General features: G+C 43.7%; 2 protein-coding genes across 5 annotated transcripts; one reads left to right on the forward strand and one right to left on the reverse strand.

Annotated features, from left to right (window-relative positions):
* Positions 1–19403: 19403 nt before the first annotated feature.
* Positions 19404–65847, forward strand: ACO1 (aconitase 1). Of its 2 annotated transcripts, none has more exons than XM_077817749.1 (21): positions 19404–19536; positions 36419–36536; positions 37127–37295; positions 39726–39863; positions 42108–42177; positions 42286–42469; positions 44487–44626; positions 45446–45617; positions 46145–46245; positions 47256–47372; positions 48627–48786; positions 51954–52089; positions 52765–52849; positions 55331–55487; positions 56057–56181; positions 58846–58950; positions 59369–59511; positions 61061–61208; positions 62571–62693; positions 63901–64086; positions 65104–65847. In XM_077817749.1, exons 2-21 carry the CDS (start codon positions 36440–36442, stop codon positions 65215–65217), a joined length of 2670 nt encoding a protein of 889 aa, XP_077673875.1. In that variant the 5' UTR covers positions 19404–19536; positions 36419–36439; the 3' UTR covers positions 65218–65847. The 2 variants fall into 2 exon arrangements, with proteins under 2 accessions (XP_077673875.1, XP_077673876.1); XM_077817750.1 differs by lacking the exon at positions 65104–65847 and adding an exon at positions 64168–65093.
* A 1212-nt stretch (positions 65848–67059) lies between these two features.
* Positions 67060–101562, reverse strand: RIGI (RNA sensor RIG-I). 3 transcript variants are annotated; one of them, XM_077817746.1, is made up of 18 exons: positions 101154–101560; positions 98102–98236; positions 92907–93085; positions 88982–89132; positions 88229–88348; positions 87120–87227; positions 84836–84989; positions 83153–83411; positions 82308–82470; positions 81028–81129; positions 78353–78510; positions 76577–76712; positions 75279–75427; positions 75015–75105; positions 74080–74250; positions 72242–72393; positions 69894–70040; positions 67060–67942 (listed from the first exon to the last, which is right to left on the reverse strand). In XM_077817746.1, exons 1-18 carry the CDS (start codon positions 101257–101259, stop codon positions 67637–67639), a joined length of 2787 nt encoding a protein of 928 aa, XP_077673872.1. In that variant the 5' UTR covers positions 101260–101560; the 3' UTR covers positions 67060–67636. The 3 variants fall into 3 exon arrangements, with proteins under 3 accessions (XP_077673872.1, XP_077673873.1, XP_077673874.1); XM_077817747.1 differs by lacking the exon at positions 101154–101560 and adding an exon at positions 99390–99518; XM_077817748.1 differs by lacking the exon at positions 67060–67942 and adding an exon at positions 67988–69391 and having other exon boundaries at positions 101154–101562.
* Positions 101563–113627: the final 12065 nt, after the last annotated feature.

Consider the following 113627-nt stretch of genomic DNA (forward strand, 5'->3'; position numbering starts at 1 on the left):
AGGAACAGAGAGGCAGTTCACACCTTCTCAGGGCATGTATGGGACAAACCCAGCCCAGCCTCATAGGAACAAACAAACTCATTTATTGGCCTAGACAGCAACAAAGAATCTGTTGGATTCTCGAGTGAGTCACCCCCCTTCTTTGGGTCAGTTTGGGACTGCGATGAGGTAATGCTCAGCTGACCCTGAAGGGGGGGGCAAAGCCAAAGGGAAGAAAACATGATAAATGGGAGAAACGTTTGCCCTTCTCTTCTTCTCTCTCTCTTCCACCTCCATCTACAGACATCACCACCAAGCGACTGAAGCGCTGATCGAAGGGGAGAGCCTGGCTGAAGGGCAACCAGCCAGCCTGTGGTGAGAACCATCTATGTTTCTAAGGGTACTGAAAGTGTTAAGATCAGCTTAGAATGTGTTTTGCTTTTATTTCATTTGACCAAATCCGACTTGCTGTGATTTGACTTATAATCACTTAAAATCTATCTTTGTAGTTAACAAATGCATGTGTTCGTTCTACCTGAAGCAGTGCATTTGGTTTGAAGCATGTCAGAGACTCCCCTTGGGATAACAAGCCTGGTGCATATAAATTTCTTTGTTAAATTGAACTTGCAAGCTTGCAGTGTCCAGCAGGCATAACTGGACACTGCAAGACGGAGGTTCCTAGGGTTGTATCCGGGACCGGAGATATTGGCTAGTGTCATTCGGTTGCACAATCTAAGCAGTTTACATGCCAGAGGCTGTGCTTGAACAGCCCAGGAGTGGGGGTTCTCACAGCAGAGCAGGGTAAGACTGGCTCCCAGAGTCAAGGGTTGGAGTGACCTAGTAGATTGCCGGTCCAGTTAACACCAGGGGAATGTCACACTGGTGTAAAACAACATTGTGCTGTTTTCTTACGAAGCTATAGTATGAATTTGCACTAGCTGAGGATTTGATTAAATCCTGCCTCTCTCCCTTCCTCAGCCTGTAGCTCATCTGTATATTTTTATTTCATAACATTTTGTGCAGCTAGAACTAGAAAAAGTATTGAGAAAGTGACATCTGAGTATTCCACATTTATTCTCCCCCAATGAGTTCCAGATCACATTTGTTCAGTTTTATAACTCAGCTATACATGTGTTTGCTTGCTTTGTAGAAATCTTTCATACGAATGTCTCGCAAAGCACTTCACATCATAGCAAATTACAGTCTGTAAATGCAAATACAAGTAATGTGTGGAGAAAGATTACAATATATCCTAAAGGTATCATCTGAAGTCATATCTGCTTAGTTTACTGACAAAAGAGAAGATATTTCTGACTGCCAGCAATGTATCTCACCCTCCTATTGAAAATTAAGCGCCGTTCTTTCCGCTTTGAACATCATTAGCAACAATAAAGATTCTGAAGTTAGAATTTAACAGGCAATTTTGCTGATGATGCATGAGGCAGAATTCAGCTCATTTTTCCTTAGCTATATTGGCTTTGTAGTGCTAACTGTAGGGAAAGAGGGGAGAACAGGGCAAAAGGGGGGGTGGAAGGTTTCAGAAAAATAAACACCTATGACTTAGAAGACCAAAGAAAAAATAGGAGGACAGACTCTTCCGTGGTGTAATGCTCCTGGCCCAGATCTTCCACTGCCGTATACGGCAGTGGAGACCCTGGAGCTCTGCTGATTTATGTCCGCTGAAGATCTGGCCCGACAGATTTAATGGAGTCAGTCTGAGGGTGAATTTGACCAACTGCCAATCACAAGCAGCCATCTTTAGACCCTTCCTTTGTGTCCCCCTCCCCCTCTGTATTTTGCGTTTCAGGTGTGAGGAAGATGTGGGGGAGAGAAGGGGGGGGGAGCCTTACACAATAGCTCCCAGTAGTTGGCAATAAAATCCAGTGGATTGAAGACTGCTGTGAGGTTGGCTGCATTGGTCTGAACATGTTGCCTTATTGTCTGTCAGTGGTGGGAGGGTTAGCAGGAGATTAATGGACAAACCATTGATTACGAGCCCATGGCTACCTTCTGGGTTTCCTTTCAAATATAATCTCAGACACTGGCTCCTCTTCTGACAGTCCAGCGGGGCTGCTTTTTTTCTACCTGTCAGTGATGTGGACATCACACAGAGGATAACATTTGAACAAACTGGATCAGAATAGCTTTGATGTCTATGCTTAGTGCCCAGGTTCTGACTTCAGGGTAGTGTGACTCTGATGCATGCTGGACGTTCACATACTGCTTGACACTCATTTGCATGATTTTCTGCATGAGGACGGGAACATGCAAAATATGCCAGGATAGAAATATCCCATTTAATACTGAGTGTACAGGCTAAAAGGGAAAAAGACTACCAGAGGCGAGGTGGTACTGGAGAGATTGTGGAGTAGGAAGCAGTTGGGGCGTGGAGGGAGGGTTTCTATGCAAACATGACACCAGCTGCAAGAGAAGTGGACTGTAAAATCTTCTTAACATAATTTCCCTCAAACTGAATGGGGTGAAAAGAATCTTCATACAGTGGAAGTCACTGAAAATGAATAAATTTTCAAGGACTCAGTACATTGGCAATGCAGAAGCATCATAATGCCTGGAAGCTCTCAGGAAGGAATACCTGTGAAAAGAAGCAGATTCCTGCTTTCAAATCCATGCTGATAACTTACTTTAAAGAGCTGTTAAGGGAGTAGTAGCACACTTTCAACTGTGTCCTGAAAAACATCCAGACATTATCAAAATCAGATTGACCCTAAATATGTGCTAGCAAAGTAACCCTATTAATAAAATATATTTCTTGTGTCCACAAATTAGGATGTTAGAGGTTTCTGCTTTATGACAAACATGTTACATTTACCTACAGCCAATGTACAAAATATACATGCCCATCTGTGTCAGAAGAGAGGGATGGGAAGGAAGTATGGAATTAAATTATGCTCCTATCCTCAGCTCATTTTCTTTGTTAAAGCCTCTAAGTAACTCAGTTTCCATGCTTCTATTATTAGGTAAATCTATTTCCACGTTTATGGTGAAGCTGTATTTTGCCCTGTTTTCCCTACTGGGCAAGGGCACCTTCTTTTATAATGAGTGAAACAATAGCTCCACCTAATGGTCTAATGTAATGTTGCACTTCTCTGCAGAAAAGTTCCCAGAGCCCACTGCAGAAATACAGGTTTCTTGTTAATGTTTATTGAGCTGTTTTCAATAGATTTACTTTACATAATTAAACTAGCCACCTGTACAAGAAAGATCTTAAGATTTATGCCAACAGAAGCCAGCACACGCATAAAGAAAGGAAGAATAAATCCATGAAATATCAGATGGATGGGCTCTTTACTTTTGATTCCCACTTGAGTATTCTACAGGCATGCACAGCTACCTCTGCTGTAAGTGAAGGTCTCTCAGGATTTCAATAATAAACCAGGAATTATTTGGACAGGGTCAGGTTTCAAGGTCTCGAGCATCTTAATCTGCTTTGGGCAAAACTTGTCGTGTACGGGCTGGCCTATACTACAAAGTTAGGTTGGCCAAACTACATCGCTCAGGGCTGTGGAAAATGTCACACCCTGTGCTATGAAATTAAGATGACCCTAAGCCCCAGTGTAGACACCATTATGTTGACAGAAGAATTCTTCCATTGACCCAGCTACCGCCTCTTAGAGACATGGATTTACTGCAGCACCAGAAGAATCCCACCCATCGCAGCAGTAAGTGTCCACATTGCAGTATGTAGGTATACCCCAAACCACTAAGCTGCATGGAAAAGCTTCTTTTAAATAAGAACTGTGCCTTTGGTCCTAAACATGGATTGCATGGCTCCAGGCTAGCCCTAGGGGTGAGAATATCCAGAGTTTCCCTATGGCGCACACAGAATTTTGAATGAGTGTGGGTATGGCTGACTAGGTATAAAATCTGCAAAGTGCTGCGAATTTGTGGTCTATGCTTCTGTTTCCTTCAGTTATGTATTATGGCTTTTTCTCTACCTCCAAAATCCAGTAAGTCCTCTGGTTTCAAGTCTGTTGAGAAATCTGAGATTTGTTGATTCCAAAGTCAGAAGGAATCATTGTGATCATCTTGTTTGACCTCCTGTATAACTCAAGCCATAGAACGTCCCCAAAATAATTCCTAGAGTGTCTTGAGGTATCCAAGAATTGGGGATTCAATTTAGTCTGAAACAAAGGCAATTGTGAGTGAAGGAAACTGGACAGAAACACTGACCAACACCATGGAATCCAGGTATTTTGAAAAACAAATATTTTGGAATGACCAAATTATTCAAATTTGTTTTTAAAAGCTATAGAGCCTGGATCAATGCTGATTTTCATAATATCTTGACTAAGCATCAAGGTCTAATTGTCTTTTAAAATGTGCAGTGATTTTGGGTGCTCAGGGGGCCTTTTTCAGACAGCAGGTGTTCAGCACTTATAAAGGAGGATTCCACTCCCTCCCACATGAGCAGAGGATTCTGTGGGGAGGGAGCCCTTCCACTACCAGGCAGCAGAGCCATGAGGGGTGGCAGCAGTGAGGGTCTCCTCACTGGGATCAGTGGGCTTCAGAGTTAACACTTGATTGGAATGAATGGGGCAGTTCACACCTCTCGGAGAAATTGTTTCAGGCTGGCTGCTGACTCAGGCAGACATTGTCAAGAACGAGGGCCTGCAGCTGAGCCTGGGACTAGCTTGTTCGGTCTGCAAGCAGACTCATGAACAGAGATGAGATGCAGCAGAACCCCATGACTGGATGAAGAGAACCAGCAGGCATGGACGTAAGTCCAACAGAAGCACCAACAAGTCACTGGGTGTTCTGTAGCTGCAACTGCTCCTGTGCCGACCTTGTTCCTAGCCTTGCTCCACCCCTGCTCTCTCACCCAGCTTCTAACTCCAGCTCTGACCCTTGGCTTTGACTCCTGGCCTTGGCTCTCACTACTGGGCCAAACTCTGGTGCTACCCCATAGGTCAGAATGCCCACATCCCAGTTGCTGACCACCATCATTGAAATTGTTACATTTCTCTTACTCTTCCAAAGTTCTCTCTGCAAGCATAAGGGCTGCAAACATCATTTGTTTTAAAACGGAGATTCTAAAGCTGATCCCATTAGTTCAGGAGCTGTGGCCCTAGGCAAAGGACGATAGTATTTAATCTGGCCTTACTTGGTCACCGGAAATTGGCAGGGGTGCAAGAGCAGATGAGGGCTGTGCTGTGTGCCGAGGGTGGGGACTCTTACTCTTGTTCTCTGTTTTCCAGCAAAGCTAGAGTCCTGTGCAGACACGAGCAGGGCCCGACCCTGGAAGCAGAATGGGTATCGTAATGGCTGTCTTGCAGCCTGTAAAACATTAGCTTGCCATTTCCCATAGGCTGAAAGCACCTGCAGAATTTTAGCTTACGCGATACTTACTGCTGGTATATTCTACCGCTTACCATAATCAAAGCCTTGTGCATTCTGTCAAAAAGTAACTTACAAATCTGTTGAGGGGAGTGATACAGTCGCACTGGAACATGAACAGGTGTCTTCTGGACGCTGCTCTTTTTATTTCATTACAGCCCTCTTTGTATTTACACGTGTGGCACTGCAAGTTTCCTCCCACTGCGCAGGCAACTGTGCCGTAGTCCTGCTCCAGAGAAGGGGATAATTCATTCTCTACACCCATTCGGTCTTTGGCCTGAGACTCCTATCAATGGCAGATTCATGCTATTCAGGAAAGAGATGTTTGCGTTGTGGATGCCCATCTGCTAGGGATAAACTGAGATCACCAGCTCAATTCGCACAGGTCACAGAGTCACACAGGTCACACAAAGTGAATGCAGGGCGGATGCTGCCAGATCAGAGCAGGCCCATTTCACACCCACTTTGCTGAGATGTAAATAAGCGTACAAGGCGCCAGGCATCAGGCAATAAGCCTGGAAGTAGAACCACGACACGCTACAGCTGCAGCATAAAGCCATCAATGTAGATCAATAGAAGTAAACGCTACCCCACGTGCACAGAGCAAATGACTGTGAAGAGAAGGTGGCACAGGTGACTTGTGCTACCTCACTCCTGACAAATGGAATATTCAACAGCTGCACATGGAATATTCCCTTTATACTAGACAATAAAATATCCCCATGGCTTGGCCCAAAGGCAGTTCTCTAAGCCCCCTCAAGCACGCCTGTAAAAAGAAATGAATTCTTTGAAGCAGTAATTCAAAGGTTTTGTGCCAGTATCACAAGAATCAGAGCAGTTGGATAGGTTTCTGCCCATCACTTTGCAGACAGCGCAGTGATCCTGGCCATCAGAATGTACCTTATAAACATGATTCTTTCTAACATCCTAAAAAGAAAAGGAGTACTTGCTGGCACATGATGGCATATATCACAGATTGATAGAAACAGATTGATAGAGCCAGAAGAGTTCCCAGAAGTCACCTACTACAGGACAGGCCTAACAAAGAAAATAACGGAACGCCACTAGCCATCACCTTCAGCCCCCAACTAAAACCTCTCCAACGCATTATTAAGGATCTACAACCTATCCTGAAGGACGACCCAACACTCTCACAAATCTTGGGAGACAGGCCAGTCCTTGCCTACAGACAGCCCCCCAACCTGAAGCGAATACTCACCACCAACCACATACCACACAACAGAACCACTAACCCAGGAACCTATCCTTGCAACAAATCCCGTTGCCCACATATCTATTCAGGGGACATCATCACAGGGCCTAATAACATCAGCCACACTATCAGAGGCTCGTTCACCTGCACATCCACCAATGTGATATATGCCATCATGTGCCAGCAATGCCCCTCTGCCATGTACATTGATCAAACTGGACAGTCGCTATGTAAAAGAATAAATGGACACAAATCAGATGTCAAGAATTATAACATTTATAAACCAGTCGGAGAACACTTCAATCTCTCTGGTCATGCGATTACAGACATGAAAGTTGCGATATTACAACAAAAAAACTTCAAATCCAGACTCCAGTGAGAAACTGTTGAATTGGAATTCATTTGCAAATTGGATACAATTAACTTAGGCTTCAATAGAGACGGGGAGTGGCTAAGTCATTATGCAAGATAACCTATTTCTCCTTGTTTTTTCCTACCCCCTGCCCTCCTCAGACGTTCTTGTTAAACCCTGGATTTGTGCTGGAAATGGCCCACCTTGATTATCATACACATTGTAAGGAGAGTGGTCACTTTAGATAAGCTATTACCAGCAGGAGAGTGGGTTTGTGTGTGGGGGGGGGCGGGGGTGAGAAAACCTGGATTTGTGCTGGAAATGGCCCAACTTGATTATCATACGCATTGTAAGGAGAGTGATCACTTTAGATAAGCTATTACCAGCAGGAGAGTGGGGTGGGAGGAGGTATTTTTTCATGCTTTGTGTGTATATAAAAAGATCTTCTACACTTTCCACAGTATGCATCCGATGAAGTGAGCTGTAGCTCACAAAAGCTTATGCTCAAATAAATTGGTTAGTTTCTAAGGTGCCACAAGTACTCCTTTTCTTTTTGCCAATACAGACTAACACGGCTGTTACTCTGAAACCTTTCTAACATCCTAGATAGTCTCATTGGGGCAGATCCCCAGGCCAGGTTGTATCACAATGCTAAGGGGTTTTGAATCTGCCTTAAAGGGGAAGCTAAGGAGTCTCCTGTCATAAGGGAATCCCTTGGTGTTATACTGCAGCTGTAGCCAACTTTTCATGCTACCCATTCCTCCCTCACTCTCCCATGTAGGGATGTTCTGGCATTGGAGGGGGATGGCAGGGAGAGTGGCTGAAACACGCTGTGCTGTAGTGACATTGGGCCAGTGGAATGGCACCTAAGGAGAACCCTCCAGCTGCCATAAGATCTAATTTGTGCCAGGCCCCAGGATCACCAGCCGTAGGAAACTGGCTTGGAGCCAGACACCTTTACCTCTTCCCCTTTCTTGGCTGCATGCCTGTGAGTTTGGCACCACTGATGATTGAGCCAATTAACTTTAATGTTCTCTATGGGCTGAATTCTGATGTCCTTATTCAAGCTTAATAATGCCTTACTCCCTAAGTAATGCCATTGGGACTAATCAAAGAGTAAGGTACTACTCACTGTAAGCATGGCAGAATCTAGCTCTATGTATTTCATTACATCAACTCAAGTACAGGACAGCATAAATATCGAGGATTAACTATTAGGAAAAACTGTCCTTATTAAAGTGCAAAACGTTTATTTTTAAGGGTCCGCTGGTTTTCTGTTTAACCTCTTCTTCATGGTCCAGCTGTTCTAGTGGATACTTTTTAAAATGACTCTGTCTAGTCACTAAAACAAACTAAAATAACTTTATTTAGGTTATAAAAAGTTCTGTTTACTCTCCCCAACACACTTCTGCTCTCTCGCCTGTTTATTCGAAGCCCTTTCAAACACAAATCACTGAAGGTTTGAGAAATTCAGATTGCCAGCAAATATTTGAATGCACTTTTGAGACTGTTCATTAACAAGTTTTCTAAAGATCAAAGAACGACTGCTCAGTTTTTAAGGCTTCGCAGTTTACTCATAATTCAATGATGAAACAACGTAATCATCTTCAGTGGGTTAATGTTATGTTTGGGTTTAGAGTTTAGATTCCTAGGGTGGGATTTTCTAGAGACCTCATCATAAGCCTAGCTCTGCTTCCATGAAAGTCAATGGTAAAACTCTCATTAAGGTCAAAGGGAGCAATATTAGGCCAAAGCTGGGCACTTTTGAAATTCACATCCCTAAAATGCTCATGTTGAGCCCTGCCTCATTCCAGGCAGTATATAAAATTGGCGTGCAATGAGGCATGGCTGTTAAGGAGTTCTGACTTCACTGAGTCTGCTTGTTATACATGTCCAAGTGTTCTGATGTGGTCTAGCAGTTAGAGCTGCATGGGGGAATGTATTTGCTTTAGTATTTTTCTTATATACAAGGGGGCTGAGCTGGCAACTTAAACTTCGACATTTCCAGATTTGGAGTTCTTTGGTATCTGGAAATGTCAACGTTCAGATTGCTCGCTTAGCCCCCTGGTATATATCCGTCACAGTGCAATAATCACATGATCACACACAATTTTTCTGAAGGACACTTCCTCGTTCAGTGTGCAGGTTTGAAGGTGAATGAGGAATGGTTGTTAGGGGACCAAAACAGGGGTTTATAATGGCATTACCACCTTGACCCCTGGAGAGCAATGTTACTGGGACTAACCACGGGGTATGCAACTACTCAGCGTGAGTAAGGATGATAGAATCAGTCCTTGCGTTGGAAGATGTGAAAGAGACAGTGAGGATTTTAAAAAAATGAACCTCATTCTCTGTGCACCTTCCAGCCTGTGTGGCCAGTGAGGTGAGGTCTTGTGAATACTTTACTGTGTGATCATTAGAGCAACATCTCCCCCATAATGCACCACTTTCTCCCCTTTTGTGAGGGGAGGGGGTATGTCATAGGAGACCCTGACCACAGTGTGTCATGGGAGATGTAGTCCAGCCAGACAGCCCATCCCACATAGGAGAATGGAGGCATAAGGTTCCTGAACTACATCTGCTGTGGGACACTGTAGTGCTATTTTGAATCAAGTTATTTATGTTTCTGCATGAACTATTTCAGTTTTCACATGTCCAGGGTTTCGTTTCCTTTGGGGGTGGGGGGGAAGTATGTGTTTTGGAAATGTCAAAATTTTCCGCAAAAAGCAGACTCTGTGAAAAAATGAATCTAACTGAAAATCTAGTTTTCCACTGATATACAGATTTGATGGAAGATGTTTGACCTATCATTCCGGGTAATTAAAGACTGTATCGTAGTGCACACATGCAAGGAGCAGAGTTAAAGTTGTGCTGGGGTGGTATTGTCAGTACTTAGCTTTGCAACCTCAATGTTTCTTTGTGTATAGGCATATAAAATGCACAACTCTTTCCAAGGGGAATGATTTTCATTGTTTTCCATAATGTGCCAGCTGTTCTTTAAAGCTGCCAATTAAAAATACTTGTTTGGTTTTGGGATAGGTGTAAAATGATTGATTTCAGGATGGGAATGTATTGTTCCGTCACTCTCACACTTTGGGGAAATTAGTGGGATTTCCTTCTGGATAAAAAAAATTTCCCACATAAATGTGATGAGAGTAGGAAGGAAAAAGAAAGAGAGAGGATGAGAACTCCTGGCTCTTGAACTGCCTTTGCATTTGCCAATTTCTACCCTGCCCTTTTGTAAATTTTGGAGTTGCCTCAGGGGAAAAATGGTAATTTACCATCAAGGCTTAAATAGGCACATAAATTCACAGAGACAGATGGGTTAAAGCTACCTTTAGCTGGTAGCCCTCTAAGTGAAACATTTTCTTTTGCTGTTTCAGTAACCTTTATTAGCTGTTGGAGTACGATCTTAACCGCTGTATTCAAATGACATACTGACACTCAGAATAACTCAGAAGGAATGTTTCTTGCATAACCCTTGCTCTGGGCCCAGTCCAGCCCCCTCTAAAGTCAGTGCAAGCCCCTCACGTTTTCATTGCCTCCAAACTCAATGCAAGGAGTGAGGAAAGGGGTGCTCCTGTCTGTCCTCTGGCTCCAAACTTAGGAACAGCTGCAGTTCAGCTGCTACAGTATTGGTAAGCCCCTCTTGCAAGAAGTTCCCCGCACCAGGGCACGAGGGATGTCACACCAGTGTATCAGACAGGAAGTGGAGGAGTCGACCAATAAACCAGTGAAACTTCCTAGACATGATCCTCAGCTGATGTAGATCAGCATAGCTTCACTGACATCTGTGGAGCTACACTGAAGAGAATCTGGTCATGTCTTTCTGTGCATCCTTAGTTGTCAACCAAAAGACAACTTAACATTTGATGATTATTCAGCAAGTTTTCCAACATTTCTGGCAGGTGATGTATTCAATGAATTTTCAGCAGATTCTGCCCGCAGTTTTTTTTTAAACATTTTAATAAAGTGATTCAACTCTGACTGCTTTTATACGGTTTTCTGTTCATCTTACTTACTCATAATTCCCATCTTCCCTTTCAATACAACTTGGTTTTTACCCCCAATTCCCGATTATTTCCAACCTAGTTTTATTCCCAATACATTTCTCATGATGGCTATTTTCAAGCTACTCATTTGTGGTATAAAATCACATTTGTTTTTAAAGTAATCTTATTTAAACTGCTTGCAAACTGACCTTCATTTTACCTAAATATGTCCACAATTATTTTTAAATCACCCTTGTGTCCACTATAATTTAATCAGTTTTAATGTCCTACAGCTTTTCTGCAATAAGTCCCATAAGTGAGAGACTTAAACATCTATCACAGTTGCTTCTAGCCCCTACAATAATGATGTTTCGTTTATTCATTGGATTTATATTTTGCTTTAATACTTTTCTGCAGGGGAAGATTATTTTGAAATACAGGGACAGATTCTCAGCTGGCATAAATGGTCATAATTCCCTAGACTTCAGTGAAGCCATAACAATTTACATCAGCTGAGAATCTGTCCCAGAGACTCAACCTGCAAGACATTCACATGGAAGTCAGTCGGAGTTCCGTGCTCAGAGAATTGGCAGGGCCAACTAGCTTTCCTTTTCATACTCCAAATAAGTAAATCACTTAGGCACTTGCTTAACTTTAAGCACATGCTTAAGATACATAGTTGAAGGGACCTGGGCACTTTGCTGAATCAAGGCCTAACAATAGGGAGGTTTCAAGTGTACATAATTAGATAAGATAGATATAAAGTTTGTTTTTGCCCTCTTAATTTAGGGAGTAACTCTGACGTCTGAAAGTTTGTTTCATAAGAAAGGGCACCAGGAATTTGGAAACTGGTATGTTTATTTCTCCCCTTGTACACACACAACCTCATCTACTTATGCTTAGATTGAAGAAATATTCTGATCTTTTAGGCCCAGATCCTCAGATGCATTTAGGCACCTAATTTCCATTGATATCAATAGGAGTTAAGTGCCTAAATACCTGTGAGGGTCAGGTCCTTATGGTGCTGATTTTCATCAATAGAGACCTGGAGAGGTGTATGTGTGTGTGATCCCAAATGTAGTAAGCTGTAAGCAAGCTGTGTAAATACTATACATTAAATTGAGGATACTATTCTATCTCCTTTCTATATATGTAAGAAGCTTTTCCCTATCCTTCCCTTTTATTTATTTCTTTAAGTGAAGCAACTTCTGGTTTAAACCAGAATAAAATCAGAAATGTGTAACTGGAAGTGACAGAATTTAATAGAACACGGTTGAGACTCACCAAACCTGGATCTATCTAGTCCGACTTAATAGTATTGACTGATGTGCATAGGCTTTTGCTCTTGTAAAACTGATTGCAAGTGGGAGGACTCCAGAAACCCTGAAGCCTACTTATCCCTCTGTAAAGTCAGCTGCTTTCCATCCACTCAAGTTAGTAACTCACTTGGACAGAATATAATTCCTTTTCATTTGTTTTGAAATGCTATTGTGGACATTATATTGCAACAGTTTTTCAAAGGCACAGGTGTTGCAAGAGTCTTGTTTCAAAGTCTTACAAACTCCACTCTCCCAAACATAGGGTATATAATTTATCCACCCCTTTTGATGGAAAAGGGAAACACTAATATTGCATAAATCAGTCTGACTCAATGCACAGCATTTCAAAGTCAGAAGTTTGCAGAGGTAGGTCCCGATCCTGCAAAGACTTGCTCATGTGCTTACCTTTAGTTAAAGGACCATTCAGTATGTAAAGTTAAGCCTGTGAATAAAGCACCAACACTATAAACACTTAAGCACATGCATACCCGTTTGTGGGACGGGAGCCTTATACTTTGCAGGATGAGAGCCTTAGCTCTGGATGCTGCATTGAGCTCTGTTCAGGCAGACCTATTTGGAGCTCATACCAGGGTTCATAATAATAATACAAATTATTATTATAAAAATGCAAAGTTAGAAAAAGGAAAGATCAAGTGTATAAAAATGTGACATTTGTTAAAAGCAGTCTCTTTTGAAAAGGGGTTAACTGATCAAATAGCAACATTGAACAAAGTACCATTAAGATTATTGGAATCTTTTTAGTTCTCATCAGAGCTTCCATATGCAGGTTTTCGAAGCATATGAGGATTGAGTAGCTTCGTCCTAACTGTGTCTTTGCAATGATCCTGGGGTGGCATGCATGCACAGACACTACTTGAGCTATACCCTGAGTGTCTGAGGGATAAAACTCCTGACTTTCTGCTTCCAAATTCATGGCTTTACAGCTGAAGAGAAGCTCGGTTAGAATTTTTTTTTTAAAATAATAGGGTATGTAAACCAAATTCTGGAGGGTGGGGATTTGGGGAAGAGGTTGGAATAGGGGCAGGGAAGGGGTGGAGTTGGGGCGGGGCCTTTGGGGAAGGCGTTGGAATGGGAGGTGGGAAGAGGCAGGGCAGGGGTGGGGCCTCATGGAAGAGGTGTAGTGGGGGCGCGGCTGGGGGCAGAGGGAGGGACCTTTAATCTCTCATTATAACAGGAGAAGGTGCTTGTTTGACAGCAGAGTTGGGTGAACTATTCGGTCATTATAGCCTTCTTCCTGTTTGTGAATTGTCTGCAAACAGACTAAGATTTTTATTAACCGAACTTAAATTTATGCATTGGCATAAATTAACCCCTTGTCTTCAGCCTCTTCAATAAGATACGTTCAAATTCAGGTACTCTATTGTACATACTTAAATAGAAATCCTATAGGCTATAAAGGTCTTCCAGTTGTTGTTTTATTATGTTTTGTTTTGTTTTTTTAAATACTGATCATATAGCAAATCCTGAGAGTCAGGATTTTTAAAAAAGATTCAGGAGTTTTAAAAAAGTTAACACATTGACTTTTAATACCATACTATATTACTCTTCATTTTTGACTGTACTTTTGTATTGTTTTATGAAAAGGTTTCAGTGATGTGGCCCTTGGGACAATGTACTAGTCCTCGTGGTGATTTGAGTTTGAGATCCCTGCTCTAGGCACTGTATAATAACAGTACTGGTCCAGCAGAAGGCAGTTGTTCACATGTACAGGCTAGTACAACATTACATGTCGTTTACAAACTAACAGTTCAAACAGCTAATGCTTTTCTAATGTGTCTCTTTTTATAAATACCATACACCATATTTTAGTCCAGATTAAGTCCCTTTTACACCACACCAGCAATGCAAAGGGGACTGAAACTGACTTCAGGGGGCAGATGGGAATTCATAGAATATCAGGGTTAGAAGGGACTTCAGGAGGTCATCTAGTCCAACCCCCTGCTCAAAGCAGGACCAATCCCGAAATCCCTAAATGGCCCCTCAAGGATTGAACTCACAACCCTGGCTTTAGCAGGCCAATGCTCAAACCACTGAGCTATCTCTCCCCCCATCATTCCCTTGTCATTACACGAGTTGTCCCATTGATCTCAGTAGGAACAGGCTACCTTCCCTTTGCAGATTTTAGATCTCTCCTGCTTCCTTAAACATGGAGGTTATGAGCCACTCAGAGATGGGAGGCTTTAAGGACCGTCTTCTTCCTTATCCAGAAAATTCTGTAAGAGCAGTAAGTGCAAGACAGGATGGCCTACAGTTAAAGCACAGGGCTGACAGCCAGGATGCCTGGTATCTCTTCCTGGCTCTGCCACAGACTCGTTGCTTTGCCTCCCTAGTTTGTAAAATAAGAGCTGTCATTCCTGTTTCACAGGGGTTTGTAAGCCTAAAAGCTATTCATGTTTCTAAAAGGCTTTGAGATCTATGGATGCAGGTGCTATAGACATACAAAATGTTATATTATAAAGCACAATGGGGCCCTGGTCCATGACTGGGGCTCTTAGGTGCTACCACAATACAAATAAATAGTAAGATGCCCTTTCTCCTGCATTGAGCCTTCACTGCCTGTTGTACTATACCAATTTGACCACCAGAGGGCAAAACTCAATTGTTTCTTTCAACATCATTGCTAATTGTGTATAAATATACCCATAATGATGTAAATGATTCCTTACTTTGCTTTTGTTTGTTTTTAAAAGCAAGTCATTTAAACCCATGTTTGCTCAAAGGAAGAAAAACAAAAACGAATGCTTAAATCAGAGAGAAATGACAGTCTCTTTCCCCAAACTCTGCCACCCCCAATAGTTTCTTTTAAGGGATGTACCATCAGTTTAATAAAAGATCTTTCAGTCAGAAAAGCAGCAAACATTAAATATTATAATAACTTTTGCCCACTTTTATATTTCTAACTACCTTTTTGTCAGATGCTCTTTGCTTTAAGACTTGGGTAGCAGTTGCATGGCAACATTTCCAAACCGTATGCAACACGGGGCAGGAAGCGGATGAGTAACACTAAGGCTTAAAGAACAGGAGTACTTGTGGCACCTTAGAGATGAACTAATCTAAGGTGCCACTAGTCCTCCTTTTCTTTTTGCGAATACAGACTAACACGGCTGCTACTCTGAAACTAAGGCTTAAACATGAGTTCATTGGTGAGCTTCCAGTTAAACTTCCGATCTGAACATTCTCTCATATCGAGGGCAGTGATTTACGGCGTGAACTTGCATACAACAGAACTATGTGGTTGGGTAAGGACAAGTCACATGACTAAGTGCATACAGGATTGAACCTTTAATCACAGAAATGATTGTGCAAAATCACAAATCACATTGGGTATGGGGAGGATAGGGAGTGGGTAGATACAGTGACACAATCCAACAGGCTTTCAGGATATCAGGTGATGAGTAGCCTGACAGGGCATTCTCTCCTGGACTTGAGTGCAGAGCAGGGGCTTTGTCAATAGCACTCACTAGTGAATTTCCAAACACTGAGGAGAGGAGGAAGGCTTGACATGGATTTCATTGGATTTTATCTTTTGTGAAGTGTTATTAAAAACAAAAACAGAAAACAGGAAATTACAGGCTCTGGGGTCCCATCATGGCAAGGAGAAAGTCACCCTACTCTTTTTGTATCTGTTCTGGCAAGCAGAACTATGGCCTGTGTCCCTGCATCAGCACAACACGTGACTTGCCTCAGCACTTCCCAGGTTAATGGCTGGTGGTCCCCATAACCGAACCCTAAAGCCAGGCACCATTTCAATGCAACCCTTACTTCCAGACACCGGGTGACTCTTCTGCTGATGAAAGGTGAGGGATTAGCACCGTTGCCAAATCACACCTTGTACCTACCTGTGCAACAGACAGTGAGCTGCATTAGTACAAACTTGACCCTGCTACTGTGAATGAGGGGTGAGGGCTGCATTATTCTCCGTGCCCAGTTAATACTTGACCTCTCTGCTGCAAGCACCACCTGGGCTGGGGCTGTAATAGCATTAGTGGGGCGTGTCTGTGGCACTTGACGGAGGAATGTGCATGCCCTGGATCCAATCCTATCCCCTTCCCGTGCATGGGGGGACAGTGGATTCTGCAGTATCACAGAGGCAACCTCCCACCATCCGCTTTGTACCAGGGAGGGGGGGATATCCATGAGACCCAAACCACCGCCACTTGAAATGGGAGAATCCAAATCCCATAAATTAGACCCATTGAAAGAACAGTCAAGTCTGATAGACCAAAATTACCACACACACACCTGAAGAAGAGCTCTGTGTAAGCTCGAAAGCTTGTCTCTCTCACCAACAGAAGTTAGTCCAATAAAAGATATTCCCTCACCCACCTTGTCTCTCTAATATGCTGGGACCACATGGCTACAACAGCACTGCATACACACACCCTTAACAGTGGTCCTCCGGGTAAACCTTATCTTTTGACCCCATCCTTCCAAAACCGTTTTTGTCCTGCTGCCGAACATATAAAACCAAGACAAGTGGTTTTCCATGAGACTAAAAATATATACAATACATATAGTATATATAACACAAATACAACTGCTCGGGCACCCCTTTGTTAAGGTATCATATGGTAGAAAGTTAGGAATTTCTTCTTTTTTCAGAGAAAGACTTGTGAAAATAAGGCTTTGCAGATGGAATCACTGGCAAGCACTGGCCATATTTCTAGCCTAACAAAGTGACAAAGTGCTTTGGAGATGTCTAATGGCAAAAGAAGGCTGGTAGTGGGGTCTAAGGGATAGAGCACTGGACCACGAGTCAGCACATATGGATTCCATTCCCACCTCTGCCACTGACTTCTGTTTGACCTTAGGAAAATCACTTCACCTCTCTCTGCTTCTGTCGCCTCTTTAATGCTAACAATGCTTACCTTCTTTTGTAAAGTGCTTTGAGACCTATAGAGGAAGCCTTATGTATGAGTTAAGGATTATTATTTATTGGGTCTAGAATTCTATAGGCTTATTGACTTATATGGAATTTGTATTCTGGCAGGACTGAAGGAGTGGGGGGGGGCACCATGTTTTCTAGAAAAAGGGGTGTTCCAAAGTTATTTATTTCACAGCACTGTTGATCTTAATATTAACTAAATAATCACTGTGTGATGCACATTTTGGAATGATTATCTTATTATGAAGTTACAGATGTTTTATTACTGGCAAAATCAACAAAATCCATGAACAACTAAAATGCTCTTGATGATACATGAAGCACCTGGGATTTTGAGAAAAGTTCTAAAGGGTCTAGGGAATTCTCCAGCTTCTCCTGTCACCAGCACCGGAGCCATTTTGCAGTGTTTATTAAGGCATTACTTCTTACCCTCATCTACAGAACAGAAGTAGGGCTAGATCCTGAAAAGCTTAATCATGTGGATGGTCCTTATTCATATGAATGATCTCACTGAAATCAACAGGACTGTTCCTTAGCATGAGGGTTTGCACAATCAAACCCATAAATTGTAACTCTATGCTAACTGTAAACAGTCAGCAGTCACGTGCTTAAAGCCTGTGTGGACGTTGGATAAATTTGTAAAAATAGAACCAAAAATGGGTCTCAGAAATATTGCCATCTATTTAGCTATAAAAACAAAATATACACTTGCTGTGTAAAATTCCTCATGAACTAACCACACACACTGTCAGCCTGATTCTGCAAGCACTTCCATATGTGAGAAAATCTATTCTTGTGGGTAGTTCTATCAAGTTCATTGGGACTCTGGCCATACATAATGTCACTCACAAGTATGAGAGTCTGGAAAATCAGGCCCCAATATACATTGCATAATCTGAAGGGGGTAAAACACCATCGGTATCATAGCAATGTTCAAGTAAAGAAATGATTTTAGTAAACATAGGGACTGGCTGTATTGTACCTACTCAGGCAAAGCTTCCATAGAAGTCAGTGGGAGATCTGTGTGAGTAAGGACTGCAGAATTTGATCCACAAGTTTAAGACAGAAAGAAAAGTGAATGGGGTGAGGGGCTATTTTTAAAAATGGAGAATAAGGCCCTGATCCTTTAGCTGTTTATGTGCTAGAGGCCCACTGCACCCCACACAGAGCTTGACAGGACAGGACAGAACAGGACATGAGCACCGGAGTTTGCCAGCATAGGGGCCAAATGGCAAACAACCAACTTATAAAGTCAGAAAACTGAAGGTTAAGGTTCCCAGAGCAACCTGAAGTTAGCCCCACTCATAGCACATTCTGTGAGATCAGGTGGCTGTATTCTAGAAAGTGACTCTATGGTAATGGCATTGTGACATTAAATTTGACCAGCTTGTAGGTAACAAGATGTGTTTTCCAAGAGCCAGCCTTGCAAACTCACCCTGGGCTCCGAGTTAAGCTGTGTGGGTGGGTGGGGGGGCTATCTTTCTCATGTGTGGTCACTCAAAAGAAAGGTTCTGAAGGCCAAATTGGGCTTTCAGCGACACCTGTGCAAGGCCCCTCTTCAAATCAGCAACACCTGCTGTCCCAGCACAAGTGCCTTCAAAACCTGGGTAAGTTGGCTGAGCTGGTAGGTAAAAGCCTAAGCCATTTCCCTTTGGTAAACAGGGGCTGTGTGAGGTGTAAGAGCTGAGAGACCATTCATCCGGAACCCCCTTTGGTTAGTGCAGAAGTGCACCCTGAATTGCTTTTGGTTAGTTGCATGGTTTCTGGGATTGTCCCCCCTGAGGAATCCTAGTGCAGCCCTATGGCCTGTGTTACACAAGTCGCTGGGGAGATCAGTGGAGTGTTTCTAACCTGCCGGGTGTGAGTGGGGGTGTCACACAATACAGTGTGTGTGTGGGGGGGAGGTGTGTGGAGGGTAGGGGGCACTGAAATTTTGTATTACAGTAAAGTAAGATGTCTCTGCCCCACTCCCTTACCCGTCTGCACTCTCTCAACACACACCAACCATCATCTGGGCTGCTCCTCGCCAGGGCTACCTCTTCTGTCTTTGCAGAGTAAATGTCAATAGGGGGATGGGGGGACGGGACGGGACCCCACAGCCCCTGAAAGGCAGGGCAGATGAGCTGACCTTGAAGCCGCCGGCCTGTGCCCCCCAGGCGCTGGGAGGGGTACGCTTGGGGTCTGGCCCCTGGCGCCGCTCAGGAGTTGGCTGCGGGCGGGAGAAGGGAGCCCTTGGCAAGGGCAAGCAGCTGACGCTGGTTCCCACACCTCCGCCCTCGCAGCAGGGGAGGAGCCTGGCCGGAGCGAGCGAGGCAGGCAGGCAGGCGGCGGCGGCGGCGGCTACTGCCCCAGGTTCCCCCCGGCCGGCCGGGCGTCTCTCCGTCCCGTCCCCGCGGGCCGGCCCGCAGCGCGCTGCACGGGTGAGTCCGGGCGCGGCCGCCGGCGGAACCGGCCCCCGGCCTACCCCGGGGGCCGCAGGATCCGCTCCTTGGGGGTCCCCAGCTGACCCGTGCTGGCTCCTGCCCGAAACGGGCTTAAATTGGATCCAGCGGGGCTCTGCCTCTCCCCGCGCTTTTCATCTGCAGTTCTGGGGGCTCCCGCAGGGAGAGGGGGCTGGACCCGCTGGCTGGGGCCCGGGGGTTGCCTCCTGCTTGCGCCGCAGGGCCGGGGATGAGAGAAGTGTGCTGGTTAAAATGAACCCTCGTGTTTTGCACAGGCCTCTCCTCTCCCGGCGATCCGGGCAGGGGGTGTCCCTGGCTGGACAGTCTTTGCAAATTTGTATCCTTCCTCCTCCCTTCCTGGGGTCCCCCCCCCCCACTACCCTGTTTGTCAGTCTGAGCAGCGTTTCCTTTTGCTTTTATAACCGGGGGCGTGCAGCGTTGGTCTTGCTGATCTCTTCCGTCTTTCTCACCCCCGCCCCTTGTGTGAGTTTCAGTCTCGTGAATTTTCTTGTAATGCCCCCTTGAGAAGGGAGGACAAAACTCCTAGGCCCCTTTGAGGGAAGGCTGGTCACATGAGCTCTAGTCTCCAGCTCTGGCAGGGATCAGTGTTTTTAAGTCAAATTGCTGCCATGGAGGGGTGTCTCCCAGAAATAGAGGCAAAGGTCTGTGGCCTTCTCTTGCTTGCTGCTTCCTTCCCCCAGGAAAAAAACAGGTGATACTTCAAATCCATAAAATAGGAGTGGCCGGGATTTTAATTTAACTGGCTGTAATCACACAGGCTCCAATTATCTGCTGTCACGCTGGTGTAAATCCAGAGTAACTCCATTGACTTCTTTGGTGTTTCTGGGGTGACTGCATAGTTCGCTCTTCCTATTCCAAGTGAAACAGATCTCCAAATTAGCAGGACTTCTAGTTATTAGTGGGTGATCCTGCCACTTTTTCAGGGTACAACACAAATATAAAATATTGTAACTTTAAAAATATTGAGAATTTAACTCTGGGTTCTACATTTTATATATATTATTAAATATTAAAAGCCACTGTATATACATATACTTGAAAAGCTCCCTGTTTTAACTGAAGTCAAATTATATCTTACCCATGCAATATATCTACACAAAGACCTAGTCTTGCACACTGATCCATGCAGGCAGACCTCTGCATCCATATGGAATCTCTGTGACCTCAGCCCAGCTCCACACAGATGGACCCTTCCGCTCATATGCGGCCCCACTGAAGTCAGTGAGGCTGTGCAGGGGCCTGCCTGCATGGATCAGCTTGCAGAATCGTGGCCAAAGACCGCGTGTTTGCAGTAGCAGAAAGAGCTCTGCTGATATCCCTGATGATGACATGCAAGCAAACAAAACTGCTATGGTGAGTTCAAGGTTCCATGTAGGGGATGGGAAAAGAGACAATTAACGCTTAATAAAATCAGGGAAAAGAAAGAGTGTGCTGAGTACCCCTTTAAATGTAACTTTTAATTCTTTATTGTTCATTATAAGCGATTCAGCCTTGTCTCTTATTACTCTGTGTTTGTATTAAGGTAGTGCAAGAGGTTCCAAATGAGATCAAGGCTTTATTGTGTTAGGTGCTATATGTTCACATAGTAGGAGTGTGTCTGTCTGACGAAAAGCTTACAGTCTAAAGAGCCAAGACAAAGGGTGAGAGGGAAATGGAGGCATAGAGAAGCGACCCAGCTGGTCAGTGGCAGAGCCAAGAATAGAGCCTGTATCTCCTGAGTCCCAGCCCAGTGCCTTGTCCAGTGACTGGATCATGCTGCTTTTGCATTAGAAACATTAGTTTCCATGTTTAGAGTAATTAGTTCTAGCAGGTTTCACAAAATGGTGGTAAAGCCATATCCTTGGCATTGGTGCAGCTGCATCAGTGCCTTGCTTCCATAAAACAGTGCACTGCTTGCTGCTTTGCTACTGATGGTCAAGGCTGTAGTGTAGACACAGAACAGACACTCTTACCACCTTGTCGGCTAATCCTGCCTGGAATTTTCCTAATGGAGACAATATGCCCGGCTCCTGAGTCGGGAGGAGTTACATCTAGGAGAGAAAAAAGAAAAGGAGTACTTGTGGCACCTTAGAGACTAACCAATTTATTTGAGCATAAGCTTTCGTGAGCTGCAGCTCACTTCATCGGATGCATACTGTCAGGAGAGAGTCCCCATCTCCATCCAGGTTTTGGCTGTTGCATGAGGCTATGATTCATGTTAGATTTGAGAGAGAAGCATGAAGCTATCAGTGGAGTGGCAGTTGTACTCTGAGACCTCGGTCTCTGTGCTAACAGCTTAGAGGTGGTGCACGGATCACAGGAGGAAAGGGGAGGGAGACTCTGACGGTGGTATTAGTTAAGTACCAGCGAGGAGCGAGGAGCTGTGCAAGACGCACAATGAAGAGTCCTTGTTTCGAAGGGCTTACAATGCTAATAAGTCAATGTGATTTGAATTAGTACATCAGGGTCTCTGGGCCAGACCCCTCCCTGATGAAAAGGGCCCCGTTCTCTTCTACAGCGTTCAAGTGAAGGATGGCCTCCACTGTTTAGCGTAATTGCACCACTTGAACATTTCTCTCTCCTCTTTCTTTGGCTGAAAACAACTGAATTCGCTCATGAGTTTGCTCCTGTGGAATTGCCCAGGAGTGCTGACCTTCTAGTATTGTCAAGAGAGAATTTAGCATTTGTTATGGGGGAGGATAGGAAACACCCCCAGATTGCATGGCCTCAGATCAGTGAACTAGCTGGGGTTCTGCCTCCCTCAACTTTTGGGTCCTTAATCACAATATGGGTTCGAGGAGATCTGCAAAACCCCTGTATGTGTTTAGCTCCCTACTCTGCATAGCAGCGGGGCTCCTTCAGGTGACAATGTGCCTCTACTCGCTACTCTCTCACCAAGGGAGAGGTTTGCTTTGCAATGAGCCGCCCCAGGCAGGATAATGCCAACTCCCTCCCAAGCCAAAGATTATGAAAGCTTTTAGTTTTGGCTACTAGTCCTAGTTAGCCCTCTGGCCTCTCTGTCATTCTCTCGCCCGTCCCCTGTTGACCTTTCCCCTGAGCAATCCATTCCTCCCTTATATCTTAATAAGGTTTGTGGTAGGGGTAAAAGGCTGAGACATTCAAAATAACTACATAAAAGCTCAAGAGAAAACAGTGTTTATGTAAAAGCAGCACAGAGACCTTTGTCAAACAGCTGCTAATGCAGAAACCTGCTGTGGGATTTCACTAAATGACTGCTGTGGGTGGTTGTGGTGGCTTTTGGGGGCCAGAGGGTAGCAATCCCACTTAAGGTCATTAAGGAGGGACAACGTGGGGACGGACCCTCTTCACTCCACTGCCTGAGGCAGCAGAAGGCTGCGAAGGAATCTTCAGACCCCTCTGCTCCGTCTGCCTCTGCTGGAGGGACATTTTCAGGGTCCCGCCCTCTGGTTTGGCCTCAAGGCACTGTTTGGATCAGAATCTCTCATCTAAGCACTTGCCTTCTGCTTACACAAACAGAAAGGGAGTTCCAGCTTCCTAGGCGCCGGACTCCCAAGATGTTCTGACTCTGCCTCCACCTACATGCCTGCGTATCCCTTTGGATCGCACCCGAGCGGCTCAGATGGCAGGTAATGACGGAGGCCTTGCAGGTGTGTGGATAAAGCAGCCCAATTGTGGGTCTGTCCCATGGAATGGGAGAGAAGTAAAAGACTGAAGGATTTAAATTTTCTTCTGATCAGTCTTCCTCCCTCCCCAATGCATTATTCTGTCCTGTCTTGAGGCCTCATCCCTTTTCTGAAATAGATCAGAAATTTGCTAGCTGCTGCACTTGTCTTCGACTCCTGCAGAGAGAAGTGTGCGCTCCTCACGCTGCAAACACACAGCTCCTCCCATTAGCACTGATATGCAGAAAACCACACAGCTGGATTTCTACTTTATAGAAAGAGGGGAGCTTGGTTAAAACTAGTCCACACTCCATATTAAACAATCTGCTGCCTTGTGCCTGGTCATTAGAAAGGGACCTGTAGCAAGGGGATACAGTGATTGGATTTAGGGCAAAGGTCAGAGCTGCTGCTGCCATCTGGGTAAAAGGCATGGCTTTAATTTTCAGTGTTGCCGTTCTTTCACTCTCTAAGAATATTTACCCCAGAAATGCAGGGGTGTTTAATGTTACTTCCTTGGGACTTCTTTCCCTGTAACGAAAAAGGTAGTTACAGAATGTCTTTATTTTTAACAAGGACACTTGCTGCATAAGCAAAGTTACAGTGTTTCTTTAACTTTTATGCCTTGGTAGGCATTTTGTTTAGGGATTTCATTAACTCCTGTAAAACCAACTTCTGTTCGAAGGGCTTTCTTTGAAAAGACCATAGATGGTGTGTGTGTGTCTTGCATCTCTGAATTATCAATCAAAACAAAAGCTAAGCCACAAAAGCCTTTTGGGCTATCACTTGTATAGTATCAATTTGTGTGTGCGGTGCGAGGAAGGATGGTGAGTGAATTAGTGTGGGGAAGTGTGCATCTGGGAGGGGAGTGACTTGATGGAGTGGAAAGCAGATGTTCAGATTCATCCACCACGGGACTTTGTGTCACTTTGCTAGCTCTGATCATGTTGGATAACAAGTTGAGTGAACTTCATAACACGTAACACTTGACAACCGCTGTCAAGCCGGAGGCACACACCTGTCCTCATCAAAGACTGGATTCACCTGCTTTGAGCTTCCTTTCTAGCAGAAAGTTATACCATTGTTTGGCAACTCATCTAAGCTCCTGTGGCTGGAATTTTCTGAGACTACCTTGAGTTGATTGCTCACACTTTCAACTGCAGAATTTGCACAAGAAACCCACAAATGTGAACTGCGATTGGATGGGGGGTAAAATAATCCCCCTGCATATTTTAAGTGATAAGATGAGATGATGAGGTGTACAAACTAAAACAATAAGAAATAGCCACCTAATTGCTTGCACAGTGCACTGAAAATGTAGTCCAGAGTGGCTCTGTATTATATTTATATTATTACATTGATGTAAGAGGGGCCATCCAAGGTTTTAGGTCAGACATGTTATCAATTAGAAAAGACAAATTCTCTCTAGAGCAAATGATCTATATACATTGCGATCGGGAGCCTGGAGCCCAATTCGTGTTGTTGTGGTACACTGTTAATTTAAAGCAGTGATTTTCAAACTGCGGGTCGCAATCCAGTACTGGATTGCGGAATGTAAGGCACTGGGTCTCGGCGGCTCTGGTCAGCACTGCTGACCAGGCCATTAAAAGTCCAGTCGGCGGTGCTGCCCGGCTAAGGCAGGCTAGTCCCTACCTGTTCTGACATTGTGCTGTGTCCCGGAAGCAGACAGCAGCAGGTCTGGCTCCTAGGCGCGGGGGCCACGGGTCTCCGCGCCCTGCCCCAAGCACCGGCTCCACGCTCCCATTGGTTGGGAACCGGCCAATGGGAGCTGGGGTGGGGGTGCCCGCAGGCAAGAGCCGTGCAGAGCCGCTTGCGCGCCTCCGCCTAGGAGCCAGACTTGTTGCTGGTCGCTTCCGGGGCGTGGTGCGATCCGTGGTGCCAGGACAGGCAGGAAGCCTGCCTTAACACTCCCGCTGTGCTGCTGACTGGGAGCCGCCTGAGGTAAACCTGCACCCCAACTCCATGCCCCAATCTCCTGCCCCAGTCCTGAGCCCCCAAACCCAGACCCCCTTCCTGCACCCCGACCCCTAATCCCTGGCCCCACCCCAGAGCCTGCACCCCCAGCCCAGAGCCCTGACCCCCGTCCCAGCCCAAAGCCCCCTCCCACACCCTGAACCCCTCATTCCTGGCCCCACCCCGCAGCCCTCACCCCTGCACTCCAACCCTCTGCCTGAGCCCTGAGCCCCTCCCACACACCAAACTCCTCATCCCCAGCTCCACTGGGTCACGGGCATCGACAATTTTCTTCAGCTGGGTCTGCAGAAAAAAGTTTGAAAACCACTGATTTAAAGCACTAATATTGAAAATGGATCCCTTAAGTTTTCACACATGTCGTGCTATCAAGTCCCTTTACGCTTTGCTGCATTTTATTGCAAGTGCAGGTGGTCCCAGCTGTGCCATTGCTTTATGCCAGCAAAATGTTTGTTCAGTTGCCAAATTGTCAGTGGCCTCTTCTTTGTCTCCTTCTCCAGTGTGTACGTTCTTAAAGCTGCTCTGTTTTTCCAGGCTTCTGTAATGCATTGCACTGAAACCACTGTACTAAATGGACTCATTTACAGCGATACCACAAGCCTGTCTGTTTCTTATATAGTGGGTTTATGTGAAATAAATAGAGCAAATGGTAACTAGAAAGGGGTTTTCTTTCTCTAAACAGAATCAATGTCTTTACTATAATAGTGCCTTTGCTTATACACTCCTCTAGGTATACGGGAATGGAAAGGTAGAAAATACATTGTAAAACAAGGCTTGTCCTGGCCCTAAATAATATCACAGGCACTGAACTTTACCCAGATATCTTTAGCTTTGATTCCATGTAGTGTATATTGCAGGGGCTGGAACTGTCCTGTTTGGATGATTAAAGTAGTTAAGCGTAAATCTAAAATATTGGTCCACCATGCATTGTCCTTTTTCAAAATAATAAAGCTGTTTTCATGTCAGTGATTCCATACTATACATGGACTCTTTAGTAAGTAAAATATTTATCGATATATTTTTATGATTGGCTAGAGACAGCTTCTGTCTTCCTTTGGCTAATCCATAGTTTGGATGAACCCATGGATGGTGCATTAAGACAGGAGGTATTCTCAAGGGAACAAAGGGAGAAGTTAAGTGCTCAAATCATGCTAAAATTGCAGCTGGACAGGAAATCCCTCGCTCGTGTATCTTTTGATTTCCAGGGTTAACAGGGCTAGAGATGGTGCCTGTGCCAAACCACCTGATCTTAAATCTCTTTGAACTTTGGTGAAGATTGGAACCAGCTTTGCATATGTCCTCTCAGGCCCATATCTAATCAGAATGTGAGAGATGGAAAAGAGACTGCTTTTAGAGGTTTCCTGTAGATTTTAGTCTCATCTATTTCCCCATCCTCTCTGCCTTTCCTTTGGAAGGGGAGCTGTATGCATTAGACAAATTAATGGCCGGGTCGTGCCCTTGAGTTGTACATGCTGGTTATTTATATCAGTGGGATTTGTGCCCAATATTGTCCTGAGAGAGCTTTAATTTAGTAGTCTGGCATTCTGCTCCAATGCCTTTTGGATTAAATGCAGAGGAGCAGCAGCCCGCAACGCAGATGAGTAAAGGTTTTGAGTGTGTGTGCGCTGTAATGTTTTTTGACAATTTTAATAGTTAAAATGAGGGGTAATAGGCAGCTTGGGGAGTTGGTAATGTGATTCAAAACCTTCTGCCTTGAAGGGATGGTTTGAATCCAGCATGGAGCGTTAGTGACAGAGAGATTTTTTGTTTTTGTTTGGTTTTTTACTCTCTGAAGCCTGTTCTGGTGGCTCCTGTGAGACAAGCTGGCAGTTATTTAGATGTGTGGAGAGATGCTCAAAAAATGGCTCCCGTCCAAATGTTTGAGGTAACCTTGAAGTCATTTAAAACACAACAAAATATAAGACACCTTTGCAGAGAGAATCATAGAAATATAGGGCTGGAAAGGATGTCGAGAAATCAAGTCCAGTCCCCTCTACTGAGGCAGAACCAAGTAAACCTAGACCCTCCCTGCAGGTGTTTGTCCAACTTGTGTTTAAAAGCTTCCAATAATAGGGACTCCACAAACTCCCTTGGAAGCCTATTCCAGAGTTTAACTACCCTTAGTTACAAAGTTTTTCCTAATATCTAACCTAAATCTCCCTTCCTGTAGATTAAGCCCATTACTACTTGTCCTACCTTCAGTGGATATGGAGATCAGTTAATCACTGTCCACTTTATAACCGCCTTTAATAGATTGCAAAACTGTTATCAGGTCCCCCCTCAATCTTCCTTTCTCAGGACTAAATATACCCAGCTTTTTTAACCTTCCCTCATCAGTCAGGTTTTTCTGAATCTTTTATGGTTTTTGTTGCTCTTCTCTGGACTCTTTCCAAGTTGCCCATATCTCTCCTAAATTGTGGTGCCCAGAACCGGACACAGTACTTCAGCTGGGACCTCACCAGTGCTGAGTAGAGTGGGACAGTTACCTCCTGTATCTTGCATATGCCACTCCTGTTAATAGACCCCAGAATCATATTAGCCTTTTTTGCAGCTGCATCACACTGACGACTCTCGTTCAGTTTGTGATCCACTATAACCCCCAGATCCTGTTCAGTAGTACGACCACTGAGACAGTTATTCCTCATTGTGCAGTTGATTTTTCCTTTTGAAGTAAAATACTTTGCACTTGTGTTTATTGACGTTCATCTTGTTGCATTCAGACCAATTCTCCAATTTGTCAACATCATTTTGAATTTTAAACCTGTCCCTCAAATTGCTTGCAAACCACCCCCCCCCACACTTGGTGTTATCTGCAAATTTTATGAGCATACGCTCTACTCCAGTATCCAAGTCATTAATGAGGCCAGGGACTGGATAGACATGGAGACTTGAGTATCCTAGTGGCCCTAGAGTTGATCCTTTCACATCAGTTAGCATTAAATTGCATTGATGGGACAGTGCCGTGAACCTTGTGCTGCTTCTGCCTATTCTGTACCTGCTCTGTAGATTGATAGGGCGTTTTTGTCTCCACACCTGCTATTTAGATTGAGCTTTTCAGGTCTGGCATTGTCTACTGCTCTGTGCTTTGTACAGCACAGTGGGGCCCTCTTCTTGGTTGGTCCTTTGTCACTATCGTAAAAAACGTGATCAATAATAACCTGGAATCTTTCACCAGCACAATTCCCCCACCCCACCAGTTTCCCATGCACGTGGATCTTGGAAGTAAAATATTCTAGGCAACAATACTTTTGCTACAGAGCAAAGCAGTTGAGTGGGATTCTGTGTGGTCCTTTAAAAACCAAATACTTTTGTTGCCATTAACGTGAAGTTGCTACTGGAAGGGATTAGAAGAGGCAGCAGATAAATCCTGTGAGAGAACCTGTTATAGTTCTGCTTTGCCATGTTGATTTTCACTGTTAGGATGTTCTGGCTTCAGCAATATGTGGTGTAGTGTAATGCACTGAACTGATGCCGAGGGCTGCCTCGTGGGTTACTCCACCATATGTAGCAGAGAGTAAAACGGCATATTCTTTCCTCTCCCCCTCACCCATCATTTTCTTAAGATACTTCCACCAAATCCAGCAAACTCGCAACTCCAAGAACACACCAGACATAGTGGGCTTAGAATCATAGAATATCAGGGTTGGAAGGGACCCCTGAAGGTCATCTAGTCCAACCCCCTGCTCGAAGCAGGACCAATTCCCAGTTAAATCATCCCAGCCAGGGCTTTGTCAAGCCTGACCTTAAAAACTTCCAAGGAAGGAGATTCCACCACCTCCCTAGGCAACGCATTCCAGTGTTTCACCACCCTCTTAGTGAAAAAGTTTTTCCTAATATCCAATCTAAACCTCCCCCACTGCAACTTGAAGCCATTACTCCTCGTTCTGTCATCTGCTACCATTGAGAACAGTCTAGAGCCATCCTCTTTGGAACCCCCTTTCAGGTAGTTGAAAGCAGCTATCAAATCCCCCCTCATTCTTCTCTTCTGCAGGCTAAACAATCCCAGCTCCCTCAGCCTCTCCTCATAAGTCATGTGTTCTAGACCCCTAATCATTTTTGTTGCCCTTCGCTGAACTCTCTCCAATTTATCCACATCCTTCTTGTAGTGTGGGGCCCAAAACTGGACACAGTACTCCAGATGAGGCCTCACCAATGTCGAATAGAGGGGGACGATCACGTCCCTCGATCTGCTCGCTATGCCCCTACTTATATATCCCAAAATGCCATTGGCCTTCTTGGCAACAAGGGCACACTGCTGACTCATATCCAGCTTCTCGTCCACTGTCACCCCTAGGTCCTTTTCCGCAGAACTGCTTGATGCTCTGTCTCTCACTGATTCAATTCCATTGACTTCAGTGGAGTTACTCTTCCTCACTCACACTGGTGAATGTGAGAGGGGAATCTAGGTGCCAGAATCACCAGAGAGCACCAGCTGGCTTGTAAAACATATGTCTTGTATGGTATTGAAATAAAACTGTATGGGAAAAGATCTGCTAGCCCCCCTTCCCACCCTTCAGCACTGGTCTAAGGTCCTGTGAAGTCACTCGGGGTATGTCTACACTGCAGTTGGAAGTGTGACTGCAGTACATTGAGACAGACCCAAGCTAGCTTTGATCAAGCTAGCTCAGATACCAGTGGCAGTGAAGCTGTGGCCGCGTGGACTTCAGTACTGTCTGTATAAGCCCACTGCATCCGATGAAGTGAGCTGTAGCTCACGAAAGCTTATGCTCAAATAAATTGGTTAGTCTCTAAGGTGCCACAAGTCCTCCTTTTCTTTCTTCAAACTACTCAGTCATCTAGCCTGTGCTGTCATGGCTTCATTGCTGTTGGTAATCTAGCTCTTGTATGTCTAAACATGCTGCAAACACACCTCAATTACAGCTCAGTCCGGGAGAGCATAGCTTTATTGAATTGAACGAGTCTCTTGATGCAGTAAGATCTGGGAATGCTGCTGACTTTTTCCCCCTTTAATAATAATAAAAAAACCCGAATAGTTGCGGTGTTAGTCACTTAGGTATGTTGTCTCAAAGCATGTGAGTAACCCATTAGTAGTAACTTCATGAGAGATGTGAATATAACCCCTTTGTTGCTGGAGAAACTCACACTCCTCCCACCTGGGGGTTGCCTGATTTTGTGGGAGATTAATAATATTGTTTAAATAAATATGGGTTATAGGATCACAAGTTAATCTGATCAGAACACAATAAGGTCCCAGAATCAGGCTACACAGAATTTGCAGGGACCCTTGGGATGTCTGACAAGGAAACTCACACTGAGAACAAAAGGCAGCTTTAAGCCTTTTATTGAGATAATTGGAACAGTAATGGAATATTAATCAAATCAGCCAATTACAAAAGCAGCAACATTGTTCTAGAAGTATATGTGGTATTATATACTAGAAAGGTTTCTCGATTAATGTACTCACACCCTTCCTTGAGAACCTGGTGATCAGCCTTGCCTCTGGCATGCCAAGAGAGTTGGATGGTTCAGGTTCCTCAAGTCTTGAGTGAGAGGTGCAGAGCTTAGCTTCTATAGCTTTTAGCTCTAGCTGCTTCTAACTTAGAGTTTACTTAAAATGAACAATGACAAACTAATAAAAAACAAGCTGAACCCCCTCAGCAGGGTGGGTTTCCCCTAGTATAGGGCCTGAGCTTAGAGCCTAAGTGCCCTCCTTCCATCTGCCCTTCTTCCTTTAGGGCCAATACTTCCAAACTTCACTTCCTCACCCACAAAAACATTAGGGTACACTTGGGCTGGCATGTTTGTGCATATTAATGACATGTTTGTAACTATTAGAGACCATTAACTCATCCTCACTTCTGTTATTTCTGTCCTAACCGGTTATTTACATGTTCTTTGTGGTATACCTGTTAAGTCTGAAAAAGGCCATGAACTTAGGTGGCCTTACCTACTAGCTTACTTTAACTTGCCCACTTATCTATGTGAAAGGTCACAAACATCTATACTATATGCTTTAGCTCATCACCACCTATCTAGGGTAAAGGTCTCAAACAGATGTATGATAACTTGCCTTAGCTTAACATACAGGATATGTTGTCTGTAGGTTCCTTGCATTACAGCTAAAATACTCTAATACAAATTGATAAACCTATTATAATAACAAACCTATAATGTAACAAATGATTAAACTCATAAGAAAAGATATACATGCAAGCAAGCAGGCTAGCCCGATAAGCTATATGGTGTAGGAGGAATAGAGTACAAAGAGAACTGGATTCCTAAGGACCTCAGGAAGAGCTCTGTGTAAGCTTGAAAGCTTGTCTCTCTCACAAACAGAAGTTGGTCCACCTTTTCTCTTTAATAACATTCATAAGGATTCTTTCTTTGCTCTAAAGTCCAAACGTTATGTGTATGGAAAACAATCTTCTTGTATCTATAAAGATAGGGATTAATGTACCTGTCATATTTCTGTTTGATGGGGTTTTTAAATAGTTTTGCCTTGTGCACTGCAGTTCATGAGAATGGCCATACTGGATCAGAAATGATCCATCTAGGGTGATCAGATGTCTCGATTCTATAGGGACAGTCCCGATTTTGGGGTCTTTTTCTTATATAGGCTCCTATTACCCTCCACCCCCATCCCAATTTTTCACACTTGCTGTCTGGTCACCCGAGATCCATCTAGCCTGCTATCCTGTCTCTGACAGTGGCCCGTGCCAGGTGCTTCAGAGGGAATGAACAAAACAGGGCAATTATTGAGTGATCCGTCCTCTGTCATCCAGTCCCAACTTCTGGCAGTTGGAGGTTTAGGGTACGTCTACAGTGCAATAGAAGACCTGCACCATGGCCACAGCTGGCCCGGGTCAGCTGACAGCCTACTGGGCTAAAAATTGCAATGTAGACATCCAGACTTGGGCTCTGAGAATCAGTGCTGTGGGTTTTTTATTGCAGTGTAGACATATTCCTAGGACACCCAGAGCATGGGGTTGCATTCCTGACCATCTTGGCAGATGGACCTATCCTCCATGAATGTATCTAATTCTTTTTGAACAGTTATACTTTCGGCCTTCACAACATCCCCCGGCAAGGAGTTCCACAGCGTAACTGTGTGTTCTGTGAAAAAGTACTTCCTTCTGTTTCTTTTAAACTTGCTGCCTATTAATTTTATTGGGTGACACCCCCCCCCCAGTTCTTGTGTTATGTAGAGGGGTAAATAACACTTTCTCCACACCATTCCTGATTTTATAGATTTCATTCATATCTACCTCCCCCCTTAATTGTCTCTCTTCTAAATTGAAAAATCCCAGTCTTTTAAATCTCTCCTCCTATGGAAGCTGTTCCATCCCCCAGTCACTTTTGTTACTGTTCTCTGCACCCTTTATAATTCTAATATATCGTTTTTGAGATGGGGCAACCAAACTGCACACAGCATTCGAAGTGTGGATTCATGTAGTGGCATTCAGATTTTCTGTCTTATTATCTATCCCTTTCCTAATGACTCCTAACATTCTGTTCGCTTTTTTGGCTGCCGCTGCACACTGAGCAGATGTTTTCAGGGAGCTATCCACAACCCCAGGTCTCTTTCTCGAGTGGTAACAGCTAATTTAGACCCCATCGCTTTGTATGTGTAGTTGGGATCATGTTTTCCAGTGTGCATTACTGTGCATTTACCACCGTGGAATTAATTTGGCCATTTTGTTCATGGGTGCTCTGTTCAAAACATGCAGTAGCTTCATGTAGTGTGAGTGGCCTTTAAGCAAGGGTTTCAGTTAATGAACAAGGGTTTCTTAGCAGAGGGCTGGATTCTGAAGAAGTCATGCAAGGAAGGGAAGAGCAGAGCACTGATCTGGTGAAATGCAGCTAAACAGGGAGTGCTTCATGGGATGGGGAAACTAGGAATCTGACCACAGATTTTTTTTTTTTCTTTTTTAACCACACGTTTGGCAGTACGTTCTTTGTGGTCTCCTATGCTGTTCCCCCGCCCTCCCCCAGCATTCACCTCTCATTCAGTTTGGGCCCTACTTTTCTCCATCCCACTATGCTGATGCGGTGGTGTTTCTCACTTGCTCTCCCACTCATTTCATGTGCTGGCTAGCAGGTGAAATTTACAGAAATCTTGATCTGATTCCTTATGCACGTGAACTTCAGAGATCAGGAGTCTGGCAAACATTATTTGGTTGTTCAGGCACTGAACACAATGGAGTGTGGGTTTTTTTGGGGGGGAGGGGGAGAAGAGTGCTGGGTGAGATGGAGCAAGAATAACTTAGGGCCTTTTCAGTGTTCTTTTTTCCCCCTCCATTTTTGATCACATGGCCTGGATCCAGTTTTGGTATGACCCCTATAAAATGTGAACCTCCTGCACTTTCTTAATCATCAGATCTGCTCTCTCTTTGCAGTTTGAGTGCTATCTGTTGACATTCTAGGTAAAAATAAATTTTTACTGCTGTTAGCTCTGCAGAGTGAGCGAGCTGGATTCTACTCCTTCCTGTGCATCCCCCACAGAATTGTTTACCAGGTTTTGGTCAGTTACACCTGTGTGAAATGGTTTTATCCACAGGGACTATAACCTGGGACCTTCAGCGCCAAAGTATGGGCTTCTATAGTTGAGCTAAACAAGACTGGTCCAGGGGTAACTCCACGTAGAATTTAACCCACAGAATCTTGCTGGCGGTGGTGATGCATAAACCAGAAAGACTTCAGCTGGATTCTGTTTACAGGTTTGGCAGCTAGAAAACATCTTTGTGTAAACTGAGCAACTTGATCTGGAGTTCCTGGCAGCTGATAAGCATAGAATCCCATGTTTTTTATTTTATTTTTTTAAAAGCCACTGTCTGGGATATAATCTCATTTTAATTTTGGAAACCACTTTGAGATTGTAGGATGAAAGCACAAATGATTTATTTAGTGTGTGATCAGCTGTGAGTCTTTCTGTTCATTGAAAATGTCAGGAGCACGGCTGGCTGTGGACGTGACCCAGCAATGAAATGCTTGCGACCTTCCATACTGTACAGAGCCTGGAAGGCCATCGATACCAGCTCCATGGCATGCCGACCGTTGTGTGTTCCCATTTCAAGGCAGGCAAAATAATAATAAACACTCCACTGTGATAGAAAGTTAATCTGTATCCAAAGCATGTGATTACTTACAAATCTGTGCAGAATCGTGGGCTTTTGGCTAGTCTCATTCCCCCTGCAGCTTCTAGATGGATGGTTGGCTTGAACTATGGGCCGGCATCTCTTGGTTTATAGCCCATATTCATCGGTAACGACCGGCATGATTGACACTGATATATGACTGGCTGTTATAGCTGAAACTGTAAAGCTAGATGAGAATGTGGCAAATGGATACAGTGAAAACAGGTTTTATGGCCACTGCAAAGCCATGGTCACTTGCTTTATCTGTGAGGAAACATCTCAGTGTTTTGTATCTTCTGCGGTACTAAATAATCTTGTAAAAATTAAGCATGCATGAAACAAAGGGCTGAGTTTCGAAGATGGTATAAAATTCATCCAGGAGAATGACTGGCTAGAATAGCAGGAAGGAAGCAGATGAGTTCTCTTGTGGTCATGCACTATCCAGGAGGCTCTAAGAAATGGAGAGAGGAAGAGGGAGACAAAAAGAAAGAAAACCCTGATGGTTCAAGATGTTCAAAGAACAAAACCTCAGGGAATGCTGCTGTCAATAAATTGCTGTGTGAGTGGTTCATAACTGCAAGACTGGGAAGAACAGTCACTTTGTAAAGTAACAAGTAGAAGATCCAAATGAGATGGAGAGGGTGGGTGTGTGTGTGATATGAGCCCATTCACTTGAAGAATCCAAGTTCAAAACCTCAATTAGTGTCTTAAGGGAATTTAGAGATGTCTGTGTAGACAAGAACGGAAGTGGTTCCTGCTCTCATGTTATGAAAATGTAGGGATAACTCAATTTATGCAGCAATTGCAAATAATATGAACTTGATATTTTTATATTTAATATTTGATATTTTTGTGGGTGCAAAGTGTCAATGCGTCATTCATTCTCCTAAATAAGACAGGCTCTTGTGTGCGTTCCCAGAGGTGAATGTGTGGGATGGAGTGAGTTGTGGTTTGTTTTTGTTTTCTCTTTTCTGCATTGTTACCTTAAGTAAACAGTGCATTCTCTCCGCTTGGCACCTTTTGCCTACTCGTGAGCCTGTCTCGTGCGGTTGTATCTTATTTGCAGTTCCGCATAAACATAAATCATAGACTTCTACAAGCCTTTCCCGCTTCACTAACCAAACTAAAATCCCTCTGCGCCTCTCCTCTCCACCCACACACTTAGCTTTAATTATAAGCATTAAAACTGAGTGAGGTGTGACTGATGTCTGAATAGTCTGAAAACACTGCGGGACAGATTGTGAACTCATTACTGAGCCAGGTAGAGCCAGTAAAATCAACTGAACTATCTGGATAGTAATCTCATTACTGTGATTGGGGTGTGCACAACATGGCCCTGTATTATTATTATTATTTATTATTATTATTACTATTGTTACTATTAATAGAACCTGTCTCTTGTGCTTTACAAGGGAGGTGGGTATCATTATCCTGATTTTATAGATGGGGAAACTGAGGTATGCGGCAGTAAAGTAACTTGCTTAAGGGCACACAGCAGGCCAGTGGCAGACCTGGGAATAGAATCCAAGTCTTCTGAGTCCCAGTCAAGTGCTCTGTCTGTCAGGCCGCTATATAATGGACAAAAATCCCCACTTCTGGTGGGTGTTAAACTGAAAAACTCTTTACCCTGAGGCCAGATTGTTGATTCTCTGCCCTCCAGAGGTGGAAAGTACCCACAGCTCCCAGTAAAGTCAATAAGAGGTGTGGGTGCTTTGTACCTCTGAAAGTATTTTCAGGGGATCAGTTGTTTTTAGTAGGTTCTGTCTGTCTCAGTGTAGATGTTTTTGTTGTGTGCAAGGGAGGGGCACCTGTTACTTCAGACTTGGCAGTTTTCACTGAAGAAATGGCTCTGCAATCTCTGTGTGATTAGCAAAGCAGAAAGGCGCAAAGTCTGTCTGGAGATAGTCACCATGTAAACATTGTAACACCCACAGTGCTTTAAATGTAGGCTTCTGAGCCCTGTGGAAATCAGCTGGGTTTGTTCATAATCTTCACAAGACTCCTATAATAATGACTGCAGAGGAGTCACAAGAGAATTGTGTGTGTGTTTAATGTATATTGCGAAGTATATGCTCCAGCTGATACAGAATTTACCTCTGGGGCAGCTGACATGATTTTCTTTTGTGCTTTCAGTGACACACAGGGGCTTTAATCATGAGCAACCCTTTTGCATGGATTGCAGAGCCACTAGACTCCAACCAGCCTGCAAAGAAGTTCTTCAATCTGAACAAATTGGGAGATGCGAGATACGGTATGTTGGCAGCATTCAGAAGGAACTGCCTGAGACGTGTGTACTCAGGCTGCGGTGGGCATTGAAAATGACTGTGGGAAGGCTCTGCAGTTCTAGATGATACTTGATTTGCGGGCACGGAAACATGGGTACAAATTCAAAAGCTATTCCTTGAAGATCAATTTCTAATCATGTTTTTTGGGTACTAGCATCTAGGCTTATTTAATTTCCTGCTATGATGATGATCTTTTTTTCTAAACTTGGACTGCACATTGGTCATTTTATGTGGTAGTTGAGTGCTTCCTACAGGTGAGGGGTATCCTCTGGGCAGGGCATGAAGGTCTAGCCAGATCAGTGGAAGACGAGTTTCATCCATGCTGCCTTGATAATGTGATGGACTTGATAGGAGTGTGTGATTGCAAGATGTATGCCACAAATAAAGATGATATGTGAAATCCTGGCCCCATTCTAGTCAATGTCAAGAATCCCATTGACTTCAGGGGAGCCAGAACTTTGCTACCCAAAAGGGGAAAGGACACAGCCATGCCCAGATATCTGGAAACTTCATCTCAAAGGTGTAAACCAATCTGCTTTCTGTCTCTTCCCCCCAGGACGTTTGCCATTTTCTATAAGGGTCCTCCTGGAGGCAGCCATCCGCAACTGTGATGAGTTCCTAGTGAAGAAGGAAGATGTTGAGAATATTCTCGACTGGCATGTGATGCAGAGCAAGAATGTTGAAGTGCCATTTAATCCTGCACGAGTTATTCTGCAGGATTTAACGTGAGTCAAATGCTTCCTAAAACTAAGAAAATGGGGTTGTAAAAACCACAACCATTCGCAGTGGGCAAAGCAGAGGGGAGTGGAGGGTGGATGCGGTGCCACGTTATTCTAAACATACTGCATGTCAAGTTGACAGAGCTCCTTTAAGCAAACCGTGGTCATTTTAAAAGTACTCCATCAAAAGTCCACTGTCCTTTGAACCTCGGACCCAGGTGATAAGAGGGAATGTGGCACAACCTTGGCGTTCTCCACATTACTGGACAACAGATTCATTCCATTTCTCACCCTAGCAAATAGTGTACTGCCTGGCATTCTCCAAAATGCATCACAGGAACTGAGGGCTCAATCATGTTCCGCTTTTGAAGTCCGGGGTAAAATTGTCATTGCCTCTGTTAGGAACAGCATTGGGGTCCTAACTGGCTCACGTCTCGAGAGGTGATAGGTATGCTGACCGCTTTACAGGTGGAGACAGTGAAGTGCAGAGAGGTTGAGCTATACTTTCTAAAGAGCTCAGTTCCCATTTAGACACCTAAATAAATGTCCAGGGTCGCTGCTGATCTCTTGTAAAATCTGTCCACAAGTGTCACGGTGGGAGCTGCTGAGTGCTGAGCTTTCTTGAAAAGATTAGCCCTTGTATCGGTGCCTAAATGGGAGTGAGCTGTACTGAAAATCTGGCTCTTGGCACAAGGCCCCATAGTGAGTAAATTGCTAGTTCAGGATTAGAATTTTGAGGGTTCTTGATTTTCAGCCCTGTGCATTCTGTAATTCACCTTGAATGCCTCTGGATACATAAAATGCATGTGTTCTGGTGTCACTCCCTCAATCCCCCATAGTGTTGCAAATAACTGCTCTATTTCTCCTCTTCTGTATCAACCAATAATGCAGTTAGCTCATAATATCAGTTGCTTTCTTTGCTGTACATATAGTCTGGGGAAGTTGACATGCACACACTGTACATCACACTCACTACGTTCAGATGCATATTTTTGTAGATCAGAGTGACTGCCAGAATATAAACCTGAGCTGTGTTGGCTTTTCTTCTTTGCAATCCTAAATGTTTACAGACAAAACTCCAACCAAGTCCTTACCCTATTCCCTGTGCTGACCCTGTTGTATTTAATAATCTGCGCTGTTTTTCTTACACACAAGTCTTCTATAACATTATAGGCTGATTATTTTTTGTCCTTTGCAGCAAAGAACATCTTCGCTTGTTGCACTTTGAACTCTAAAATGGTCTCTCTCTTCTGGGCTGCTATTTCAGGAAGTACACTTAGAGTCTAATCCTAAATGGTCCTGAATGCCCATGACCACATCACTGGACACTATGTACACTCGACTCCCTGCAGAATTAGATGTTTTGTTATGTGAGGATGTTTCTCAGAAAGTAGCAGTCTAAAAGTGAAGTGCTGAGTGCTACATAAAATGCCCCTGGTGAGCAGTGGTGGCTAGGGTAACCTTGGAAATGCCAAAATGTACCATCTGTGAAGGACCACCAGCTTTCCATCCACTCTGCAAAAGCAAACATGGAAACTTATGGTCTCATGGTTAGAACATGACACTGACTGCCAGATGCTCTGATGAGACACTACTGTAAACCTAGAGGAAGGTCTGTTGTTTGTTGTCATGTCAGTTCTTGGAGCAACCAGGCTTATAGGACTGCTACAAAGTCTTGTTACCAGAGGTGAAAATGTGACTTCTGGCTAACAGCCTAACAGAGATACTTACGGAGTGTGAAGCATGTGGGTGGTTGGTCTGGGGGCATTTGTTAAGTCAAGTTCAAGAACTTGGTGGCACAGTTGGGTGGGGGGCTTTGTTATTCTTCCCTTCAGTGCTCTCCTGATTGCCAGTCAGTGCAGTTCTACTCCAGAAAGCCAGCCTGTTCACTCCCATAGGGGTTCCATAGTCACACTCACTCTCATGGATTCTGGGTCGCCTTTGTTCAGCTTGCAAGTCAAAAGCTGATGATGTTCCTACCGACTCATATTAACATGATCTATAATCCATTAGTTCCTAGAAGGCCTAACCATGATCAGAGCCCCATTGGGCTAGGCACTGTACACACAGCTAGTAGGAGAAAAGTGGTAGTATTATCCCCATTTTACAGACGGGAAGCAGAGGCACAGAGCAAGGAAGAGTAATTTGCCCAAGATCACAGAGATTGTATCCAGGTCTCATGTCTCCCAGTCCAGTGCCCAAGCTGCACAACCACCTCCCTTTGTCACCTTACGCGTTTCCACCCAAGTGTTCTGCACTGATGAAGCCAAATGTGGCTTTGTTCTTTCTCCCACCCCGGTTCTGTGTCCCACTGCAATGGAGTGGTGATTCCAGTGTTGGCTTTCGAGACAGAATCTGGTGGCAGTGTGGCATTGGCTGGCTATGCCTGAGGATCTGGGCTCTGTCCCCTCAGTTCGCTTAATTCTCTCATTTCAGTGGCGTACCTGCAGTGGTTGACTTTGCAGCAATGCGTGATGCTGTGAAGAAACTGGGTGGAGACCCTGAAAAAATTAATCCCATCTGTCCTGCTGATCTAGTAATTGATCATTCCATCCAGGTGGATTTTAACAGGAGGTAAGGAAATAAAGCAGACCTTATTTTCCATGCTTGCTAGGAAGCCAGGGGCAGCTGGTGTTAATTAGCATAGGTCCACAGTGGAGCTACACTGCGTTATGCAAACTGAGGATTTGTCCCCTAGCATTGTAGAAGCTAAAGACTGATTAAATGAGACCGTTTACTACACTGGGCTGTGTTGGCACAGTTCTGAGAATGGGGTAGTTAGCTCATCGCTGCCTTGGTGAAGAAGCACACAGCAGTGTTTTTATGTAGTGGGGAAGGAAGGAACAGCAAACTGGAAACTCTAGAATACTTAATCTCCAATCCTGTAGTGAGCTCCTTTGCACCTGTACAGAGCCTCACTGAAATCAATGGGACTCTGAACAGTCGGAGGGGTCCATCTGCACAGAGCTCATTGCAGCATCGGGATCTTAGAAACCTACCTACCATCCTGCATGTCCTAGCTGAACCTCGTGATATCGTCCTGCTTTCTCATGTCATCCCTTAGTTCTCTTCTGTTTTCCAAACTCCTTAAATTCATTGTACTCCAGTTGCCTTACCCAGTAACTTATTCCATATTTGTTACTCTCGATAGGAAATAATATTACAACTGCTCACTTAAATGAAAACAATACAAAAAGGGGAGGAAATCTTCGCATCTAAGAGCAGTCTCAGACTTGAAGGTCAAAACGGAACATTGTGATCATCTAGTCTGACCTCCTGCATGTTGCAGGCCGCAGAAGCTTACCCACCCACTCCTGAAATAGACCCCAAACCTCTAACTGAGTTACTGAAGTCCTCAAATCATGGTTTTAAAGACTTCAAGTTACAGAGAATTCACCATTTACACTAGTTTAAACCTGCAAGTGTCCCATGCTCCATGCTGCAGAGAAGGCAACCCCCTCCCCGGGATCTCTGCCAGTCTGACTTGGCGGAAGAGTCCTTCCTGACCCCAAATATGGCAGTCAGTTAGATCTTAGATCCTGAGCATGTGGTCAGGACTTGCCCGGCAGATACCTGGTTAAGAATTCTCTGTAGTAACTCCGTGCCCTCCCCATCTAGTGTCCCATTTCAGATTGTGTTTTTTTGTTTTGTTTTTAAATAAAGATTTTGATCCTATTTGTGGAAATAAGCCTCTTGATGGATTTATTTATTTATTTATTTATTTTAAAAAAAATTCCCTCCATGTGATTCTTAGAAAAGCAGGTTATTTTAAACCTCAAAAGCCACATGGATGCAAACCTCCATTGGCAGTGAACCAGCTAACTAAAAAGCTCAGCAGTTTATCCAGTTTTTTCCCCCCTAGATCTTGAGTTGGATCATTTGTCTGAGATCTGCTCCTCGTTAACTTTTAAACCGCAGTCTTAAAATATCTCTGAGAAAAGGTCAGGAATGGATTTCAGTTTGGAATTAAATGTCTCTGGAGTATATGTACATGTTGGTACTGATCTGTTTAAACATGCTCTTCCTCCATTTCATTTGAATCTCTGTTTCTTATGAGAGCTGGTTGGGGTCGGGGGAAATATATTTCCCTGTGAGAATTCTTTGTCAGTGTCATTGAAAAACAGAAATATACGTGGTTCTCGTTTTTTACAAAAGCACAATATTTTCAGTGAAAAATAGGGTTTCACAAAAAATAATTTTTGATGAAATCCCATTTTAGATGGACAAATTTCTCAAAATAAATAAATAAATTTTGCTGACCAGCTGTCATTGCTGTTTAGTTCTTTCACAGTGACCACAGTGTGCTGCATGGCTCAGAGAGTATAGAAGTGTCCCTGCTCCAAAAGTAATCACTTCTTAGGGATTTTATGTTTACGTACAGTTGTTTCATATATTTTTTTAGGAGTACAGGCTTGAACTGTGGTGTACGTTCCAGATCAGTATCCGCATATGTTCAATCACAATTACTGACATCAGCTTCCTTTACTGCTGTGCAGCTTGCGTATCATTTAGGTTTGGAAAACTTTCCGTTGCTTTAAGACGTAGGCCAGACTTTATCAAATTGCAGATGTAATGCCTACATTCTGTATGGGATTAACGTTTGAGCCAGATGATAGGTATTCCTGTTGAGACTTGTTAAGCCCCTTTGATCATTTGCCTTTAGCTCACAGCTGCAATTGCTTGAAACATATAAAACTGATCGGCATTATGAGCTACAAGTGCTCTTCTGTTTTCTCTTTCACTATACGCACACACCAGACCACACACTAAATTCAGTTGGAGACTTATAGCTTTGTTGTTCATTTATTTCACCGGCAGGTCAGACAGTTTGCAGAAGAATCAGGAGCTGGAGTTTGAAAGGAACAAAGAAAGATTTGAATTCTTAAAGGTATGGGAAGAATTTCTCCTCTTTACATGTTGCAAGATGGGATGAATCAACACTCTTTCACTGTTCCTGTGTATTTAATATTTGGGGCTCTTATTCCTTGTGTTTCAGTGGGGCTCCCAAGCTTTCCACAACATGAAGATTATTCCTCCCGGCTCGGGAATTGTCCACCAAGTGAATTTAGAATACTTGGCAAGAGTGGTGTTTGATCAGAATGGGTACTATTATCCAGACAGCTTGGTAGGCACTGATTCACACACTACAATGATTGATGGTCTGGGAGTGCTGGGCTGGGGTAAGTGCACTGAAGTTTTATGAACTGTTCGGTTATATTATGGCTTGTGTTCCTATCAAATCACATATAAAATAAAATGACTAAGTACAACAAACTCCCTTTTCTGTGTCCAGTTCAAATGACCCTATAAATCAGGATTTTGTAACCTGATTTCCTATTCCATACCCAATGATTGTAAGAGTAATAGACAACAAATCACATTTCAGTCATGTGTCAGGTTGTAGGGGATTTGTGTGTGCTTTTATTTTTAAATAAATATTCTTTTATTGTGGGTTTAAAATGTCCCTGGGTAGTGGTGGGGGAAAGGGATGTAAAATTTTCAAGAGCATCTAAATGATTTGGGAGCCTAAGTCCCATTGAAAGTTTCACTGGGACCCATGAGTCTAAAATCACTTAGATGCTTTTGAAAATGTTTGCCTAGTGACAGTAACTATAAAAGCAGTTTTGGATCAAAGACTCTGATTCAAAGACAGTACTGATGAGAGGGGATGAGGTACATCAAAACAAGGTTTGATCAGTCTTTGCCAGTATTCTAGTACCAGATGTTCTTTGCTTGGACAATAACGGGACAGTGCTTGCCAGAATAACAAACAGAAATATGTTCCTAGCCAATGGTAGACAATAGAAGCTTTGAAATTTTATCTGCATAAGTAGATAGTCTAACCGAAGTATTTTGTAGTCATCCCTATACCTAGTATAAAGAATACCCGGGGAATACTGCAGTGATACGTCATGTGTATTGTGAAAGCACCTACGAGTCCCTCTGTTGACCAGGATTCCATCAACCAGCATACTAGGCTCTGTACAAACACAGAACAAAGTGTCCTGGTCTCAAAGAGCTTACAAAAATGCTGATTGCTTACAAAGACGCTCATAAAGTTTTCAGTCACACACAGTGTAAGTCATAATATTTGTATCTACTTTACATAGTGCTATAGATTAAAATCTGTATATAAGAAATTTCTGTATCTGGAGCCTTGGTAATACAGCACTGCATCTGCTCACGTTACTTGGATTGTAAGTTCTTTGGGGGCATGGGGACCGTCTTTTTGTTCTGTGTTTTTAGGGTCCTCATCCGTGACTGGGGTTTCTAGTGCTAGTTAAATACAAATAATAAAGAATCTATTTATAACCATGGCCTCATCTTCACAAGGAAACTGTTACAAATAGTGTTGAAAAACAGTCAAACTAGTTGGCAGCTTGACAGTGGTCAGGCTGCTGGTGGGCTGTGACCAGTGCCTGTCACCAATATTGTCTCGCTGTTTCCTGGTACTCCCCCATCTGCCTGTATACATCTGTTGACTCTTGGCTTGCACTTATATTGGAAGCTCTTTGAGGCATGGGCCATCTTTTTGTTCTGTGTTTGTACAGCGCCTAGCACAATGGGTCCTGGTCCATGACTCGGGTGCTAGGGGGAAGGAACTAAAATAATAAAATGCTGACTGGTCAGTGCAGAAAAGGCTCAGTTGTGCTCAGCAGGCATGGACCAACTCTTCTCAACCAGCATTTACTCAGGACTCGCTATCCCAGTGTTGAGCGGAGGGATAGCTCAGGGGTTTAAGCATTGGCCTGCTAAACCCAGGGTTGTGAGTTAAATCCTTGAGGGGGCCATTTAGGGATCTGGGGGAAAAAATGGGGATTGGCCCTGCTTTGAGCAGGGGGTTGGACTAGATGACCTCCTGAGGTCCCTTCCAACCCTGATCTATGATTCTATGTGCTTGTCTGCACTGACCAGTCAGTCTCATGTCCGCAAACTTGACTGGCTTTAAACATGATTCAATTTCCAAATGAAAGTGAGCCCCCAAGGGCTAGAAACTTTCTTTTTTAAACAAAATCTTAGAACAGCATAAGAACATCTAAGAAATGTCCCCTCGGACCAGCTCAATCCAAGCCCTGCTGTGTGGTGACTTCTTTTCCGTTATTTGCAGTAACATTATTTCACTGGTTCGTTAACTTTCAGCCTGCATTGCCTCATCTAAAAAAAAAATTCTACTTTTGTCTTGCCAATTGGATTCAGGCGTTGGTGGCATTGAAGCAGAAGCGGTGATGCTGGGCCAGCCAATCAGCATGGTGCTTCCTAAAGTGATTGGTTACAAGCTGATGGGAAATCCTCATCCCCTGGTAACATCCACAGACATAGTGCTCACCGTTACCAAGGTAACTGACATCTGTGCCATGGGGGATTTCTTACAATGGGCCACAGTGTGGCACGTGTGTGCATGGTGTGATCTTAGAGTAGCTGCATACAGCAGCCTTAGGAGTCCCGTCTCTGGGGCTGTCATCTTGATTTCATCCTCTGAGACCCAACTATGCTGGGCCTGGGCTGCAGCTTGGGCTGCAGCTAGCTCTGCAGCTCCTTCCCTCTTGCCTGCTGATCAGCTGCACCTCAGATGGGGTGGAATCAGCAGCCAATTCTGCTTCCTCCCCTCCCCCCGCCTATTTCATGAGGAGGGTGGTGAAGCACTGGAATGGGTTACCTAGGGAGGAGGTGGCATCTCCTTTCTTAGAGGTTTTTAAGGCCCGGCTTGACAAAGCCCTGGCTGGCATGATTTAGTTGGGGTTGGTCCTGCTTTGAGCAGGGGGTTGGACTAGGTGAGGTCTCTTCCAACCCTAATACTCTATGATCTGGTTGGATGAGACAGGAAGAACTGGAACTCCCAGGGCTCCTACAATCCTTGTGGTTGTCGTGGTCAGGTTTTGAGACTCCCATTGATGCTAATAGGAAAGTTTTGCCATTGCCTGCAGCGGTAGCAGAACCGTGTACGTATGGCATGTTTAGCATTGAGTTTTGAAGCTCTGTTACACACTGAACAAAACCCTGCTCCCAAATGGACCAGAACTTTGAGGAAGCGTGGCTTCTTGACTGGAGCTGAACCGCATAGGCCTGAACTGTCTCCAGTGCGTAAGGCTTATACAGTCAGCATTCCGAAGATTAGAAATGGCCTTTGAGTACCTGTGTTGGTTCATGTATTACAGCATCTTCGCCAGGTTGGGGTGGTGGGTCAGTTCGTGGAATTCTTTGGGCCTGGTGTAGCCCAGCTGTCAATTGCTGATCGAGCCACCATTGCCAATATGTGCCCTGAATATGGAGCAACTGCAGCCTTCTTCCCAGTTGATGAAGTCAGCATCAGGTACCTGATCCAAACGGGTAAGTGCAAAAAGAGGCCAGAACTTGAAGATCCAGATTATAAACCTAGGCTCTGACAGCTCGTGGTACAGGGCCTGATTCTGGTGTAACTCCATTGACCAGAATGGAATTACTTCAGAATCTCGCTGGTATGAGAGAGATCAGAATGAGACCCATGGTGCCATGCATTTGGTCCTAGCACCTTCCTAAACCTTAACCTTGGGCTCTGCAAAGGATCCATTTTACATAATATATATGAGCTACTGTGTTTCTCAGGGTTGAGCCCTTATGAACTCCAGCGTATGAAAGTTTCTGCTTAGAAGACGTCAAGAGTTCAACTCCAACCTTGGAATACAACTAACAGTCCCAGTTAACTGGGACTGAGATCATTAAAGATCCAGTGACTTTTCTCTTCATGTTTAACTAGAAAAGCAGGAAGTTGATGTAATACAATCTATCCCATTCAAGGCCCTGTTCTGCATTCTTAAAATGCCCCAATATCTTTGTCTTGACTGTTCTTATTTAGCTATGTCTGGATTTCATTTTAGGTCGTGATGAAGAAAAAATTAAGCACATAAAGAATTATCTTCTGGCTGTGGGGATGTTTAGAGATTTCAATAACTCCGCTCAGGATCCAGATTTTACCCAGGTAGAGTCCTGATCATCATTTAATCTTGTACCTTCCTTCCTTTATTTCTCTCCTACACGTACACCCCTTCGCTCTCCTCTTTCATTTTATTTATTTTTGTTGTTCTCTGTTTCATCTTTTTTTAAAGAGGAATTTTCACACAGCAAGGAAAAAATTAACATGACTCTGATTTTTGTAATCCCTTTCCCAAAGCACGCCCTGGTCCATTCCGTGACTGTGTAAGCCAGAATTTGAGGCAGCCTCATGTAATGGCATTAGACCACACAGAACACCTGAGGGAAATGCAGGGTCTCACTGTGTCCAGCAATCTCAACCCAGTTGATTTATAATAGGGTGGCATGGATTTAAATGAGGACAGAACTTGCCCCCAAGTATCTCTTAATAGTTAGCAAACAAGGCAAGATTAAAGGGATTTGATCCTCTCTGAAATCTTGTAAATTTTCCCTAAGTGCACAACTTCACCTATAAACCAACTATCAAAATGGTGAGCAAGAGGCTGCTTGTATGGGCTTGTGCGCTACCCCTTTGCTAGGATTTCCCAGAATGCTTCCTGATGCTAGGATTTGTCTTGATTGTGAGGGTGGGGATACATTTTCAAACCACCTCAGATCTGTTTGTTTTCAAAAGTGACCTAGACATGTATCGTATTGGCTTTATTTTGAAAGTCAATGAGACTTAGGCTCCTATGTGCCTAAGTCACTTTTGAAAATGGGGACTTGAGGTGGCTGTGAAATTTTTTCCTTGGGAGCTAACAGTATCTGAGTTTGTAACTCGCTACAAATGGCTTTGAGGAATTTTGCCCTTAAATGCGTTAGGCCTCATGCTGTCAGAAGAGAGTTTAAGGCACTGATTCAGTAAGGTTCCTAAGTGCATAAGTAGTCAGTGGAACTCCTTGTGTTGAGCATTGCTGCATTGGGACCCCAGTGTCCTTGAGAGCGATGTATCCTGCATTATTTGGCTCGATCCTTGGCAGTAGCTTATTGAGCTGCACTGTTCCTCCTGTTGAACAGGTTGTGGAGCTGGATCTGCATAGCGTCGTGCCTTGCTGTAGTGGGCCCAAAAGACCTCAGGACAAAGTAGCTGTGTCAGAAATGAAGAAGGACTTTGAGACCTGCCTGGGAGCCAAGGTAAGGGCACGTGGCATTGCAAACGGAAATATGTTTGTCTTCTAGAAGCTATCTGTAGGGCTTAGTCACTAGAGACACAGGTCTGCGTCAATCAATTCAGGACACTTTGTGTGACCTTGCAGAAATGTTGTTTCCTGGTTATTTTCAACTGTAGCCTAGAAGACAACGCTAAGGAATAAGTATTCTAGAGTGGTGGTTCTCAAGTTACGGGTCCTGGAATATGGGTGGTCCGTGGATCTGCTCCTGACCCATTAGTGAAGCATTTGCAGTATTGAAGTAGTCACTCAATCTGATAATGACATACGAGTCTGAAACTCACTGTAGGTTTCCAGAAGTGCTTTTTGCCCAACTAAACTTAAAACAACCACCACCCTAACTGCCTCTTGCAGTCCATCCGGTTAAAAACAGCAATTAATAGATCTGCGTCTAGGATTTTGATTAGGACCCAAGTCTAAACACCCCTAAGTTCTGGGGAATCTCAGACCTGAATCCAGATCTAAACTTTACAGCTCAGGCTCATTCCCTGTAAAAGCCAATACCTTATGAAGAATGCTCTGGTTTTCAAATCCAGCTGAACTCTCCAGATTTGCTATGCCATTCAGATTTTCTATCCCAGTCCGTAGTATTGATATGCTAGTTCTCTCCCCTTTTTTTTAAGACTCGTTCTTTCGTCCATTCAGCTAGATCTTCACACAAACTTCAGACCAGTCAGTGCTAATTGTATGAACTCTTGGGCATTCTGGCCAAAATCCCAGGCCTGACCTGAGTGACTCGGCTGGGGGAGTGGGGTGGCTTCCTAGAACCTGATGCTGTGCGCTGATGTACAGTCTCATCTGGGATCCAAGACACACAGGCGCCTCTGTGCAGGCTAAAAGAGTTCTGTTGTCTTCCTGTGCAAAAGACCACCTGTGTGCCACCGCAAGAGGCAGCTGCCACCTTGTCACCAAGGGATGAGCGGGTAGGGTTGGCCCCAATTAAGCAAATGTGACAGCCGCCATGTTGGCTAACATGCTGGGGACTGAAGCAGGGACCTCCAGAGCTAAAAGCAAGAGCTGCTATATCTTGTGCTGAAGCTGTTACACACTCATCCTCTGTGGCTTGGGCACAAGGGGGAGCCTATAACACACGCTGTGTCACCAAACGCTCTTCCTTCCCCTTTTAAAGTACAGCTGTTTTCTGGTAGCATTCTGTCTCCCTTTCCCAGTTCTCACACTAACCATCTTCTCCCTTTGTTTTTATTGTCCCTCTTTATAGCAAGGGTTCAAAGGATTCAGTATTGCCCCAGACCGTCACAGCGATCGCGTGAAGTTTGTTCATAGCGGCTCTGACTTCGAGCTCACCCACGGCTCGGTGGTGATTGCGGCCATCACCAGCTGTACTAATACCAGCAACCCCTCGGTCATGTTAGGAGCCGGTAAGCGCGTCTGATCAGAGGAACCGCTGCAGGCAAATGTAGTTTTAGGTCTGGGTCCAACCTCATAAAAGCAAACCCCGTTGACATCGAAGGAATCCCATCCCTTTATGCCAGAGCTGAATTTAGCCCCTCGAGTGAGCAGGAGGAATCCAGGTACCAATATCTGGGCTGAGACCTGGAAACTCTGGCTGTTAATCACATGGTTTTTTTCCCTTGCATTGACAAGTCTATAAGTGAGGTAAGTTTCATTTATCACCTACCTCTGACCTCTCGGTGAGGCGTTTGAGGCGATGCGAAGCAAGGGTGGTGTCAGTTTGCTTTGGTTGTACAGTAGCCTAGATCAGGGGGGATTAACCTTTGTTTTTCTTAACTCCCCCCAAGATGCTATAAAAATTCCAGAGCTCACCAGTGCCCCAACAACTGTTGTTCTGCATATAAAAGCCAGGGCCGGCGTTAGAGAGTAGCAAGCAGGGCGATTGCCTGGGGCCCCACGCCACAGGGGGTCCCGCAAAGCTAAGTCGCTCAGGCTTTGGATTCAGCCCCAGGTGGCAGGGTTCAAAGCCCTGGGCTTCAGCCCTGCACAGCGGCCCTTCGGCTTTCTGCCCTGGGGCCCAGCGAGTCTAGTATTGGCCCTGCTTGGCGGACCCCTGAAACCAGTTTGGGGGCTCCAGACCCCTGGTTGAGAACCGCTGGGCTACATAATGTATGTTTCAGTCCTGCTGCCATTCAAGTCAGTGGTGATTTTGTAATGGATTTTAGCTGGAGGCTAGGGCCCATGTACGTGTTGGAATTTGCACGGTATGCCATCCCAAGAACAGCATTATCTTCAATTGGAATTGCTCAGTCCCCGAGGTTCCTTGTTCTAGATCTAGTACTCTGATAGCAATGATTAAACTCTTTGGTAGTCATTGGATGCTTCTGTCTGACACTCACCTTCCCATACATGCCCTGGAGGAAAAGGGAAGAACTTCCCACTCATGTTCCTGGTTTCAGTTTCTTGATTCCTTCTCTTCTTTTTTTCATCTTTGTGCCAAGTTTTGGCTGGCAGCCATGTTTGTGCGTGTGCCAGAAAACCTGCAGGCCAGTGGAGGGGTGGGGGAATGGCCTCACTTTGACCCAGTTCTGGCTCCCCTCCAAAGGCACACAGAGGTGGCATTGTAGTTCCTCTGTGATTGAAGTTGTGGAAAGAGATTCAAGGTCAGAACCTTGCGGGGGTGGAGGATGAAGAGAGCAGGCAAGTGGGTGTAATTTGTGTAGTTGCTCCAGGACCTGGTTGTGGGTGCTAAGCACTCGCAGTTGCAACTGAATCAGTGGGAGCTGTGCTTTGCACATATAAAGTGCTATATAATGATAAGTGTGCTGGAAAATCAGGTCCTAGGCATCTCAAATTGGGCACCCAAAATTGGTGGATGAGTTTGACCTAAATCTCTCTCTGCCTTAGCTCCCCATCTTTACAATGGCGATAATACCTCTCCCGCACCTAATAGGAGTGTTTTGAAGATAAATTCACTAATATTTATGGAGAACTCAGACATTATAGTGATGAGCGCATAGAGAAGCCCATGAGGAAATGAATAATTGTTTTCAGTGTGCAGTAAATAAGGCTTGGGGCGACACGTTACGCAATAAGTAGAAAACAAAATATTGAGTAGCTGCTCATTCAGGGAGCACCATCCATCCCATGTGCTGAATGAGGCAAGGGTCATATGGGAAAAATAGTACGTGATCGTGCAGTTATAAAGATTGTATCATAATACATGCGCGCACAGGAGCCAAATTAAGATTTGCACAAGCAACCTTAATTCTCAAATAAATTTGTTAGCCTCTAAGGTGCCACAAGTATGCCTCTTCTTTTTGCCTAACTTTTGAGTGTTTGTTTGACTTGCAACCTTAATAATGTTCTTTTAACAGTTTTATGTGTTTAAATGTATGCCACTTTCAAACTGGGTGTCTAATGTTAGGCTCTTAGGCCCAAATTTTTAAAGGTATTTAGGTGATGCTGTGCTCAGCGTCACAATGTCTAACTGATTTAGGAGCCTAAATCGCATTTTCCAAAGGGATTTAAGCTTTAGGGAGTACATTTAGACTCATGCCTCAATCTCTTTGGCAAATACAATTTTGGCTCCTACACCAGTTAGGCATTGCTGTGCTCGCCATTGCAAAGCCTAAATGGCTTTAAAAAAATCTGGGCCGTAGTTTTATCTGAGCCCTTCAGTGTAGCCCAATTTTCCGTTACTGAGCACTGCAGCTCCCACTGATGTCTCTGGACGCTGTGAATGCTCAGCACCTCTGAAAGTTGGGCCATTTTTTATTTAGGTGTCAAGCCCTTAATTTCATCCATTAGTGTTCTCTGAAATGAGCTGGGGGTCTGTTTGCATCATCCAAACTGACCCCAGCAGCTAGCAAAAACGAGCCACCTTTGGTTAGCTCCTCATCAGAGAGGTCACAGGTTTCAGAGATGCTGAGCTGTCCTCTTGCCCCAGTGACACAGAGGTGGGCACTGTGATACGGCTTGCAGGGCTGCTATGAATAAATGGAAGGCTTCAGTCTCCAAAGCTGTCAACTCTGTACCACGAGCACTGAATTCGCCTGTCCACAGACAAACAGTTTAAAAGGAATAAAATATCCAAGAGAAGAATTCAGGCTCCGGGTAAATATGTTCTTGTTAACAAGGTTCACACTCAGAAGGTAATTAGATAATGCTGCTTAAACAGGCTACACATTGTGAGACTATTTGCTTACATCAAGGGGCCAGGTGAACTTATGCCAGTAGATATTTCAGGCCTGGCTCACCAGATTCTTACATGGAATGTTTTATGGCTCCTCTTCCCTTATTTAATGCATAGAAATAGCTACTAAACTAATCAAGCGCCTGATCTTATACTGGTATTCTGCCCAAGTATGTGAGTGTGTGTGTCTTTGAATGTAGCTGCACACAGCTTTCCACTAGAAATGGAAGAAACCAGTACCACAGTTCATCAAAGCACTTGGAGTCAATGGAACTTAAGCACATGGGTTGCTGATTCAAAATAATCAAATACCGGAAATGGAATCTCTTCTGTTTCAAGCTAGTCAAGGGAGCTGTCAGATGATTTTTTGCTTTTGTTTTTTTCAGGTGGACTGTGTCATTGCCAAGAACAATCACGGGTGCCCTTTGTGTTTTGCAGGATTGCTTGCTAAGAAAGCTGTTGATGCCGGTCTGACTGTGAAGCCATACATTAAAACCAGCTTGTCCCCAGGCAGTGGGGTTGTCACTTACTATCTGAGGGAGAGTGGAGTTATGCCTTACCTTGCTCAGCTAGGGTGAGAGGGGTTTTCATTTTACTGTCTCAAGGCTCATTGATGCCTATTTCCCATAATCCTTGGCAAACGTAATGACTGTACAAGCAAAGCATTTGTAGCAAGTGATGTCACGTAAGACAATGATGGGTGTCCACAGTCTGAAAGGCATAGCTGAGCCCTTAGGGGTAGATACTCGTGTGTAAGCCAGGCAGCACCATCTACTCAGCTGACTCTTATACCAGCTGAGAAGCTGGCCTATTGGATCCTTTTATTTCACTAAAGACTACTTCTTGTTAGGCAAGGGGACGGTTCATTTCTTAAATTTAATTGTTCTAAAATAGTATCTCACTTAAGACTTGTAGGTCTTAGCTGATGATAAACATATGGTCTCCATTATGCAGTGTTGCAATCACATGCACTAATGACTGTTTGCATGCAAAACATTGTACCCATGACAATTGTGTGTGCAAATTAGGTGCACAAATTTATGCACCTATCTACATACACTTTTTTTTAGAGCAGCAAAAGAATGCAAATGACCATCACAGACCGTTTTCTGAGCAGAAAACGATACTGAATAGTTTGTGTTGTAACACATTTCCTCATGGACACAGCTTCACTGCCTGATCGTTTGCTTTATCAAAAAGTAATTAATACCTATCTTGTGATCGCTAATATATTTAATACTGTCTGTAGGTTTGATGTGGTGGGTTACGGGTGTATGACCTGCATTGGGAACAGTGGACCTCTACCGGAGCCTGTTGCAGAAGCCATCACTCAGGTACTTGGCTGCTGTTAAATCTTCTGCAGCATGGAATACTGCATGGTCTTTCAGAGACACAATCACATATTTATTTCACTTGGTCAAGAGATTGAGATGCATCTCGAGGGCTTGTTGCCACAGGATCCATGCAGGAGAGGGCTGTGATTCTTCAACTCAGATGAGAACTCCCTCCCTGCAAACAAAATGGCAAGCTGCAACAAGAGCAGGCAAGCCGACTTAAATCATCCTGTCGTGCAGCTGTAGAAAGCCGTGGGACTGTGATGCCCACAAGAAGCTCCCCGTTCGGCAGTGGGGAATGTGGAGTTCGGTCTGCTTGCGAGGCAGCCAGTCCCTGAGTGTGAATGAAGTATGGGGATGCTGTAGAAGCCAGCCTTATAAAAGGGAAAATGCTCGTTAGTTGGGATGTCCTTGTTTTAATGAAGAGTAGCTTTCTGTCTAATTAAAGGGTGAATGGGTGTCCGGAAATGGAACAAATGTAGCCCTCTGGAATAATATCCCCCATCCAAATGAGTCCGATTGTGTTTATAAATGGGTGTATATGGCTGGATTTGTGGAGATAGAGGCCTACGTGTTCAAACATGACTAGTGGTTTTGGGTGCTTCAGTTTCTGGGTGGTCAACTTGAGATACCTTTTTAAAAGGGGCCTGGTTTCACTTTTTGGAGTGCTGAGCGCCTGTCCTCAGAAAAGCAGGCCCTTTGAAGTAGAGCCCCCAAAATCACTACCAATCTTTGAAAACTGAGTCTGCAGTCATCTCAAGGGAGCCTGGAAGCACTTCTGCCCCCTTTGACAGCGAGAGACTTCGGACCAAATATAACCCCATTGTAAGAGGGTGTAAATCCATCAACTTCTGGGTGGTTCCATTCAGTCTACACCAGGACTGAATCTGGCCTCTAGCTTAAAATCTTGAATAGATCACAGGTGAAAAGGGGCTGGGTCTCTAAAATTGTCTCCTCATAGGAATGTTTCTGTGCCAGAACCAGGCATCTTCACTTGACTGGCAATCTCTTCTCACCCAAAGCTAAGAATTTGATAGCACTGTCAAAACTGATGTTTCCTACATGCATTTTCTAGTAACCCAAGGGCATTAACGGAAAAAACCAAAGTGAAGCCTGTGTTTTGGAGAGGCAGAGAGGGTTTTCTGCTCGCCCTGTGGGAACGGAGGTCCTTCAGAATACCTGAGAGCTACATAGCAAGATTCTGTTTTATTGTGTTTTCCTGTTCACAGTATAGCCTTGCCCTGGGATTCAGAGGTCATCTCTTAGCCAGGTTTCGCAGTCTTTAATGTTAACCAGTTTCACAACTGTGTGGTGATGAGCTTCTTTGTTTGTGGTTGTGATGGCTTTGACATGCATGTTTAAGAAGCTTATGGGAGGATTTCTGTGTGTGAAACATTTTTTCCCTCTCAGAATAAGCCTCTGTTTATTCCCTGCTGTGACAAACCGTGTCAAGCCACCTGTATGAATATATTTGTAGGTCTTTTAATAAAAGACAGTGGAGCTTTGTAGGTGGCCCAATCTTTGAATCTCTCATTCAGCGATACTGTAATGATACCTTAGAGACTAACCAGTTTATTTGAGTATAAGCTTTCATCAGATGTAGCTGTAGCTCACGAAAGCTTATGCTCAAATAAATTGGTTAGTCTCGAAGGTGCCACAAGTCCTCCTTTTCTTTTTGCAAATACAGACTAACACGGCTGTTACTCTGAAACCTGTAATGATATTAATTCATTCAGTGGCTGTCTGTGAGGCTATTGAGATGGTTTGTAGCCAGACTTCTTTCAGGCTAATATTAGTGTGTCGGGTTGGTTCAGGATGGATGGAAGACCTCCAAGGAACATTTCAGTGCTTCAGGAACAGTCCTAGATGGCCAGAAAGGACTATTTTGATGATGATTTGGATTGCAGCAGCACTTAGCACAACGGGGTCCTGGTCTAGGGCTGGGGCTCCTAAGTCCTGTACAAACACAGAACAAACAGATGGTCTCTGCCTTTAGCCTGACCTTCAGGGTAACACAGGACAGACAAAATGTGGTGCTGGTAATTCAGCAGGTGGTGCTGAGCCATTTCCTCGGGGCCTTCTGCTGGTGGCAGTACTACCTTTTGGGATAGCCACAAAACGTAGGTCCTGACGACTTCTGGTCAGTGCCGATCCCTCTGGCAGGAGTGCTCCCCGGCGACCCAGACCATGTGCCACCATTCAGCCATGCTCCTGCTGTTTAATTACGTAACCTGCTCTGTTACATGCTGTTCTAAGCTGTATTGTGCTGTTTGCTAGCTGCCCTGTCCCCCAATCCCGTGATCTGTCCATGACTTTTACTAAAAATACCTGTGACTAAAGTGTAGCCTTAATCATGTACAATCACAGAACGCTTTCCTTTCCGTCTGCCCCTAGCCGTATAGCCATTCCGAATGCATTTGAACCAGAAGGCCCTTGACTTTCCGCTGCTTGTGTTCACTTGTCTCTACTGCTGTCTTGCAGGGGGACCTCATAGCTGTGGGCGTGTTGTCCGGAAACAGGAATTTTGAGGGTCGCATCCATCCCAATACTCGTGCCAACTACCTTGCCTCCCCGCCACTGGTAATAGCCTATGCTATCGCAGGGACCGTAAGGATTGACTTTGAGAAGGAGCCTTTAGGTAAGAAACTGTGGGGTTTTCTCCCCTACCCCCCCGACTATTTTTCACTACATTCAACTGATATTAAGTGAAGAGTCCAGAGGAAGCATCTCTTATGTATTGGTTGGTGAGGAGCCCAATGAGGTGCGTATGAGATGCAAGACAAGCAAGTGTTGGGTCAATAGTGGCCACTAAGCGCACGTGGGGGAGAAGTGTGTTAATAGCACCAATCGCCTGAACCTAGGGAAGCTCCTTCATGGGAATATTGGGTGCTGTGCCTCTGCAGGCTCAGGGGGGTGTGTGTGTGTTGGGGGGGGTGAGGCAGACCTGAAGGACGCCTGCTTTGCACACCATCTCCTGGCAGCCCTACCAGAAAATACCAATGGGAGTTCACCCTGACAATGTCGTCATCAACTTCCACGAGATCCCAGTCCACCGGGTCAAAGCCAGGCTAGAAAGCTAAGGCAGCAGGGTCCCTGAGTGTTGGAGTAGAGTAGAGAATAGTGGGAGTGAACAGCACATAGAAATGGGATCACTTTTGCGAGTGGAATGTTTGTACATGAACTTTAAGGGTGCGTGGTTTCTTCTAGGAGTAAATGCAGAAGGGAAGGAGATTTTCCTAAAAGACCTCTGGCCAACAAGAGACGAGATCCAGGCCGTTGAACATCAGTACGTCATTCCAGGGATGTTTAAAGAAGTCTACCAGAAAATAGAGGTGAATCGGTTACCTAGTGTATTGCATTAACTGGGAAGTTTAGACTTGAAATTAGACGAAGGTTTCTAACCATCAGAGGAGTGAAGTTTTGGAATAGCCTTCCAAGGGAAGCAGTGGGGGAAAAAGATCTATCTGGCTTTAAGATTAGACTCGATAAGTTTATGGAGGAGATGGTATGATAGGATAACATGATTTTGGCAATTAATTGATCTTTAAATATTCATGGTAAATAGGCCCAATGGCCTGTGATGGGATGTTAGATGAGGTGGGATCTGAGTTACTACAGAGAATTCTTTCCTGGATATCTGGCTGGTGAATCTTGCCCATATGCTCAGGGTTCAGCTGATCACCATATTTGGGGTCAGGAAGGAATTTTCCTCCAGGGCAGATTGGAAGAGGCCCTGGAGGTTTTTCGCCTTCCTCTGTAGCATGGGGCACGGGTCACTTGCTGGAGGATTCTCTGCTCCTTGAAGTCTTTAAACCATGATTTGAGGACTTCTATAGCTCAGACATAGGTGAGAGGTTTTTCGCAGGAGTAGGTGGGTGAGATTCTGTGGCCTGCATTGTGCAGGACGTCGGACTAGATCATAATGGGCCCTTCTGACCTTAATATCTATGAATCTAACTGACTTTTGTACTTCAGCAAGAAGAGCTTCTGCAGCTGTTTAGTAAGGTCTTCCTGATAATGAAGTAATGAAGTAAAGTAAGCTGTCATGGGATAAGAGGGAAGTTCCTTTCATGGATTGGTAACTGGTTAAAAGACAGGAAACAAAGGGTAGGAATAAATGGTCAGTTTTCAGAATGGAGAGAGGTAAATAGTGGTGTCCCCCAAGGGTCTATACTGGGACCAGTCCTATTCAACATATTCATAAATGATCTGGAAAAAGGGGTAAACAGTGAGGTGGCAAAATTTGCAGATGATATAAAACTTCTTAAGATAGTTAAGTCCCAGGCAGACTATGCAGAACTACAAAAGGATCTCTCAAAACTGGGTGACTGGGCAACAAAATGGCTGATGAAATTCAGTGTTGATAAATGCAAAGTAATGCACACTGGAAAATATAATCCCAAGTATACATATAAAATGATGGGGTCTGAATTAGCCGTTACCACTCAAGAAAGAGATCTTGGAGTCATTGTGGACAGTTCTCTGAGGACATCGACTCAATGTGCAGTGGCAGTCAAAAAAGCAAACAGAACGTTGGGAATCATTAAGAAAGGGACAGATAAGACAGAAAATATCATATTGCCTCTATGTAAATCCATGGAACGCCACATCTTGAATACTGCGTGCAGATGTGATCGCCCCATCTCAAAAAAGTTATATTGGAATTGGAAAAGGTTCAGAAAAGGGCAACAAAAATGATTAGGGGTATGGAACGGCTTCCATATGAGGAGAGATTAATAAGGCTGGGACTTTTCAGCTTGGAAAAGAGACGATTAAGGGGGGATATAATAGAGGTCTATAAAATCATAGAATATCAGGGATGGGAGGGACCTCAGGAGGTCATCTAGTCCAACCCACTGCTCAAAGCAGGACCAATCCCCAACTAAATCAACTAAGTCATGACTGGTGTGGAGAAAGTAAATAAGGAAGCATTATTTACTCCTCCTCATAACACAAGAACTAGCAGTCACCAAATGAAATTAGTAGGCAGTAGGTTTAAAACAAACAAAAGGAAGTATTTTTTCACACAGTGCACTGTCAACCTGTGGAACTCCTTGCCAGAGGATGTTGTGAAGGCCAAGCCTATAACAGGGTTCAAAAAAGAACTAGATAAATTCATGGAGGATAAGTCCATCAATGGCTATTAGCCAGGAGGGGCAGGAATGGTGACCCTAGCTTCTGTTTGCCAGAAGCTGGGAATGGACAATAGGGGTTGGATCACTTGATGATTACCTGTTCTGTTCATTCCCTCTGGGGCACCTGGCATTGGCCACTGTCAGAAGACAGGATACTGGGCTAGATGGACCTTTGGTCTGACCCAGTATGGTCGTTCTTATGTATATTTTTCCCACTTACCCTGCTGCTGCTGCTGTTAAAAGTAGTCATTTTAAAATTAGAATGATGTGTAACTGGCTAATTCCAATAGATTAAATGGTTGTCACTGTTCCACGGTACTTTGCTGCTTAATGTAATCCTGTAGATGGTATTGCTGTCTCTCTTGCCCCAGGACTCTGTTAGAAAGTGAGATGTTCGGTCTCAGTAGGTATTTCTGGCTGAAGTACAAGTGGCTGAATTGAATGTTAATAGCAAAACAAGAAAATGTGTATTAGCCGTACTTTCCTGCCTTCATGGGGTATTGAGGCGTAATTCACTGATTCTTTGAATGTGCTTTGAGATTCTCTTACGGAAAGCACGGTAGAACAGCAAAGTAGTCTCAGGCTGTGTACAATGTATTATAGACAATAGTCAACTGGATGAGCAATTTTTTGATTTGTAATGAAGAGAAGGTGTGAAGTTTATTTGTTTCAGTACTCTAGATGATGGCACAGAAGCACACAATCGCATATTGTTGTAATAAGCTTTTCCATCAGGCATTGAAAAAGCACTAAGAGAGAGAACATTTGCAAAAGTGCCCAAATCCTATTTTTAAAAGTCACTTAGGCTTCCAAGTCACTTAAATACTGCTGGAAAATGTAATGTTAGTTTCTGTTTTTCAGACAGTAAATGAATCCTGGAATGCTTTAGATACTCCATCTGATAAACTATATACTTGGAATCCCAAATCGACATACATTAAATCACCCCCTTTCTTTGAGAACCTGGTAGGTACATTTTTTTTTTTTTCCCTCTCCTTTCCAAAGGATTTTCTGTTGCTTCCAGGGCAGTTACACTATATTCAGGGCCAAACTCTCCTGTTAAAATGGTGTATAGTTGGAGTAATCCACTGATGTGATAACCTATTCCAGACCTCCACTTGTGTAACTGGGCCAAATTCTGCTCTCATAGTCCCTCAGGGTGATTTTTTCACACTCAAAAATAGCTTAGATCCAAAGGGGGAAAAAACACTCCAACACAACTAATGAATATTCAGAGGGTGAAGATTTGTTTGAAGAATGGGTGGATTTTTTTTGACAGTTTAGCTGCCTTTTAGTGCACCTCCCACCCTTTTCAAGCAACTCAACAAATTCTGGGTCACTTTCATTCTAATTTTATAAATATATATATTTATTTGCTTGGTAGACTTTGGAGCTTCAGCCCCCTAAATCCATAGTTGATGCCTACGTGCTCTTAAATTTGGGAGATTCTGTAACAACTGACCACATATCTCCGGCTGGGAATATAGCAAGGAACAGCCCTGCTGCTCGTTATTTAACCAGCAGAAGGTAAGTCAAGTTAAATGCTTTATATTTTCCTTCTCATACACATCCTTTCTGCTCCTTCCCCCTCTCGCTCTGTGGTTCAGTGATTGTACTGTGCAAGTCAGAGGGTTGAAATTCACGTGCCTTCCCACCCTGCTGTTTTCACCGCCTTGCACCTGTTAGAGCTGCTCCTTCTACTGTCCAGAGCAGCTGCCTTCCTAGGATCACATGGCAAGCGAACACCTCTCGCCTCACATCCTCCCTTGACTCCTTTTGCTTCATGCTACAGCATGAGCTGCGTCAGCCAGGGCAGAGATAATAGGGAGCCATTTCCCTTCCAGATAATCCAGTCAAATCTTGGTCCCATTGTAGTCAACAGCAAAACTTCCATAGATTTCAGTGGCACCAAGCTTTGACCCTAAACACCTTTCCCCTATAATATAGGACTCCTTCATTGGTCAAACCAGGACTTCCTGAGCTACAGAAACTCTTGAGTTCAGATGTTCTTCCTGGGGGCACAGGCTTGAGAACATTGCGCTCTTGCTTTACTGTTCTATGGGAGGTCTGGGGTATTGTCTACCAGGCCTTGGGCTACTGTTGGAATCTTCTCTCAGGCCTGACTCCCTGTTCTGTTTCATGCACGGTGTGGTGTGTCTAATCCCTAGTCCCTCTCTCTGAGTGGCACGAATTTTGTTTCTGAAAACAATACTGTTTTTTTTTTTTAAATCATTGCTTTTGTAACAAAAGCCTTTCAACAGGTTTTTAAATGCAATGTGCTAATGTACCAGAGGTTACTGAATGCAAATCACTCTTGCTTCATGGGTGCAAGTCCCACTGATGTCAATGGGGTTGAAAGTTTAAAGTCCCATACACAAGTTGCAAAACAAATGTAGCATGTAAAAGTAACATTTTGGATGGATCCCAGTACAAACAGCCCTGCTCTATGCTTTGTCTCTCTGTTACTGGCTCAGTTAGAAGGAGACCTGTGTGTGTTTGTTTGGGGGTCATATATAAGTCTTATGCTCTCTGTATAAATTAATATTGCCATGTACACCCACTCTTAGTATTACCTTTTCCCCTCTGTATCTGTTAGCCTGCCCCAAAGAGCTCAAGAGCTCAAATTCTACTGATTCGAACAATGCCTTGCATAATGGGGCTCTGGCCAGGGACCATAGGTGCTATAGCAACAGAAGTAAGCGGTGGTGGAGATTAAGTAGCAGCTAATCAGAAGAGATTGTTATTGGTTCTTGTGGCTAAATGCAGCCTGGTTCCTATTATCGTAGCACCACTCGTGTATGTTGCTTGGGGTAACAATTCTTTGGCAGCCTCTCTGGCTAGGTCTAGGTTACATGCATGTGCTACAGTGGATTGGTAACAAAGATGTTGAAATAGAAATAATGAACTGGCAGCTGGTCCCCTACTATGCTGCTGGGAACCATGTGAGTGCTAGGAGAGAACTTTCAAACTATCAAAAGATGGCTGGATCTAGCTTCAGAGATGCCTCTTCACATCTGTTAATTCCTGCAGCCACTTCAGTTTAAAAATAAACACCAGTGTCTCTCTTTCCTAATAGCTTGACTCCTAGAGAGTTCAACTCTTATGGCTCCCGCAGAGGTAATGACGCTGTCATGGTCAGAGGAACATTTGCAAACATTCGCTTGTCAAACAAATTCATCAATAAGCAGGCACCCCAGACCATCCACTTCCCTTCTGGAGAAACAGTGAGTACACTGCTTGGTCCACACTGGGGCTGCCTACCTTGGGGCACCTAACGAGTTTGCCTGCAGTAGTTACTTTTGGGTTTATTTCCTAGTTTTTTGGGTCAGATCCTCATCTAGAGTAGAGAATAGTGGGAGTGTCAGCGGATGTAGGGCCAATGACTTCAGTGGAACTCTGCTGACTTACTGAGAATCTGTCTCTTTAAACTATGAGATCTCTCTCTAGAGAATACACCTTTATCATTCTGTATATTCTGTGTGTAGCAGTATCTATGCCATAGAACCCTCAGCGTTACAAACACTTTAGGAATAGAAGTTGTTCATAATTCTGAACAAAAGATTGACTTAATACAGCTTTGAAACTTTACTATGCAGAAGAAAAATGCTGCTTTTAGCTATCCTACTTTAAGTGAAACAAGCACACAACCAGTTCTCAGCTTGTCAAATCTTTAAAATTTCCCTTTACTGTTTTATGTTTAACACTGTACTGTATTTAGTTTTTTTAATCTCTGCTGCTGCCTGATTGCATACTTCTGCTTCCAACTGAGATGTGTAGTTCACAGGTCAGTTCATAATTCTGAGGCTCTACAGATCTATATGTAACCTCTCTCTCTCTATATTTATATAGCAAGCTAGATGTGTATTTCTAGAGATCTCTCTAGAGAGACAGAAATCTAACAGCATGGGTGTGTAGACGTGCAGTCTTTGCCAGCTCTCATCCCAACATAAAAAGACATCCTCCACTATTCTTGGCTATTTGCAGCTCTGCCAAGAGAATATGTAGTGTAATACTGGCAGGGTTGTAACTGGTTAATACTATAGGAAGAGAGATCAGCGTTGGGACTGGACACTATGGTTATGTCTACACTGCGCAGTTGTTACCAAAACTTTTGTCTTTCGCGGGTACTTAAAAAGCCCCCCCAGCGAAAGACACAAGTTTTGCTGACGCAAGCAGCGGTGGCGGCAGGAGCACTCTCCTGCTGACAGAGCTTATGCTGCTCACGGGGCTGGAAGTATTTTGTCGGCAAAAGTGCTGACAAAATACCGCAAAAGAGCGTGTACACTTGCAGGCGTTTAGTGACGAGACTGTGTCGACACAGCCTTGTTGCTAAAAGCGCCATAGCGTAGACAAGCCCTAGGTATTACCTGACCTGATGTCCTAGTACTCCATCCGTAGCCCCTCACTTTCTGAGCAAAGCACACTTGCATGGGGTTGTAGGCTAACTCTACACTGAACGGTGGTATTTCGCACATGTATGGCGTTCTTAGAGCACCCATCTGGTAGCTGTGCACGCACTAAAGAGCACTGCTGCTTCCCCGTCTATGTCCCTATGAGGCATCTAATGGATCTGGTATTCCTTCCAGCTGGATGTGTATGATGCTGCTGAGAGGTACAAGCAGGCAGGCCATCCCCTGATTGTGCTGACCGGCAAGGAGTATGGCTCAGGAAGCTCCAGGGACTGGGCAGCAAAGGGCCCTTTTCTACTGGTGAGTGACTCTGTAATAAATGCAAGTGGAGAAGTTAGAACCACCCTTCGTTGTTCACTTTTCCTAGATGCTTGTGAGCATCCTGTGCCCAAACTCCCCCTCGAAGGTGAATTCAGAAGGAATATTCCAAGGTGTGTCTGTGTCTCTCTCTCACTCTAAGTAGAATGCTACTATCAATCACTTAGACCAAATGAGAGGAGAATTCAGATTATTGTCTATGCTGGTTAACAAGGGGCTCCTACTGGGAAAACTGATTTAACTTTGAGAACAAAGCAAACCGCTACATGCATGGCAGAGCCTTTGCGATACCCAGCAGTGTTGTAGCCCACAACAAGAGCTATACACTATAGAAGCCAGTTATCCCTCCTAAGGAAATTCATACTTACCCAGTAAACAGGTAAGTTTCACACACAAACAGGACTCCCTATTGCAGAAACAATAGCATACAACTGAGATGACCAACACCACACTACAAATAACCACCCACCAAAAGCAAGAGATTGCATACTACAGGCTGTTGGCAAATTATTCCCCCAAGTTTAACTATGGTAGGTTTGTGCATGACACTCCAACCAAAAAGGGGTGGAACTTGTAACAGTTACTTATTTACCTGGACTTAGAGCTCTGTGGGGCAATGACTTTGTTCTGGGGTTGTATGATACCAAACACTGACAGGATGCAGTCGGTGAGGGGGGCTCCTATGTGCTGTTAACTACCCCATGGAGTCTTGTCCTTAGCTTCAGTGGGGATTTGGTTTGTTTTCTACACTTTCATTCAAACCAAACCTCTTGGAAAAAGTGCAAGTTTCTATTGAAACTGGGAGTTGTTTAAGGGCTTGCTGTACTACATGTGATCAATGGTGTGACTATTTAAAAACATACAAACAGTGCAGCACTTAGAGACAGCACAATATAAACGCCACCTATCCACAGAACAGAGGTCATGTGGCCCAGAGCACAAGCTTACTCAGGGTGCCCGTGTGTGTGCGCTATGAGACTTTATTGCCCAGGCCCCCATATACAATACCTTTAAAGGAGCACTTTCTGAAAAATCCAGGCTGAGCACACCCTCTGAGGCCCCTAGAACACAATCACTAGTCACTTTTGCAAATCTCTGCCTATAACTCTGTTTAGTAATAAGGAGAATTCTCCCAACCTCCTCTCTAGAGAGACTACAGTAAACACAGCTGAATGTTTGCATTTCCCAGGGAATCAAAGCCATCCTTGCTGAGAGCTATGAGCGCATCCACCGCAGTAACCTGGTAGGAATGGGAGTGATTCCCCTGCAGTATCTGCCCGGAGAGGATGCTGAGAGTCTAGGTCTCACAGGACGGGAACGTTACACAATTGTCATTCCTGAAGAACTTGCACCAAGGATGAATGTCCAGATCAAGGTAATCAGAATTCTGTGGGTTGGATTTTCAGAAGCACCCTTGAGTGAGCAAGTCCCTCAAACTTACTCTCTCACCTTCCAGGATTCTTGGTCCAGCTGCTGCTATGGTGCAAAGCTTGTTGTGTGAGTGACACCTTCATACAGAAACGCTGTGGCATAGAATGAAATCCATAAAGTGTACTTCATGCAACTACACAATACAGATGCAGTCCACTGAATCTTAACTTTGACTTCCTCCACCCATATAAATTGCACACTTGCACAACAGGCAGTGCCATGTAATGACATACAGCTAAACTAAGCTAAGCATTCAATACACTAGGTCCAAATAAATGGTGAGCACATTTTTAGATGAGAGTTCCAACATTTGAGGGCGTCACCACTTTTGCTATAGTGTAGAGTTCAAAGTAGTCCAATATAAGTCTGAAGTGCTGTGGGTAGGAGACTGCTTAATTAAAAAATATATATACACAGACACCCCCCACAAGGGAAGAACTACAAATCCCAGTGCATCACTTCATGCATTTGAAACTAAAATATAATATCTCAATCCACAATGTGTGCAACTCTGGGAAATGCTGAGCTTGTATAGTATAGAAACAGTGATTAACCTTTTCATAACTGATTTTTTCCTGGTTCCCTATCCTCTGTGCCAACACCACAGAAAATGAGGCTGCAAAAACATTAGTAGAATTAATATTTTTGCCACGTTACTGAAGCCAAGAATTTAGAAACATTAAATAGTTGTATTTAGCTATTAAAAACAAAGTTAACCACTTTAAGGGATACAAACTTCCATGCTCCAAGACATAAGTAAACCATTACTAGATTCTGGAGCTAAGTCTGGCACTTCTGCACATTACTGGTTGCTTAACGTTTCTTATTGCTAAAGCATGGCTTCCAGCTGTATGTGGGAAATAATCCTCCTTTCACTAGCAGATCCTGTTGCACTTGGCACACTGGCAGAACTTAGACAGCAGGATGTACTCTGTTAATGTTCTCTCTCTAATCCCCACAGCTGGATACAGGGAAAACCTTCCAAGCCATCATGAGGTTTGACACTGATGTGGAGCTCACTTATTTCCGCAACGGTGGCATCCTGAACTACATGATCCGTAAAATGGCGTCCTAATTAAAGCAACAGCAAGCACCTGTCCAGTTAGAAACCTGCCTTTGATGGCCACATGAGAATGCCCAATAAGCACAGAACTTAGAAGTCTAAACCATGAAATCAGTTGTCTCCTTGTGGACTGTATTACCCAGGGGCTTGTTTACAAAAAGGTAGAATGTGTTCAGTTTCCTGACACAATCATTTATTTTTTGTATGATGGCTAGATTGACTATTCTAGTATGGGGTGATGCAGAAAGTGGATCTGTAACCACTGCCAAAGCCTGTTCTGTAACAATTGGTGATTTGTACATGGTGCATTTTGTTTGATGGCACCTGTCAGTCAGATACAGTCCTATGCTCATTTCAATTTCCCAGAAACTGACAGGGTACACTGGGATTTTTTTAGCCCCCTTCCCTGGATTCTAGATTGAGGTTGGCTCCTTCCCCTTCTTCCTGTTTAAACAGCATTTGATCGGAATCCCTCCTTGAGTGGCTAATGCTGAAATTAGTAAATTGCTTAGCTTACTCTTAACTACAAAATGTGAATTATCTTCCTTTAAGAACATCTTCTCTAAGCACTAGGTTTTGTTGGGACAGTGGACCTTTTGGGCAACAAATTTCTAAGATTAAAATCTATTTTTGAAAATTTCACTATAGCATTGGACTTTCTTTGCATACGGACTTATCTTTAGCAAGAGAGTGATAGTATGTTTGAGAAGTACAGTTTGATAATGGGGTCCTTCAGGGATAAACATCCAACCTACAAAAAATTACAGGTAAGATGCAACTACTACAACAAGAATATTGTTTGTGGCTCTTTGAAGACTCCACATTTGGTTTTAAGTAAGTGTCCACTGCATACACACTGGTTGTAGTGGCTTCCAAAACATTGAACATACTAGGTGCTACTAAAGAGGCTCCTCCCATATTACTATTTAACTACTGGGGGAGAGGACATTTTCAAAGCTATAATGAGGGACTGTTGTGACCACCTGCATCAAGCCTAGAACATCTTTGGGCTTGTCTTCACAGGGGGGGTAACATGCACTAGTTTATCTGTATCAACCCTGATAGAAATTGTACTACATTAAAGCACACTAACTTTGCTAACAAAGATTGTCAGAAGGATAAGAAACACACTGGCTTTATGAATGGGAATTTTCTAAACTCCGAAAGTAATGGTGTAACAATGGAAATAGAAGATTGAACTTGAGCATTTGACTAACACTTCAATTTTGCTGCAGGAAGCAACCAGTTTGTAGAAAGACTACTTAATTATGGATTACTAATCACACTTCCATTAAAGTTTTATTTAAATGTATCCATTTTCATGAGGAATTAACAGAGCAATACTGATAAGTGTCTACTTAAACTTATTGTGCTACTTATTAGTTAGCAGTGCACAGTTGTTAAACAGCTGCCACTCACCACTATGGAGAAAGTTTTCCACCTAAAAGTAAATTGCTTCCACTGAAAACAAAGGAACTGTTTATCCTTGTCTGTTTGGCTGTATCCTAACAATGTCTAATGGGAGGGATGAAGCGAACCTCTTGCAGGTAATAATGGGAGCTCTTGGTTTGACTTTAAATCAGTTCTGGCTAGACCTGCCTCCCACTAGGAGTTTAAGTGGCCTAACATTTCTGAACAGGATTTTTTTTAAATCTAAAAGTGTTTGTTCAGTTGAAAACCAAAAGTTATCCAGTCCTCCTCACAGCACACTAAATTAGGGACCAAGGGTAGTCTCTAAATCCAGAAAGTTGAATGTTTTAAATCTGACTTCAGTTCCTTACTGTGAAGGAACCTACAGGCAAAATACAATGCAGGTTAACAACTCTACATCCTAGCATAAATGACATCTGGAGGTGAATTGAATTTAAGATTTAATGAGTTCAGGCTACATGGTCTGCATAAAGTGCAACATGAACAAATAGCAACAAAACAGATACATCAATGCAAAACATGCAACTTCAACTGTTCACTTATAGAATTGCACCTAACTATCTAGATGTTTTAGCTAATAAGTTTGATTAGGCATTCAATTTGGTTTTTTCCTCCCACACAAACTATTTTGCAGAGGTGAAGACTTAACTAAGCATGCAGTCAGAATACAAATTAGGAAGTGTTCTTACTAGTCTGTTGGAGGTGACAAATAATGAAGAGGGAGTGTACATAAAAGAATGCTAGACTATTGAGATAAAATGGGCAAAAAGTCTATCAGCCATGGCATGAAATACAATAGTTCTTAGAGCATTATTATCTACATCCATCCACTTAGAACTGAGTACAAAATGGCACAACCTTCATAATAGAATTACGAATGAAAGACTGCAGAGCCCCCTTTAAGCAAGTGCTGCCATTTGCCCATTCTGCATGTATTTAGGAATGTGCATTTGCGTATGAAATAGCTCACACAGTAGGGTGGTGATGAACCAGTTGTTACTCACTCTATACTGGACATTTCATTAATGTCAAATTCCCTCATCGCAAAATCCACATCCCTCCATTTCCGGAAAACTGAGAGTTTCCCAGTTGTGACATCCTTCACCACAAAGCTTTCAATTTTGATCACTGGGAGGTCATCGAATGTCTTGTACCTCACTGTAATTCCCCAGTCATGCTGGCACTTGGAGTCCCGGCAGTACATTTTACATTTCTTCTCAAAGTTGTCATAGCAGCTTGGTTTTTTGTGAGGCTTTGTTAGAAAACGTTCCTTAAACAGGGCTCCTAAGACTGTGTGGTGAGACTCCTAAAAATGACAGTAAAAGTATTAAATTTCTGGTATTAAGCTACATCTATCATAATTCCTAAATTTCCATTTGTTGGCCTTCATACATGAGTGCCTTTCATTAGAGAATCCCATAGCATTTTACCCTCATAGCCTACTTGGCAGCAGAGTTGGGTCAAGCATTCTAATTCTGACACAGGACCTAGTAGGATTGGCACTTTTGAAAAGGACCAACTAATTTTGGGTGCCTGAATTGGGACCTTTTCATGGCTTGAGTACCTGTAGCTCCCACTGATCTTACACTACTGCCAAGGGAATTCTGCCTCTGTCACGTGGTTTAAACCATAAGCCGCAAGACCTTATTCTTCTATAAGAAATAGCTTGAGTTGCAGTAGCAATTATGAAAAAGGAAATTCACTTACAAAAAAAGTAAGAGAGATGATCTGTCACTCATTTCCCTTCTCACACGAAATTGTAAAACCAAATGTAATTTGCAAGGATTGGTGAAGTCTCTGCTGCGTCGGTGAAAATTTATTGAGTCTTCTCTTATAAATCTCCTATTACCACCTCCCCTTGTGTGGTATAACAGTGCATGCCACTTCACAGCTGTCCTTACAAGTGTAAATGATTTTAAGAGGACTGTGTTCCATAGTCCCTAAGGTCGGTTACTGTCTCACTGGGGAGCTGGATGGAAACTCCAGAGAGGTCAATTCAGGTGTAGGGAGTTTGTTTAAAACAGGGAGCAGGAGGTCACCTAGCTGTGCTCTGCCAGTCTCCCCACTGCTTGGAAACCACCTGTTTGCAGCACATGAAATACCCCAGGTGTGGGAAACCCCAACATCAATGCTTAGATTTCCTGGCTCAAGGAAAAGGCTCTCCAATTGCAGAGCTGCCCAGCTGACTTTCCCACCATCAGTGGGTGGGAGCAGAGCATGACTAAGACACTTGGGTCACCCTAGACAGCCCAATGAGACCATGTGAATGATGCACAGCAGCAGTTCTAAAAAAAGCAAAACATTGCACCACCTAAGAAATGAGAAGGAAAAATAACCCTAAAAGGATAGTGCTGCTCCGTAAAGCAAGGATACGCCTTCCCCTGGAATGCTGGGCCCTGCTCCCTTCATCTCCAGAGATGCAGAGCAGCAAGAAAGGGTTCAGCTCTGGGTAATGAAAGTTGTTTGAAGGCTAGAGAGACTTCCATAGGAGAAGTGATTGAGAAGATCACAACTGTTTTAGTGAGATGAATATGAAAGCACCGTGAGAGGGCTATATAAAATATTGGATGGCATAGAGAAAGTAAATAGCGCACTCCTATACAGCCTCTGTCATGATATAAAAACAAAGGGGGCAGCTAATGAAACTGAAAGGTAATGCAGCTAACTTATTTTTCCCCCTGCACCATGCATAAACCAACCACTGGAAATTCACTCAGTGCTAACCTGCAGCAAAAAAGATTCAGAAGAAAGTAACCTGTGGGTGGAAAGTGAACAGCCAGTTACATTAAGTATCCAGGTACCATGTATATTGTAGCTGTATAATATGAACATGTGTGGTTATAAAGATGGATGGTTTGTTTAGGTATGGATATTTCCTGTTTGTATACATTTACCAACCAATGGATCATGCTTGAGGATAAACATACATTATGTAGGATAAAAAAAATCAAATCACTGTTTATGAGTGTAAGTTAAATGGTAACAGCCTGGACTTAGGAAGAAATTTCTCCTACAAGCTGTTGTTCCATGATTGTACACTACACTGATTCTCACACCTTTCACTGAAATATTTGATACTGTCCACAGGATGGATCACAGGTGTGATCTGTTACTAAAGTTCCTATGTCCCATTCTGCATCAAACTGGTCATTTTAAACTTCCACACCAAATGTAACACTGAAATTGGACTGGTAAGACTCAGCTGGTAAACTATTTGCACAGCGTAACATTCACAGATTCCTAAGTTATACGCTTACCTCTATAACCCTGATGTCTTCTGTATTACAGGCATCTGCTTTGCACTTCCCACAGAGCAATTTTCTATTGCCCCCCAGGGGCTTTTGTGTTCTCCCTCTCTTTCTGGAATCTCGCATGGTCTTTTCCTTGTTTTGCAGGTCATTTATCTAAAAACCAAAGCATTAGAAACAAATGGATATTATGATCTTCAGAGAAACACTGAGGGCCAGATGCTCAGCTAATGTCGATCCATGTAGCTCCAGTGAAGTCAATGGAGCTATGCTGATTTACACCAGCTGTAGACCTGGTCCTGAAAATGGTGGTCATGGTGGAATTCAAGCTCCTTTCTACTATTTCCTATGAAAATGTGACTCAGTCTCTCAGGTCTAATAACTCCCCAAAGGGCACCACACCTATTTTCAGAATTGCCAACTCCAGTTATCCCCATGCATAAGAATTGCAGTAGAAGTGGAAAATACATCTATGATGGGCAGCCTGACATCCAATGCTTGAACAAAGTCCCTTTTTAGTAGAAATATGAAGCCAGCACCTGTCTAAGATGGTCAGATGGCTGAAGAGTGAAGAGCATCAGGGGAAGAAGGAAAAAACCCACACGTCACCACTCACTTCTGAGCACGCTTAGGGCATATTTGTTATGTCAGAGCCTCAGGGTGCTCACTACAATGCAATACTCTCTCCTAGGCCCAGATCCTGGCCAATGTTAGACACTGACTGCTTTTCGTCACTGCAGTTAAACAGTGGTCAAAGTTAATTTTGGCACTGAAGTGGATAGAGCTTTGCTGATTGGGCCAGACTCTGCTGGAGTCAGACACCACGACTGGGACAGTATGCACGAAGGAGAGCATCTCTCTGACCTTCTCCACACGGGAGACTTTTTCAGTTCTAAGATGTAGGAGATAAACCACGGGCTTTACAAATATGCTGGGAGTATGTGCGTGACAAATATTGTCTGGACTAGGCTGCCAGCAGCCTAAACACCATTCAAAGAGCCATCCTCCTACACTCCCCACCTGCTCACCAGTGGCCCTTTGAAATCTTCCAGAATTCACGGCTTCAGGGAGCTGTGAAATCAGTAGCCAAAGGCTACAAACAGGACATTGCTAGTGTAGACCCAGAGCAAATCTGGAATGGTTCAGAACATCAATCAGAATACCCAGTGTGGACACAATGAACTACTTGGGCTTAAACTGGTTTCTGTCATCAACTCAGGGCATGGCTACACTTGCAGATGTAGAGCCCTGGGAGTTAAACCAGCCTTCAGAGACCGCAGCAGGGAAGGCACTGCCGTGTGTTCACACTGTCAGATTCAAGTGCCCTGGCGTGGCCACATTAGCAACTCTTGCAATGCCAGAGAACGCAGAGCATTGTGGTAGCTATCCCAGCATGCAAGTGGCAGCAACATGCTTTTCAAAAGGGGGGGGGAGGGAGGAGAGTGACAGGGAGTGTGTTTTGCGTATGGGTTTTTGGGGGGCTGAGAGCATGTCAGCATGCGGTCTTGTAAGTTCAGACAGCAGCAGACCCCCCAGTCCCCACCTTGCGTGCTCTCTCTCTCTCTCTCTCACACACACACACACACACCCCCACTCACCTCCATTCCACACTAATGGTTGCTTTGTCCTGGAGCAGATAAGCAGCTGGCTGTCAGAAACTGAGCTTTGAAAGGGGATATCTGCACTCCTACAGCAAGTTGCCACTTAAGAGGATTATGGGATGTTTCCGGAGACTGATCAGAGCGCAGTAATGCAACACCTCGTTCACACTGACATCAGGGCATTTCAGCCGGGGCACAGCAAGCATTCCACCTCCACAAGAAGTGTATTACCAGGAACACTCCAGCTGCAGCATCTAGGCACTCTACATGCCTTGCCCATGTGGACAGGTCGGGAGTTAGGGCACCTGGGGCTGCTTTAATGCGTTCTAACGTGCAAGTGTAGCCAAGCCCTCAGAAATTTCTTCAATGCTAATGGGCCTACCCACAGCCCCATGCAGATATGATAATTTACTGTACTGAACAACTGCAAAATAAGTGTTCATATATTGCTATGCAAATAGGTCGCTATAACACCCATTTGACCACCAATGCTCCACAGCTACCATGGGGGTGAAACAGCACACAGCAACACAATGGATTAGCACACACAGGGGGAAATTTACCCCTCCCACTGGCTCCCAGTTCACAGGTTCAGCAAAGGCCTCGAGTGATGCACAGGCCTCGTGCTTTGTCTGTGCACAGGGAGAATTCCACCCTGAGTGAATACTCGGTGCAGCTGAGAGAGCCCTGTGACGGTGGCCAGTTTAGGGTCTGTCTCTGATCTAGAACATGCAGAACGGCAGCGAGTGGACTCACCTTCCTTGCGAACTTTTCCTCATCCCACTCCTGCAGCTGTTCAATGGCTTTGTTCATCATCTCCTCCTTATAGATATTGTTTCTCTCATTCTCAGCCACTTCGCTTTTGCTTGTCACAAGGATGCACTTGCTGTCTTTTGCCCTTCCACGACCTGGGAGGTGACAGGAAGCCCTTTTATAACTGTCTATAGAGACCAGAGCAAAACAGCAGACCAGCTGTGCCACAAAGCCTGGGTCTCAATGCAGGCATGGAGACATTGGAAACATTATGCTTCTGCATGGTTCCTCATGTGTCCCTTACCCACTCCCAAGCTGCGGCAACTACATATGCTTAGAAAAGCCTCCCAATTAAAATTCACTGGGCTCAGACCCTCTTAATCCAAGCAAGCATCCAAAGACACACACGTTCTATGAAGTTTTGAAGTTATAAAGACCCCACCCTATGTTGTATGTGTTCTCTGTCTGTACTGTGTTACACATTGGCACGAGGCCTTCGGGGTGATTAGCTCAGATATTTTGTGGCCAGCACCACTGTATATTGTCTCAGTGGTTTCTTTTAGAAAAATCCGTATGGCTAGTTGAAGAACAAGACGGAGATGAATATCCATTAGTTATCTGTCCCGTTGTTGGATTACCACCAAAATGAAAACTCATAGTTGACGGTAGGAAATACCATTAGGGGAAGGATGGTCTCTTCACTATGTATTTTTTCAATGCCTAGCATAATGCAGCCCTGATCTCAACTGGAGTCTGGCTCTACCGTGATACAAACTAATAATAATATAATTCATAGGATTCCCATGTTATCCTATGCTTTTAAAAAGGAGGTTTTGTTAGAACCAACCATTACTCACATTTAGTTTGAGTTCCAAAAATTATTTTAAGTGGAGTTAATCTGCCCAACTTTTTTCAGGTATTTACAACAGCACTTGTAGCAAGAGAGATCTTTTTCCTTCCCCACTTTAAGTTTAATTTTGAGGTAATTTAATACAAAAATAAGTAACAATAAAACCATGACATTGAGTGTGATTATAAACCCCAAAAGCCAGGGGCTCACTCAATGAAAGGTCTATTTCAAATGAGTAAAATAACCATTTCACACCAATACTGAATTTCATAGCCTGACTACATGCTCAGCTCACAGAATTAAATTTTGCAGAGGAATTTTTAAAAGGGCTAGGTAATTTTATGACCTTTTTCCCTTTTGTAGGTGAAAGTGTAACCCCCTTTTAGAGTAGGGCCCTCTATCCCCCTCCAGTGGCTGGACTACATAATGGTTTATGAGTAGAAACTTGTTTTTAAATGCAGGAGTCCCAGGTTCAGGCCACACTTCCCATAATCCACCTGAGGGCACTGGGTTACACAAGTTTAAGGACAGATTGTGCCCATATGCAAACAACTGTGTAGAAGGGCCAAGCAACTATGCGAGACGCTATTAATGGAGTTTCTTCTGAATTCTCCATGGGGGCACGTTTTGCAGTTTCAACTGCACTTGCAGTTAAATTCTTCTTCTGTGCATATTTCTATTTACTTGCTTGCACAAATGCATGCTTAAGAGATGTTCCTTGAAAGTGTAGCATCATTGTGTGATGTGTATAATCTACTCTCACACACGAAACTAATCAATGGCTCTTCCGTCCTATGACAAATAGATATCAAGACTTGTCCTGACCCTTCATTCATCTGAAAGCACTCAGAGGCAGAGACAAGTAAGAGTAAGATACACACACGAAGCCAAAAGTAAACAGAACAGCCAGTCAGAGGGGCTGACTGGGGTGTTTTCTAAACCTATACCATGGTCACATGATAATAGTTTCTTAAGCTCCAGTGACCCATACCTCGGACTTGGATCATTTTGGTGACATTGCCAGAGTATTCATAGAGGAGAACCAGGTTGCAGTGAGCAATATCAATCCCTTCATCAGCAACAGCTGTAGTTATTAGTATCTTACTGTCGCTGTTGGTTTTGAACGAGTCCAGTACGCCCTTTTGATTTGAGAGTGTCATACCTACAATATAAAGTCAGAATACAATGCACAGTCAGATGCTGAAAAGTTCCTAAATCAAATAATACACACCTTAACCGTGCAGTCAGTACCGAAAGTCAGTCTGTTTGCTCGCAGACTGAAAAAAATGCCTCAAATCAGGATACACAGCTGACTGTTTGAGGACTAGAAAGCTGCACAATATCTAACAAAGAGGGACCCATGTAAGGTGTCACACTGCATCACTTTGGCAAACAACATTTTACACTTCCAAGTGTTTGAAGTTGTCCTTTTAAAAATGGTTTGTTTTAATGAGAGCCTGTTCCCTGGCTATTTAAAACAAACTAAGATATTCGCAAAATAAGTCAGATTTATTCTGTTTGGTGCAGTCAAGTTTTTAAAACATATGTACCTCCAAACACAGGGAAACTGAGTGAGCCACAAATGAGGCAGGGAACACCCACTGCCTTGCTCCGAGTAGAGAGGACGAGAGATTTTTTAAAATTATCTAGCAGCACTGCATAGCAGAGCATTGTTGCTAATGCACCTAGCGTTTTAACCAGAGGTTCTAGCAGGAAAAGCAGGAGTCCGTCTAGATGTGGTAAGATCTCCTGTACGTTTCGTATCCCTCCCTAATATTGATGAAGGAATTGTAGTAGCGGTTTGGGCATTTGCTTGTTGGCTTGTCCTGGAACATGGAGATTGACTACAGAGATGATGCAATAATTTAAGTGGTCTGGGAACACATGACATGACATAACTTACTTCCTCAGGGCAAACTCCCATACCTGTTTGCTGGTTTCTTTTGCTACGCCCCATCAACGTATCTGGTTTTAGGTAGCTGAGTGTAGGATTTTCATAAATCCATTTCTTCAAAGCCTGTAAAGTAAAACACCCATTAGTAATCCTTTCCGAACTCTTGGTCACAGAAAAGGATGCACGGAGTCCTGGCATATGCAATAAGCGCAGACCAGGCAGGCTGCTAAGCATGCTACCCTATATTTATTTTCTAGTTGCCCCTTTTTAGTAGTGTTGGAGAGAGAAGGTCTTACAGATGCTAGAGCTCTTGTGGTAACAAAGAGAAGGGTGCGGGTCTCTGGCTTCAGGCGGTATTCTTCGTTCAGGATGAAGGTGAGCTCCTCCAGTTTGGGATTCTCATTCAGTTCATCTTCTGAGGCCTCTCTCAGTTCCTGTTGTTTAGCTGGAAGAAAACGTTGACCTCCTCAGATTGCAGTTGGCATCATCCATTCCAGCAAACAGCATTCTGACCCACATCTAGCAGCCAAATGTCAAGTGACTTTCCCTGGACTAACTTCTTTAAAAATTCTCAACTGTTTTCTTAAAAAACAAAGAAACAAAAGTTTTATATGGAGATATTTTTGAATCATTTGCACTTTAAAGCAGAAATCACAGCAGCATACCCCCTGAGCATGCATCTAAACCAGAAAATTACCTTTTTTTTAAAAAAAAAAAAGCTATTTTAAAGACAAATATTGATTCTGCTGGCTCTTGACTGACTTGAGGGCTTAGCGAGTGGCCAGCCAGGCTGTGACTCTACAGTGCCCTAGCTTGCCATGTAGACAAGCCCCAAAGTCATGATTCTTCAGTTGGCTCTGTACAGGCAGACCCTGCATCCATGTGAATCCCCAATGGGAATTAGTCTGCACAATCAGTTGCAGGATGAGAGCCTAATTTAGTACACTTGATTTCTTAATCAGCTGTTCTCCAAATTCAGGGCTATACTGTGGCATTAAACCACAGCTCGTGAAGGGGGTTAGCATTGCAGCCCCCGAGAGGCATTGCTGTAATACCTGCAGGAGTGCTGGGGTAGCATGAGCCCAAGTAACACAGAGCACAACATGTGCCCCTCCCTCTGAAGTTGCTAGCGCTCCTGATCCCCCTTAGCCCTCCGGCTCCCAATTCTGTGTAACACACAGGAGAGTGAGTCTTTATCTGATAGCGACTGACCCACATAAGAGAATAAGAGTCTACAACAGTTGACAGCTAAGGTTATTACTTCTTTAGCTCACGGGGTAGAAGCTCATGGTTTTAGCACTGAAGGTCCCGAATTCAGTCCCCACTGATGAGCCAGGACATTTGTACACTGGGAGCACAGGGAAAGGCTCAATGACTTTCCATTAACTTTAAAGGTCTTTTCCTGGGCTGGACAACAGATGGGTACCCAAAGCTGGTTTCATGCAAACAACTGGCTTGGAAGGTCTGGACCCCAACTGTTACAGCCTCTAAACATGGATACAAGTAAAAGCAGCAAGTTGGACCACCTTAAATAATTCCCCCCCCCCCCCCCCAGCCTGGTACTTGCACCTTTCAGAGAGGCTGCATGAAGTACCTTCAAAGTTCACTGTTAACTGTTGATCTATCTCATCAAACCCTCCACTTCTAATGTCATTGAAAAATTCAGTCAAGTAGGCTAACGCATCCTGAGTCCGTGCATCTTCGTTGATGATGAGGGCGTCATTGTATTTCTGTTTAGAGAGAATATATTTTTAAGACACTCATTTTTCAGGCCAAATGCTTATCAGTAAGGGGGAGAGAAAGAAACAAACACACAACAAAAACAAAAACCACCAGTGAATTTTACTAAGGGTACATCTACACTACCCGCCAGATCGGCAGGCGGGGATTGATCCAGCAGGGATAGATTTATTGCATCTAGTCTAGGCGCGATAAATCGACCCCCGAGCGCTCTCCTGTCAACTCCTGTACTCCAGCACCGCAAGAGGCGCGGGTGGAGTTGACGGGGGAGCGGCAGCAGTCGACTCACCGCAGTGAAGACACCGCGGTAAGTCGATCTAAGTACGTCGACTTCAGCTACGTTATTCACATACCTGAAATTGTGTAACTTAGATCGATTCCCCCCACCCCAGTGTAGACCAGGGCTAAGATAAGCTTCTGCATTTGAAATACTTGTTACTTCTACAGTAGCACACGAAAAAACAGTGACTGCAAGCAGTATCCTCTGAACAGTTCAGTTTTTAGTAAACATCCAGGCTACAGCTCAGATGTGAGGCGCTAAAAATGTGTTTGCTCCTTTCAAACAAGTATAAGTTTACACTCTCCGCTAAAATAGCCTGAGAAAAATCCACTAATTTATTTTCCAATTTGAATTTCTGAAGCCTGATTCCAATCTCAAACTGATTACTCAAACCTCTGAATGTAAGCCAGATAGGAATTGGGGCCCTGATCATACAGGGTTTACACATGTTTCAGGGTTGAGTTCAGTGTAGTTATTGAGCTGCTTAAAGTCCATCAGGGATGTAAGCCTTTGTGAGACAAATGCCACTGTTAGTAATCACCCTGTAATTTATATTCTTATGCCTTGAGGAAGGTTTATTTTCAAAATGTTTGAAGTTCTATCCCCCAATCTTCAATTTCTGCAGTATTCTAAAGCACTTAAACTATTTGATCATTCCACATTACATTTCTTAGAATGGTTTCAGAGTAACAGCCGTGTTAGTCTGTATTCGCAAAAAGAAAAGGAGTACTTGTGGCACCTTAGAGACTAACCAATTTATTTGAGCATGAGCTTTTGGTTAGTCTCTAAGGTGCCACAAGTACTCCTTTTCTTATTTCTTAGAATGTATTCCACCCATTTGACCTATAGATCTTAATATAACTTTGCAAACTGTTTTGTATGAAAGACAATATACAAAATAAAAGTAACATTTTATAAGAAAGATGACAATTCCCAGTTCCCAGGTGCCACAGGCTATTAGCCACAGGCTGCAGGTTTCCCCAGTGTGCTCCAGTCCTTCACACATTACCCTAGAGCACAAAGAATTCAATCAAGACCTTGAATCAGATCCATAGCTGGTGTAAATTGATATAGCTCTTTGGCTTTAGTGGAGCTATTCCAATTTACACTGCTGAGGATCTGGCTCAAGGTCTTTTGCCTGCCTTCTGCAGGAAAGCTAGTGTAGCTCTGCCAATCTGTACTGCTGAGAATCTGGCCCATTTTATCATCCCATAATTACTACAAAAATAAGAGCACCCAGAAATCTGGGAACTGTGTAGGGTCCTAGTCTACTTCTAATTGGAGGCACCTGCACTGCTGTGAACAGGACTGATCCCTCTCTACATGCAACAGGAGAGGGCATTCACTTACCCGTAAGTGTTCAGTGTAAATAAAAAGAGCTCTACAAATCCTGCTCTCTTCTTTCTTATCCGGCAGTTGCAACATTCTGCACTTCTTCTGAGTGTCAACGATCCACTGTTCATAGCATTGCGTTCCGAAACGTTTACTCTTAATGTGGGACAATGCATCTGGTGCAGAAACAGGCATCAACACATCTTATTTAGCAGCTAACTAAAGCAGCCCAAACAAGATACAGGGCACTCTACATAAATATTAAAAGAACATAGAGGTTGCATAGTCAAGCACTCAGAAGTTAGGAAATGCCAGAATTTAAACCTTTGCAACATTAGTTCAGCCCCTTTGTGTATGCCCATTATGTCACAGGCTTTAATTACATCACCACATCCTATTTTCTCCATAGGACCCTTGCCTCATTCAGTGCACAGGATGGATAGTGTTCACTGATGGAGGAGCTAGTCAGTATTTAATGTTATCCTCATTGCTCAATGCGTGGTCTGTGTCATAAGGTGGATTCCAACCCCGAGCAATGCAGTTATATTGACAGAAGTTGCTAAATTAGACAGAGCCTTAATTTCCTCCTGGGTTTTTCTATTGAGCTCATCACTATAGTATCCAAGTGCTTTGCAAACACTTAGTTTAACTTCACAACTCTCCTGTGAGGTGTGGGGATGGTATCCCCATTTTACACGTGGGGAACTGAGTCAGAGATCAAGGGCACAAATAGCCACGTCTTTTGGTTACCCAACTCAAGGCTACGTCTACACTGGTGCTTCCATCTTTAAAACTTGCGTTGCTCAGGGGTTCAACCCCTGAACGACGAAAGCGTTCACAATGAAAAGCACTGGTGTGGACAGTGCTTCATTGGCACGAGAGCGAGGCTCCTGCTGAACAAGCTACCACCCCTTGCTGGGCGTGGCTTTGGCACTGGGAGAGCTCTCTCCCGGCGATAAAGAGCAGCTACACCGCACACCTTACAATGGCATGGCTGCAGCAACACAGCCATATTGTTTTAAGGTGCGCAGTGTAGACATAGCCCAAGACTCCTAGGACCTGATTTTTCAGAATACTTAGCACTTTGTAGCACTGTCTGTTCAGACCAGAGCTCTCCCTGACGTCATTTGCAGCGGTGAGCACTCAGCGCTTCTGTAAATCAAACCCCGATGACTCAAGCCGGGCACCCAGGTAAGGAGGAACACACAATTCAAGGCCACGTGTGAAAAGTTTAAGTTATTTGCCCAGCATCAAACAGGAACTCTGGCAGAGGCAGGCACCGAATCCAATTCTCTAGCGTGGCATTCAACTCTCTCAGCTATGAATCCACCCTCTAGTCCTGCCATCCCCTGCCTCATTCACCACACACCTTCCAAATTCTGCAACAAATGAGTCTGGGGTCCTACAGACAGCAGCCTCCGTCGCTACCCCACCCTGGTTCATTCTCTGACCGTCTCTCTGTGTCATGGTTCCCCCTCTGTAAAATTTATCTTCACAAGGGTCGTCATGAACCACTGAAGATTATGCGGTGCTCATATGTGACAGTAAGTGGGGGACAGAAACATTTAAGATAGGTAATTAGGAAGAGAAGTCCAAGGTAACAATAGGGAGAAGCAGCACAGGAGGTAAAATGTAGGAAGGACCGTGCCATATGGCACCTCAAAGGACAAAGAGGCTGAACTTAATTCACACAGGAAGCCAGTGACCGAACTCAAGGAGCAGAAGAGACCATGTGTATGTCAGAGTAGCTGGAGAGGAAGATAAGTTTCAGCTGCAGTTTGAGAGAGGCTAGAGAGGTTGGGGGGGAGATGAAGCACAGAGACAGGAAAAGAAGATGCTGCAATAGTCAAGATGAAATATGCCTAAGGCCTCATTATGTGATCCTTTAGCATAGTCTCGTTTTATATGAAACATCTGGAGAAACACCACATACCAGGACATTTTCTGTAGGAAAAACAAAAAAAACACCTCACTGCATTTTAAAGGCAGCTCTGGTATTTTTACTTCAAATTATTTGACAGACTAAGCAATCTGGTTTCATGGCATGTCAAATGATTGGTGACATTACAAATTAAAACAATTTGAAGGATAAGCAAAAAGCTTGTTTTCCATGTGTAACCTATTTCATCTAAGAGATAGTAGAAAAGAGAAAATGGAAGACAAGAAATCTAAAATAAAAAGGGGAAGGAAGCTTTGAAGGAATGAATGCTGCTGCAATAAGTAAGAGGAGGGGTGAGAAAGGGGGGTGGGGATGAGAAAGCCTGGATTTGTGCTGGACATGGCCCACCTTGATTACCATGCACATTGTAGGGAGAGTGGTCACTTTGGATGAGCTATTACCAGCAGGATAGTGAGTTTGTGTGTGGGGGGGGTGGAGGGTGAGAAAACCTGGATTTGTGCTGGAAATGGCCCAACTTGATGATCACTTTAGATAAGCTATTACCAGCAGGACAGTGGGGTGGGAGGAGGTATTGTTTCATGTTCTCTGTGTGTATATTAAGTCTGCTGCAGTTTCCACGGTATGCATCCGTGGAAGTGAGCTGTAGCTCACGAAAGCTCAGGCTCAAATAAACTGGTTAGTCTCTAAGGTGCCACAAGTACTCCTTTTCTTTTTAAGAGGAGTTCATTATTGATATAGTCTAAGAATGAATCCCCAGTTCTCTCCCACTGCTCTGCATTCTGTGTAATCTTACCTATTGGGTAAACCTTGCTTGCCAGGGCCTCAGTCTCAGACATCAGGACGGAGATAATGTCCATAAAGTGGTTCTGGGGGCGCTTCCCGACTAGTCTGAAAGCTAGAGTCACGAGAAGGAACCATGAAGTGATTAGCAATAGATCACAAACCAAAGCTGATTAACTAAAACATTCCCAGGCCCTCCATCAAACAACATGAGAAACTGTTACGTGGAGCCTGGACCGAAGAACACTGGGCATAGCCGTTCTTTGCTAACATCTGTTCTGGTTGTGTCTTTGATCCTTGGAAGGGCCAAGTCTGACCTAGATATGCCTTTATCGTCAGAGTTATACATGCACAGAAAGAGAATCCCTAGGTCTACACCGGCAAAATTCTATGGGCAAGATCAGTGCAGAAAGAATGGACTTTCGTCATTTCAGGTTTACTATTCATAATGTACTATTATGTTACTTGACCAATACCTCACTGCAAATACTACCTGCAAAAAGCAAACCTAGGAAATGATGGGGGGGGAAACAGAGCCCGTCAGCTCTAGAAAATTCCCATCTAACATCCAGCTAATGTGTTTCAGTCCATTCCTCTTCCTTCATTTCCTTTCATGCAACTCTCAGTAAAGGCTTGGTTACCACACAGTCACACAGCAGCATTTCCTAGTGGCTCGACTAGGAGCTTCTTGGGAGCACAGTGCAGTCACACGGCCCTACAGGGAGCATTGGGAGACGTTTGGTCTCAGGAAGCACACCACTTCCTAAAAGGCTTGGGCATGCAGAGGCAGAGCACCCATGGCATACAGATCACTCCCTGGCATGCGGCCGGTCAGATCCATGGGTTAGGTCTATAAGGGACACAGATCCACAGTCCAGCCACCTTTGGGGAGTAAGACTTCTCTGCCCTAGCACTCGGAGGAGCACACAGACTGTCATTCTATCTAGCCCTCCCTCAGGCCATGTACACTGGGGACAGCTCCTTTTGTGCTCTCCCTCTGCCCACTCTTAGCGACCACCCAGGAGGCAGACAGGATTGTGTCTTGGAATTTAACAGTCATGCTTCCGTACAAATGAGCCATCCCAGGCAATATTGGTTAACACTTTTTTTTTGGTTTGTTTTTTTAAAGTGTGGGCTTAGTTACATTGAAGTTAACAGGACTCAAGCACATGCTGCTTCATTTGGAGCATTTGATTGAAGTGCTGTCCTGAACGGGGATGCAGTTAAGTCTGTTCTCAGACACTAGACTAACCCAGGACCTTAGCAGTGATACACTCCTACTGAAACATTTACATTTTTTGGGCCTGTATACAATCTCCTCCAGTTCCTGTGTGTTCTCTCTGATGGTAGATAGGACTTGTATGTCGAGACAGGCGCAGAGGGTACAGATGTATTCTTTCGTCTCCTCGAGGGTCTTGGCACTGCCCACGCCGACAGAGGCTGTTAAGCCAACAATCTGAGCACATTTACATACAAAATTAGTTACATGCATGTCATTAAAAAGAAGCAGCCAGTAACATGACAGTCCCCTGAGTGATCTTCCCTATTAGTAAAGAGAAGGCAGAGGTGGGAGAAATCAAGAACACTGGCATTGATATTTTGAATAAAAAGCTAGCAAGATCCACTACATTCTGTTCTCCTCCATCCCCAACATTCTTCTCAAGATCCAGAGGTTCTTGCCAGTCTTGCACCAGTGCTAGGAGAAACTTCAATTCTGGCTCATTCATAGTCAATTTTGCTTCTAAAGACAACACAGAGCCTAATGTACTTTTAGAGGCTATAAAATATTAAGTCACAATTGAATCATTGTGGCCCAAATCTTGTGCTTCTGTCCTGGAGGAGGAAATCAAGGATTATATTTTGTAATATGGGCTTTCCTCCCATGAGCCCTTCATCAGAATACAGTCTGGAGTTAAAAAGATTAGGTCTCATCTTGCTAACTAAAATGAGACAGCTGTTCGGAAAGTGGCTGAGCCAGAAGTCTCCGAGTGAAACACAGGGTTAACATTTGAAGCAAGGTGGGGTTTGCAGGAAAAATGGATAAAGATCAAAAGCATAGCTAACATAACCTCAGCTGGCAGTCCTGGTTCAACTGTATCATGTTTTTCAAATGCTCCCACCCCTAGATTGGGCCTTACCTGAGGCAGCTGTTTCGCAGCGGAGTCAAATTTAAGGTTCAAGTAGCTGGTCATTAACACATTATAGGGGTGATTCCCAATGGTGTTGTGGCACTCATCAAATATAATCAAAGTGAAAATGGCAAGGGAAGAAACGGTTCCGTCTTTGAGACTATTCACAAGGATCTGAGGTGTCAAGACAATGATATCATTCCCTTCAATAATGCTTGCTGAAGAGACATCCCCAGCCGTTTCCCCAGAAATCCCTGCAACTTTGTACCTGGGAGAGAAAAGACATGTGTTGTGACATTAATACAGAGTATGGTGACAAGTATCAGGGGGTAGCTGTGTTAGTCTGTATCCACAAAAACAAGGAGTCCGGTGGCACCTTAAAGACTAACAGATTTATTTGAGCATAAGATTTCGTGGGTAAAAACCCCACTTCTTCAGATGCATGGAGTGAAAATTACAGATGCAGACATAAATATATGAAACATGAAGAGAAGGGAGTTACCCCAAAGTGGAGAACCAGTGCCGACAGGGCCAATTCTATTAGGGTAGATGTAGTCCACTCCCAATAATAGATGAGGAGGTGTCAATTCAAGAGGCAAAGCTGCTTTTGTAATGAGCCAGCCACTCCCAGTCCCTATTCAAGCCCAAATTAATGGTGTTAAATTTGCAAATGAATTTTAGTTCTGCTGTTTCTCTTTGAAGTCTGTTTCTGAAGTTTTTTTGTTCAAGTATAGCTACTTTCAAATCTGTTATAGGTAACTCCCTTCTCTTCATGTGTCAGTATATTTATGTCTGCATCTGTAATTTTCACTCTATGCATCTGAAGTGGGGTTTTTACCCACGAAAACTTATGCTCAAATAAATCTTAGTCTTTAAAGTGCCACTGGACTCCTTGTTGTTAATACAAAGTATGTTCACATTCATACACCTATAGAGCAGGAAAAGCCAGAAGATAGGGCAAGATCTCCTAGGGGATCAAGTTCGATAGTGATATTTGATAAGACAGATGCACTCAGGCCCAAAATCTTCAATTGTGAGTGCCTTAAGTTAGATACCCAGGGTCTGAAAGCCCACTAAGGTCAATTAGAGTCTATTGATTCCTATGGGCTTTGGGTCACGCCTCTAAATAGGTGACCACATTTTCAGAGGTCCTGAGCACCTGCAACTCCCCCAACTGAAACATGTTTGGTTTAGGACAGTGGATTTTTTAATCAGCATCATCCATTCAACCACCATTCTTTGCTCATGAAGTGGACCGTATTCAGAAAACCTATCCCACCCCCTATGTATCTGAAAGCCAAAGATCTAGGCTATAAGAAAAGAAAGAGAAAACACTTCCTGAACTTAGCACTGAGAAGCTTACCTGCTGATACATGTCAATTAGCTCCTTTAAACCTAAATGAAAGTTATACGTCCATACAAGGGCTCTATACTGATGCACCTAAGTAGCTGCTTTTCAGAGGCAGGCTTCAATTACACCTCAAAGTCAGTTTGATCACTTTTTGATTGGATGTATTTTCATCTTCTGAGTTTGGGCCACACTTTTTACCAGAACTGTATTGAGACACACAGTCCTGAAATGGTGTAACAAAAAATTTAGGATCTTGAGGATGTAAAGGAACCTATGGTTTCTATGGTTTGGAACTCTGAAGTGAAGAAACCTGAAGACTACATGTGTGGACTTGTACCTACCTGGTTCTTTCAAAGTGTTGCGTGAAGACTTTTTTCTGTTGTTCATATACTGGAACTTTAGTTGCTAGAAAGACAATCTTCCCTTTCTGTTCCTTGGGCATGTTTTGGAAATGATTGTCACAAATCAGAAGTGCCACAAAGGTTTTCCCAGATCCTTTTAAACATCAAGCATGAAAACAAAGAATTAGTAACAAAAAGCTGGAATATTCCCTCCCCCCAAGTGCAGCTGTAACAATTTAAGGCTCCTTGTGGGCAAACCCATGTTCTTACATTAAGCTCACTGCAGGAATGGACATTAGAATGGAGTTGGGAATCCAGGATACTTAGCATCACTCTCTATTTTGTGATCTTGGTACTGAAACAGACTCAGTAGCACAGAAGGCTACTTATCTACCATATATGATAACAGTCCTTTGACAAAAAAGCAACGGATGAAGGGGAGAACGATAACTCTCATTCAGAGGGTACTGGCTTTATTTGTTTAAAGGGATGCAAATTCCCTACCAATTTTGTGCTCTTCTGTTTCACAAACCCTGATTGTTTCATTTCACTTCAGTTTCTTATGGCTTTGCTATGATTGCTACTGATAAACAAGGAAGCATTCTAAATAATGATACCTTCTTAAGAATTACCTCCCACAACTGTGTTTTGAGTTAACCCCCCAATGCATGAAAAGCTTGTTTCTCTAGAGCAGTGCTTATGTCAAAACACTTTAAAATAAAATTAAAAAAGGAGAGAGAAGGGAGGGAAAAAAAGTAAAATCCAGAGATGTTCCTCATTAGATTACAGCTGTTTCAGGTCCATTAAATTTTGCTTGTTGTTTTCCCAACTTTTCCTTTAAGCCAGAATATCAACCTTTTGGTAACTACTTTGTGTACTGCTGCATACAGAGTTTATTTTAGGAATACAAAAAGTGTCACTATATATGGGAATTAGTGCACAAAGACCACACAAATACTTCCTGACACAAGGGTCTCTATGCTACCCTATCCATGCTGCATTAACTCTTATGTGCCCCACACAGATCCAACGTTCTCTATTCCCCCCTCCCCTCCCTTGAAGCCCACTTCTTCTCCTTAAGCCATGTATTGCTGCACTCCTTCCATACGACCCTCACTCACTCACGCTTACACCACTCCCAGTGCACAGTCTGGGTTGCTCCAGGGTCCTCCTTTGTCCTCCCACAGCTTTCCCCCCACTGCATTCTTTTTTAAAACAGTTACATGAGCAGAGATACATGGGAGGGACATCATGATTCTTCAGGATTGTGGGGGTATATGAGGTGGGGGGTCCACTCCCTCAGCCAGACTTGTGCTAGATTATAGGAGGTTCACAACAGGGAGAACCTGATCTGGGCTTGTCAACATGAGTCTTTCCATTGACTTCAATCAGCTCTGGATCAGGTCACTGCTGCATATCGGCTGCCATGGTATCTTCATCTGCAAGTCTCCCCACACAGTCCTGCTCACCCTTCCCATACACCTTAGTTTCTCCCTCCACAGCCCCTCTTCCAGCCAAAGCCGCTGTGAGGAATGAAGTTGGTGATTCAGGCTGGCAGCATCTCAGGGAAGTAGCCAGTGAAAGTTGACTGCCCAGTCAGCTACTCTTTGCAGAAGGGGAACAGCTGTTTTATGGTTAAAGTTTAACATTGACCTGTTCCTGAGCTGACATGAAAATGTCCCTGAGGTCTGGAGTTTGTAGAGACTGCAGCTCTTTACTTAGACAGAAAATCTCCAGCAGAGTCTTGAGATACATTTCTAAGGTCTCAATTTTAAACCTTTTCTCTGTGAAAGTTAGCAAATGTTGCACCATACAAACATTATGGAAAATGTAATTGGCCCATGAAGGGCTAGTTTGGAAATTTCAGAGGGAACATTCAAACATCAAAGTGCAAAAGAGAGGGATTTTAGTTCTGCTGTAAATGCCATAGACTTTAAGGTCAGAAGGGACCATCATGAGCATCTATTTTGACGTCCTGCATGTTGCAGGCCACAGAACCTCACCCACTGTCTCTGCATGACCATAACTAGTGAGTCCTCAGGGCTCCTCTATAATCACTGTGGATTAAAAACTTAATGGGTAGTTTGCTTTTAAATAAAAGGTTGATGGGAAAATGTGACAAATCTTTGTCCTAAACAGACAAAGTTGTGGTGTCCATCCCCCTCCTCCAGACTTTCTTCACCCCTCCCCCTGACTTAGCCATCCCCTCTCACACCACACAGCAAAATAAAGAGAGCACTTCTCAACACAAAAACCTCAACACTGGGTATAGACGTGTTCTTACCCGTAGGAGCACATATGATTGTATTTTTCCCACTGACAGCAGGCCGGGCAAGCTCCATCTGATAACTTCTAGGCTTCTTTGGTCCATAAATAGGTTGTTGAGAAACTTCTAGAACATAAATAAGCAAAGCCCAATATATGCTGTGGTGAAGAACATGATCCATTATATAAAATGGATACACTAATGCTTTGGTTAGAACACATTATCTCCTATATATGGTTATGATCTAAAATTACATGAGTAGCACCCTTGAGGGAAAAGATTTTATAACCGACCATGTACCAGACTGGAACTTTAAGTGATTTGTGTGTTACAAGCTGGCATTTTGTAAAGCCTATTTGTTCTCCCTCAGATGAACTCATTTCAAACTCTTTGCTGGCAGAGTCAACACTGATCTTACCTTGACCCACCTTTTCACGCCAGGAAGCATAGCACCTGATAAAAATGTCTGACCCTGTCTCCCCAAAACAGATTGTATGAACACTACGTACAGTTGGAATAGGTCTTCTTTTAATCTCTTTCTGGTCTACCGACTCCTACACCTTTCAATGTTCTCTTTAATCCAGGAGCTCCCAGCCTTTAAAAACTGAAGAGCTGCTCTGTCAGAGTTACTAGTTATTGTTTTGTGACCAATAGCTAGTGATAACACAAATCAACATTTGTCAAAACAGTTAAGAAAACAAGCAGTATTTTAGGGCTCCCTTAGCTTTGTTCCAGTCAGGTCACAGATCGATATGCTAATGTTTATCTAAATTACCAGTTAAGCCATGTGGTGACTTACTCAAATCAGAGGAGAGCCCTGGATTGAGTTCCACTATTTTAACCCCTTCATAAGGGTGCTCCTCTGAAACACCAGATTTCCAGTAAGTGTATATGGTAAACAAGGGGCAGCGCATGATGCATGTCATGCCCAAGGCACTGGGCATTTTTAGCAGCAAACAGTGAAGTTAAACAATTAAACCAGGAAGTAGGAAACTCAATGCAGAAGGCTCTATTTTCTACAATTATCTTCTTTTGAGCCATTTTAAGGACACCACACACAGATTTTAAAAGTGCAAAAGATTGCACAGTTCTAATGTTTAGAAGAGTGTTAAGCTGCTGAATATTACCTGAAGGAGAACACTGACTTTCACTGAAATTGTGAACTTCTGCTTCTTCGGAATACTGTATATTTATGTCCAAGGCACTACTGTTCCCATTCTGGTCCTCCATCATCTCTTCATCATTATCTGAACAACAGCAAGGCAAGCATCTAAGCCATCTTTTCACTTTAAATGTCATACGTTTGACAGGTCAGGAAAGTGGTTCTCCCACAATGCTGAATCTTATTGGGAAAGAAAGTTGTTTACTGGCAGCGGAGGTGGTCAGACTAGATGATCATGATGGTCCCTTCTGGCCTTAATGTCTACAAGGTAAAAATAAAATGCCTTGTCCAGACTGGGCTCAAGGTAGACAAATGACTGTGGAGACCCATGATTTTAGAAGTGCCACACACTCATAAAAGTGCAGCCTATTCAACCTCCTCTTCCTCCTTGTACCAGTCCACAATTTATTTCTGACTAGTTTGAGGGCATATGCTAAATATTCCTTGCTCCCCCTATATTTTGCGTTTTGGAGCAGTTTTCTCAGAGAACTATCATTAATTTAGCTGTAACCAAAAAAAAAAAAAAAAAAAAATTACAGGGTTGTTTACCAGAACACATTTTTTAACTGAGTAAATTAAAAAAAGAAAAAAGAAAAAAAAGAAAAGAATCAAGCTCAGTGTCCCTTTAAGGTAATCTCATCTTCCTGAAGACTATTCATGTCAGGTACAACAGCAGAACCTTAAGCACAGAATATGGTAAAAATAATTTGCATATTACCTTCTTTCATATTCCACAGTTTGCTTGTTGGGTCATATCCTGCTCGTTCTAGAGCTAGATGAAAGGTTTTGGGCCAGTTTTCCTTGTCTGACCTAGAAAGGCATTCAATGAGCTTTACTGCACCAGCCATTCTGCCTTTCAGTTCTCTGACCTGCGTAATGCACAAGCAAAGTTTGTGACTGCTTCCAAAATATCAAAAAGTGTGCCATTCAAAAGAAAACCATTGTTGAGCCTTTACAGGGGAAAGCTCTTTAAAGTTCTGTTGTGCAGCTACATAAAACTGTAGAGCACACCACGGTTCTGATCCTGTAAACACTTAAGCACGTGCCTAGCTTTACACGCACAGACAGCCCCACTGCACTCCGCTGGACTACTTGCAACTGTATAGTTACGTATGTGCTTAGGTGTTTGCAGGATGGAGGTCTAGGACAGCTTTCTGTTCCTCAGTTCCACAGTCTGTAAAGAGGGGATACTAATTACCATAGCAGGCCCAATTGAAGCTGTAATTTTGAATTGTCTAGCAAAGCGTAACTTAATCCGCTTTAAGAGCTTCATTTTTCTCTCTTAAATAGCATTACTACAACACATCTGTATCCCACTAAAGGTCTATATCAGCTTTGTGACTCTCTGCTCTATCCTTTTGGCCACATTAATGCACCCACACACACACAGAAGAGGAGTGACAGAATGGCTCCCCATTCTCGAGAGCTCTTTGGGAAGAGAAGCTTCTCTAGTGCATAAGTGTTTGCAGGACTGGGCCTTTATCTAGAAAAAAGCACATTTAATATTAACCAAAATCCACATATTAGAAATTACAACTTGCATTTCAAACCCTTTTATCCACTGATAGGAACATGAACAATCCTGTAAGATCCATTTTCATAACTCTTAAGATGGTCTAGATTGACAGAAAGGCATAGCAAATTGGTTTCCTCTTTTACATACAGTATATATTTTTCATTTAAAATCCTATGATTCAATCTTGTGCTGATAAAAGTGGGCAACTGATAGTACTAGCTACAGCCAGTTATCCTACAGATAAATAAATTTTTTGTGACCTGATGCAACAGTTAGGTCCCACTTGCAGTCATATCTATGGACACATCACTGCCTATTTTTCTAATCAGAAGGAAATCATAGAATCATAGAATATCAGGGTCGGAAGGTCAGGAGGTCATCTAGTCCAACCCCCTGCTCAAAGCAGGGCCAATCCCCAGTTAAATCATCCCAGCCAGGGCTTTGTCAAGCCTGACCTTAAAAACTTCTAAGGAAGGAGATTCTACCACCTCCCTAGGTAACGCATTCCAGTGTTTCACCACCCTCCTAGTGAAAAAGATTTCCTAATATCCAACCTAAACCTCCCCCACTGCAACTTGAGACCATTACTCCTTGTCCTGTCCTCTTCTACCACTGAGAATAGTCTAGAACTATCCTCTCTGGAACCACCTCTCAGGTAGTTGAAAGCAGCTATCAAATCCCCCCTCATTCTTCTCTTCTGCAGACTAAACAATCCCAGTTTCCTCAGCCTCTCCTCATAACTCATGTGTTCCAGACCCCTAATCATTTTTGCTGCCCTTCGCTGGACTCTCTCCAATTTATCCACATCCTTCTTGTAGTGTGGGGCCCAAAACTGGACACAGTACTCCAGATGAGGCCTCACCAATGTCGAATAGAGGGGAACGATCACGTCCCTCGATCTGCTCGCTATGCATCCCAAAATGCCATTGGCCTTCTTGGCAACAAGGGCACACTGCTGACTCATATCCAGCTTCTCGTCCACTGTCACCCCTAGGTCCTTTTCCGCAGAACTGCTGCCTAGCCATTCGGTCCCTAGTCTGCAGCTGTGCATTGGGTTCTTCCGTCCTAAGTGCAGGACCCTGCACTTATCCTTATTGAACCTCATCAGATTTCTTTTGGCCCAATCCTCCAATTTGTCTAGGTCCCTCTGTATCCTATCCCTGCCCTCCAGCGTATCTACCACTCCTCCCAGTTTAGTATCATCCGCAAATTTGCTGAGAGTGCAATCCACACCATCCTCCAGATCATTTATGAAGATATTGAACAAAACCGGCCCCAGGACCGACCCCTGGGGCACTCCACTTGACACCGGCTGCCAACTAGACATGGAGCCATTGATCACTACCCATTGAGCCCAACAATCTAGCCAACTTGTACCCAACTTATAGTGCATTCATCCAGCCCATACTTCTTTAACTTACTGACAAGAATACCGTGGGAGACTGTGTCAAAAGCTTTGCTAAAGTCAAGAAACAATACATCCACTGCTTTCCCTTCATCCACAGAACCAGTAATCTCATCATAGAAGGTGATTAGATTAGTCAGGCATGACCTTCCCTTGGTGAATCCATGCTGACTGTTCCTGATCACTTTCCTCTCATGTAAGTGCTTCAGGATTGATTCTTTGAGGACCTGCTCCATGATTTTTCCAGGGACTGAGGTGAGGCTGACTGGCCTGTAGTTCCCAGGATCCTCCTCCTTCCCTTTTTTTAAAAGATTGGCACTACATTAGCCTTTTTCCAGTCATCTGGGACTTCCCCCGTTCGCCACGAGTTTTCAAAGATAATGGCCAATGGCTCTGCAATCACAGCCGCCAATTCCTTTAGCACTCTCGGATGCAACTCGTCCGGCCCCATGGACTTGTGCACGTCCAGCTTTTCTAAATAGTCCCTAACCACCTCTTTCTCCACAGAGGGCTGGCCATCTACTCCCCATGTTGTGATGCCCAGCACACCAGTCTGGGAGCTGACCTTGTTAGTGAAGACAGAGGCAAAAAAAGCATTGAGTACATTAGCTTTTTCCACATCCTCTGTCACTAGGTTGCCTCCCTCATTCAGTAAGGGGCCCACACTTTCCTTGGCTTTCTTCTTGTTGCCAACGTACCTGAAGAAACCCTTCTTGTTACTCTTGACATCTCTTGCTAGCTGCAGCTCCAGGTGCGATTTGGCCCTCCTGATTTCATTCCTACATGCCCGAGCAATATTTTTATACTCTTCCCTGGTCATATGTCAAACCTTCTACTTCTTGTAAGCTTCTTTTTTATAGAAATAAATAGAAACCACATGTTCCTGTTTCTATCTGGGCTGTCAATTAATCGCAGTTAACTAAAGCGATTAACCCAAAACAAATTAACTTGATTAAAAAAATTAAGTGTGATTAATTGCCATTTTAATTGCACTGTTAAATAGAATACCAATTTAAATTAAAAAAATGCAAAAATATTTATACGTTTTCTACATTTTCAAATATATTGATTTCAATTACAACACAGTACAAAGCCTACAGTGAAATGGTGGTCAAAGCAGGATAAGGCATTAAAATGTTTTGCCTGTCAGTCACGTAAATACCTTGCAATGCCAGCTACAGTAGTGTCATGAGAACGCCTGTTCCCAGATTCAGGTGACATTGTAAATAAGAAGTGGGCAGTATTATCTCCCATAAACATAAACAATTGGCTGAACAAGGAGGAGGACTGAGTGGACTTGTAGACTCAAGTTTTACATTGAGTGCAGTTATATAAAAAACAAAAATAAAATTCTACATTTGTAAGTTGTACTTTCACAATAAAGAGATTGCATTACAGTACTTGTATGAGGTGAACTGAAAAACCACTTTCTTTTGTTCATCTTTACAGTGCAAACATTTGTAATAAAAATATAAAGTGACCACTGTACACTTTGTATTCTGTGTTGTAACTGAAACCAATATATCTGAAAATTTAGAAAACATCCACAAATATTTATAATAAAAAAGTTATATTATTGTTTAACAATTTAATTTTTTTTAATCGTTTGACATCCCTAGTTTCTATATTATACAAACATATCTGAAGCCACAGTCAGGGCTACACAATCATAGAACTGTAAACTCTGCAAATCAAGTTGCAATTTTGATTTTGAAATGATACCTGCAGAATCTCTTCACATTCTCGGTCTATGAGACAAGTGTTTAAGAAAGGAATTATCTGTTCTGCATCAATTTCTCTCATCGTAGCTTCTATACGTTTCAGCAGCTGTCGATGTACTTCCAGGCTTTCAAGTTTTTGGAAATCCCAGTTTTCAATTGCTTCTCTCAGACCAGTGTAACCTTCAAGACAAAAGGGATGGGGCAAATTACACCAGCAAACACCGCTTTTAATTAAAACAGATATTTTGACCCAGGACTGTCTAAGAGCTACTGTGTGAACTGCAAACACATTTTGAAAAGGGGGTTGGGTTACCCTTACTGCTCCATTAAAAAAAAAAGACCATACCCCCCCCACCCCAGAAAAGGCACCCTATCTTAAAGAAGTTTTAAGACTGCAAAGTCAAGCAAGAAAAGTTAGGAAATACCAAAATTAATACTGCCTGTACAACCTTAACTCAACCCCCTGGTATGTATACAGTCTGATGCTGTCTTATTTTCCCCCACAGGACCTGGGCCTCGCTCAGGATGTTCTGCCATCGCCACAGCTCCTATCGCTGCTCATGCCCCTCTCCCATCCTACTTCTGCTACGGCCCCTCTCTTCTCCTTGTTTCTAGCCTCTTCCCCATCTTCTGCCCTTCCTCCCTGCGTCTCTCTCCCCCCATACGTTCCTCACTCCTCTACATTCACATCAAGCGGCTTCCTCTTTCCCCTCAGAGCACAGGAGAGAGTATCCCTGCTCTTAGTGCTGGTACCCAGTGCCACAACTGATCTTGGTGGCAAGGAAGAGTAATTATGGGGAAAGTCTTCAGTCCAGGTATCTCTGGGAACAAGCGTGCTCAATTGCTCTGTGAGGAGGGACCACGCACATTCCAGTCTGCATGTAAGCGGGGGAATGGTCCTGCTATTGTGGGGAACTTTCCTGGCTTCTGCACTACCCCGGTGAAGTGGGCTAGCGAAAGGATCCGAGTCCTCGCTCCCACTTCCTTTACCCAAAGGCCTCCCTGCCCTTGAGGGCTCCCTTTCCACTCCCCTGTCTGAGAGAGTCCTTGTAGCCCCGACAAGGCTGGGCCCAGGATTCCTGGGGGGCTCGACCCCCAACCCTGCTATGGTCACCTAGGACAGGGGCCAGGGTGTCCCCACTCTGGGGTACTCTCTCTGCACTGGGCACTTCTATGACCCACTGATCATTTTATTCAATTTAAAGCAAACGCAAGTTGTTTAATTAACAATTAATTTAAAAAAAAAATGAATAAGGAAAAATGGGAAAGGTTAAAAGGAAATCACCACCCTGTTCTGTGGCAGGGAACATTACAAACGAACAGTGTCTCTGGAACATCAGGGCACTTCACAGTCTGTTCCTTGTAGGTCCCAGGCCTCCTTCTCAGGCCCTGGCTGTGCTGCAGGTTGGACACTTGCAATGGTGGTGGCCACACGCCTCTGGGCTTTGGGTGGTGGGACCCTTCTTCCCAGCGTCAGCCCCCCATCGGGTTAAGATCCCCCTCCCAGTCTGGCCTGCCAGGACCGTTGGCCGGGGGTGTCTTTCTGCGCTGGGCCCTTTGCCCAAGTTCCCCCTTGGCTGGCCCCAGTTGCTCACCACACCTGGTTCTGGGGCTGCAGCTCTGCTCCCAGCACAGGGATCTGCTCTCTCCCTGGGCTGTGTCTCCGGCTCAGGTTGCAACCCTGGACAGGTCTGCTCCGTGGGCTGCTTCTGTAACTCTGCTCCCAGCTCTGACCTGCTTCCTGGGCTGCTTTTCTAGCCCCTCTGGTTGGCACAGCTCTGCTTGGGCCCCTGCTCTCTCCTTAGCTCAGCCCCACTCTGTCTGACCCTGGCAATTCCAGCTCACATGGAGGACGGGACCCCCCCGGCCTCCTGACTCACTGATTAGCCTGCCCGCCCTGTCAATCAGGCTGACCTGGAGCATTGGCCTCTCCGCATGGTTTCTGGGGACCATCAGTCTCAGGCTCCTGATTCCCCATCGGCGCTTCCCCTTTTAGTACTGGGAGCTAGCCAACCAAAACACCCCCACTGAATGTTAGTAAGGGGGCAACAATCCCGTTCTCTCTCAGTTCCTATCAGCATGTAAGGGAACATGCTCCACGCAGGCTGAATGTTCAGAGACTTGGACTGCCAAAATTCTAACAAGCCTCTACTGGGCATGTGCAAACAGATTTTTCAAAGGTTTATAAACTTGTCCAAATTTGGGAGGTTTTTCCTGGGAACAGCCAAAGGTCCATTGCAGACACCAGACAGATCCCCTGCCAAATGTCAAGTCCCTGTTGCAAAACATAGGGGAGCTAGAGCTTCTCAATTAAACGGTCATTTTTTAGTCCGAGACTCAAAACCATCAATATGTTTTACAGACCAACACAGGAACAGAGAGAATGAACTCATGAGCCAATGTTTATCCTGCAATATAGACGATCTGAAAGCACTCATTGGGGGGGCAGAGGGTTAAACTACCCTCCTATCAGCTGGGCCACAGATACCGCCAAGCGGACAAAGATGTTCTTAAGTTATATGGAACACAGCTTTAAGATTCAGAAATTAGAGATTGTAGCCCAAGGAGAAGCTACCCTGGATCCACTTCTTACTGATAACAAATTTATAAAAAAGTATGAAGAAGGAAGCTTGGAGCAATTGACAAGCAACTGCACTATTGCATAATAAAAAATGAGTTCAAAGAATGCAGCAATAGCTTTCATGAAAGTAAGTTTTCAGAAGTTAAGAAGCCTAGTAAGTAAGGGTGCCAATGAGAGGAAGAGTTAAAATCCATTAGTGTGAAAGAAAGCTGGCACACCCTGAAGGTACTATACTTATATTATTGCAATCTCTCAGATGCTTCAGAGAAAGCTGCACTAAACCTCCATAATGGACAATCATTTAATAACCTGCCCATATGGGAACTTTATTCCCATCCCTAGGCAATGAATAGCTGGCTTACATTTTGAAGCATGAGGCTTCACACCCCTTATACATATATTATGCAAATGTTAATTACCTGTAGATATTCTCACTATCCACATAAATGACTAATCCTTTTTTGAATCCTATTAAGCCCCTGGCTTCAAAGTGATCTCGTGACAATGGGTTCCATAGGTTAATTATACATGCTGTAAAAAGTGTTTCCTTTAATCATTTATATGCTTGTAGCTTTCCAGTTTCACTAGATGTCCCCATATTCTTGTATTAAGGCTGAGATTTTTTAAAGGAGGCATATGCACATAACTCCCATCCAAATTCAATAGGATTTGGGTGCCTAACTCCCTTAGGCACTTTCAAAAATCCCAGCCCAGGGGTCTGGCCAAAAAGGCCACTAAAGTCAACAGAAAGACTCCCATTAATATGAATGGGTTTTAAATCAGGCCTTATGAGAATTATGAATGCCCAATTCAATTCTTTATGCCTTTCTTTATTTTGCATACCTTTGCTACATCCTCTTGTTCATCTTCTCTTGAATCTAAATATCCCCAGTCTTTCCACTCTCTCCTCTTATGGAGTCTCCCCAGGCCTCAAATCACTTTCACTGTCAATCTCTGAACCCGTTCTATTTCTGAAGATATCAGACAAGATCTGAACACATTGTTATACATACAGACATACTGATTTATACAGTGGCAGTGTAGATTTAATGGTATTTTTTAATCCCAGATGGGCTGTGGAATAGTCTTCCAGGGGAAAGGGTAGAAGCCTCATTGCTTGAAACTGCTTAAGTCAGAATATTTACATATACAGAGTAGGCAACAATCCTGCTTTAGGAAAACCTAATGGGGCCTTTTCAATCTCTAACTTCTATGGAAGTCCTCCAGCAAAAATCGAAAGTGCAATGTGGGGCTCTCTGTATAGATCATACAGAAGTTGCAAAGAGCATACATATTTTTGGCAGTTCACTTAGTTGCCTGTGCAAACAATTAAATTACCTTCATGCCTGCTTAACAATTACATTTTAGGTGGAATTACTGATCTCCAAAAATCAAACAGGACGGTTGCATGCAAGCTAACTTAAAGTACATTGTATATTTATGAGTTAATCAAGAGTTACATCATATTAAGATCAGAGGAGCTCTCCTCTCTCAGGTCAGAGGGTTTTAAATGCTACCTTATAGCAAACCTCTGGTCCTTCCCCCTACACACGACAGCTGGTGTTTATATCAGAGCATTTAGAGACCATTTGAAAATAAGTTCTTCAAGGCAGGGATCTGTTCCTTATTTGGCACAAACTCATCCATTATATAGCATTGTATACACCTCAGTGCTATGGAAATGAAATACAATGCTGATAAATTAAAAGAAGAGTGTTACATTTAAACTGTCATTTTAGATTTTGCAAACAATATTACTCTTTATAGGTAAATCCATCAAAGGGAGAAGGGAAACGTCTATGTATTTATTTTGTGCCTGACCATTTGAATGTGATCTTTACTCTGAAAAAAGACTAATAATGTTGGGGTTCCCCATTTATTATGTCTCATGGATCAAATTTCCTCAATTCACAAGTAAAAAGATTTTTTCCTACTGACAATATCTGCAAACAGTCTGGGATATGAAAATCATGTTTTCTTTCTAGAGCTATTCTCCTAAGTTTTATAAAAAAAAACACCACACACCACCACCACAAGCTTCTACCAACCAAAACAAGATGCCACTAAAAGCAGATTGCCCAGATCCTCGTAATATAAACTTCTTGCTTTGATCAGCACAGAAAACAATAATGACTTAAGTTGTCCTAATTCGGCTTTTGAGGAACTGATGCAGTTCATACCTCTCAGAGTTACTGTCTCAGGCTGTCTGCAGATGTCACTGCATCAGTTACATGGTTCACATTTTGCAGGTTTTCTTTGCAACCCTAAGGGCTAGAGGTCTAATATTTGGGTTTTTGTTGGCTGGCTTTTTTGAGTTAAAAAAAGCGAAGATTCTGGGACACAGAATGGTACAGGTGTCTGCACATGTCCTATCTCACCAAGCTGCCATGAGCCAGCCCAATTTAACCTCTGCTCTCAACCTCCAAGCTGACCCGTCGAGCTACAAGATGGATTAGTGGAGAAGCTTGTACTGCTACGATTTGATCTATGGAACTAAAAAGGCGTTCACTTTCCAGGGTGGTCAATCCAGCACCTTTCACAAGCAATAAATTCACACACACGACATGAAAAAGCAGGGGAAATGAAAATCGTCAGCTTTACCAACGAAAACAAACCTGCTGCATTCAGTGCATCTAGAAATCCCCGAAACCATCCTTCTGATTCGAGCTGCAATAGAGAGTCAACGAAGAGTGCCGCAGCAGCAGTCAACCCCTCCTTCTGCTCTTCAGTCTGAATTCTCTCTTTGGCATCTAGCGTGAAATCAGATATGAATAAGTCAAAATTGTAGATCTGGTGTGTGGACAGCAGTGGGGACTGCACCTGGTGCAGAATGCTGCAGGTGCTCAAATATTTCCTGGGTATATTTACACAATGGGTATCTGCTTTATACTGCACTTCCAGAGGCGAGGAGAGGAAGCATATACACTTTATGAATGGGAAACAATCTCTGGAGATGCACAAATTAAACCCAAATTCACACTGCAAGTTCTTGGTTGAAATTGAGAAAGCTGCCAAGGGGGATTTGGTCACACAAGTCTCACTGAAATTAATGCAAGTCTTGGGGAATCCAAGCCTGTGAGGCACTGTGTTACCCCTGCTAGGGTGACCAGACAGCAAATGTGAAAAATCGGGACAGGAGGTGGGGGGCCTAAATAGGAGCCTATATAAGGAAAAGGCCCCAAAATCCAGACTGTCCCTATAAAATCGGGACATCTGGTCAGCCTACTCCCTGCCTCCAGCAAGAGGGAGTCTGTCTTGGGGTAGCTGGGTGTCAGCTCCCTGGTACCACCAGCCTTTCAGCCACCCAAGCCCTGTCTTCTAGGCTATGCCAACCAACTTCAGTTTGTAGGTTAATAGATGCACCCTAATCCCTGAGGCCCTTTGAATCATTTCCATGTGATATCCAGCCCGATGCTGGCTAGTCCCCGATATCCCAGATCCTCTGCCCTCAAATATACACAGTACCCCAATTTACCAGTTTTATCTTAAACTGTGGCTCCTGCATACCACACAGCACTTGTGAGCACTTATAATAAAACAAAAGTAGGTTGAAGAAACAGTAAAGATTTCACGGATATCTGATAGACCTGAGAGCGATGGCAACAAATGATTAGGATAGAAAACGAAAGTAATAAAATGCGAACTTGAGTCTAACAAAGAAAGTCCTCCCCCCCCCCCCCGCCCCACCCCCTCAACCCTCCAAATTTCCGTCTTTTGCAAAACTGGCTGGTTTCTTAAAAACCAGGAACCAAATGTTAAGGACAGCACCCCTGCGCTCCAAAGGTTCCGCCCCCCTCAGTGAATGGATGCAGAGTGCTTCTCCCTCCTGTGTTATCAGTATAACATCTTTATGTTTCTTTTCACAGACAGTGAACCCATCTTGTTGTAAAGTTCCCTTTTTACCTTTAACTGGTTTCAGTTGTTTGCATTTGCCTCTGATAGTTTCCATTCAAAGTCTTCGGACTTGTCTAGACTTCAAATGCAGAAGGTACACCGCTGTAGCCCTTCAGCATAGGCACTTCTATGCCAATGCAATGGGGTTCTCCCATCAACGAAGGTAATCCACTTCCCTGAAAGGCCATAGCTAAATCGACGGAAGAATTGTTCCATTGACCTAAAGTTGTCTACACAGAGATTTTGGTTGACTTAACTACGCTGCTCAGGGGTGTGAACTTTTCACACTCCTCAGTGACGTAGTTATGTCAACCTAATTTTTTAGTGTAGACCAGGCCTTAGTATTGCACAAGGCTAAACTGAGCCTTGCGTTGCCTCACTAGCTAAACAGTGCAGGGTGACACTTCCCCTCTTGCCTGAACAGGCCACCACTGACACACATTATCCCCTGGTGACTAATTTCTACTTCATATCCATAAAGCATACATTCAATAGAAATATTCCTTAAATACAACCCATATATACACAAAGACCATGTATTTTGCAAATTAAGAGCTTTCTGTAGATATCTTACTTGTTACTCTTTATAGATAAATACACGTGTTTGGTGTAATGAGTTTGTCAGGTCTGAGGTAAGAGTTGTTTGCAAAGAACAGGGGACCCGTTGCCAAGGAGTCGGTCACTGAGCGGTGTGGCTAAATCTGCTAACTGGCTTTGAAAATCACACGCCTTGCATTTCATATGATTTGTAAGGCACCTATCATATTCTGGGGCATTAGACGAATACTTTTCTATTAATCCCAAAGCTGTGTTTTGAGAGGAGTACCACCACATTAACCCATTTGCCGCTGTCATCTGCCAAAGTCTACGTGCACCAGCAAAAACCGGCAGCATTCCTTAATACATGGGTGTTCCATCATCACCTATTTGTATTGCGGAAGCACACTGGAGCACCAGTAATGGACTCATTGTGCTAGGTGCTATAGAGAAAACATCAAGGTAGTCCCTACCCAAAAGCGGGAACTGACACTTCAAACTCGTACATCAGGCAGCAATGAATGTTCATTTCCCCAGATACACAGTGCCAGGTATAGACAGAGCAACCAAGCACCGAAATAGAAAGACTCAGCCCAGAGTACAGGATGTCATATACAAAGCTCAAAAATTTCAGAACGGAAACTTCCTCTTCCTTGCAGTCCCCTCACTATATGCATTAAGCTACCATCAATTTAACAAGGGAAACTGTATTCTCCCATCTCCTGCTTCCTTTCTCCCATTTGAATCCTAGATCTATGGGCAATACAGCACAGAAAGAATTAAAGACCTGACCCTGCATCCATTCAGGTCAATGGCAAAGCTCCTAATGACTTCAGTAGTGGGTGCTAAGTGAGGAAAACTAAAGCTATATCGTAATTCAAGCATTTTAGGAGCAGTGTAGAGAGTTGCAGGGTACAGCGGAGGTTAATTATCTTTACAGATTAAAGGGACAAACCATCAACTCTCGCTGTACTTGGCCGAAAACATTTTGAAAAACCAATACTCAATAGAAATATCTTCATTAGACAGGATGTAATTAAAGAGGAGACAGAATGGGCAAACAGAAGTGGTGAGAGGGGAGAAGAGAACAGAAAACCCCACTAAGTGGCAAAACTGTCACCCACCACTTGCTCTCCAGGAGAGAAGCATTCATGAGAGGAGCAGGGATGGCGAGCCAGGGATGTCCTGGCTAAAGCATGCCCAGAGCCCCCACCCACAGCAAGCCCAGCATCTCACCATCAGAGAGCCATTCCTTCATGTTGCCCAGCACATAGGCAGGATTCAGTATCTTCTCAATGTACTGCCGATAGCACCGCAGGCCTGCTTTCTGCTCCGCAGTCATCTGTGCTCCAGTTTATTGAGCTAGTTGAACTCCTGTAGAACTAGTTCCCAGCTTTCCTTTTCATCCTTTGCCCTGGCTTCACGCTTGCCAAGGAGCGAAAAACCCTTCGGCACCACGCGCCCTGTAGCTGCAGCAGGTGGATGGTGGTGCCCCCTGCTCTGGGCTGCAGGCTGAAATCAGGGAAGGCAAGTTCCCCCTGACCTTTCCAAGAGGAGGGGGACAGCCTCGGCGGCGCAAGCTCACCACTGACGGAGACTTACTGAAAGTCAGCTGACTCAGAGGGAAGAGGAAAAACGTCCAAGCCACCGGGGGGAGGAGGAGAAAAGAAACTAAGCAGAGCAGCAGAAAGGAAACTGAAACTTATTCCAAAAGCACAGGCAGAGGGAAGGAGCTAGATGCAGCCAATCAGGCTGCCAGGATAACCATCAGCGAAGGACAGCAGTAGATGCAGCAAGCCACAGCATGGCAGCTAACAAGACTGCTTTCCACAAGTGCCTACCCTTCAAAAGGGGGCACACGCACCCTGCCACACGTGTGTGACAAGAATAGCCAGCGCTGTTATAACTAACCTGAACAAGTTTTGGGAGGGATATTAAACCTCATGCTTTGGGATTTAAACCAGGCTCAAACTATAAGAGATTAGGATCGGAACTAATGGGGGGGGGGGGCAGATTATCCCACATCTGCCTACTGCAAAGTGTGCATCTAAAGCATCTGTTAGCGAGAGGATACTGAACTAGCGGGACTTCAGGTCCGGTCTAGTATGACACTTCCTGTGTTTCTAAATCCATTAAAGACACAACAAATCCTTCAAATTCAGCAAGACCACAAGCTCCTTTAAGCACCTGCATGTTCCTCCCACCAAATGGAAACTGTCTATTAACATATTCAAAGGGCAGAATAATCAACCCAGCAAGAAAACTCAAAACCAAAGCAGGTCATCCCACCCATCCCCTTCCTCCAAAGACTCACATGGATGTTTAAGTCAGGAGTTTATATAGACCAGCACATAATGTGCCTTATCTGATTTTACTGTCTTGTGGTAATGGTGCCTTTGGGTAATTCTGACCATTGTAACACACAGTACTTGGTAGACTGGTGGATTTTTCCCCCAGGGAACCTTACAGAGAAGACATAATATTTTACAGCACAGTTTATGTAGAATAAAAAAATAAAACAAACAAACTAAACACACACACCACACACAACCAAATTTGGACTAGGCCATTACCTTAGTAAATTCAAATCTTAGCAGCACATTTATTTATATGATTTACCAGCAATACTTATCCCATCCAAAAAAGAAGTTTCAAGTAGGTAGTCTTTGATTTCATTTTGTATGAAATTTCTTCCAGAGGACTTATGGCATATGAAAGTAAAGATTTCAAAAGCAAGTGCAATCTGGAGTGATTCCCCCTCCCCCCATCCCACCCCTTTAACCCTGTATCCAATATGGACAAAGTAAATCACTTCATGTTAATTTGCTGCTGAAAGAATCCCTACCTCAGATAGGGGTCTGGCAGCACATGTGCTCACTCACACAGTATAAAAGTGGTCAAGGGCAGTCAGTCATTTACTGTTTGCCAAAGGTGCTATCATCAGGGAGACTGCTTTTGAAGGAAGTAGAAGCTGGATGTAGACAAGGGCTAAGATAGAGTGCCACAAGGTGTCGGAAAAGAGAGTGGACAAGGAAAACTACAAAAATGTAGGTTTCAGAGTAGCAGCTATGTTAGTCTGTATCCATAAAAAAAAGAGTTCGTGTGACACCTTAGAGACTAACAAATTTATTTGAGCATAAGCTTTTGTGAGCTACAGCTCACTTCATCGGATGCATGCAGTAGAAAAATACAGTGGGGAGATTTACATACACAGAGAACATGAAACAATGGGTGTTACCATACACACTGTAACAAGAGTGATCGGGTAAGGTGAGCTATTACCAGCAGGAGAAAAAAACCTTTTGTAGTGATCAAACTGCTGGAAATGGCCCACCTTGATTATCACTACAAAAGGTTTTTCCCGTTCCCCCCCCCACCAACTCCCCACTCTCCTGCTGGTAATAGCTCAACTTACCTGATCACTCTTGTTACAGGGTGTATAACAACACCCATTGTTTCATGTTCTCTGTGTATATAAATCTCCCCACTGTATTTTCCACTGCATGCATCCGATGAAGTGAGCTGTAGCTCATAAAAGCTTATGTTCAAATCAATGTGTTAGTCTCTAAGGTGCCATAAGTACTCCTTTTCTTTTTACAAAAGTGTAGTTGTTTCAGACATGCTGCAGTTTTAAGTAATGTAAGCAAAAGCATCGTAACAGGGTTTACTCACCACTGTGCACTTCCTCATGGCCAGGCATGGCATCACAATATCCTTGTGGGGCAGCAGCCCTTGTCACTAGTCACCCTGGGGCTGAGGTGGTTTCTTTCAGATAACTCATCCCTCCAGCCAGGGCACAGTCTTCAGCCCATTCCTTCCAGGGTCAGCTATCAAAACTAAAGTTCAAAACTACCTTAACAGAAATGAAAAGCACCCACCCTCTCCACAGCTCTTCTTCAGTGGAGTCACATTCAGCCTGCAGCCCCCTCCCTGGGCTCAGCTACCCTTGCACACCACTTCCTTGGGGCTGGTAAGGGAATCCAGTCCCAACCTCAATTCTGGGTTACAGCCCAGGGCCCTGTACTGCACACCTATGTCAAATCCTCTACCCATAGTGCAGTTTTCCCTACACCATTTCCTTCCTCACCTCTTTACTTCCCTTATAGGTCTCTCAATCTGTCCCCAGGTCCTTTCGGGTGCCTCCCTGCTCACTCAAGACCCTGCAGGCACCTTCTGACTCCCTACATTTTCTTGCCTCCAGCCCTTCCTCAGCTGGGCCCACTCAGCAGTTAAACCTGGAATCACCTAATTTCTCTCAGGTGGGGCCCATTCTGTAATCAGGGCTGTCTTAGTCAGGGGCTCTCTATTATCTCAAAGCTCTGGATGATCACTGAGTGCTAATCTCTCTCTCTCTCTCCATATATACATGACTTTTATTGTCAGACTCTTGCTCTCTTATACCAATCACTGAGACTGACTTCTTCTCATGATATTATCTGGATTCTTCTCATGATATTGAGCCAGCCAATGGTGCCAGGCTGCATTCCATGAGCTGAGGATCTGGCCCATTGTTCTCATGTTGGGCCAGATTCTGTGTTTTTTGACAGGTGGGATATGAATTTGCTCCATAGTTAAGAATCGAAAACAGATCCAAAAATCAGGTGTGCTTCTTCCAGATCCAGTTATGAGGTCACAGAAAAGGAAAGATTATGGTATGCAACTATCCTTAGCAAGAAAATTGGGCAAGAAATACAGAACACATGGGGCCAAATGGTGCCACCTCTCACCAAAGCTCAAAAATCTGTCTTTGGGTGGAGTATTTTGCCCCTTAGCCTGCTAGGTTGGTATGGAATAGCTGCACTGGTGCTCTAGTGGTAGAGACAAATGGGGTTCCCGTACACCTCATACATTGGTTGTCACCTACTGCAGCACAGACCTGTCTAGTGGCTACACCCGCAGCCCTCCATTCTGTTGCAAAGAAAGGCACGACAGAGCCCAAGGGGCATAGAGACATCCCAGCATACACCCTGCTCTCAGCACAGTCCTGCTATTCTGCTTGTATTCTGGTTTGGTATATAAACAGAGGGGAGGGCAGCACGTGTGACTTAATACAGTGACAGATTAGTTTCTAAAATGTTTGGGAGGTTTTCTACTCTAGCAGGTGCCAGTTTTCATTCTTTTACACAGCAAAACTGAGCAAAATTGAAGGACGTGTCCTCTGATTTTATGAGGTCTTGCCCAAGAAAAGCAAGTGTGTCTTAGACCACTTCACCTGTTTTACATTGTAGAGACAGTCTCCCTTTGTACAGCTTCTAGCTGGTCTAGAGTTTCTTATATCCTGAGATGCAGGACTGAAGGAGATGGGCCTGGGTCATACTTCTGGAACCCCAACACATTTTCAGTGTGTATATTTCCCTTACATCATGTGCCTGAACTGTTTTAGCATTTTCTCCAGTTTTACATCAGGTGGTGTGGTAAACCCAGGACAAACAGCTACAAAAGGGGGGTGTAGCACTTACAAGCAGAAGCCCAGTAGGTCCTGTTAACTGGAGGTTAGTAAAGCAAGATTAAAAAAAAAACAAAACAGAAACAAAAGAACCCCTCATTGCTGAAGAGTTGAGGCTGTGGAAGGAAGGTGGAGAGGCAGCTCCCCCTAGCAATTGGATTGTGTACATGCACCCACACACAAAACACTGCTTTGCATTTCCATAGCATTAGAGCAGTGGTTCTCAAACTTCGTTGTAGCGGAACCCCCTTCTCTGACAACAAAAATTGCTACATGACTCTGGGCGGGGATGGGGGCAGAGCCCCGCCTCCCAAGGCAGGTAGTGGGGCTGGACTCTCAGCCCCACCGCCACAGGCTGAAGCCCACAGACTTTGGCTTCAATGCAGGCCAGCAGGGCTCAGGCTTCGACCTCAGCCCCAGGCCCCGGTGAGTCTAACATCAGCCCCAGCGACCCAATTAAAATGGGGTCCCAACCCGCACTTTGAGGTCCTGACCCACAGTTTGAGTACCGCTGCATTAGAGAATCTGAGCATATTTTCCTAATTTTGTATTTAATCAGGCAGCCCTGAAGCTAGGAACCTGCAAAGGTGGGAATTGGACCCAAGAGTCCCAACTTTCAGTCCTTCATTCCAATACCATCCTTCTTCCAGAAGCACGTGGTCAGGCCTTGGCTGTAGTATGCTAGAAAAGCCTTTTGGAGGCTAGAGTGCACACAAGGCTGCACAAGCACCATCAAGCACTTGGCAGGTTGCCCACACAACTTTAATTCTGCTCTCCCCACCCTATGCCCTAATAAGGCAGGGGTTCTTTGGAAAAGATAATGTGGTCATGTAATTAAAGACTATCACAATGCACATGCACAAGGGGAATGAGTTAAAGTTCCTAATACAGTATAACCTCAGAGTTACAAACTAACCAGTCAACCACACACCTCATTTGGAACCAGAAGTACACAATGAAGCAGCAACAGAGCAAATCATAGAATATGAGGGTTAGAAGGGACCTCAGGAGGTCATCTAGTCCAACCCCTTTCTCAAAGCAGGACCAATCCCCAATTTTTGCCCCAGATCCCTAAATGGCCCCTTCAAGGATTGAACTCACAACCCTGGATTTAGTGGGCCAATGCTCAAACCACTAAGCTATCCCTCCCCCAATACAGTACAGTACTTTGTCAAACTACTAAAAAATAAAGGGAAAGCAGCATTTTTCTTCTCCATAGTAAAGTTTCAAAGCTGTATTAAGTCAATGTTCAGTTGTAGACTTTCAAAAGAAAAACCATAAAGTTTTGTTCAGAGTTATGAACAACCTCCGTTCCTGAGGTGTTCGTAACTCTGAGGTTCTACTGTAGTCAAAGCAGTACAAAAACTGTGTGTAGACAAGCCTTAAATAAATTATTTGAAGTGCTGTATCCCCTTCCAGTTACGTTACAGACCACTATGACCCAAACCACAAGTATATACTGTTTCCTTAAAGCTAGTAGGAAGCCAGGCAGGAGTGGGTTGGTAGAGGTTCTGAGAAGCCTTACAGTGAAGGAGAGACAGAGAAGCTTTAGGGATAACACTGCTTTTCTTACTCTACTAAAGCTCATGGTTCAACATCAGAAGAAAGTGACACCATCTACAGTTCTTCAGAATTGTCACTTAACTGCACAATCCACCTGCATTATAAATGGCAAGTGACATTGTCTAACTTATACCTGGGATAGGACAATTACAAACACTCTGATTTTTATTTATGACAAAATATTAAAGTCCGATTTGTTCTTACTCATCGGATGCTACTGAATAGATGGGGAATTCAAGTTGCACTGAAAATGAATTTTGCAATAATGAAGGAAAACATTTCTAAAAATTAAAAAACAGAGTACGGTACAATACATACCAGAGAGAAACCAATACAAGATAAAATGATTTGTTCTCCCATAGCATCTCCAGCTCTGGTTGGTGCTGACATACTCCTCAGGAGAGTTACACCAGATACTGTAGTAAGGAGAAGTACTGTGGGAAATAACTGTAAATCTCTGATGAAGACCAATGACAAAGTAATAACCATTACATTCAATTAGTCTCTTGGTGTCCTCGGTTAATTTACATTCAGCATGGGAATCACAAGCAATGAATGTAGTACATTGGTATTTTCTTAATACTACAGAACTCTGAAATATGTAGTTTACAGCTTAATCTCAGATACTGGCAAGTACTTTTAAAGTACAAACTTTAAGCTTGAGGTGGGGAACCATGGTTTTACTCATCCAAATTTGAAGAGCATGTTTTCATGATTTAAAATATTGTCTTTATTTTAAGGTGTGTGTGAAACATCGTGCTGCTGTGTCGGAAGCCTGCTACTGCACCATTGTACTTGTGCATGAGAAAGGGAAACTTACCAGTCTGGTTTCTTTTATCCAGTCATATGGATCTACCCACCAAACTGTGACAGACTGACAACTCTGGAGACTGCCATCCTCTGTTTATCCACGGACAGTGGCTTCCACACAGCACTCCATCACCATGCCTCACACCTACTATGGAAGGGCCATCTGTAAAGGTGGGGAGGGGTATGCAGGGTAGTACTGCAAGCTCAGGTCTCAATTTCACTTGAAAAATGTAGTGTTTGCATGTGTGTATAAACACACACACACTTATCTTTCAGACAGCTTGTTCCTGTAATGTAATTACATGCTATGTTTCTTTCCTCAGTCAATCCCCCACCTCCCCAATGCTCTCACTCATTGGTGCACTAACAGACTACCACCAGGTCTGCAAGGGACATAGAATATCAGGGTTGGAAAGGACCTCAGGAGGTCATCTAGTCCATGTAAGGTCTTCATCTCCTCCCCCGGGCCTTGAGGAGGGCCACCACGAGTCAGTCTCCCACTCCCTTCTGCAGGCCTTGAGTCTGAGGGAGATGTGAACTCTCTCACTCCATCTTCCTCTTTGGAGCAGAAAAAGCAAACTAAATGCAGATCGAAACTACCACTGTGAACCTACAGACTGCTCCTGTTGCTCCATTAAGGGATCTGCTAACCAGGCAGATGGCCCGTGACCCAGCCCAGGCCTGGCAACAGGATACTTCAGTCTTTATGGCCCATTCTGTCCTTGGTCTTTGTTGAACGTGCAGCAAGGCTTCTATTTGGGGCCAATTGTGCTGGTCCTGACATGGACAAATATTCATGGAACAAAACAGACCAGCAAGCTAATTATATATAGGCTTACAGCAGCCAACAGTCTTTCATAAACCTATAACTACTACGAATTATTTGTACCAATGTGCTAGGTGATATACAAACACAAAAAGAGAGACGGCCCCAGAGCCAAAGACTACAGACCTAGCCAAAAATTTGAACCATCAACCTACAAGTGAAAGTCTCTTTCCAGTCTCATCACCAAAGTAAGCAAGCCAGTCTTTCCTCATCTGCCAGTTTACATGATCAAACTATAATGAAACATATATATATATATATATACACATATATATATATACACACACACACACACACACAATTATTTATGATATTGGGACCTAAGTTTTCACATGCGACCAACAATTTTGGGTGCTGAAACCTTCAGGTGCTCATCTGCAGACTCCTTCATGCAGCCTGATTATCAGAAAGGGATGAGTTCTCTGAAGATGAGGCACCAAAGGAGGGCACCAAAATGTAGACCAAGATTATTACCTTGACTATTACCTTGAGGCCTCATCTGGAGTACTGTGTCCAGTTTTGGGCCCCACACTACAAGAAGGATGTGGATAAATTGGAGAGAGTCCAGCGAAGGGCAACAAAAATTATTAGGGGTCTAGAACACATGACTTATGAGGAGAGGCTGAGGGAGCTGGGATTGTTTAGCCTGCAGAAGAGAAGAATGAGGGGGGATTTGATAGCTGCTTTCAACTACCTGAAAGGGGGTTCCAAAGAGGATGGCTCTAGACTGTTCTCAATGGTAGCAGATGACAGAACGAGGAGTAATGGTCTCAAGTTGCAGTGGGGGAGCTTTAGATTGGTATTAGGAAAAACTTTTTCACTAAGAGGGTGGTGAAACACTGGAATGCGTTGCCTAGGGAGGTGGTGGAATCTCCTTCCTTGGAAGTTTTTAAGGTCAGGCTTGACAAAGCCCTGGCTGGGATGATTTAACTGGGAATTGGTCCTGCTTCGAGCAGGGGGTTGGACTAGATGACCTTCAGGGGTCCCTTCCAACCCTGATATTCTATGATTCTATGACTGTGTTCTGCTGAACTCCTTTGTGTTTGATATCACTTAAGTTCCACAGACAGGATGGGATGACATTCCCTACTTGAACTAGTGGCTCCAAACTATGCAGCTTGTGAGTTGTCATGTCTGCAGACATGGGAGTGGGCATGAGAAGGGGTCTACAGATACCTTTGAATTTGGTATGCATCTCCTTAGGGAGAAAGTAAATACTATGCCAGAATTGAACCCTGAGTAATACCCACTCTTGCCAAATGAGCTGTGGGGTTTCTAGTGGTCAGGACTTCAGTTTGAGGATGTCTCATGTGAGATGCACTCTCTCCAGCAGCACACGGTCTCTAATCACAATGATGGTGCACTGGTTCAGTACTGATTCACAGGGCAGAGTGCCACCTAAAGAATCACCAGTACTACTTATACAATGACACTTTGCCTAAACACTCTGCTATTGGAAACTATTAAGGAGATTGAAGGCATACTGAAGATACAAATGCTGAAGTTCAGTAAGGGGTAGTCTGTCTTTTTGGGGGAATATGACCTACACCAAAGGTAGTATTGAGCTGCAAAGAGTCAATCTGCAAAAAATTAAACATTCTATAAATTACACCCTAGGTTGAATTTTCAAGGGGCCACTGAAAATGCACCGAGACTTGTCACCTTTAACTTTCTAGTTCTCAAGCACTGGCAAAATGGTGGAATATCTGAAACCTAAACAGGCAACTGAAATATTTAAATCCAATCAACTGTTCCCACTGAGCTTTTCTTTGAAAAACCATTAAAATGTTTCTACTACTGTTTTCCCATTTTCCTTACAGACATGCCCTACCTGAATTTTGGAGCTTATCTGAAAGTAGTCTTTTAAATACCATGTGTTAAGAGAAAAGCTGTCTTATCCTTGCTTTTATTCATCTTGAAGCATGGCTTTTGTGACATCCCATAGAGCATCCATAATTTGTTCCTGATCATTCAGAATGACTAGCTTGTCTCTCTCACCAACAGAAGTTGGTCCAGTAAGAGATATTACCTCACACACTTTGTGTCTCTGTTTACATAATTACCAAGGTAAGCCACAAGATCACTTGTGTAATAATACCACCGGGTAACCCAAGAAATGCATTTCTAAGAGGGTGTGCATTTCCAGAACTGTAAATACAAGATTTCAGTCTTAACGCAAAAAAAAACAAAAAAAAAAAACCTGAATTATGTTCATTTAGAAAGTTCACAAGCAAAGATATTTTCAATTCATTTGCCCTTCACAGCCAAACGATATTAAAGAAATCAATAGGGTTCACATGTTACAGTTTATGCACTCGATTAGTTTTCCATACATGGATAGCAGTCCATACGATCTCTCAATAAAACTGAAAACTTAATGATAGCATTGACAGGGTTTAAATAGCTTCCTCTTAGAAAATAAGCATTCCCCTTACATCTCAGCACTTGTGCACCAGATGACAGTTACTCTGTGACAGAGATAATCCCACTGATGTTTCAGTCTGCTTCTGAGTCCGACCCTCTACTGAAATGCCATTGCTGCAGACATCTTATTCCTTCCCCTGCTTCCTTCTTGCCCTCTTCATTAGCCTCCTTCTCCTACTGCATCCAACTCCAGCCCTTCATCCTCACCTACATCTCTGTACTTATTTCTTGCACCCCCTCCCTTACTCTCCTACTCTTGGCTGAGTTTACTGCCCTTATCCTTGGAACTGTTTAGCTCTTGCTCTCTATCATACACTCCTTTGGCTCATCCTGTCAGTGCTTCTTCCAGGAAACTTCACCATTTAAAAAAAATAAATAAATAACCCGACTTCTCAAAATCCTCCCTTACTACTGCTGTGACTTGCTTTTTACTGTCCTAAGCTCCACTGTCTGAGGAATGCATCTTACTCACTATTAAAGCCCTATGTAACTTACAGAAGTAAATAAATCTACCATTTAATTTCATCAGATTTATAAAACACATATAGGCACTCCCCTCCTAAGCTCTGGGCACTTTCTCCATAAGTTAAAATACACACCTGTCACTGAATGATTAATGAGATCACCAGAACCACTGTCAGTGCAAAATGCAGTAGTTCACCTGCTTAATACAGCTGGTGAAGGTCAGCAGCACTCAATTTCTTAGCATGTACAATGCACCTAGGAGCCATGATGAGGTCAAATTATTAGCTAAAAACCTTCATTGCTACCATCACAAGCAGTTAAAACCATTTTTAATCAGAGGTATTGACAAAGCAGAGTGAATTATTCTGTCACTTTAGATCTAAAAGTCATTAAGACTACTGTCACTTTAAAAAAAAATGCTGCCAAAGGGTAATCAGGATCTGAATTTATAGTGAGACTGCATTATAGTTTGACTTTTTTTTTTTTTTTTAAGTGTTAATCACATTTACATCTGAAATGTTTGTACCTCGTTGCAGGCAGCACCTAAATTACTATAACTAAAAGAAAACGCTGTTTACTTTGTGTATTTGCTGGCACTTTGTGTACTGTCAGTCAATCCCTCACATTTATGTGCGTGTTTCACAAAGCAACAAAGGAGAAATACAATAATCAGTAAAAACAGGCTAAAAATTTAAAAAAAAAACCCTCACGAATGGAGCAATTTCACTGCAATGAAATTGGCTCATTTTTCACAAAACACAAAAAAATAAAGTCTGACCTACGGGAATTTACAGAGAACTTTCATACACAGATTGTTTCAGACACTGAAAGGTAATTTCTGGATAACAGAATTTAGAAACTCATCAGCTGGGAGAGATAAATTTACAAGTCTACTTCCCTTACTGTTTTTTTCCAGGCTACAGCTTAGTGTAGCAGTTCTTTTTCTTTTGTGAGGACAGAATAATGGACTTTTAAAAAACAATTGTTCTTCCACAGACACAGTGACAGCTACTGGGCTTTAGACTTTCAACATTTATCAGTGAAAAAGGGAAAGATCCCTCCTGTTTGAAATACATATATATTTCTAAGTCTGGGGTTCTCAAACACGGTCACGAGATTATTACAAGGGAGTTGCAAGCTGTCAGCCCCCGTGCATGGCGGGGCTCCAGGCTCTCAGTCCCAGTCGGTAGGGCTCTGGGTATGTGCCAGACACTGACAACCAGTGCAAGCACTCCTGGTGAGGACGCACATCACTGACAGAAGGAGCTAGTGTGGTCATACAAAACTGATTTAGTTACTGCAGTGGCTGCACGTCAACATAACTTAAGTCAACTTTGTTTTATAGTATAGACATGCCCTCAGTCTGCTGTGAAAAGTGATACTGACAAAATTCTTTGTGCCCCCCCCCCCCCCCCCGTATTAAACAGTAACTATTTAAAAAAATAACTTTTCTGGTTATAATAATAATTTGATAAAATGTGTTTTAGTCTTAATTTAAAAGCAGTGAGAAAAGGTAAATTCATTTAAAACTAGAGTTATAAATTCAGCATTTAAAATAGTGTTAAATACAAAAATGTTTTTAACTGATAAGGGGGTCACACTCAGAGGCTTGCTGCGTGAAAAGGACTGTCACCACAACACATTTGAGAACCACTGTTGTAAGTAATTAAACTGCCTACAGTGGGGCTTCTATTTCTTGTTATACCTCAGTAATGTCAGAAACCCATTTAAACAATGGCAGGGGTTAACAGAAAAAAAATCTGAGTAAGCGTGACATCAAGTAGCTGTCTTCAATTATTTACCCAGACTGTCTTTTGATCATCTTAGAAAGGTGATGATACAGTTAGCATTCTGCAGTTTAGGTACAGAAGAAGCAGGAGAAAAAACAAAAAAAACTAGAAAGACATTACTGGATTTGATCTTACTCTTAGCGTATGTGCCTACACTGCAATAAAAGATCTGTCGGCACCAGGTCTCAGAGGCCAGGTCAATTGACTTGGTCTCACAGGGCTCAGGCTGCAGGTCTAAAAACTGCAGCATAGGTATTCAGGCTTGGGCTAGAGCCCGGGTGCTGAAACCTGTTGAGGCAGGGGGAAGATCTCCGAGCCCAGGTGCCAGCCTGAGCCCTAATGTCTACACTGCTATTTTTAGCCCCACAGCCTGAGCCCAAGTCAGC

Source organism: Eretmochelys imbricata, chromosome 5 (assembly GCF_965152235.1).
Source record: "Eretmochelys imbricata isolate rEreImb1 chromosome 5, rEreImb1.hap1, whole genome shotgun sequence".
In the NCBI taxonomy this organism is placed as follows: domain Eukaryota; kingdom Metazoa; phylum Chordata; order Testudines; family Cheloniidae; genus Eretmochelys; species Eretmochelys imbricata.

What these genes read in the sequence shown, in the direction of transcription:
- RIGI (XM_077817746.1), bottom strand. Translation starts at nt 101,259, where the DNA reads ATGACTGCGGAGCAGAAAGCAGGCCTGCGGTGCTATCGGCAGTACATT. An exon ending in ACTGTGGAATATGAAAGAAG is followed by an intron (nt 88,349 to 88,981) that starts GTAATATGCAAA and finishes GCTGTTGTTCAG; the next exon opens with ATAATGATGAAGAGATGATG. An exon ending in CTGCGAAACAGCTGCCTCAG is followed by an intron (nt 82,471 to 83,152) that starts GTAAGGCCCAAT and finishes AAATGTGCTCAG; the next exon opens with ATTGTTGGCTTAACAGCCTC.
- ACO1 (XM_077817749.1), top strand. Translation starts at nt 36,440, where the DNA reads ATGAGCAACCCTTTTGCATGGATTGCAGAGCCACTAGACTCCAACCAG. An exon ending in CAGGTGGATTTTAACAGGAG is followed by an intron (nt 39,864 to 42,107) that starts GTAAGGAAATAA and finishes TTTCACCGGCAG; the next exon opens with GTCAGACAGTTTGCAGAAGA. An exon ending in CCCCTTTCTTTGAGAACCTG is followed by an intron (nt 58,951 to 59,368) that starts GTAGGTACATTT and finishes TTTGCTTGGTAG; the next exon opens with ACTTTGGAGCTTCAGCCCCC.